Source organism: Sturnus vulgaris, chromosome 4 (genome assembly GCF_052056855.1).
Source record: "Sturnus vulgaris isolate bStuVul1 chromosome 4, bStuVul1.hap1, whole genome shotgun sequence".
Taxonomy (NCBI): Eukaryota; Metazoa; Chordata; class Aves; order Passeriformes; family Sturnidae; genus Sturnus; species Sturnus vulgaris.
The window spans coordinates 538,136-673,945 of NC_142246.1; the positions used below are offsets into that span (position 1 = coordinate 538,136).

The 135,810-nt window shown below is 56.5% G+C and overlaps 9 protein-coding genes across 16 annotated transcripts in view; 5 read left to right on the forward strand and 4 right to left on the reverse strand.

The window, feature by feature from the left end:
- Positions 1 to 6,319: 6,319 nt before the first annotated feature.
- Positions 6,320 to 8,960, forward strand: EGR4 (early growth response 4). Its single transcript, XM_014891428.2, has 2 exons — positions 6,320 to 6,713; positions 7,032 to 8,960. The coding sequence occupies exons 1-2, from the start codon at positions 6,575 to 6,577 to the stop codon at positions 8,363 to 8,365; spliced, it is 1,473 nt and encodes a 490-aa protein (XP_014746914.2). The 5' UTR covers positions 6,320 to 6,574; the 3' UTR covers positions 8,366 to 8,960.
- Positions 8,961 to 12,475: 3,515 nt separating this feature from the next.
- On the forward strand, positions 12,476 to 32,727 carry FBXO41 (F-box protein 41). Its single transcript, XM_014891430.2, has 13 exons — positions 12,476 to 12,555; positions 15,211 to 16,115; positions 18,829 to 19,057; positions 19,777 to 19,856; positions 20,932 to 21,230; positions 22,114 to 22,382; positions 22,810 to 22,925; positions 23,169 to 23,321; positions 25,099 to 25,194; positions 26,429 to 26,547; positions 27,012 to 27,170; positions 27,777 to 27,892; positions 28,356 to 32,727. Exons 2-13 carry the CDS (start codon positions 15,394 to 15,396, stop codon positions 28,416 to 28,418), a joined length of 2,421 nt encoding a protein of 806 aa, XP_014746916.1. The 5' UTR covers positions 12,476 to 12,555; positions 15,211 to 15,393; the 3' UTR covers positions 28,419 to 32,727.
- Positions 32,728 to 34,102: 1,375 nt separating this feature from the next.
- Positions 34,103 to 47,903, reverse strand: CCT7 (chaperonin containing TCP1 subunit 7). 2 transcript variants are annotated; one of them, XM_088162877.1, is made up of 12 exons: positions 47,808 to 47,903; positions 45,894 to 46,047; positions 44,439 to 44,545; positions 43,762 to 43,887; positions 42,754 to 42,806; positions 41,199 to 41,370; positions 40,186 to 40,350; positions 39,323 to 39,511; positions 38,775 to 38,872; positions 38,075 to 38,207; positions 37,217 to 37,423; positions 34,103 to 34,372 (listed from the first exon to the last, which is right to left on the reverse strand). In XM_088162877.1, exons 1-12 carry the CDS (start codon positions 47,811 to 47,813, stop codon positions 34,139 to 34,141), a joined length of 1,644 nt encoding a protein of 547 aa, XP_088019003.1. In that variant the 5' UTR covers positions 47,814 to 47,903; the 3' UTR covers positions 34,103 to 34,138. The 2 variants fall into 2 exon arrangements, with proteins under 2 accessions (XP_088019003.1, XP_088019004.1); XM_088162878.1 differs by lacking the exons at positions 45,894 to 46,047; positions 47,808 to 47,903 and adding an exon at positions 45,564 to 45,606.
- Positions 47,904 to 48,042: 139 nt separating this feature from the next.
- Positions 48,043 to 51,308, forward strand: PRADC1 (protease associated domain containing 1). 2 transcript variants are annotated; one of them, XM_014891431.2, is made up of 5 exons: positions 48,043 to 48,161; positions 49,271 to 49,371; positions 49,660 to 49,769; positions 50,380 to 50,547; positions 50,785 to 51,308. In XM_014891431.2, exons 1-5 carry the CDS (start codon positions 48,104 to 48,106, stop codon positions 50,903 to 50,905), a joined length of 558 nt encoding a protein of 185 aa, XP_014746917.1. In that variant the 5' UTR covers positions 48,043 to 48,103; the 3' UTR covers positions 50,906 to 51,308. The 2 variants fall into 2 exon arrangements, with proteins under 2 accessions (XP_014746917.1, XP_088019010.1); XM_088162884.1 differs by having other exon boundaries at positions 49,668 to 49,769.
- A 302-nt stretch (positions 51,309 to 51,610) lies between these two features.
- SMYD5 (SMYD family member 5) lies at positions 51,611 to 59,064 on the reverse strand. The gene is made up of 13 exons (XM_088162879.1): positions 58,936 to 59,064; positions 58,658 to 58,766; positions 57,520 to 57,659; positions 57,211 to 57,332; positions 56,530 to 56,599; positions 56,267 to 56,371; positions 55,767 to 55,829; positions 55,212 to 55,282; positions 54,519 to 54,625; positions 54,219 to 54,275; positions 53,841 to 53,935; positions 53,509 to 53,579; positions 51,611 to 53,027 (listed from the first exon to the last, which is right to left on the reverse strand). Exons 1-13 carry the CDS (start codon positions 58,999 to 59,001, stop codon positions 52,889 to 52,891), a joined length of 1,215 nt encoding a protein of 404 aa, XP_088019005.1. The 5' UTR covers positions 59,002 to 59,064; the 3' UTR covers positions 51,611 to 52,888.
- Positions 59,065 to 62,241: 3,177 nt separating this feature from the next.
- On the reverse strand, positions 62,242 to 66,224 carry LOC106862435 (homeobox protein not2-like). Its single transcript, XM_088164411.1, has 4 exons — positions 65,966 to 66,224; positions 63,957 to 63,974; positions 63,168 to 63,376; positions 62,242 to 62,400 (listed from the first exon to the last, which is right to left on the reverse strand). Exons 1-4 carry the CDS (start codon positions 66,222 to 66,224, stop codon positions 62,242 to 62,244), a joined length of 645 nt encoding a protein of 214 aa, XP_088020537.1.
- Positions 66,225 to 75,934: 9,710 nt separating this feature from the next.
- Positions 75,935 to 77,849, reverse strand: LOC106862437 (uncharacterized). Its single transcript, XM_014891426.2, has 3 exons — positions 77,573 to 77,849; positions 76,614 to 76,798; positions 75,935 to 76,156 (listed from the first exon to the last, which is right to left on the reverse strand). Exons 1-3 carry the CDS (start codon positions 77,847 to 77,849, stop codon positions 75,935 to 75,937), a joined length of 684 nt encoding a protein of 227 aa, XP_014746912.2.
- A 9,901-nt stretch (positions 77,850 to 87,750) lies between these two features.
- Positions 87,751 to 122,866, forward strand: RAB11FIP5 (RAB11 family interacting protein 5). Of its 3 annotated transcripts, none has more exons than XM_088162874.1 (6): positions 87,751 to 88,253; positions 99,937 to 100,370; positions 101,919 to 102,600; positions 111,150 to 113,522; positions 117,604 to 117,784; positions 118,582 to 122,866. In XM_088162874.1, the coding sequence occupies exons 1-6, from the start codon at positions 87,871 to 87,873 to the stop codon at positions 118,792 to 118,794; spliced, it is 4,266 nt and encodes a 1,421-aa protein (XP_088019000.1). In that variant the 5' UTR covers positions 87,751 to 87,870; the 3' UTR covers positions 118,795 to 122,866. The 3 variants fall into 3 exon arrangements, with proteins under 3 accessions (XP_088019000.1, XP_088019001.1, XP_088019002.1); XM_088162875.1 differs by having other exon boundaries at positions 87,752 to 88,253; positions 118,585 to 122,866; XM_088162876.1 differs by having other exon boundaries at positions 87,752 to 88,253; positions 111,150 to 112,913.
- A 4,791-nt stretch (positions 122,867 to 127,657) lies between these two features.
- The window catches only part of SFXN5 (sideroflexin 5), a 96,121-nt gene continuing 87,968 nt past the window's right edge, over positions 127,658 to 135,810 (forward strand). For all 4 annotated transcript variants that reach the window (XM_088162882.1, XM_088162883.1, XM_088162881.1 and 1 more), the window contains exons 1-2: positions 127,658 to 127,784; positions 134,898 to 134,966. In XM_088162882.1, coding sequence (XP_088019008.1) covers positions 127,728 to 127,784; positions 134,898 to 134,966 — 126 coding nt within the window. In that variant the 5' untranslated portion in view covers positions 127,658 to 127,727. The remainder of the gene's footprint in view (positions 127,785 to 134,897; positions 134,967 to 135,810) is intronic.

Here is a 135,810-nt window from a genome sequence, read left to right on the forward strand (position 1 = left end):
CACACTAAAAATACTGGGATTGGGGGGTGGGGGGAAGGAGAGAATAGAAACCCCACTCCTGCTCCCTCTGGCTGCTGCCAGAGCTGCCAGAATAGCGCCCTGCCTTTAATCTGGGGTGGGATTTGGTTATTTGGGGGGCAGCAGAGATTATTTCTGACTCTTGCCTATTTTTAGGAGCGGTGCTTTGCCAAGCTGCTCTGCCATTCCTGTGCTCGGTGCCATTCCAGAACTGCAGGTAGCAGCCACATTTCAGAGATTTTACCCCAAAATCAGCGGATTGAGGTAAAAAAAAAAAAGCAGGGATGCAGGAGAAGGAATCCGTGGCTGTGAAGGGCAGGGAGAGCTGTGGTGGCCAGCAGAGCACCCGGAGGATGTGGAGATGTGCAGCAACCTAAAACCAGGAGGAGATAACCATCAACCCTGACCTGCACCTGGCCCGGGCTCTGAAATTCCAGCCTCGTGCCCAGTAATTAAAAAATAAAGAGCCCCTTTTGGCAGGCACTTCACAGAGCCTCACGTGCTGCTTGGATCTGCTGAGGCTCCGAGGAAAATCCTCCCTGGAGAAGATCCCTGGGGCGTCCCTTCCCCTCCCCAGGGCTGCTGGGCAGCAGGAGGGGCTGGGAGCCCCTGCTCCAGCTCCCCAGGTTGTCTCCTGTGCCTGGAGCATCCTCAGCAGGCACCAGGAATTGGTACCCAGGGAGACGGCTCTGCTGGGCTGGGCCAGTTTCCATGGAAATGCAGAGCTCTGCGTTCTTCTGGAAGTTTTCCTGGAAGGGGAGATGGATGGAGTGGGAGAGGGAGGGCAAGGAGATGAGATCCACACTGCCAGAGGGCAGGGCTGGGTGGGATTTTGGTGCAGGAATTGTTCCCTGGCAGGGTGGGCAGGGCTGGCACAGGGTGCCCAGAGCAGCTGTGGCTGCCCCTGGATCCCTGGCAGTGCCCAAGGCCAGGTTGGACACTGGGGTTGGGATCACCTGGGACAGTGGGAGGTGTCCCTGCCCATGGCCCTGGATGGGATTTAATGTTCCCTGCCCAGCCCAAACCATCCTGGCATTCTCTGATCCAGTGTCCCATCCCAGCAGGGATCACTGCTGAGCCCCTTGTGCCGTGCAGCCCTGGGAATGCAGGAGCTGGGGCTGCTGCTCCCTCCTCCACCCCGGAGAGCTGGCACAGGAGCTCGGGGCTGGTGACTGAGCAATCTGGGCTCTGGGCTTGGCTTTGGTGTGCCTCTGGTGGGGGTGGTACAAAGGAGATGCCTCTGGGAGGTGGGAAGGGAATTCCAGCGGTGGGTGCAGCACCCAAACAGCAGCTGCTGATCTTTGGGTGCTGCAGGGCCCCTCTGGGTGCCCTCCCCTGCCCCTCGTGCCACGCTGGGGATCAGCAGCACTTCCATGGGGGATTCCTTTAAAATTCCCAATTCCATCGGCTGCTCACCTCCCTCTGCAGAGCAAAACCTGAGCGAGGGCACAGATTCCGGGGGACATCCAGGGGACACCGTGAGGGCTGGAAGCGCTGGGGGTTGTTATTTTCCCTCGGCTTCCAGGGTCAAAAACCACTTTGGAATTCCAGAAGCACCTTCTGGAATATTGAGGAGCAGCAGCTCAGAGCGAGTAGAGCCTTCCTTGGCTCTCCTTGCTGTTCCCAGCAGGGAATTTCCCAAGCTCTGCCCACCAGCACAGGGGGCTGTGCTGCCCACGAGGAGGGCACGGAGCAGCCTTGGATCCAGCACACACCCATGGCTCAGAGTGAACCTGCGAGGGTGGAAACACTGGAATGTTCCAAGGGCACAGGGATTTCTTCACCTGGAACTTACATCATCTCCCAGAACACGAAATGGAGAGAGTTCCGAGAGGAATCACTGGAAAAATCCCCTGAGCAGCCCAGAATGTGGGCACTGGGTGCCGCAGAGGTGCCTGAGCCGTGGATATTCAGAATTTGGGGAACACATCTGGAATTGACACTTTTCCCCAGTTGCCTGTGGGCTCCCTGGCTTTGCTGCCAGAGCAGCATTGCCATGAGCCAACCCTCAGCCCATCCCTTCGGAAAAATGAATTCCAATTTCCCATCAGCGCTGCCCATCTCTGCCCTTGCTCCTGCCTGGGGTTTGTGTTTCAGTGGGAAAAGCTATTCCCAAACCTTCCCCATTCCTCTCTGACTCGTGGCAAGGCAAGGCAGGAGGAAGAGGATGATTCCCCTTCTTCCCATGGCAGCTTCTCCCTTAAACACGGCTGGGAGTCCCGGGATCATCCAACCCTGCCAAAACCTGCCAGGCTACAGAGCAGAGCCGAGCCAAGCCTCCAAAGGTGAAAACCGGGGGAGAAACCAGACAAAGACAAAAACTGGGGCTGGATTTTTGTGCTGTAAACCCAGCTGGGAGCACGGACTGGGGAATTGGGAATGGAAAAAGGAAAGGGAAAGGAAAGGGAAAGGAAAGGGAAAGGAAAGGAAAGGAAAGGGAAAGGAAAGGAAGGAAAGGGAAAGGAAAGGGAAAGGAAAGGGAAAGGAAAGGGAAAGGAAAGGGAAAGGAAAGGGAAAGGAAAGGAAAGGAAAGGGAAAGGAAAGGGAAAGGAAAGGGAAAGGAAAGGGAAAGGAAAGGGAAAGGAAAGGGAAAGGAAAGGGAAAGGAAAGGGAAAGGAAAGGGAAAGGAAAGGGAAAGGAAAGGGAAGAAAGGGAAAGGAAAGGGAAAGGGAAAGGGAAAGGAAAGGAAAGGGAAAGGAAAGGGAAAGGAAAGGGAAAGGAAAGGGAAAGGAAAGGGAAAGGAAAGGGAAAGGAAAGGGAAAGGAAAGGGAAAGGAAAGGGAAAGGAAAGGGAAAGGAAAGGGAAAGGAAAGGAAAGGAAAGGAAAGGAAAGGAAAGGAAAGGAAAGGAAAGGAAAGGAAAGGAAAGGAAAGGAAAGAAAGGAAAGGAAAGGAAAGGAAAGGAAAGGAAAGGAAAGGAAAGAAAGGAAAGGAAAGGAAAGGAAAGGGAAGGAAAGGAAAGGAAAGGAAAGGAAAGGAAAGGAAAGGAAAGGAAAGGAAAGGAAAGGAAAGGAAAGGAAAGGAAAGGAACGGGGGGGATCAGTGGGATGGGGCAGCAGGAGCAGAGAGGAGCTGGCCAGGCAGGAGCCCAGGGCAGGCAGCCAGGGCCAGCCGGGTGCAGATGGCCGGGACTGGGGGAGTGCTCGGGGGGGCTGGACTCGCCTGAGCTCCCCGGAGAGACTCCCCCAGCTCCAGCAGCCCCGCGGCACAGCCAGCCCCTGCTTTGGGGTCCTGCTGCTGCCCCGAGGATGCTCCCAGTTTGGGAGGGAGCCCAAACCCCTGTGCCTGGCTGGGAGATGCCCCAGGGCCACCGGGGAGCTGCCCGAGCACCTTCCAGAGCCTGCAGCTCCAAACTCCTTGTGCCAATCTCCTGCAGCATCCCAGGGACCGGGACAGAGCCCAGGGACAGGGACAGAGCCCAGGGACAGGGACAGGGACAGAGCCCAGGGACCGGGACAGAGCCCAGGGATAGGGACAGAGCCCAGGGACAGGGGCAGAGCCCAGGGACAGGGACAGAGCCCAGGGACAGGGACAGGGACAGAGCCCGAGCTGCTCCCCGGGGCTGAGTGAGCTGGACACGGCACGGATTTCCTCCCTGCTCCTTGTGACGACACAATTCCCCCCAGGAAGGCAATCCCGCCTCCTCGGCAGCCAGGAGCCCCTTCTGGCACGGGAAATGCGGTGCCAGCACCTGACCCAGGCCTTGGCTCCAGCCCTGGTCACGTTTTCCCATTACCTCATGTTTGGTGTCACCTCCACAGCCACACTCCTCCTGTCCTGGAGGGTCACTTCAAACTGCTGCGGGTTTTATCATATAAAAACATGTCAGAAAAAGCTTTAAAATAGAAATCTCTATTTAGATCAGGCTTAAAGGATGAAAGCATCCATGCAGGGGAGGAGGGGACATTAGGACACCTCTGCAGGCACTCCTGCACAGGCAGCTGAAGGTTTATAAACCACACAGTGATGGTTGATTTTCTTCCAGGGGAGCTGAACCATTGCCACTGGTTTTGGATGAGCTCTGAGGATGAAGGGAGGTTTGTGAGAGCTGCCCCTGCCCCGTGGCTGTGGCAGGGATCCCCCCATGGGGTTGTCTCAAAGGAGGGTCGGTGTTTTCCATGTCTGGGAGGGAAGGGGAGCTGCCTGTGCTGGCAGAGCTGTGCCAGGGTGTGCATGGCAAACACCCAGATCGGGCTGGGAGACTGGAGATCCTACACATGCCACAGCCTGACATCCCTGACAGCTCCCTGGGCACAGCCAGGTACATTCAGAGTGACCAGGGTCTGCTGGGTCCAGCCAAGGAGAGGTGGAGAAGAGACCCAGGACCCCCAGGCCCGTCCCTTGCTTGGATCCCACCAGCACCCAGCACACCCTCACAGCACGCTGGGCTTCTGCTCAGTGGCCACAGGGGAATATTTCAAACCTGGTCACCACCCTGGTCCCCATGATGTCCTGAAGCTCCAAATTCCAGGGTCACTGAGCACTGCAGGGTGAAGTTTTACCTTTGATTTGCTGAAACCCACGGTCTGGCCATTGCCCTGGGCTCCCCTCCTCTCGTGTGAGGAGACAAACAGGGAATAATGGGATAGCACCGAACATTTCCACACTCTGATCATTGCCTGCATCCCTCCATCCCCTCTTTTATTTCCAGCCTGACCCTCAGGGCTCATTCCCTGCCTCTCCCTGAGTGTCCAGGGGGGGTTGTCACCTCCTTGCCTCTGTGCCAGGGCTCTGGGTGCCTTTGCAGAGGCAGCAGCTGCCCCCGGTGAGGGGAGGTGCTGCGAGACACAAATCCCAGGGATCTGCCCAAGGTGATGCCGTGACTCATCCTGGAGCCAGGAATAGCTCGGGAGCAGGGCCCTTCACGGCTGGGGCCTCACCTGGCAGGGCCTGGGCACGGGGCCACAGCCCCAGCACATCTGGAGCACAGCCCAGCACATCTGGGGCACAGCCCCAGCCCATCTGGCCTTCCAGCAGGGGCTGTGAGCACTGGGAGACAGGGAAAGCAGGCATTTAGGGAGGCCAGGGAGAGGCTCCCTCCTCTTTTCCAGCTCCTTTGCATCCCCCCTCCAGCACACCGAGGTCACCTGAGCTGCTGAGCACAGCGGGGTTATCCCCCAAACACTTGTATGAGCATCCTTTACAGAGCAAACCTTCCCCTCCCCACCCAATCCGTGCCAGAGGCCGCTGACAAATCCGCTCCCCAAAGCATCCCTGCGTGCCAGGATCGCCTCCAAATCCACGCTGGAAATCTGGAAATCTCCAAACCCAGCAGGGCCAGCAGCACAGCCCGGCCCGGCTCCCGCAGAGGCTTCACCCGGGCAGTGCCTGGGGGCCGGGGGATGCTCGGGGATCCCTCCCGATCCCTGCTGAGAGCTTCCCCCTGGGGATGGGGGGGTTTGCAGCACGGATCTGCCTTCTCCAGCCCAACTCCGAGCCAGCCTGGGTGGGAGCCATGAGCTGGGATGGCTGAATGAATGCCGGAGGGAGGGAGCTGCTCACAGCCTTTGCCTTCTCCTCCTGGCCGCTCGCTCTGTCGCGGGAGGAGCCGGCATCCACCTCCCGCTCCGCATCCAACAACCGCGGAACGCCAGCGGAAAGTATCGCAAAATGGGAGAGGAGGGGAGGGAAGGGAGCAGAGAGAGCAAACTCCGCACCTTTGGCGCTTCTAGAAGGAACAAGAGCAACAAAAGGCATTCACGAGGGGGAAAAAAAAATAGCACAGGGCGAAGGAGAGCCTGGGGAGATGCAAAGCCGGGCGAGGAGCAGCCCACGGTGGGACAGGAGCCAAGGCTGCGGAGCAAGGGCCGGAGCCGCGGGGATGCCCCGCAGCCTCCCAAAACCCTGCCCTGCGGGAAGGCAAAGGCTCCTTCCTGCACACCTGGGGCTCCACAGCCGTGTGGGGCTGCGGGAAGGATGCTGGGCACACACGCACGCAGAGCGGCAGAGATTTGTTAAAAATATCGCGATTATTAGTTAAAAAGAGAGAAGGAAGGGGGGGGGGAAAAATGAAAAACAGAAGGAGAGAAAAGGGGGAGGGGAGGAGGGAAGGGGGAGGGAAGGGGCATGGCGTCACGGGAGAGATTTCCTTATTGGGGCTCCCTAGCCTACATCCTGAGTCCATATATGGGCATTTACGTCACGGCAGCCTCGCTGGGGACTCCAGAAATGGCTGCGGCGGAAGGTCGGAGCAGCCCCGCTCCCGCTATAAAGGGGGCGGCGGGGAGGGAGCTCCGGGTGTCCGCTCGGGCTGCGCCGCCGCCGGGCCCTGCCTGCCCCCCCCCCGCCCCTGCACCCCCCGCACTGCCCCAAGCACCCAGGGGCACCCCCTGAACCGTCCCTGGCACCCGCCCCGAGCATCCCGAGCATCGGTGCGGGCACCCCCCGCCTCATCCCTGAGCATCCCGAGCATCGGTGCGGGCACCCCGAGCGCTCCCAGCCCATCCCGGGCTCGCCTGGAGCATCTCCAGCCTCCCCCCTGAGCATCCCCGGCTCTCCCTGAGCATCCCCGGCTCGTCCCAGCCCGCCCCCCCTGCACCGGCCGCGTCTCCAGGGAAGATGCTCAACGTTATGGATTTCTCCTGCCCGGACCCGCTTTACTCCAAGTACGAGGAGAGCTGCGAGATGAAAACCGGAGACCTGCAGGGCTTGGGGCAGCCTGAGCAGCAACTTCTGGCAGAGGCCGATTTCCTTGGAGGTAAGGACGGGGTGGGGGGGAGCCGGGCAGGGATGAGGGACCCCGCTGGGAATGATCGCTGCATCCAAGAATCGGGAACCTTCCCCTCCTCCGCCCTCAGCCCCGGGACTGGGGGTTCAACAGCCCCCGCTAGCTCAGGGCGGGGGTGCTGAGGGTCCTGCTGGGTCCTGCTGGGGCAGGGGATGAATCCCAGGGCTCCCCGTGCGCTTCCAGGGACGGAGACCTCGCAGTGACGCACCAGGCTCCCGCTGCTCCCCTGCATCCCGCCCCCAGCCCCGCATCCCTGCAGCCCTCTCACCACTCTGTTCTGGTTCCCAGGTGAGCTGCTGGGTGTCCCCGGCAGCGGCGGGGCCGTGGATTACTCCGTGCTGGGCAGCCAGCCCTCCCCTTCCCTCAGCTACACCGGCAGCTTCTTCATCAAGGCGGTACCGGAGCACCCGCAGGATCAGGAATCTCTCTTCAACCTGATGTCGGGGATCTTGGGCATCTCCCCCTTCGCCTCCTCCTCCGAAGGCCACCAGAGGCACCTGGACGCTCTTTACCCGTGTCCCGAGGTGGCTCAGAGCCAACTGGACCTGTACTCGCCGTGCCAGCCCGAGCTGAGCGGTTCCAGCCCAGCCCCGTTCCCCGAGCCGGGCTACGGCGCCTTCCCCGCGGCCGAGGGCGCTCAGCCCCTGCAGGCACAGCCCTCCCTGGCAAACACCTCCCAGTGCTTCTTCCAGCCCAAGCTCCTGGACAGCAAACAGGACATCAAGCTGTCCTCCGGCTCGCCGCCCCTGGACAAGTTCAAGGCCTCGTGTGCCCAGTGGGAGCCGCTCTCCCAGCAGCACCAGGCCTACCTGCCCGCTGGCTTCCACTCTCCCGAAGGCTTCCCGGCCACCGAGAGCGGCCAGGGGCTGTTCCACCCGCTGGGCTCCAAGATGGAGAGCGTCCTGTCCGTCAGCTGCCAGTCGGAGCTGGGCAGCCTGGCAGAGGACCCCGCCTGCTTTGGAACCCATCTGGGCTTCGGCTGCGAGCCAGAAAACTTCCCAGCCCGCGGGGACTTCGGCGACGCCAAGATCCACAACATCCCCGCGCCCTTAATGCCGGACTTCGACGCCTCCTTGGCCCAGCCCGAGGTGCTGCCGGGCCTGCTGAGCTCCGCCGAGCTCCTCCATCCTCACCCTTCTCCTTCTGTCCCCCCCACGGACTTTCTGGGCCACTCCACGTCCTCGTCGCTGCCGTCGCTGCTGCCCGCCACCCCTCCCGCTCTGGCCGAGCCCAAGAAGAAGACGCGGAGGAGCAAATGTTCCTCCAAGTGTTTCTGCCCCAAGCCCCACGAGAAGGCGTTCGCCTGCCCGGTGGAGAATTGCATCCGCAGCTTCGCCCGCTCCGACGAGCTCAACCGGCACCTGCGCATCCACACGGGCCACAAACCCTTCCAGTGCCGCATCTGCCTGCGCAACTTCAGCCGCAGTGACCACCTCACCACGCACATCCGCACCCACACGGGCGAGAAACCCTTCTCGTGCGACACCTGCGGCCGCCGCTTCGCCCGCAGCGACGAGAAGAAGCGCCACAGCAAAGTGCACCTCAAGCAGAAAGCGCGGACCGAGGAGAAGCTCAAGGGTTTGGGGTTCTTCTCCGTGGGGCTCTCCTTCGGGACACTCTGAAGCTGCGGCCTGAGCCATGGCAGGCGGCGTTTCCCGAGGTCCCCCGAGCATCTCAAGGGAGAGCCGGGGTGGGAATTCCCTCCTGGAGGAGAGGAGAGGAGAGGAGGAGGCGGTGGAGGAGCCGTGCCGGGCCCCGGAGGGAGGCGAGGCGATGCCCGGGGCCGGAGCGCTCTCTCTGCGGGGATGGGATGTGGCAGCCCCGGCCTCCAGAGCCACCCTCGAACCGCAGGCACTGAGCCCATCCTACAGCTCCTGTTCCAAGGAGGGGGAAGGAAAAGCCGTGTACAGACACGAATCACCACCGAGGTGGGTTTTTGGGACACTCAGCGTTCGTGATTTCCCGGCGCCTCGCGGGATGTTCCTGGCTGCAGATTTTCCGGCGGCACGGTCGGGGCTGCGGCTGCTCCGGTCCTTTCTCCCCAGGGAGAGAGATTCCACCGGGCTCTGGCAACCGGTGCTAACAGGCCCTTGGAAAGGTGATTTCAATATTATTGTTATTATTATTATTATTATGTTTGTAAAAAGAAAAGGCCTCTATCAGGAATATTTCAAATTTGTGTCTATTTTTCTAATTAAAGATCCAAGCCCTCTCTGAGGTTGCTCTCTGCCTTTCCATCCTGTGTTTCCGTCGGGTTTTTGACTTTCTGCTGCTGCATTTTGGGGTAAAAAGGTGTTTCCATAATTAGCAGGGAGAAAAGGCTCTGTCAATGCAGCGGGGTGGTTGGTGACACCTCCTGAGCATCCTCAGAGCCCAGTGGGGGCTCATCCCTGGAGGAGGATTTCATCCTGGGGCAGAGCAGCAATCCCAGCTCCCTGTGCTGGAGGACGTGGCTCTGGGATTGTTCTGATGGGAGGAATTCCATCATTTCTGGAGGAATCTGCCCCTCTCCTGTGGGGATCCCAAAGCCCAGCCCAGAGCCCCCATTCCAGGATCCTGGCTCCCACGGGGATGTGGGTGTCCCTCGGCTTCACCCTCAGGAAATGGGATCAGGTTCCCATTCCCCATTTCCAGCCTGGCTCAGCCCCAGGGCTGGAGAGATGCAGGCAGGATGAGGAGCCCCTCACAGAGGGAGGCTCTTTATTCCCTCCCTTCTGGAATTTTAGATGCTGGTTCCCGTCTCCCGGGGTGGCACAGGAGGCGCTGCTGCAGCCAGGAATGTCCCTCCCATGGAAGAACCTCCCTCTTCTGGTGGTTAAAAGTCACTTAAAATCACGAAATTCCCCAAATCTCGTCCTTCCAGTGGGAGATGCTCGGATGGGGCACGCCGAGCTTTGGTCTCCGTGAATCAGGAGAAGGTGCCAGTGGGAATGGAGCAGGGCCAGGGCCATTGTCATGGATGCTCAGGTGATTTAGGGTGCTTTGCTTGCAGAGGGAGGGAACTGGGCAGGGAAGGGCACAGCTGCAATCTGCTCTTTCCTTTTCTCAGGGATTTTGTCCCCCCCAGCAGCCCTGCAGAGGGGGGATCTGCCCCACAACCATATTACATGGATCATGCCCCTAAGCCCTTTGTCAACAGGAGGACTGGAGCATTCCAGGGATAAACACCAGTAATCCCAGGAGAATCCCAGTGTCCCAGCAGAATTCCAGCATCTCAGTAATCCCATTTGATTCCCAGTGTCCCAGGAATCCCAGTTGAGTCCCAGTGTCCCAGTAATCCCAGTTGAGTCCCAGTGTCCCAGTAATCCCATCTGATTCCCAGTGTTCCAGTAATCCCATTTGATTCCCAGTGTCCCAGGAATCCCAGTTGAGTCCCAGTGTCCCAGTAATCCCAGTTGAGTCCCAGTGTCCCAGTAATCCCATCTGATTCCCAGTGTTCCAGTAATCCCAGTTGAGTCCCAGTGTCCCAGCAATCCCAGAAGGAAACCTGGCTGAGGAGGAAATCCCAGATTTTCCCAAAGATGTGTCCCTAAAATCTCACACCCCGATAGCACCCAAGGGTGCTCGTGACCCTCGGGTGAACCCTCCCAGTGTGTGGGAGCCTAATCCTGAGCCAAGACCACTCCAAGGGGTGCAGATGACCCTGGACACCCAGGAAAGCCTTTTCTGGGGAGACACCCGAGCTTCTGTGGTCAGTGAGGAGCTCGGGGTTCCTCTGGGATGGGGCTGGGTTGGCGATGTCAGATCCCCCCTCTCTGGGGGATGTCAGAGCCGAGCTCTCCCTGCACCGCTGGCCATGAATGATGCAGGAGGCCTTGATTAATACCCGTCAGGAAATCGTCAATAATTGATGCTGAGCTGGAAGCTCTGCAGAGGCACCGCTCCAGCCTTGGCCCTCTGCTGCTCCGGCCAGCACTGCCAGGGAGGTGGGAGGGATGGGACACACCCCACAGCCACCCTATTGCCACTCCCAGCCACCCCATAGCCACTCCCAGCCATCCCAGCCACCCTACAGCCACCCCCAACCACCCCACAGCCACCCCATAGCCACTCCCAGCCACACCAGCTACCCACAGCCACCCCACAGCCACTCCCAACCACCCCACAGCCACCCCACAGCCATCCCCAGTCATCCCACAGCCACCCCATAGCCACTCCCAACCACCCCACAGCCATCCCCCGTCATCCCACAGCCACCTCACAGCCACCCCATAGCCACTCCCAACCACACCCAGCTACCCACAGCCACCCTATAGCCACCCCCAACCATCCCGCAGCCACCCCATAGCCACTCCCAGCCACACCCAGCTACCCACAGCCACCCCACAGCCACCCCATAGCCATCCCACAGCCCCCCCCAGCCACACCCAGCTATCCACAGCCACCCTATAGCCACCCCCAACCACCCCACAGCCATCCCCAGTCATCCCACAGCCACCCTACAGTCACCCCCAGCCACCCCACAGCCATCCCCAGTCACCTCACAGCTCCCTACAGTCACCCTACAGCCACCCCCAGTCACCCCACAGCCAGGGTTAAACCAGAGCACTCAGGAACCGTCTGGGGAACAAGCCAGGCCTGAGACAGGATGCTCAGGGGTTCAATCAGGACCAGGACAGGGATTAACCAGGGCAGCCATGGACCAGAGCAGGACCAAGCTGGGAACCAATCCAGGGTAATCAGTGGGTAATTAACCCAGAGCAATCAGAGATTGGACTGGGACCAGGTCAGGGGGCTTGGAGACCTCCTGAGACCAAACCAGGGTATTCAGGGACCAGAGCAGGACCAAGCTGGGAATCAAGCCAGGGTACTCGGGGACTGGATGAGGACCAAGGCAGGGATTAGGCCAGGATGATCAGGTACCAGCTCAGGACTAAGGCGGGAACCAAGGCAGGATGCTCAGGCACTGGATCAGGACCAATGCAGAATACTCAATCGATTAGGATCAAGCCAGGGATGAAGAGAGGATGATCAGGGACTGTCCTGGGAGCGAGGCCGTGCCCAGGGCTGTGTGCCCAGCCCGGGATGGGGCAGGAGCAGCGCAGGTGCCCCGGCTGGGGCCACAAACCCGACACCGCATCCCTGGGGAGGATGCTCCGGGTGATCCCGGCCAGGAGCTGCCAGGGGCTTCAGCGGTGGGGCCAGGGTGGTGCGGGCTCGGGCCCGGGGGGCTGCCGCGGCACACGCCGTGTTGGTGGGGAGCAGGCAGAGGGAGCTGTGCGGGAGAACCGGCAGAGAGCAGCCCCGGCTCCGGCTGCAGGGGAGGAGGCGGCTGCCGGCGCTCGCCCTCCGCCTTCCTCCATCCCTGCATCCCTCCCTCCTCCCTCGCTCGCCATGCTGAGCCCGCGCTGAGCCCCCGGCGCCCCGGGGACTCTTCATCCCCAGGGTGCCCAGAACCGCCACCCTCCCAGCACCCCGCCGGGGCCTTCAGCCTCGGCTTCCTTCCTTCCTCCTCCTCCTCCTCCGCCTCCTCCTCCTCCTCCTCCTCCCCCCACCCGCAGCCACCACCCTCTCTCCCTCCTTCCCCAGGGCCTGCCTGGCATGGAGGTGCTGGCCGCAGGGAGCCGGATGCTTCCCGCGGGCTGCATCCCTCCTGCCCCGCATCCCCGTGCCCGCATCCCCGGTGCCCCGCATCCCCCCGCCCCGGCACAGCCCTGAGCCCTCGCAGCCGCCTCCTTTGTGCTGCGGAGCGGCTGTGCGGGCTCCGGCCCCCACCCCGCACCCCCCGGCTCGGGGGTGGCCCGCGGGCGAGCGGGAGAGATGCTACCCTCGCCGGAGGAGCCCAGCGCGGGAGCTCGGCGACCAGAAGCAGGTATGGGGCTACAGAGGATGGGATGGAGCGGGGATGGTGCCCTGGGAGGTGGTGGCTTGTCCCCAGGATGCTCCTCACCCAGGGCCCCCGGGAGCAGGGGGACGCAGTGGGGACAAAGCCGCTGCCGGGATGCGAGGACGGACCCGCCGCTCCCTGCTCCGGGGGCTGTGGAGGGGGACAAAAAACCCACCCGGATTTTCATGCCCACCTCTCCCGAGCCCCCCGTGCCTCAGCCCCAGCCGTCCTCGCCCAGCACGGGGAAGGATGGGGACCAGCATCCTCCATGCCGGCAGCATCCCCCACCGCCTCCCTTCTCCATCCCCCTCTTCAACCAGGCAGGGGAGCTGCCTGCTGGTGATATTTTTTGGGTTTTTTGGGGCTAGGGGGGGAGGGCAGAAATATCGTCAAACAATGCGAAGAAAGGCTCCATGATGGATGGCAGGTAGCGGCGCTGGAGCAGCCCGGGGATGCTGCAATCCCGGCGCTCGGGAGCGTTTCCCGGCTCCGGATGCCTGTGGGTTTTATGAGCGTGGCCGCCGTAGTAATGACTCCACGAATCATTCCCTCAAATCCTGCTCGTTGCTGTGGAGATGGGAGCCAGGAGAGCTTTTGGTTTTGCGGCCGGGCTAGAACCTGCCCAGGACAAGGAGCGGGCTCCGGGTGCTTCCCCATCCACCTGGGCCGGACCCTGCCTTGGATTTTAGCCGGGGAAATTCGGGCTGAGGCTGCCCGGGTGTCCCGGGGGATGTGGGCAGGGATCCAGGCCTGAGGCAGCACGGCACATTCCCCATCCCTGCGCTGGAAAAGCGCTTTCTCATCCCCCCGGCAGCGGCCGAAGTTGCCGGACGTGCTTTGTGCTCGCCGGGGTTCGGGTTCCGGCCGGGCCGAGCCCGTGGTGGCCCAGGTGGGGTCAGTGTGGGAAGGGGGTGTTTGGTAACGACCCCAAAACGCAGCCAAGCGGGTCCCAAACCCTCCCGGCTCGTCTTGCTTTTATTTCTTGCACGGGTTTCTTGCCTTTGCTGATTTTTTCCCTTAAAAAATGGTTTCCCAGCCTCATGGCCTGGTTGCCCCTCTGGGAGGATGCTGAGCCACCAGGGATGCTGCCCTGGGGACCAGCAGCCGTGGATGGATGTTCCGTGGCGTTCAGGGCTCACCAACTGGTGGCTGTGGGATGCAGGAGGGCTCTGAGGGCTTTGAGGGTGGTGGGAAGAGCCATTTGTGGGATATTGCAGAGGGATGAGCAGGGGATACTCCCACCCTTGGGAGCCCTGGGTGTTCTGGGGTAAAATCATTGCAGTTTTCATGTTTGAATGACAAAGGAATGAAAAATGAAAATATTGTGCCCTGAGGTGTGTTTGTGCCCCCCCAGGCTGGATGGCAGCCTCCTGGGTTGGATTTTCACTGGTTTATCCCATCTCACAAGGGTGGGGTTTCTCCAATTTGTGCCATGGAGGATTTTGTGAGTGGGGGATGAACCAGGTCCCACAGGGACCCTCACCCACCCAGGCAGGAAAGGCCACCCTGTCCTCTGCATTGGACAGCGTGGGGGGCCCAGGGATGGAGGAGAACCCTTGGGGATCAATCCCAATCCAGGATTTGACAGTGTGAGGGCCCAGGGATGGATGGGAACCCTTGGGGATCAATCCCAATCCAGGATTTGACAGTGTGGGGGCCCAGGGATGGATGGGAACCCTTGGGGATCAATCCCAATCCAGGATCAGTGTGGGGGGCCCAGGGATGGAGGAGAACCCTTGGGGATCAATCCCAATCCAGGATCAGTGTGGGGGCCCAGGGATGGAGGAGAACCCTTGGGGATCAATCCCAATCCAGGATCAGTGTGGGGGCCTAGGGGTGGATGGGAACCCTTGGGGATCAATCCCAATCCAGGATTGAACAGTGTGGGGGCCCAGGGGTGGGTGAGAACCCTTGGGGATCAATCCCAATCCAGGATCAGTGTGGGGGGCCCAGGGATGGATGGGAACCCTTGGGGATCAATCCCAATCCAGGCTTCAGAGTGTGATCCAGCAGGAGTGGGTCAGCCTTTGCCTGCAGCAGATCCCAGCACCTGCTCCTGGTGTGGGACACAGGGATGATCCTGGGCTTTGGAAATCCCTGATTAGCAGGGGTTCACTGGGTGGTGCTTGGGCAAGAGAGCCAAAGGGTCACCTCTGCCACCTCCTGTGACAATCTCAGGGTGGATGGAGCCATTCCCATGGGCTGTGCACCTTCCTGATGGCTGTGGCCATTCCCGAGGGGCGGGAGGCCTTCCCGGCCATTATGGATCTTCCCAAGGTTTTGTAGAACCACAGAATCATCCAGGTCAGAAAAGACCTCTAAGATCATCGAGTCCAGGAGCTGTGGAGCTTCCCAAGGGCTGTGGAGATTCCTAAAATCTGTGGAACTTCCCAAGGGCTGTGGGTCTTCCCAAGGGCCGTGGGTCTTCACAAAGGTTGTGGAACTTTCCAGTGGTTCTGGACCTTCCCAGGGCCCTGCACCTTCCCAGGGCTCTCACCTTCTCTAGCCCCACGTGCCCTCCCAAGGGATGTGCCTGGGTGGGAGGAACACATGAGGGTGGGATGGAGGCACAGAAGAAGCACCAAGGAGGGATTTTTGGGGACCTCCCAGCCCCGTATCTCTGACCCCCATCTCTTCCAGCGCCCGGCACCGCTCGATGCTGACACCCCCCAGTGTTCCACCCCAGGCCGTCCCCACGCCATGTCCCAGCGGATCCAGCACCGCCGTGCCGGGGTGTCCCCGGTGTCCCCAGCCCGTCCCCGGAGGCTCCGTGCCGCGCCATGAGCGGGGCCCTGCCGAGGGCCGGGGCAGCAGAGCTGAGGGATGGCCTCTCTGGACCTGCCCTACCGCTGCCCGCGCTGCGGCGAGCACAAACGCTTCCGCAGCCTGTCCTCGCTGCGCGCCCACCTGGAGTACAACCACACCTACGAGACCCTCTACGTGCTCTCCAAGACCAACAGCATCTGCGACGCCGCCGTCTTCCCGCTGGCCGCCGACGGGGCCCTGCTGGCCCCCGCCACCCGCCGGGACTACTTTGAGAGCACCTCCTTCCAGGGCAAGGACCAGCGCTTCTCCTGCGACCTGGTCCCCGCCGAGGAGCTGGAGCCGGCCCCGCCGTCGTCGCCCTCGCCCCGCTATGTGCACGAGATCGAGATCCCGCTGAGCGAGATCTTCACCCGCGGCAAGGCCGTGGCTCCCGCGCCCGCCCCGCCCGCCGCCATGGACGCGGCCTACGAGGAGGGCCTGGCCCGCCTCAAGATCCGCGCCTTCGAGAAGCTGGAGGTGGACAAGAGGCTGGAGAAGCTGACGGAGGAGGTGGAGCAGAAGATCGCCTCGCAGGTGGGCCGGCTCCAGGTGGAGCTGGACCGCAAGAGCTCGGAGCTGGAGAAGGCCAAGCAGGAGAGCCTGAGGCTGAGCCGCGAGAAGCAGGAGCTGGAGGACCGGGCGTCGGAGCTGTCCCGCCAGGTGGATGTCAGCGTGGAGATGCTGGCGTCCCTCAAGCAGGACCTGGTGCAGAAGGAGCAGGAGCTCACCAGGAAGCAGCAGTGAGTCCTTTGTCCCTGTCCCGGCCATGGTGTGGGAGGGAAGGGGTGCCTGGCAGGGAGTTCTGGAGAAGCTGTGGCTGTCCCATCCCTGCAGGGCTTCAAGGCTGGGTTGGATGGGGTTTGGAGCGGTGGGGAATAGTGGGAAGTGTCCCTGCCCATGGTAGGGGGTGGAATGGGCTTTGGGCACTCTTCCCATCCAAACAAGTCCAGAGGAGCCCAATTCCACCAGCAAACCCTCAGGGCCAGGGCTCGGGCACAGCCCCTTGGTGATCATCATCCCTCACCAGGTTCTGCATCTTCTCCCACCCACCCAGTGTCCACACACAGCTGGGCCCCTCCACAGCTGGGTCATGACCAGCCAGACCTTGTCCCAGAGCCACCAGTGCTCCCAGGACATGGCCAGCCTGGGGATCACCGAGTCACAGACTGGTTTGGGTTGAAGGACCCCTAAATCCCACCTTGTTCCCACCCCCTGCCGCGGCTGTGCCAAATTCCAGGTTTTTCTCCCAGAGGGCGTTGAAGCAGCCTGAGCAGCACCAGCTCCATTTGTGGCACTGCCACCCTCATTTCCATCCCGTGTTCCCCACCCCACACCCCCTGCCCATCCCAGTGCTGCTCCTGAGTGTCCCTCCAGCCCAGCTCGGGGTCATTCTGCCCACTGGTGTGGTCCAAGCAAAGCAGACCTCGCTCCTCAGGACTTTGAGCAGATCTGGAGGGGTCCAGCGAGGCAGTGAGGAGTTCATGGGGGACAGGAATGGCTGTGCTGGGCTGGGAACACTGCTGGGATTCCTGAAGGAATTGCTTTGATTCCCATCATCCTCTGCACATTTGTGAACGACTTTGACTCCAAAATAATGACCTGGCTCAGAAACAGCTCCCAGGGTGGGGGGATGTCCTGGGTGAGGAGCAGGGGGACCGTGGGGACACCTCCAGGTTTGGGGGCACGTGTGTGGGACAGGCAGTGAGGGGTTTGGGGGCTGCCCCATGGGGTGGGTGCTGTCCAGGGGCACCTTGGGGATATGTGGTGAGGGAATTAAGGACACCAGCGTGGATGAGGCTGGAGCAGGGCCTGGAGACAGCTAGACAGGGTAAATAGAGGGTCAGATGTCTCTTGGTGGAAGCTGGACAATGTTACCACCTAAAACCCTGGGTTCCTGCCCCAAGACTACCCCCTGCACCTCCCATTCCTCAGAGAAACCCTCCTGCCCCTCAACTGTCCCCGTCAGTCCCCGAACTCCTCCACCCCAAGGGACAAAATCCCTGCAGAGGTTGCAAGGAGAGCATGGGAAGAGGAGGTTTTCCCCTGCACGTGGGGAAGTCATCAGAAATCATTTTAATGGGTAAAGCCTCCCCTGAAAACATTGTGGGGACATTTCCCAGCCCTGCCAGCTCCAAGACACCGTGAAGCCGTTGTCCTCCTGGGAGACCTTTGGCTCCTGGGCTCCATTTCCTTTTCCAGGAGTGTTTTTCCACCCAGTCCATGGGAATGAGAGAGATAACCACGATAACCATCAGCATCACCTTACAGCTGCTGCCCAGCTCCACATTTGCCTTCCAAATCCCCTGGGGCCCCTTCCAGGAGCCTTCCCAGAGCAGCCCCAGAGCTCCCAGGCTCTGCGTGCAAGCAGCAGGCTGGGGAGAAATTAATTGATAATTAATTGGTAATTAATTGGTAATTGATAGCCAGAAGTGGGAATTATGTCACTAAGAGCTGCCCCCTCCTTTTCCTTTGTGCTTCTGAGGAGATCATTGTGTCCAGGTGTCCAAGGTCAGGTGTGCACCATCGGGGTTGGTGTCCAGGTGTGCACGGTCAGGGCTCTGAGGTCAGGTGTGTGTGGTTGGGTTTCTGTGCTCAGGTTGGTGTGTCTGGGTGTGCTCAGGTGTGTGTGGTTGGGTTTCTGTGCTCACCTTGGTGTGTCTGGGTGTGTGTGCTCAGGTGTCCAAGGTCAGGTGTGCCCCAGACAGATGTGCAAAGCTGTGTTTGTGCATCTTCAGGGGTTCCTGGATGCTGAGGGGAGGTGTGAGCAGCTCTGTGTGTGTGTACCTGGTGCACACCTGGCTGATCATGGAGCACATTTGTGTGCAGGGGTTTGGTGCCCAGGTGTGTTTTGGGCCGTGTTTTGGCATCACTGGGGTGTCTGTGCCCGTGTCCCCAGGTGTTTCCCTGGTTTTTGGGGAGCAGATGAGTTTGTGCTGGGGTGGGGTCAGTTCAGGTCGCAGAGCTGCTGTCACACTGCACGCCAGGGCTGGCCACGTTTTGGGAAACAGCCCTTCAGCAGACTCAGAGCTCCCAAACACTTGCTAATTAATGTGTTAATGAGGGAGCCGGGGCCCTGCACCCACCGGGCTGAGCAGGGGTTAAGGATGTCACTGCCATCCTCCTCCCTCACCCTGTCACACCATCACCATCCTCTTCCCTCTGCTCCACCGTGCTCAGGAGCCTGATTCCAGTCCTGGGAGTGATGCACGAGGTGCTGGGGACGTCACCTCACCCCTAAAACGAGGTGGCAACATCCCCCTGCATGCTGGGATCATCCCCTCATCCCTGTCCTGCCCCAGCCTCTCTCAGGTGCCCCCTGGGCGGGCACAGGCCGAGGATGGGACAATCCAGGTGTGCTCGAGCAGCCCTGAGCGCGCTGCCAGCGGGCACAGGGGGGGATGGAGGATGAGCAGGGATGGGTGGGCGAGCCCTGGGCTGTGTCCCTGTGCCCAGGGAGGTGCTGCAGATCGACCAGTTCCTGAAGGAGACGGCGGCTCGCGAGGCCAACGCCAAGGTGAGGCTGCAGCATTTCATCGAGGAGCTGCTGGACCGCGCCGACCGCGCCGAGAAGCAGCTGCAGATCATCAGCAGCAGCTGCGGCACCACCCCCAACGGCAGCCTGGGACGCTGCGGCACCCCGGGCACCAAGGCCATGGCCCGAGCGGTACCTCTGCGGGCACAGGCACGGCCACGGCTGCGGGAACGCGCCCGGGGCTGCGGGAACGTGCCCGGAGATTTGGGAATGCACCCATGGCTTTGGGAACTCACCCGGGGATTCGGGAACGCACTCGGGGATTTGGGAATGTACCCATGGCTTTGGGAATGCGCCTGGGGCTTCGGGAACGTGGCCCGGGGATTCGGGAAAGTGCCCATGGCTTTGGGAACACGCCCCTGGGGATTTGGGAACGTGGCCCGGGGATTCGGGAAAGTGTCCATGGCTTTGGGAATGTGCCCGGGGATTTGGGAACGAACCTGGGGATTTGGGAACGTGCCTGGGGCTTCGGGAATGCACCGGGGGCTTAGGGAATGTACTTGGGGCTTCGGGAACGCGCTTGGGGATTCGGGAATGCACCCGCAGCTTCCATAATACAACCCTGGCTTCAGAAATGCGCTCCTGGGTCTCCCGTGCCAGGGCCCGAGCGGGGCCTGGGTGTAGGGACCCCATCTCCTTCCCACGGGATATTCCTGGGTGGGGGATCCCAAAGAAAAGTTGTTTCTCGGTGGGTCAGTGCTCCCGTGGCGCTGGGCGGTGCTGGAGATGCTGTTCTGCATCCCCACTGGGCCAGGGTGTCCCCCCAGAACGCAGCTGGCACCGGTGGGTTACGGGGTCCCCTCCCTCGGCTGCTCCGTGCACAGGCTGGGCTGTGCCACGTTGGCTCCTCTTGTCCCCTGTCCCCGCAGAGAGAGCGGCACCCGGGGCCGGCGGTGGCCGTGCACGGTCCCTACGGCGTGTCCAACCAGCGCTCCTCCTCCAGCACCGGGTGAGTGCCCATCCCTGCCCCCCTGTGGGATTTTAATGGGATGAGGGGAAGGGGACGGACACCCTGTCACGATCCCTGTTCATACAGACAGGAGCGGTGCTGGTTCGTCTCCATCTCAATGGGTGCAAAAGACAACAACAGGGGACAAATCAGTTTGCTCAAAGCAGAAATGGACTCTTATTGAGTGCCAACAACTCGGTTTTGTGATAGAGGGAGAGTTAAAGGAAACAAAGTAAAGAGAGAGAAAGGGGGGAATGGGGAATAGCTACCGACAGACGAGATGGATGTCCTCGTGGTCTGGCCAAAGAGACTCCGGGGTCCTCGTGGTCCCAGCCAATAAACACGTCTTCTGTGGGGAGATCTCGAAGTCTTCCCAGAGGGTCTCTTTCTTATAGTCCTTCTCCAAAGCGAGTGGAGTCTGGCCAAGAGCTGGGAGATTTATGGGCCATTGTGAGGTGCTCGAGACAGAACAGGCAGCTGTAGGTGCAGAACCTGTTCAAAGGCTCTGTACCATGGACAGAACAGCGAGCACAGAACACCAGCAAACAGTCCCTGGGCCAGCATCCACCTGCACCAGGCCAGAACTCCTGCACAGAAGCGGCTGGGGGTCCTTGGCTGTGGTCACTGCCTGAAAAGAGAGAGAAAGGTCAGCAACACACACGGAGCTCTTTGGGGAAAAAGGCCAATTTTTTGTATGGACAACCCGTATTTAAAGTGTGTTAGTGCAGACAGGACAGGACAGGAGCTCATTGGACAATTGGGAAAAACATCCTTGGGACAGCACCCACGGGAAAGACACCAGGGGTTAATGTTGATGATGAATTCCACTCTGTTTGTCACCGTGTTCTCACCCTGGGAGACTCCTCCCTAACTGAAGCTGCAGTCAGCTTGTCAGCCTGGGAATGGAGCTGAGAGTCAGGAGAAATCCAGGCCTGGAGAGAATTCCCAAGCTGGAATTCCCCAGCTCTCTAAACGTGTGTGTGTCCACACTTGGGATAACCTCTATGCTCAGTGACAGCCGTGAGGCAAATGAGGGAACTCCAGACCAACTCTTCCACTGCCCATGTCCCCACAGAGCCTCGAGCCGGGCCAAGGCCGTGTCACAGAGCTCGGGCTGCTACGACAGCGACAGCGCCGAGCCGTGTCCCACGGACGACACGGCCGACGGCCACCCCTACAGCGCCCGGGGCTCGGGGCTGCGCCGCCAGGCCATCCACAACTGGCACCGCCGGCCCTACCGCAACAGCACCGAGGGCGAGGAGGGCGACGTGTCCGACGTGGGCTCCCGCACCACCGAGTCGGAGGCCGAGGGCTGGGAGCCGGAGGCACCGGGATCCGCCGCGCCCCGAGCGCCCGGCAGCTGCCGCCTGACGGGTGAGGGCGCGGCGGCACCTTCGGGGCTGCTCGGGTTCTTGTTTGGTTCAGTTATTTGTTGATAGAAAGTTGTTCATTGTAAAGGAACAGCGGTTTCGAAAAGCAGAGTCACAAGCGTTAAAGTTTATGCTAAAAGTTTTTGGTCTTGAGTTTGAAATACAAGTCAAGTCTCAGAAGTAGAAGCTGCTCCTGTTATGGAGTTTGAAATACAAGTAAAGTCTCAATTAGAAGCTGCTCCTCTTATAGAGTTCGAAATAGGAGTAAAGTCTCAATTAGAAGCTGCTTTTGTTATAGAGTTTGAAATAGGAGTAAAGTCTCAATTGGAAGTAGAAGCTGCTCCTGTTGAGGTCCTGGCAGGGCTGATGTTGCTGCTGCAGCTCCTGTCTTCTTCTGGGCAATGATGATGGCAGTGAGGAGAGAAGAAAAGCAAGACAGCGGGAAGAGCAACTTTTTCTTCAATACCTAAATTCCTACACACAAATTACCCAATAAGCTAAAAACATGAACTCGAACCATTTTTTCTTAACCTATTAGAATTCTAATTTCTTAGCACACCAGTTACGTATAAACTACACATATGGTCTGCCTTGTTCCATCTAAAAACTGTCAGCAATATTCTTACTATAGTTTTGTTTTGTGTAAGACTATGCTCCTGCAGCCTCCACGGAAACTTGTTTTCAACAACTACAGTATTTAAGTATATACACATGGTATGTAAGAATATGTTTTTCAATTTTCACTACAACTTATTGATTTCTCACTGAGGAACGTGGAGAGGCCTCTGCTTTCAGACTCCAGCACTCGGGAGGTGAAGGGTGGGGCAGCTGGGAGCGGGGGGACAGGGACGGAGCTCCCCTTACCCGCTGTTCTCCCCCTGCACCAGTGGCCACCGACGCCGGGTGTCCCATGGCCAGGCCCGAGGGGGCCGGGGGCAAAGTGTGCCGGCTGGAGAGGGGCAGCCCAGGCCACTGCAGCGAGGTCATCAGCCCCGAGATCCTCAAGATGAGGGCGGCTCTCTTCTGCATCTTCACCTACCTGGACACCAAGACCCTGCTGCGCGCGGCCGAGGTGTGCAAGGACTGGAAGTTCGTGGCCCGACACCCGGCCGTGTGGACACGGGTGCTGCTGGAGAACGCCAGGGTCTCCTCCAAGGTACGGGCAGGGCTGGCACTGCCTGGGGCACGGCCTTTCCTCCAGAAGGGTCAAGCTGTGTCAGCACCTCCCTGGTGGCCGGCACGGTTGTGCCATTATGGTCGTGGGGGACACAGGTGAGCACTTGCTCCGGTGCTGGAGGTGTTGTAGGTGCTCAGGTGAATGCTGGAGGACAGGAGCTCACACCTGCACAGGTTTGCATGTGCTTTTGTGGTCACACCCATGATTTTGTGCTCACATCCATGATTTTGTGATCACACCCGTGAATTTGTGGTCACACCCATGATTTTTGTGCTCACACCCATGAATTCGTGACACCTCGTATGTAGATCTTCACACCTTTCTGCCATGTGAGTGCACAGCCAGGGTGGGTGGTGTGGGACATTCTGGGGTGTCCCCATCAGTGACTGCCACCCCTGTGCCCCAGTTCCTGGCCATGCTGTCCCAGTGGTGCACCCAGATGCATTCCCTCACCCTCCAAAACCTGAAGCCACGCCAGCGGGGCAAGAAGGAGAGCAAGGAGGATTACATGAAGAGCACACGGTGAGTCCCTCTGTCCCCGTATCCCTCTGTCCCCGTGTCCCCCCTCCCACAGCCCTGCTGCTCCTCAGAGCTGCTGCTGCCCCAGCATCCCTTTCCACGATGACTCCAGTGCACACCAGCTCCCGCTGTGGGGTTTGGGTGTCCTGGAGCCACGGACACCCACGGGACGTGTCACCCTGCTGGGGTGGCCACCGGGAGGGCGAGCAGGGGCTGCTGTGCCTGATGCTGGCTCGGCCCTGGCAGGGGCTGCCTGGAGGCAGGGCTGGAGTCGCTGCTCAAGGCCACGGGCAGTAACCTGCTGATCCTGCGCATCTCCCACTGCCCCAACGTGCTGACCGACCGCTCGCTCTGGCTGGCCAGCTGCTACTGCCGCGCCCTGCAGGCTGTCACCTACCGGTAAGGACAGCCACCAGTGCCTGCCACGGCACGGGGACAGGGCTGGGAGCACCCACGGGGAGTGCTGGGCTCATTTCCCGGCAGAGCACAGCTCACCTGTGCAGGTGCCAAGGACCTGCCTGTCCGTGGCCCCACCCCAGTGTCCCCAGTGCCAGGTGTCCCTGGCAGCCCCAGTGTCCCCAGTGCCAGCTGTCCCTGGCAGCCCCAGTGTCCCCAGTGCCAGGTGTCCCTGCAGCTCCTGTCCCCTTCCAGGCTGTTCCCATGCTGGTGTTTCACTTCCAGCTCCATTCCCATCATCCCATTACCAATCCAATCCTGGCTGGAGCATGACCGGGGTCTTGGCAAGGAGACACCACTTGGTGGTAGGGAAGAGTGAGGAGGAGGCGCCCAGGGAGATCCCACCTGGCTGTCACCCCTGATGGAGGACTCCAATGGGGAGGAACAGCTCAGGGTCCCTCTCTCCTGGAAGGAGGAACAGCTCTGCCACGGGAGAGCTGAGATTCAGCTTGGAGACCTTGCCTGAGGCTGAGGACAAAGACTCCTGATGACCCTGGAAAAGGTCACAGGTCCTGGAGGGCATCACTGGCCTCTCCTTAGTTTTGGCCAGGTGTGGAGACAGGATTGGCCTTCCCTCCACCCTCCAGGAGGATGATCCTCGCTCTGCTGCACCTGCAGACAACCACCCCAGCCTTGGTGTCCACCTGCCCCTCACGCAGCCAGGACAGACAATGCTCCAGGTGGGAAAGCACATCCAGAACCCCAGGAGCTCAGCCCCGGCTCTGACCCACACCAGGAGACAGGAGACAGCCCAGAGCTGCCGGGTTTAACTCCAGGGCTGCTCCCTTGGCTGTTCCCAGGGCAGCAGAGCAAGCCCAAGTGCTCCTGGCACGTCCTGAGCTGTGCCTGTGGCTCCCGCTCTGCTGAACCTGCTGCTCTTGGCTCCCTGCTCCAGCACAGATGTGTGAAGCTCTCAAGATAACACCCAGCCTTATTTTTAGGCTTGCCTGAAGTTCTGAACTGGGGCATTGAGACTTGGGAAGTGCTGCCTCAGTCCCTGGATGGCTCCTGGTGTGGTGGGACAGGAGGGGACTGTTTGGCCTGGTGGCATCTCTGGCACCTCTCCTTGGAGCTGGGCTCCACCCCAGCTCATGACAAAACCCCACCTGCCCCAATCCCTGCCCAGGTCCAGCACCATCCCAGGGGGCTCCTCCTGCACCAGGGAGGAGCCACAGCAAAGCCCTGCAGGGACATTTGGCCAGGAGCCACCTGCACATACCTGGCACAGCCACAGAGCAGGGACAGAGCAGCCCTTGCCCTGCCTGGGATGTCCTTCCCACCCCCTGGCACTGTCCCCTGCCAGGCCAGGCAGGTGACAAGGGACATCAACCCAGTGTGACCTGCAGAGACAGGTTCTGTTTGCCCTGCAGGGACACATGCCTGGCAGTGCCAGCCAGTCCCTTGTCACCTTTGCATGAGAAAGATGCACCTCCAGCCTCATTTTCCACCTTCAACCTCCCCTCCAGCCCTGCCTCCCTCCTCACCTGCAGCCTCACCCTGTGCCACTGCTGACCTTGCACATCCATGGGCACCATTCCAGACAGGAACACCTCCAGCCTTCCTGCACAGGTCACTGTGCCTGCCTGCTCTGGGGACAGGTCCTGGGCTCTCCATAGTGACACATTGGTACCCCTGGGGACACATCCTGGGGGATGCAGGCCCAGCCCGGGGGTGGCACTGTTCCTGGTGGGGCCATCATGTGTCCCCTGTGTTGTTCCAGGAGCTCCACAGACCCCGTGGGCCATGAAGTGATCTGGGCCCTTGGAGCAGGCTGCAGGGACATCATCTCCCTCCAGGTCGCACCTCTGCATCCCTGGTAAGGCAAAGGGTGGGAAGGGACCCTAAAGCCCATCCAGTGCCACCCTGCCATGGCAGGGACACCTCCCCCTGTCCCGGGGTGCTCCAGCCCCAGTGTCCAGCCTGGCCTGGGCAGTGCCAGGGATGGAGTTGGGATGGAAGGAGGCCATGCTGAGTGTGAGGGCACCACTGAGCTGGAAGGGAATTTGGGTGGCAGAACCTGATTTCCCTGGGGAGGGTCTCCATGGGATGAGCAGCAATCCTGGAGCCCAGTCCGTGAGAGCAGGAGCTCAGCCCCATCCCCTCCCTGTGCAAACCAGGAGCTGCTGGGTGTCTGCACCTCCCTGCTGAGCCGGGAATGTTCCAGGGAGGCTGCTCAGAGATGAAAGGGATCTGTGTCAGGTCTGGGAGGTGGCACTGAACATCAAAGGCTTGACTGAGCTCTCAGTGCTCAGCAGCAGCAGCCCTGGAGGGCCTGGATGTTTTGGGAAGGGTGTCACTGCTTGGGGGGTGTACTGCAGCTGCTCTCATTTTGGGGGAAATGCTGGTGGAGCCTCATCTCCTCCCCACGATGTCTGGGTGCTCAGGAGCTGGTGGCTCACACAGCAGGACACTCAGCTCTGTGCCCCAGGAAAGTGCCTGGCTATTGTCCATGGCAGTGGCAGTGCCCAGGGGTGTCACCCAGCAGGTCACCAGGGTGTCGGGGCTGGTGGCTCCTGTGTGCCCTGGGGGAGCAGCCCGTGGCTCCCAGGGGCCAAGCCCTGCTGCTGCTTTGATCCGTGCAAGCAACCGAGTTCAGGTCCTGATTTGGGTCTCCAAGGTTGGAATCAGAGAATCCTGGATTGGTTTGGGTTGGAAGGAACCTTAAACACCACCCAGTGCCACCCTTGCCATGAGCAGGGACATCTCCCACTGTCCCAGGGTGCTCCAAGCCACTCCAGCCCAGCCTGGGACACTTCCAGGGGTGCAGAGGCAGCCACAGCTGCTCTGGTTTGGGGTCCTGGTTTGGGGTCCTGGGCTCAGCAGAGGCAGCCACAGCTGCTCTGGTTTGGGTTTGGGGTCCTGGTTTGGGGTCCTGGGCTCACAGAGCTGCCCTGTCCCAATGCAGGGTGGTGCTCACATGGGGACACCCCCAGGGTCACCCTCGGGCTGGTGGGCTGGGAGGGCTCCCAATGAATGCCCTGCCCTGCCAGGAGTGCCTGGGGGGGCTGAGTGGCACTGCCACCCCCAGCTCTTGTCCCTGCTGTCCCCAGCCAGCAGCCGACGCGCTTCAGCAACCGCTGCCTGCAGATGATCGGGCGCTGCTGGCCCCACCTGCGGGCACTCGGCGTGGGAGGGGCCGGCTGCGGTGTGCAGGGCCTGGCGTCGCTAGGTAGGCACTGATGGGGACCACGGGCTCACAGAACGGGGCACTGCGCTTGGAAAAGGTCTCTGGGATCACTGAGTGACCCTGTGCCCAATGCCCACCTTGTGCCCAGCCCAGCACTGGGAATCACGGGCTCACAGAATGGATCACTGGGCTTGGAAAAGGTCTCTGGGATCACTGAGTCCACCCTGTGCCCAATGTCCCAGCCCAGAGCACTGAGTGCCACCTCCAGCCCTTCCTGGGACCCCTGCAGGGATGGGGACTCCAACCCTCCCCGGGCACCACGTCCCTCCTGCTCTGATGGGACAGGCAGAGGGCCCCTGCTGCCGGCAGGGAGATGCTCCATGGGGCTCTTCCTCGGGATCTCCACCCACCCCAAGGTCCATGGGTGCTCCCTGCCCCTCCTTGTGCCCCCATCCCTGCCAGCCCCCTTCCCCTGGCTGTGCTGACAGGGCTGTTCTGTCCCGCAGCCAGGAACTGCATGAGGCTGCAGGTGCTGGAGCTGGACCACGTGGCCGAGATCAACCAGGAGGTGGCTGCTGAGGTGTGCCGGGAGGGGCTCAAGGGGCTGGAGATGCTGGTGCTGACGTCCACCCCGGTGACCCCCAAAGCCCTGCTGCACTTCAACAGTGAGTAGCCCTGCCAGGGCCATCAGGAACTGCCCTGATGCCCAGATCCGTGGGCACGCTGCCCTCCCAGCCCCACCCACGGGAGCTGCTGGCACTGGGAGGTGCTGGGAGCTCCGGGGGGAAGGTGTCAAACAGGGGATCCGGCATCCCCCAAAAGGATGGGCCGAGGAGAGCTGATCTTGGGCCACAGGGAGGATGGAGATGCTCCCTCCATGGTGCCCCAGGGTGACACACCTGAGGTTTGTGACAGCCTGAGCGTGGTCACACCGTGTGCTGATGGATGGAGCAGGAGGTTCACAGGCTCAGGAGGGTCTGTCCTGGTGCTCACAGCTCGGGTGGCTGTGGCTGGACTTGCTGGGAGCCCAGCCCTGTGCATGGCAGAGTCAGGGATTCCCAGGGAAGTGGGACAGTTTGGGACAGGACAGCCAGGAACCATCCCACAGCCCGTGGGCCTCCCTGCAGAGACCTGAGCCAGGTCTCCTCCATCTTCAGGGTGAGGATTCCCCACCCACTTGAGGAGCCCAGGGTGGGATCTGGGGTCTCTGCTGGCCGTGGGGAGGCTGCCTGTCCCCAGGTGTGGAGATGCAGGTGCTGTCTGTGCCCCAGGTGTGTGCCGGAACCTGAAATCCATCGTGGTGCAGGTGGGGATTGTGGATTACTTCAAGGAACCCCACAGTCCTGAAGCCAGGAAGATGTTTGAAGAAATGGTGAACAAACTCCAGGTAAAGGACCCCAGTCTCAGAAAACACGAGTGTCACCAACCCTGCGTCCTTCCCGGGGCAGGGATCAGAAATGTTCCCTCTTCTCCTTCCCCATGTCCTTCCCGGGGCAGGGATCAGAAATGTTCCCTCTTCTCCCTCCCTTGCCCCGTGTCCTTCCCGTGGCAGGGATTCCCCCGTTCCTCCCTCATCCCCTTTCTTTCCCGTGGCAGGGATTTGAGGCATTTTCCCCTCTCCCTCCCTGTCCCCATTCCCTTCCCGTGGCAGGGATTTGAGGTGTTATCCCCTCTCCCTCCCTTGCCCCTTTCTTCCCCAAGACAGGGATTTTAGGTGTTCTCCCCTCTCCCTTGCCCCTTTCTTTCCCGTGGCAGGATTTGAGGCATTTTCCCCTCTCCCTCCCTGTCCCCATCATGGATCATTGGCACTGCTGCTCCCCTCCCAACCCCACTGCCTGCTCCTCTTCCAGGCCCTGAGGAAAAGACCTGGCTTCTCCAAGATCTTACACATCAAGGTGGAAGGAGGCTGTTAGCCCTTCAGGGAGCCCAAAGCACATTCCCTGCTCTGCCTGGCAGAGCTGAAGGCCCTGACACCAAACCCGGGGCTGGACAGGGACCCCGGCTCGTGCACAAGGAACCCCAAACTCTCGCAGCCTTCGGGGCCGTCCCGTGGGTGACAAGGTGCTACTCAAGGACACTTTTTGGCTGCCCCAAGAGCCAGGGCCGTGCTCTTTCCCAGGAGGGAAGATGGCTTTGAGCCCCTGCAGCTGCTCCTTGCTGAGGATCTGTGTTTGGGGGTGGCTTTTCCACCGAACTCTGTTTTGGGGGATCTTTCGAGGATGGCCCTGCCCATTCTGGGGGCTCCTGGCAGAGATCTGGGCTCGGCCACTGCAGCCCTGGGCTGTCCCTGGGTGATGGAGGGGGCTGGAAGGGGCTGCTCCTGCCCAGAGCCCAGCATTCCCGCGGGGTTCCTGCTCGTTTTCATTTTGGATTTGACAGAGGGGCACCCAAACCTGGGGAAACACTCCCAGGAACCAGCAGCACAAGGCAGAGCTGCACCTCGGGGGCTTTGGGAGCCACAGGACACCAGGAGAGATGGGAGCTCTTCCACAGGTCTCCAGCCTCACCTCCTCTCCACCACAACCCTCCTGCCAAGGCAATAAACCATCTCCAAAATCCTCATCCAGCAGGAAACTCGGCTCAGGCTCCTGTCCCCACCAGCCACAGCCAGACTCCATCCGGGGGCACTTGTCCCATGTGGACAGAGATGGCACAGGACAGCCACGTTTGCCATCCCACTGCCCTCCTGAGCAGCCTGAAGGAGGAACCCTGGCCAGGTTATCCTGAAATCATCCTGGGGAAAGCACCAAGCGACAGCCCTGGCTGACCTTATCTACAGCCACCATTTTCTAAACCTGATTTTTCTTCTGCCTGCAAGAGGACGTCATCATCCCCAAAATATCCTTTTTCCACAGGAGAAGGCATCCAGCAGGGTCAGCATCTCCATCCTCCACCCTGGGAGAAGGTGCCAGGAGGTGTCCCTGGAACTGGGGACACCCATCAGAGCCCTGCCAGCCCTGGGGACACCCCGGCCTCCCCCACAGCCCCAGCCCCGTGGCTTTGGACCAACGGGCTGAGCCGAGAGGAAGCCACTGGCAAAGTGGATTTGGGGCTTTTGCCTCTTCTCTGGAGCAGGTTTGGTGCCTGCTGGCTGTGAGGGGACCCCTCCCAGCGCTGTCCCCTCCCGGAGCCATTGGAGCATCCCCGCAGGAGGGACCGGGCTGCACATCCAGCACCACATCCCTCATCTCTGCCACAGGAGCTGCTGACCTCAGCTGGGGCTGCCACACAGCCCGTGGGGATCCCCAGAGGAAGGAAAATCACCCCCAAATGAGGCTGGTGGGGCTCTGGAGGCAGCTCCTGCATCATCTCCAGCCCCACCTCGAGACCTTTCCCCCACCTCCATCCCACCTGCTCTGTCTGCTCTGGAACAGGGTCAGGCTTTTGTGGCCACAGCCCCCGAGGGAAGCACCTCTGCTGCCCCTCCCACGCAGCTTTCCAGGGGAAGGCCGTCCCTGAATGCACAAAACGTGGGAGCCCCAAAATGCCTGCGAGAAACTCCTGCACCCCAGCACGGGTGAGCTCCCCAGCACCGGGAGCAGCTCCCTGCCATGCCCAGCGTGGCTTTACCTCCACCCCGGGGAGGCTGGGACACTCCAAATCCAGGGGCAAGAGGAGCAAGGGATGCCCCGACCAGCAAAAAAACCACCCAGCAAAGCTGCACCCCCCGGGGACCACCCGGCCCCAGCCAGGAGCATGGCCCAGTGGAGATGTCACCACCACAGTGCAGGGACTTGGGAAATTCCCTTAAAAACAAAAACAAATCCCGTATTTATTTCTATAAAGAGAAGAAGGAAACGAGAAGATTTTAAAGGAAAATTATATACTCAGCATGTTTATACACTCTATGCTTCAAGACTCTCGTGGCCCAAGCCTGGCTCGGGGTTTGCCGGTGCCTGGAGCCTCTCCCGGCCCCTCGGGGCCCTGGGGAAGGTGAGGATGAGGTGATGGAAAGAGGGGAGGTGTTGAGGACTCTCAGAGAAGCCTTCTGTGGGCTCAGTGGCTGTGTGTGTGCTGCCCTTGGAGCGTGGGTGACTCTGTGCCATCCCCATCCCTCTGCTGCCAGCAGGGCTTTGGAAGATTCCCGAAAAATCCAGCTCAGCAAAGCCACCTTTCTACAACAATCCTCCGATGACACAAGGCCTTGAGCAGGTTCAAGGATTAGAAGATGCAAAGTGGGGATTTCTCCCTGTTTTGCTTGGCCTTCAATGGATCCCTTCCTCCTCCTCCTCCTCCTCCTCAGCTGGGGATGAAGGCGGCTGGCACAGTGACAGGAGTGGTGGGATGAGGGCCCTCCTGGTGGCTCCTAATTGCCCAGCTTGTTAACGAGCTCATTAAGGGCTCTGAGGTGTCGGATGGATCCTGTCCCTGCTGCTTTCCCTGTGGTGTGTGGCCCCATCCCCACGGGAGGCCCCTCCTGGCCCTGGATTCACTGCCTGGGTCGTGGCACCTCCACCCCATTCCCCTGGGAGCGATGGAAAAACACAGAAACCCCAAATTTGCTGGGAGAGCCTTCAAACCACACAGCACGTTCAGCTCAGCCCCCTGTGAGAAGTGCCAGGGGGGCTCTGTGATGACAACCCCCAGGAAAATCACGGCTCCAGGGAGAGGATTGGGGGCATTGGGGTCACAGTGATGGCCAGAGCTGCCAGGGGCTGCACGGACAGCAGTTCTGAGCCTGGCTCCTGCACGACCAGTTCTGGGGAGATTTATTCCTTTTTTAATGCATTTTCCCAAAGTTTCCCCATGGCTGACATTCCCAGCATTGCCCTTCACCTGAGTTTGGGTGTGGTCAGGGATTTCAAGAGGAACAACATCACCAAAGCCCAAAGCTGTTTCAAATCCATGATTTTTGTGTGTCCCTGGTGTTGGATTTCACTCCTTACCTGTCACTCCAAGCCCCAGGAATGCTCTGGGATCAGCTCCTGCCTCGGGGCTCCGGGGTGTCGGGGATTGAGGGAAATGGGAGCCCCCAGGCTGGCTCTGCCCAAAATTGTTCTTGAAATCTGAGGATTTACAACCTTTGTCCCTCTTCTTGCCCTGTGTCCTGGTCCCTGCTGCCACCAAGGGCACAGCCATGGCAGGGGCTTGTCTGGGTCTTCCAAAAGAGCCTGGATTTAGGGAAAACAGAACAAAAAAAAAAACCCCAGGAGAAGTGTTGGAATGGCTCCTAAAGTGGTTAACAAACATTTTCCTGCAGCTTTTAGGGGAGGCCCCAGCCCAGGAGCTGGAATATTGCTTCAGCCTCATTTTGGGGTGAGAAGCAGCAGGTTGGGGTGGAGCAAAAACATTTGGGAATTGGTGCCAAATGAGAAAGTGCTTTAAAAGGGAAAAGTCCCAGGGAGCAGGGAGATTTTGGGAAGCAGAGACGAGTTGTTGTGACTGAAATATTGCAGGGTGTTGTGAGGTGGTGATGGACCTTCCCCATCAGCAGGAGGCAAAATAATCCCTGGGGAAGGTGGGAGAGCACTGAGGAAAAGCTGCTGCAGCAGCAAGGAGGGAAAACTGCCCAAAAGCAAGGAAAAAAAAAAAAAAAAAGGAATTTTCTATTGCAGCCTCGGGATTGAGCCCCGTGGAGGGGAACGAGGCAGGTTGGGGCCGGGGACAAGTGGGTGCAATGGTGTGGGGCAGTTTTTGGGAAGGGAAGGGGCGATGCACAGTTTGCTTCGAGATAATCAGAGGAGATAATCAGTGCAGAAAATAGAGATATATAAATCCAGGAACTGCAATCATTCCCTACAGCCCTGGACAGTGGTGGCTGAGGGGCCCTGTACAGCGACCTCCCCTCCCCAGGGCTTCCCGTGGCCTCCCAAGTTATTTTTTTAACTCTATATAAAATTTAGGTCTATTTTAGTCTTTCTGCAGCGATGTGCCAGTGTCTGGAGAACCAAACATCCCCTTTTTTTCCCCCCATCCCCTGGTCCCTTGATGCTAAACCGGGCCCTTGGTGCGAGATCTTGTCCTGGGAAGGGGGAGCAGCTGGAAATGGGGCAGGGGAAGATGTGGGGTGTGCTGGCAGCAGGGCCCAGCTCTGGCCAGGAGTCCGTGTTTTTAGCACTTTGGTTGGAACTCTCACCTGTAGACGCACTTTGATGTTGTTGCTTTGAAACTTTGGCAAGTGTAAACAATGTGTATTTCAAGAATTACAGAGAAACAACCCCCAGCCAAGCGTGTAAAGAGCTATTTTATGATTCAGTGTTGAATAAAGACTCTGGAGCTCCAGCTGGGTTTTCACTCTCCCGGGGGTCACACTGGACCCACACCAGTGACACCAGTTGTTGTTTGTGTTCTCCTGACTCCCTCTGCAGGTTTGGCCTCCACTGGTCTGGCATCACAGGGCACTGGGATAAACTGGGATACAGGGACCCAGTGGGATCAGGAAGTTTCCCAGAGAAGCTGTGGCTGCCCCTGGGTTCCTGGAAATGTCCCAGGCCAGGTTGGATGGGGTTTGGAGCACTCTGGGACAGTGGAAGGTGTCCCTGGATGATCTTTATGGTCCCTTCTAACCCAAACCATCCCATGCTTCTGTATTTCTGTCACTATTTTTCCTCTTTTAACACCTGTACCCCAGCAGACCCAGGTGTCCCCATGTTCTCCCAGCACCATTTTCCTGTCAGAGTCCCCCCAAATGCCTGGATCCAACCTTGGAGCCCCTGGGAGCTGTCCTGAACCTGAACCTCCTTCCATGAAGCAAAATGGAAAATTAAAATGCCCCATTGAGCAAAAACCAATTAAAATGTCCCTGAGCAGTATCTGAGAGCTCCAAGCACACACACAGGTGAAACCCAGAAGCATTTCTAGGATGTGCCTGGAATCTGCACCTGCTTTGAAACAGAGCAAAATCCAGCCTGAAAGGTTCATTTTGAACTCCAGCCCTGAGCTCTCACCACGTGCAATGAAGCAAAGAACAGAGCAAAGCCCAGCCTGCCAAACTGGTTTATTGTGGAGCCTGGGTTCAGAGTGCCCAGCAGAACAAAACACAAACCAGTATAAATATACCCAAAAACCCCTCCTGAGGAGGGAGAGCTCCCCAGGGAATGCCCAGGGCAGGGCTGGGGCTGCCAGGGCCAGGAGCAGCCTCTGACCAAACCCAGCCTGGGCTGCACTAATTACTGCAAGGTTTAATTACAGAATTAACCCTATCAGTGGTTGTGGGACCAGGTATCATCAGGGGCAGCCTCTGACCAAACCCAGCCTGGGCCGTATTAATTAATTATTGTTAATTATGGCAGGGTTTAATTTAAGAAGGACCCATCAATGTTGTGGTGCCGAGTGCCAGTACGAGCAGCCTGATCACACCCAGCCTGGGCTGTCACTAATTACCACGGGGTTTAATGAAGGAATGAGCCCCATCAGTGGTTGTGGGGCCAGGTATGAGCAGGAGCAGCCTCTGACTGAACTCAGCACTAATTATCATGGGGTTTAATTACAGAATGAGCCCCTATCAGTGGTTGTGGGGCTGGATGTGAGCAGGAGCAGCCTCTGACCAGCCCCAGCCAGGGCTGCACTAATTATGGCAGGGTTTAATTTAAGAAGGACCCATCAGCGTTTGTGGGGCCAGGCACGGACAGGAGCAGCCTCTGACTGAACTCAGCACTAATTACCACAAAGTTTAATTACAGAATGAGCCCCATCAGTGGTTGTGGGGCCGGGCACGGGCGCGGCCCCGGGCAGGGGCAGCAGCTCCAGCTCCGTCCACGCTGGAGCGGGGGTTGCGGATGGTCTCGTCCACGGACACGATCAGACACGCGGCCTCCGAGGCGGCCGTCAGGGCATTGATCCGAACCACGGCCGGCTCCCACACGCACGCCGAGAAATTGTCAGCTATGTCCTCGTTGGTCACGTCCACGCCGTACCACATCCCACCCTGAGAGAGAGGGACAGATCAGTGTCACATCCCGCCCTGAGAGAGAGGGACAGATCAGTGTCACATCCCGCCCTGAGAGAGAGGGACAGATCAGTGCCACATCCCGCCCTGAGAGAGAGGGACAGATCAGTGTCACATCCCGGCCTGAGAGAGAGGGACAGATCAGTGTCACATCCCGGCCTGAGAGAGAGGGACAGATCAGTGTCACATCCCGCCCTCAGAGAGAGGGACAGATCAGTGCCACATCCCGGCCTGGGGACACAGAGATCAGTGCCACATCCCGCCCTGAGAGAGAGGGACAGATCAGTGCCACATCCCGGCCTGGGGACACAGAGATCAGTGCCACATCCCGCCCTGAGAGAGAGGGACAGATCAGTGTCACATCCCACCCTGGGGACACAGAGATCAGTGCCACATCCCACCCTGAGAGAGAGGGACAGATCAGTGTCACATCCCGGCCTGAGAGAGAGGGACAGATCAGTGTCACATCCCGCCCTGAGAGAGAGGGACAGATCAGTGTCACATCCCACCCTGGGGACACAAAGATCAGTGCCACATCCCGGCCTGGGGACACAAAGATCAGTGCCACATCCCGGCCTGAGAGAGAGGGACAGATCAGTGTCACATCCCGGCCTGAGAGAGAGGACAGATCAGTGTCACATCCCGGCCTGAGAGAGAGGGACAGATCAGTGTCACATCCCACCCTGAGAGGGACAGATCAGTGCCACATCCTGGCCCGAGAGAGAGGGACAGATCAGTGCCACATGCCACCCTGAGAGAGGACAGATCAGTGCCATATCCCACCCTGGGGACAGAGATCAGTGCCACATCCCACCCTGGGGACACAGGGACAGAAGGATCAGTGCCACATTCAGCCCTTAGGGACAGAGGGACACAGGGATCAGTGCCACATCCTGCCCTGAGGACACAGGGACAGATCAGTGCCACATGCCACCCCGAGAGAAAGAAGGGACAGATCAATGGAGATCCTGCCCTGGGGAACAGAGGGATGGGGATCAATGCCACATCCCCATCTGAGGGACACAGGGACAGGGATCAGTCATGGGGCTTGGTGGGACTTGGGGACAGACTGGGAGGAAAGGCCAGGCAAAGGAGAAGGGAGAGGCTGGAGCCTCCCTCAGGTTCTGCTGTTTGAGGAAAACACAAAAAGCCCAAACTGAGAAGTTTCTGCTTTCAGCCACCAGTGCCAGCCATGCCTCATGAAGAGGGAGCTCGTTCCAGTTTAGGATCACAGAGTCACCACGGCTGGAAAAGCCCTCCCAAGCTGTGCCAACCCCCACCTTGTCCCCATCCCAGAGCACTGAGTGTCACCTCCAGCCCTTCCATGGATGGACACCCCAACCTGCCCTGCCACGGAGCCAGAGCAGCCTCACAGGACTGGCTCTGCTGCTGCCTCACTGCCTGGGTTTTGCACCCTCATTCTGGGGCACTGCCCTGAGCCCCAAAATCAGCAGCAGGGTGAAATGTGCTGGAGTGACAGAAGCCAATCTCCAGGCACCGGAGCTGGGATCTCTACAGGAGCAGCACTCAGGACCTTCAGCCTGCAGCTCCTGTGTAAAACACAGCTCAGCTGATTCCTGCACTCTGCTCTTCAATGTTTAACACAGCAGCTCCTGACAAACGATGCTTTAAAAATCAAACCAGAACTCCCAGCTCGGGAAGTCACCCCACAGCTGGGATCAAAGGGACAGCAGCTCCTTTCCATTGAGAGCAGGCTCAGAGCTGATGAGAAACCAACGCTGTGTTTAATCAAAGGGGACACAGCTCCAACACAGCCTGGGCTGAGTTACAGCAGCTCTGACAGGCCCAGGAGCAAACTCCAGGAGAAAGGGAATCACACACATCCAGGAGAATCACACACATCCAGGAGAAGGGAATCAATCACACACACTGAATCACAAGGTTGGAAGAGACCTCCAAGATCATCAAGTCCAACCCATGCTCTAACACCCCAACTAAACCACAGCACCGAGTGCCACATCCAGGCTTTTTTTAAACACATCCAGGGATGGTTGTTGGGAAGGAGAAGGATTGGACAGGAAGGTCTCACAGATGTGTGTGTAACAGAAAGATCTCTGAATGCAGAAGCTGAAGAAGGAATAGAAATGATGGCAAGTTTTGATCTAGAAGAAAAGAATTGCTGAGCCAGGCTTAGTGGGTAACGAGAAGGCAAAGAACAAGTGAGTTGGAAGGGGCTTTTATAGCTCAGAGCAAAGGATAAACCACCTCACACAAAAGATGTTTTTACCAAGCAAAAAGATTTTCACAGGCTAACAAAAATGCCAATGTTGCAAGTAGAGAAAAGATCTCAAAAATTTCCACTGCAAGAGAACTGAAAAACAACTTCTAGCTTAAACTGTAACATATTAACCTTTTGTGATTGGAAAATAGTGCCATGGATATGAAATGTCAGCAGTTATGATGGGCTGTAGGTGATAGTGAAGAAATTGATTGGTTGTCATGTATTAAAATAAAAGTTTATAATGCACTGTAACCAGAACTAGAGGGGCTTCAACAAACCCCCAGCTGAGGTGACAGGGCTGGGCTCTGTCACCCACAACCTGTGAATTGCTGAATCATTTAAATACAATAAACAGCATGTCAAGAGCCACCTGGAGTTCCCCATCCCTCATTTTGGCTTTTACAGATGGTGACTCCACCACCTCCCCAGGCAAAGCATTCCAATACTTTATTATTCTTTCCATGAAAAACTTCTAATATCCAACTTCCATTTCCCCAGGCACAGTTTGAGCCCGTGCCCCCTGCCCTGGGCTAACACCCAACCTCCACCTCCCCTGGCACAGTTTGAGACCCCTGCCTTACCTGGGCATGCTTGGCTCTCAGTTTGTTGAGGATGTTGGTGGCATCGAAGCCGGCGTTGTCACAGAGCTGCCGGGGGATGATCTCCAGGGCCTTGGCGTAGGCACCGATCAGCAGCTGCTGCTTGCCCGGGATGGTCCGCGAGTAGTCCCGCAGGTACTTGGACAGCTCCATCTCGATGGCTCCACCCCCTGCCACCACCGAGTCGTTCTGCAGGGACACACAGGGCAGGGAGGGCTCTGTCAGCTTTGTGGAGGCAGATAAACCTGGCCTGGCTCTGCCCTGCGATGGGCTGTGATTTGCTGATCTCACCTGTCCTGCAGAGAGAGATGCCCCTCAGGTGGGCACATCCTCCTCCCTCATCACGCTGCTATGCCAAGATCTTCCAGTTACCCCACCGTGCCTCAGTGCCCATGGTCATCCTCTGTAACCCACTGGCCTTTCCCCCTTTCTTTATGGGGGAAAACACCCTTGCCCTCCCCTATAAAACCCCAGCTTCTGACCAGTTCAGCAGGGGGCTGTCATCCCTGCCCCCCTGCACAGATAAAGGGGGATAATAAAGGATAATAAAGGAATCTCCGTGGAATTTGCCATACAACACTTCTGTCTCTCTGTCCCTGAGTCGGGCTGGGATGGCCTCACAAGCAGAGCTGAAATCACTGAGCTGGAATCTCTGATAAAGAATTGATGTGAGCTGGAATCATTGATAAAGAGCTGATCTGAGATGGAATCACTGCTAAGGAGCTGATGTGAGCTGGAATCACTGATAAAGAATTGATGTGAGCTGGAATGATGGATAAAGAGCTGATGTAGTCTGGAATGATGGATAAAGAGCTGAGTGAAGCAGGACTGAGGGCTCACCTTGATGGCTCTCCTGACGATCATGATGGCATCGTGCAGCGAGCGCTCCGTCTCCTCCATGAACTGCTCGGCGCCCCCGCGCAGGATGATGGTGCACGTCTTGGCCTTGGGGCAGCCCGTGAACAAATTGTACCTGCAACAGGGGACACAGGCTGCTGCTGGCCAGCCAGGGTGGCATCAGAGCCAGCCCTGTGCTCCTCACAGCAGATGCTGAGGAGCAGCAGAGTCAGGGAACGCAGAAGGGAAATTCCAGGGAAATCCGTTCTCTCCGGGGATTCAACACTGAGCTGGTGATCCCAGTTTGGCAGGAGCACAGCCCCCAGTAACAGGAAGGACCCCAGGGTATTGTCCCCACTGACAGGGAAGTGTCAAGCTGGGACATCACAGAAGTGCCACAATCAAGCCCAAAATACCGTGGTTTTCCATTACAGTACCACTGTGCTTTCTACAAGGCACTGCAGAATAAATGTGTGTTTTTAAAAGCATTTACAAGAGGGATCTCGGTGAAATCCTGCACCTGCCCCCTCCCTCAGCCTCAAAAAGCAGCTTTAGGCTACAATAAAATATCTATTTTATAACAACTTTGTTTTCATCTCAACATCTTGAGAGATGCTGACCCTGCCAATGCTTTGAGCCCGACTTTTCCACCTGCCATGAGAAGGCTTGCACAGCACCACAGGTTTGCAGCTGCTGCTTTTACCTCTCTCCCCCAATCTGGGTCTCCTCAAAGAGCTCACAGCGACCCAGCACATCATCTGACAGGGCATTGACACTGGTCTGGATGGATCCCCCACAGGCCTGCAGGGAATGGAGACAAACATGGAATTACCAGCGCTGCCAGTCCACACCAACCTCCCAGCAGGCTCCACTCTCCAGGGACAGCCCAGCTTTGAGTTGGTGCAAACTCATCCTGCAGATTCAGGAAAACTCTTCTCCCTCCCTCCCTTCTTATGGACCCAGGCCAACCCTCGACAGCAAAATAAGTTCATGCAGCTTCAAGGTGCTGACACACAGACTCCAAAGTTCAGGAGATACACAAAGAAAGCTCAGGGAAAAAAAAAGCCACTCATGATGGACCAGGGGAGAACTCAGGAAAATAAACCTCTCCTGATAAAACACCACACTGTCAGTGTGTGGCTGCTCATCCCACCAAGGAACAGCCTGGTCCTTTCAAACCCTTGGAAGGAGCAGAGAGCAGCTGTTTGGGAATGCCCAGCCTGGGATTTCCTCCAAGCCAGGGGAGCTCACCATCATGGTCCTCTTGAGATCCTCCTCTGGGACACGGCCAGCACAGAACATGTCCCTGTCTGCAAAGTACTGGGTGGCCACGTCCCCAATGGGGAGCTTGGACAGGACCACCTTGGCTCCTGACTTGTGGATTTTGTCCAGTTTGTCATAGAGGATGTTCCACTCTGCATCCACGATGGCCTGGTAATCCTGGCAGGACAGAGAGGGATGGGTGTTCCTGTGACAGGAATGTCCCAGGTGCATCATTCCAGTCAGGAGGGGCCCTGTTCTCTGGCACTGCCCACCTGGCTGCTGGAACCTGAGCAGCTCTTAGGCTGTCCCTGCAAGGCCACTCCCCAGGCCTAAGGCCATGAGCACAGAGCTGTGGCTGAGCACAGCTGGGGCACAGGGACAGCTCCCAACCGTGGCCTGAACCTGCTGTGACTCCCCAGGGCAGCACAACCCACCAGGTGTTCCCACAGGTGAGGGATGGGCACAAACTCATTTCTCATGGTTTGGGTGGGAAGGGACCTTTTAAAGGTCATCCAGTGCAGGGCAGGGACACCTCAACTGTCCCAGGGGGATCCAACCCGGCCTTGGGCACTGCCAGGGATCCAGGGACAGCCCCAGCAAATCTGGGAATTGCAGCCCAGGCAGGAATTCCTTCCCAAGATCCCAGCCCAATCTCCCCTTTCCCAGTGGGAGCCATTCCCTGGGTCCTGTCCCTCCAGGCCTTGTCCCCAATTCCAGCTCTCCTGGAGCCCCTGCAGGGACTCTGAGCATTCCCTGGAATTTTCCCTTCTCCAGGGGAACATTCCCAGCCCTCCCATCTCACCCTTAGCTGGGCTGCTGGCCCCAGGTGTGAACCAGCCCTGTGCTCTCACCTCCACTGTGTTCACTCTGACCTCAGCGTTGTCCTTCTCAGCTTTGAGCTCCAGCTCCACGTTGAGCAGGGCAATTTTGGGGGACTGGTATTTCTTGGGCTGCATCTCAAACCCAGCATAGGAGAAAGTTTTCTTAAAGGCAACTCCAGCCACGAGCTGTGAGTCCTGTAACACAGAGATTTGATTCAGGCTCAGAAAAAAACCCCGAGGTTTTCTGCACAGGGTGAAGAACAACTCCCACAGGACACTCCCTGATCCAGAGCCTCATTTACAGAGCCTTGCCAGCACTGTCTCCTGTGATTAACCCACTTTTAGAGGAAATGAGCTGCAAGGATTTCTCTCAGCTCACAAAAGCAGCTTCCTCTCTATCCCTCAGAGCTCAGCAGCCAAAAACTCCTCACACAACCTGAAGATCAAGGAACAGAGCAATCAATCACTTTTCTCTTTCCCATTCCTCCCCTTTGAACTTTTGGAGATATTTCTCATCCACAGCCCCACTGGGGGCTGGTTTTTGCTCTGGTTTGTCTTTCCAAGTTCCACAACACATCCCAGCTGCCCTGCCCATCACTACATCAGCTTCACGAGGTTTTCCTTGCATTTTTCCCAACCCAGTAATGCCATATACAACCAGGACTTCTGGATCCAGAAGTAACAAAAACTTCCCACAAAAAAAAAAAAAAAAAAAAAAAACAAAAACAACAACAAAAAAAGAAACCACAAAAAAAAAAAAAAAACCAACACAATCAACTTATTTGTGAAGAGAGAAATGGAATTTTAACAGTAACAATTTTTGCTGCAGTGAGGTGAAAAAAAAAAAAACAACCAGGAACTCTACCTATGGGAAAGAAACCCAGCCCTATGTGCCAAGCTTCCTCCTCACTCTAAGAGTTTTGTTCCACTTTGGGAATTCCCCAACAGGCACTGGTAAGCCAGGCTGCACTTGGCTAGAGCCCAGCTAATACCAGAGCTGGGATCCCTGTCTCCCATCCCTTCAGGAAAGCTCCAGCTCTTACTTCCAAAGCTCCTCCTTGCACCTTCTTTATCCCAATCATCTTGAGCTGTAACAAATCATCCAACATCATCACAGCATCTACAACCATCTTGGAGAAAAACTCCTTGCTCTGGGAGATGAGCTTGGAGCTCAGGGCTGTGGCTGCACACTTTTCCAGGAGACTCCTCTGCTCACTGCAGGAAAGGAAAAACAAAGGTTTGCTCACCTGACAGATCTTTTCACAAGCCCCAAACACTTCATGTGGTTTCATTAATTACAGATTTAGGCTGGAAAATACCTTTGAGACCATTCAGCCCAGCACTGCCCCATGTCCCCAAGTGCCACATCCACAGGGATTTGAAATCCCTTCAGGGTCTGAGACTCCATCACAGCTTTTTCCAGGAAGGAATTTCCTTAATTTCCACCCTGAGCCTCCCCTGAGGCTGTTCCTTCTCCTCCTGTCCCTGTTCCCAGACCCCAAATTCCCCCGGCTGTCCCCTCCTGTCAGGGAGTTGTGCAGAGCCACAAGGTCCCCCCTGAGCCTCCTTTTCTCCAGGCTCAGCCCCTTCCCAGCTCCCTCAGGAATTCTCCATTCCCTTCCCAGGTCCCTCAGGAATTCTCCATTCCCTTCCCAGCTCCCTCAGGAATTCTCCAGCCCTTTCCCAGCTCTGTTCCCTTCCCTGGACACGCTCCAGCCCCTCAGGGTCTGTCCGGAGGGGCCCAAAATCCTCTCTAATAGAGGCAAAGCTCCACTCCCTCCTGTCAGTGGGGAGAACAAGACACAAATCCCAGACTGACAAATCCCAGACTGACAAATCCCAGGCTCCTTTTCAGAGCTCGAGCACCAGCCCAGCACTGACAAGGCTGATCAGCTTTTATGCACCTAAAATCAGAAAAGAGCAGGTGCTTTCCTTCATCCCAAAGCAGGAAGATGTTCCTGAAACCCTCTAAAGGCAGCAGGTTCCCTGAAATACTAACTCAGGTAATAAATGTGCAGCAGAGTGGGTGACACAGACACCAGGGACATGTGGATCCACTCTGTTTCCCATCACAGGACCACATTTGGGTTTTTTTTCCAGCATTTGGTTTGGACAACCTATTTTGGTTTATCCAAGATATTTATGAAGTTGAAATGCTTCAAATTAACTGCAGGTATGAGCAAAGTCACTTAAAAATCCAGGGAGAAAATGAATTCCATTGTTCAAATTCAAATGTTCTAAGGTGAAGGGATCACTGCTGTGATCTCTCTACCCTGGTGTATGGCAGCTAAAAAGGGATCTGATCCCCAGGGAAAGGCTGAGATTTCTCACTGCACTGACTGCAGCAAGAGCTCCAAGGAAAATGAAATCAGGTCACTTATTTTGGTGCCCAACTTCCTCCATGAGCACTGGGAGACACTGCCCCACATCATCCCCTGCAGCCAAATGAGAGCAGCCTGGAGGAGCAGGAAATTCCAGGGAAATTGGGAATAACCCCCAGTGTGGGGCTGCAGCTCCTCAGCACAGAATTCAGGAGCAGCCTCACAGCAGTTAGGTGGAGCCCAGAACAAAACCAGGTCACCTCCAAGGGAAACTTACTCTTTATCCTCCTTCTTCACAGACACAGCAATGTCTTTGATCTTGTTCACAGCCTGGCAAAAAGGCAACAGTGGATTAATGATTTATGCTCCTGAGCTGGTGACATCTCCAGCCTCTCTCTTTGTATTTTATCTTTTGTTCTCTGCTTCAACGTCACTGAAGTTTCAGGTGTTTAAGTTACTCCACCCCTTCCAGTGCAGTAATTCCAAGGAATACACCAATATATGAGCAGTGGGAGGGGGCTCAGAGCTGCTCTGCTCTTTCTGCTCTCAGCAGAGATCCTGGCAATCAAAGGAGTGAACCTCCAAAAAAATCACCTTAATGGGACCAACAGGCTCCAGGAGACACACGGTCTGCTAAGATACAGCAGAGAACAGGAGAATGGGAAATTCCTGTTTCCTCGGGAAAAACCCCAAAGGAAGGGACAGCATTGCAGAGGCACAGACTGGCAGCAGCAGGCACTGGCAGGAGATCCCTGCTGGGGACAGGGACAGCAGGGGAGACACTGCTGGTGACAGGGACAGCAGAAGATCACTGTTGGTGACAGGGACAGCAGGAGATCCCTGTTGGTGACAGGGACACAGGAGATCCCTGCAGGTGACAGGGACACAGGAGATCCCTGCAGGTGACAGGGACAGCAGGAGATCCCTGCAGGTGACAGGGGACAGCAGGAGATCCCTGCAGGTGACAGGGACACAGGAGATCCCTGCTGGTGACAGGGACAGCAGGAGATCCCTGCTGGTGACAGGGACAGCAGGAGATCCCTGTTGGTGACAGGGGACAGCAGGAGATCCCTGCAGGTGACAGGGGACAGCAGGAGAGACACTGCTGGGGACAGGGGACAGCAGGAGATCCCTGCAGGTGACAGGGACACAGGAGATCCCTGCTGGGGACAGGGGACAGCAGGAGATCCCTGCTGGGGACAGGGACACAGGAGATCTCTGCTGGCACTCCTCACAGCCATTCCCAAGTGTCCCTGGCAGTGTCCCTGTCCCCCCCGTGCCTCACCAGCTGCGTGGCCGTGCGGAAGGCCCGGATGATGATCTGGGGGTGGAGCCCCTCCTCCACGTAGGGCTTCACCTGCTTCAGGAACTCAGCAGCCAGCAGGGTCACAGACGTGGTGCCATCACCCACCTGCAGGGACAGGGGACACTGTGTCACCCCCCATGCTGCAAAACCACTCCAGAGCTTCCAGGGAAAACAGAGCTCAGGATTTTCTCTGCTCTCAGATTTTTTGCTGAATCCCTCAGTGATTCAGACTGGTCTGAATAGGAAGGGACTTCACACCCATCCATGGCAGGGACACCTCAACTGTCCCAGGGGGATCCAACCTGGCCTTGGGCACTGCCAGGGATCCAGGGGCAGCCCCAGCAAATCTGGGAATTGCAGCCCAGGCAGGAATTCCTTCCCAAGATCCCAGCCCAATCTCCCCTTTCCCAGTGGGAGCCATTCCCTGGGTCCTGTCCCTCCAGGCCTTGTCCCCAATTCCAGCTCTCCTGGAGCCCCTGCAGGGACTCTGAGCATTCCCTGCAATTTTCCCTTCTCCAGGGGAACATTCCCAGCTCTCCCAGCCTGCCTCCAGAGCAGGAAGAAGAACTCCCAGCACTCCAAGATCAATTCCCAGCAGTTCCCAGAGCCCAGGGCAGCTCTGGCACTGCCAGGCACAGCCCAGGCTCCCCTCCCACCTCTGCATCCTGGGACTTGGCAATGTCCACCAAGGTCTTGGCAGCTGGATGGACGACGTCCAGCAGCTTCAGGATGGTGGCCCCGTCGTTGGAGATGGTGGCTTTGCCTGGGGTTCATGGAGAAAAGGAAATTAAAGGCAGCTTAGAACACCTCCCTGTCTCTGGGGGCCCTCAGGAGATCTCAGCAGGTTCCTCTGCCCCACCACAGCTGAGTCTTTTCAGCCCAAATGTGGAGCAGCTTCAGTGAAGTCCATCTGGGAACAGAACAACTTTCCACACCAACAAAGGTTTGGAATTCGTTTCCCTCTTCTCAACAGCCTTCCCCAACAGATAAAACCATATTCTAGTCTGTGACTCTCATGAAAAAAGAGCCTAGAAATCATTATTACTTATTAGATAAATGAAAATCCAATTATCCTTTTGAACAAGGATTTTATTTCAGTTCCTATTTGTAAAAACTATTTAAAGACAATACTAAGCCTTTTCACTCCACCCTTCAGTAACAAAAATAATGAATAATTAATTTGGTGACTTCTTACAAGTGTTTTCAGAGTGAGGGCAAAGCCCATCTCTAAATTAAAAAAAAAGATTAAAAATGAACCCAGGAACATCCAGTGACCTCACACTCAGCCATGCCTGCTGAGGAACTCCACAGGTATCATGAGCCTCATTTAAAAATAGTGATGACCAAAAGCACCTGCAGACAGGTTCAAGACTCTCTGTTTCTCCTGTCTGGACCTACACTGGACACATCCAACCCCACTGACTCTGCATCTCCCCAATGGCCCTGGAGAGCAAACAGGGAACCCTCAGCCTGGACTGGCAACTCTCCTTTATTCTACAAGGTACACCAATTGTCATTTATTCTATAGGAGACACCAACTGTCCTTTACTCTATAGGGGACACCAATTGTCATCTATTCTACAGGAGACATCAATTGTCCTTTATCCTGCAGGGGACACCAAGGTGTCCAACTGAGACCGAGACAGAACCATCTCAGTTGTGAGAGCCAAGCTCAGCACAGGCTGAGGCTGCTGTGATTTACATCTGAGCCATTGTTGGGTTTAATTAGTGACTGTAATGAGGTAAATCCACACGGGAATAAATGAGAATGCAGCCCCTACCCCGATCATCCACGATGAGCTTGTCCATGTTCAACTGACAATGAGACAGAACCATCTCAGCACAGGCTGAGGCTGCTGTAATTTACATCTGAGCCATTGTTGCGTTTAATTAGTGACTGTAATGAGGTAAATCCACACGGGAATAAATGAGAAGGCAGCCCCTACCCCGATCATCCACGATGAGCTTGTCCATGTTCAACTGACACTGAGACAGAACCATCTCAGCACAGGCTGAGGCTGCTGTAATTTACATCTGAGCCATTGTTGGGTTTAATTAGTGACTGTAATGAGGTAAATCCACACGGGAATAAATGAGAATGCAGCCCCTACCCCGATCATCCACGATGAGCTTGTCCATGCCGCGCGGGCCCAGCGTGGTGCGCACGGCCTCGGCGATCACCTGGCACGCGTTGATGTTGCTGACCAGCTGGGGAATGCCCTGCGAGGTGTCCGTGCCCTCCTTGAGCAGGATAACCGGAGTTGGCTGCAGGATGAGCACAGAAGAAATGTTATCCCTACCCCACTGACCCACAGCGAGCTCCTCGCAGCTCAGAAATACAAAACTGTGCAGGAATAAGTGCAAAAATGCAGATTTGTTGTCATTTCTCTGCTCCGCACAACCCAGCTGCTTTCTACATCCCTGGGACTGGGAATTCCACAGCTGCTCCCACCACATAGTCACTGTCCCCAAAATAATGGGGGTTCTTTGGGGCAGCACTGCCCACTGATCTGATGCTGGCCTGGAGGAGACACAACATGCTGGAATTACAGAGACACTGAGGCATCAAATAAATCTGGATGGTGGAAGCACCAGAGCAGCTCTGGCTGTCCCATCCCTGGAAGCATCCAAGATTATGTTGGACACTGGGGCTTGGAGCACCCCTGCCATGACAGGGGTGGCACTGGATGGGATTTAAGGTCCCTTCCAACCCAACATTCCCAGAGTGCTGCAACCATCTCACAGGCAGAGATCAGGCAAAGCCCAAACACAGCCAAAATTTGGGATGCACTGGTTTGGAACAGCAGCCAGCAGGCCCGGAGCAGAATTAAACTGTGCTTGTCACACTGAGGGGTCACAAGCACAAGAAAAGGAGCTGCTGGAGAGGGTTCAGTGACAGGCACAAAGAACATCTTTGGGGTCTGGAGCATGTCTTGTATGAGGAGCCTGGTTAGGCTGGAGAAGGGAAGGCTGAGAGGGGATCCCATCAATCCATACAACAGGTTGGTGCCAGACTCTTTTTGGTGGTGCCCAGTAACAGCACATAAATTAAAACACAGGAAGTTCCACCTCACCATGAGGAAGAACTTCATTGCATGATGGGTGACACAGCCCGGGGACAGCTGCACAGGGAGGGCTTGGAGCTCTGGAGACATCCCAAACCCACCCGGTCACCTTCCTGTGTCACCTGCTCCAGGTGTCCCTGCCTGGGCTGAACTGAGCCATCTCCAGCCCTGACTATTCTATGACCCCTAAAACCCGGAAAGATTTTGTGGAAGAGAACGGCCAGCTCTCCTGCACACCCAGCAGAGCAGGAATCCCAAGGGAAAAGGAACCGTTTATCCCGAGGTAATCAGGGTGGAGACACATCGACCTCCCGCATCTCCGCGGGGCTCGGAGCCGGGACTGAGGGGACGTGGGATGGAGCTCCGAGCTGCCCGCTCCCATCCCTTTAGCGGTTATGGGATGGAGCTCCGAGCTGCCCGCTCCCATCCCTTTATCGGTTATGGGATGGAGCTCCGAGCTGCCCGCTCCCATCCCTTTCGCGGTTATGGGATGGAGCTCGGAGCTGCCCGCTCCCGTCCCTTTAGCAGTTATGGGATGGAGCTCGGAGCTGCCCACTCCCATCCCTTTCGCGGTTATGGGATGGAGTTCGGGGCTGCCCGCTCCCATCCCTTTCGCGGTTATGGGATGGAGTTCGGGGCTGCCCGCTCCCGTCCCTTTAGCAGTTATGGGATGGAGCTCGGAGCTGCCCACTCCCATCCCTTTAGCGGTTATGGGATGGAGTTCGGGGCTGCCCGTTCCCATCCCTTCCAGCCGGCTCAGCCTGGGCGCGGCCCCGGCACAGCCTGGACACCGCCAGGCCTGCGCCCCGCGGCGGCTCCATCCCCGCGGCCCAGGCCGCGGCCACCCCTCCACACGCGGTCCTTGGGGGGCGGCGGAGGCCCCGCGGCCCGGGCAGGGCTGCGGGACACGGGGACAATGGCGGATGGCGGCGGATGGCGGCGGGGGCACGGCTCACTCACCATCATCGCGGCGGCTGCTCGCTCCCGGCCCCCCCCACAATGCACCGCGCACGCCCAGAACCTTCCCGGAGGCGGGCCGGGGGTGGGCAGCACAATTTGGCAGGGAGGGAAGAGGGCGCACACAGCGGGGAAGTGCAATGGAGCACTATTTGGCAGAGGACACCGCGGTGACAGCGAGCTGCCCGCCCCGCCCCGCGCGTGATTGATGGAGGTACCGACCAATAGGAAGCAGCGCGGTGAGATGATGAGCCAATGGGGAGCGTGGGTCGGGCCGGTGGGCGGGGCGTGGCGCAGCCATGCTGCTCTGGCTCTGGCTCTGGCTTTGGCTCTGCGTCTGCTGCTGCCCGGCCCGCGGTGAGTGAGGGACGGGGGGACAGAGGGACGGACGGAGCGGGGACAGCGGCCAGGACCCCTCAGCGACCCGGACCCCGCACACACCCCAAACACCCCGGCCCAGCCCCCTCCCCGCTTGGCGCATCGCGATCCCGGTGTATTTCCCTTCCCGGCCCCATTGCCATTCCCCTCCTGTGTCTCTATCCCGGTCTATTTCCCCTCCCGTGTTTCTATCCCGGTATATTTCCCCTCCTGTCTCTATTCCGCTCTATTTCCCCTCCTGTCTCTATCCCGGTGTATTTCCCCTCCCGTGTCTCTATCCCGGTGTATTTCCCCTCCCGTGTCTCTATCCCGGTATATTTCCCCTCCTGTCTCTATCCCGGTATATTTCCCCTCCCGTGTCTCTATCCCGGTATATTTCCCATCCCGTGTCTCTATCCCGGTATATTTCCCCTCCCGTGTCTCTATCCCGGTGTATTTCCCCTTCCAAGCCCGTTGTGGTTAATTTCATTTCCCTTCGGTGTTCCCCCACTTCATTGCATTTCTCCTCCCACATCCCAATCCGGGTGCATTTCCCCTCCTGCACCCCAATTCTGATGCATTTCCTTTCCTGCATCCCAGCGTGGGTGCATTTCCCCTCCTGCATCCCAGTCCTGGTGCGATTCCCTCGGTGCCCCTCGACCTAGTTGCATTTCCCCACGCAGCATCCCAATCCAGCAGCATTTCCTCTGGGTGCAGTGTGGATTTCCCCTCCGGGCCCTGTGATCCAGGTACATTTCCCAACACTGCATCCCAGCTCCACTGCATTTCCTGCTGCATCCTAATCCAAGCTCATTTCCCTTTGTGATCCTGGTGTGTTTCCCCTCAGTCTGGGTGCCTATCACCCCTCTCCCCTCCATGGTCCAGCAACATTTTTCCCCTTGAGCACCCCAATCCTGGTGCTTTTCCTGCTCCCATCCCCTCTCAGCCCCTGGGAACTGCCACAGGAACACCCCAAAACCTTTGGGGCATTTTGAGTCCTGGGCATTGCTGAAGGACATGTTCTCTCCCCATAATAACTGAGACTTTCCCCCTTTTTTCAGGGATTTTTTAGTTTCCCCTGCCTCTCAGCTCTGTCCTTTCACCCCCAGGTTTACGCATCCATGAATATTTGTATTTCCAAGTGCTGAGCCCCGGAGACATCCGCTACATCTTCACTGCCACCCCAGCCAAGGATTTCGGTGGAGTGTTTGTAAGTATTAAAAACTGAATTTGTCACTTTGGGTCCCTCCATGCCAATACTGCTCCTTGGTGGGACTCGGTGATTTTGAGTTTTGATTAAAACGGAGCTCATTGCTCTTCCACAAGCATCCTTGCAGGATTCCTGAGGTGGGGATCGGCCCCAGGGCTGGCTCTGTACCTGGGAGCCCAAAATCTCGCCCAGAGCAGCCCCCACGGGGATGAGCAGGGTGTGGGGGGTGAGTGGGGAGGGGGAGCAGCTCCGGTCCCCCCTGGCTCACCCCTGCCTGTCTCCTCGGAGAACACAAGGTACGAGCAGATCCACCTGGTCCCGGCGGATCCTCCGGAGGCCTGTGGAGAGCTGAACAATGGGGTCTTCATCCAGGACCAGATCGCCTTGGTGGAGAGGGGGTAGGTCTGGCATCGTGGCAGCTGCTGGGGGACCCTGCTGGGCAGGAGGAGAGCCCTGGCCACATCTCCCCATCACCTCTAGATTCTTCCTGTGGCTTTCCCCACATAGATAAACCAGGAAAATGTGAGGGTGTTCCTACCCTGGAGAATTGCATCTTATATTTTTTAGCCTGTGGTAAGGTAGAAAAAAATCCTGTCTGGGTTCAGACTGAGAGAGAGTAGGTTTAGATTAGACAGTGGGAAGGAACTCTTTGAGAGTGCTGAGGCCCTGGCACAGGTTGTCCAAAGAAATTCTGGATGCCTCATATCCCTGGAGGTGTCCAAGGCCAGGTTGGACACTGGGACAGTGGAAGGTGTCCCTGCCCATGGCACGGGGTGGAACTGGATGGGATTTAAGGTCTCTTCCAACCCAAACCATCCCAAGATTTTCTTTCATATTTTTTTAGGAGTGTGGGTGGCTTGTGCCTAAAATAGAGACTCAGAGGAGCGGGGTTTGGAGGAGGTGTGGAATCAAGGAATCAGACAATCCCTAGTTTGGGTGCCTCCAGGCGAGCTCTGGAGCTGCCCGTGGCCACCAGGAGTTGGTCACAGCGTGGTGTCTGTGCCACAGGGGCTGCTCCTTCCTGTCCAAGACACGAGTGATCCAGGAGCACGGCGGGCGGGCCGTGATCATCGCCGACAACGCCTACGACAACGACAGCTTCTACATCGAGATGATCCAGGACAGCTCCCGGCGCACGGCCGACATCCCCGCGCTCTTCCTGCTGGGCAGGGACGGGTACGTGCCCGGGCTGCCTTCCCACGGTGCCACAAGGCAATGGCTGAGTGACAGCCTTGTCCCCCACAACAGGGAGGGACAGCGTGGCCCTGCCGGGCTTTGGGAGCCACATTTTGCATGGATTCAGTTCCTGGTTAATGGGGACAGGATTTGAGTTGGGTTGTGACTGGTGCTGGGTTGTGGCTCTGCTGTCCCAGCCCTGGCACCCTGGGAACAATCACCCCTCCCTCCCTGCAGGTACATGATCAGGCGCTCCCTGGAGCAGCACGGGCTGCCCTGGGCTGTCATCTCCATTCCTGTCAACGTCACCAGCATTCCCACCTACGAGATGATGCAGCCCCCCTGGACCTTCTGGTAGCAGCAAAAGGCTGTGGTGGATCAAGGACTCCCTGGTGGATGCCAGGATCTTGCCCTAAGGACCAGATTTGAGGAAAGGATCCCAACATGCTCCAGAAATCCCGCTGGATTCGGCCACAGGGAGATCTTTCTGCTGGCACCGGTGTGTGGCCAAGGACAAACACCAATGCCAGGGGGAACCCTGAGCCTGGCACCGAGCTGTGACTGTGTGGGAGGGAGGTGAGGGCCCAGAGCAGGCCAGCACTCCCCAGGAAACATCTGACCTTGTGCTGCTGGTTTGGAGGGATGCAGGACTGGCAGGGATGGGGGGAGAGTGATACAGGCTTGGTCTGTACCAGCAGGGCTCACCTGATGGCTGTATATTTTTGTCTGAGCTAATGAAGTCTGAGTAAGTTTTAGAGAAAGGCAAGTTTCTCTTTTATTTCCAGCAGTCAGCAGATTAAGGGATAAATCTCATCCCCAAATTTTTTCCTAGTAAAATTCCCCAAGTAGCTCCTGCAGTAGGGGCAGGGCTCAGTCAGAGCCTCACAGGACATCACAGCCTCCAGCTCCTGTCCCCAAGGGTGGGCTGGTCACAAATCCAGAGCCCACACTTGCACAGGTGTCAGTTCCCTCAGCCCCAGACCTGTGTCCCCACAGGAGCAGCCCCTGGCTCACAGCCCTCTCTGCACTCAGCACCCACCAACAGAAAGCACAGCTCCCCAGCTGTCACCAGTCTTGGTTTATTAGGAACACTGAAGGGATGTGGCCCCAGGACGGCTGGGGACAAGCAGCAGGAGGCAGGGCTGGCAGTGATGGCAGTGTCACAGCTGTGCCACCCTTAGTCCCACAATCCAGCTGCCACGGACATGGCAGCAGGAAAACAGCTCCCAAAAATCCATGGAGGAAAGAAATAATCCCGGGTGCATCCCTGACCTGCTGCCTGTCCATCACTTGGAGCTGTGCTGTTCCTCCAGCCACATGGTCTGCACACAGGGACACTGCAGTGGTGTGGCCTTGAGGGTGGCAGCGTGGGATGGATGACAAGGGGACATCCAGGGGCCACTCTGCACTGGCACATCTGCATGTGGCAGCACTGGGAGCAGGGAAGCAGCCAGCACACATCCAGCACAGGCTGCATCCCCGAGCATGGCTGCTCCTGCACGGGCACATCCTCATCCCATGGCTGGCTGGAGGGAGGGACGACTCCCTCCCTGCAAAACCCAAAGTGTCTTCTGGATTTGGGATGACACCACAGCCCATGTCAGCTCTGGTCATTCTCCATCCCCAAACGGTCCTGCAGTCAGTGCCCAGGGCTCTGTGTCATGGGAAGGATGGGCCGAGCTGGGAAGGCTCTGCAGGGTCAGCTCTGCTCTCCCTGCTGGACTCCAGCTCTGGGCCACCCTCCAAGGCGTCCCCTGCAAGATCCTCCTGCCCCTCAGTGCTGGCCAAGGCATGGAATGGAGGATATGTAAGGGCCCTGGCTCCATAGAGTGTAGATAGTGCTAATATAGACATTAAATAGTACCCTTGTGCACAGACACACACACACACACATATTCCCCTTGTCCCTGCAGGGTGGGAAGGACAAGCTCCTCCACATCCACATCCTGCACAGACACAGCAGAGAGACCTCACAGGTGACCAGCGTGGTGTCCCAAAGGCTGGCTGGGTCCCACTCTCCTCCAGCCTCCCCTGCAAGCACCAGCCAGCCCTGCAGGGAACTGGGATGTGGTGGAGGGCCACTGGCTCACAGCTTGTCCTCACAGGGAGGACAGGGACAGCCTGACACACACACACACGCACACACACACACATACACACACACAGGGACAACACGGACAGGCGGGAGCAGGGCCTGCCTCCGGCACCTCCGACACGCGGCGCCCACCCGACCCCACAACACAACCCTGTTCTAGTATTAAAGCTGCTGCCTCTTGGAGGAACCTCCAGGCCCTTCCCTTCCCATCCCTTCCCTTCCCTCTCCTCCTGCCCGGGGCCAGGATCACACATCAGTCATCTCATCCTCCAGCTCTGCATCGTCCGTCTCTCCTTCGCCCTCCTCCTCTTCGTCCGACGTCACGTCGGCGTCGTCGGCTTGTGCCAGGCACTTGGGACACGAGCAGGTAAACAAGTAGTTCTCCCTGGCAAGGGGACAGGCAGGACACAGAGGATGGTGTTGGGACAATCCCACACTGCTGCTGGGCAGGGTGGGAGAACACAACAGCCAGGAAGGGGCTCAATGTGTGAGACCCAGAGGAGTTTGGGGGTTCCATCCTGCTGGCTCAGGAGGGTAAAGGTACCCCGGGTGGAGAGGGGCATTTCTCAGCCCCACAGGGGTGATGGGACAGGGAGGATCCCCCAGCAGGGATCACAGAAGGAAAAGGATGGGTCTGCAGGTATAAACCTGCAGAGAGAGAGAGAGAAGGAGGACCCCAAAGCCTTGGTCCCCAAGGCTGTAACACATCACAAGGAGCTCAAAGCACCAGGAGCAGCACGTGCTGCACACACCCCCTGCCATGAGCCCCATGCACAGCCACACCCCAAGGCACACACAGCCCCTGATGGACTGTTTGGGGTGGCAGGGGGTGTGAGTTCCCCCCCAGGGACCCCCAGGTACCCTACCTGAGTATCTTGTTGCGGCTGTGTCTGCTCCGCTCCCTCTGACAGCAATCTAAGTAACTGATGCAGATTTCCTGTGAGCAAACAGAAATTGCTTGGGTTCACAATCACTCTCCATGACCCCAAAGCAGCAGGATTTACCCCAGTCCCTCTCAGAATCAGGCAGAAACATGGGGTCTGGCAGCCCCTACATGGGATGGGGATTGAATTCCTCTGCCAAGATGATGCAGGACACAGGAGGATTTGGGGCTGGGGTCCATGCAGGATGTAGGGGACACAGGGATGATGCCAAGGTGTGATGTCACCTCGGGTCCACCCAGGCCCTGCTGTCTCACCTCTCCTGCTTCGATGTCCTCCAGAGCAGTGAGATGCAGGAGGAAGTTGTTTTCTGGGAAGGATGTCTCAGCATTGGGGATGCAGCTGTGGTTACCTACAGGCAATGTGATCTCTGCTAAATGCCCAAGTGGCTCCTGGAACCACATCACATCTGAGTGCATCCAAGGCAGGACTTGGATGATTCCACAGCTGGGCAAGGTGCCAGGGGACACTGAGAGCAGTACCCATCCCATCCCATCCCATCCCATCCCATCCCATCCCATCCCATCCCATCCCACAGATGGCACAAACCCCTCTCTCCAGAGGAAGAGGTGAGCCTAGCACAGGACATTTCCCTCCTCACTACTGCTTTTCCTCCCAGTGCTTGTGTTACTTACAGCAGCTCTGCAGCACGTAGAGCCCTGATCCCTCACAGTTGAGGAACTCTCCTGACTCTGCAGCACAGAGAGAGGGGTTAGAGCTCTGCATGGTCCACCCCAGCTCTTCCACACACAAGCACAAAGGAATGTCCATGAACATGAAACACCCACAGCCAGCACTGCCCTGGGGCTGGGTGCTGCAGGGTGCTTTCCCCAGAGCCTTTCCCTCCCACTGGGAGGGGATGGATGACAAATATCCATGTGCCCAAGATTCACTGAGGCTCCCTGTCCTGCCCCTGCACTCCCACAGAGCCTCACCCTTCTCAATGTCCTTGTAGAGTTGGTCAATGAAGGCGTCCAGCTCCTCCCGCTGCAGCATGGGCAGATCCAGAGCATCACACGCGTGCACCCACTGGCTCAGGGAGCTGGGGGGAACAGGGGACACTGTCACAGTCCCACAAGGCTGTCAGGGAGCACTGGGACACTGTCACAGTCCCACAGTGCCGTCAGGGACAGCAGGACACTGTCACAGTCCCACAGGGCTGTCAGGGAGCTCTGAGACACTGTCACAGTCCCACAGGGCTGTCAGGGAGCACTGGGACACTGTCACAGTCCCGCAGTGCTGTCATGAACAACAGGACACTGTGACAGTCCCACAGGGCTGTCAGGGAGCACTGGGACACTGCCATAGTCCCACAGGGCTGTCAGGGAGCAGCAGGACAGTCACAGTCCCACAGTGCTGTCAGGAACAACAGGACACTTGTCACACTGTCACTGTCAGGAACAGCAGGACATTTTTACAGTCCCACAATGCTGTCAGCACATGGTGGGATCTCACAGAGGGGATTCAAGGTGGCTCTGAGCAGCCAAGGTCTGGCAGAAGGATGTGAAAGGGCTGGACACAGCACAATGAAGTTTTTAAGTCTGCCTTTCCCTCCCCATCTCTTAAACACAGCCATTCACAATCCACACCCCCAGGCCCCACAGGGAGCACCCACACAGCCCCATTACCTGGTTCCTATGCCTTGGCCATTGGTCCCAACGAGGGCAAAGAGGGACTGAAAGCCTTCTGGAGTGAACCACTGCAGAAGGGACAGCACAAAGGAACTGAGTCCAGGAGCACCTCACTCTGCAATGCTTCAAATGCCACAGGGAGCTTTGGGGCAAGCAAGGAACGAGCAGAGCCCCAGGAGAAGCCCTGGCCTGCTGGAGTCAGTAAGTCAGGAGTCTCTCTGAATTCTTCAGAGAGAAATCAGAGTGCAGGGATTGAATGAAAGCCTTTGGATGGATTGAAGTATGTTAAGCCACTCACACATAAAGTAGAGGTGTAAGTTTAAGTTTTAGTATAAGCAACCAAGAAAGTAATTAAGTAAAACAGGTTTTAAGTGCTTTTAGTAAGTAAAAGGTCTTACATACCAGTGTAAAAGTTCGAGTTCTAGTAAAGATTGAAAAACATAGTCTTAAACACTAGGGGTTCCATGGAGGCTCTAAGAACATAGTTTTAAGCATAATAAAGCAATAGTAAAAACATTGCTCCCAGGCTGTCTGGGAGGCAGATGCACTCACCCTGCTGAGATATTCATCATAAAGGGCTTCGGTGAAGAGCAAACGCAGCAGCTCCAGCTGGCCCTGGCAGGACACAGCAGCACGGTCAGGGTCAGGCTGGGAGGTCTGTGGGTGTCAGCCCAGCCTGAGGCTCAGCCCAGCACAGGCCAGAGGCTCTGGAAGGACTCAGGCTCCTCGGCCTGCCCTGCAAGGCTGGAGGCTGCTGCCCTCACAGCTGTGAAATCCACCCGTTTTAGCAGCAAAAGCCACCCACACCGCAGCTACAAATCACGCTGTCCCAGCCCACAGCAGGAACATCTCCCCCACAGCAAGGAGCAGCACATCCCATGGAACATCACAAGGCCAAAACCCTCTAACAACCACTCCCTCACTGTCAGGGCTCTCCCTTTAAGCCTGAAGTTTCCAGTGTTCCCTGCTGTAATGAGGCTTTTGCATCTGTGGGCTCACAGACACAGGCAGGAGAAGGAAGGCTCGAGGATTCAAGAGCTGCTGGGTCTTACCTTAAATTTGTCCCCCAGCAGTTTGTGCACAATCTCCTCTTCTTCATTTGCTGTCTTGCTGCAGAACTGGGAGAAGGCCTTGATCCACCACTCCTTGTCTTTAGCCTGACAGAAGAATCAAGCAGAGGCATTGCACCAACACCACTTTCCTCCCCAGCCCAGAGAGAGGGAAGATTGTCAGAATAAATGCTGAGAAAGCCAGGCCAAGGAAACAGAGCCTTGGGAACAACATCCACAGTGGGATAACAAACCACTCGCTGTACCTGTTTGATGGTGGCGACCATCCTGGCCATCAGCATGATGCTGGAAGTCTCTGGGGGGTAATGCATGTTTCTGTGGGATTCAAATGGAGAAGAGATGAGCAGATCATGGGAGTGAAAAGCTGGAGGCAGGCAGAGGCAGCTGCCATAAGTGTGGTCAGGCCTGCACTGATCCATCACACCAAAGTGGTCAGTGCAGCATTGCTGTGTGGGGGTCCAGTGGAGAGAAACCTGCACCCACCTTCCTGCTCCACCCATACAAACAATCCCCTTCCATCCTGTTCACTCTGCTGGGGCTTGGGACAAGATTTGGGTCAGGGATGTTGCTTGTCCCCCCCAGGACCATTTGTTTTGAAAGCAGGGACAGAAATGGACCCATGGGATGTTACAAGGAGGATCTCCCAGAGGCTGGAGATCTGTAGGAGCACCATAAAACTGCAGGAGTGAGGGCTGTGCAGCTCAGTGCTTTGTAGCTCTTTAGAGGGAGAAACATAAAGAGTGCTCAGCTGTGTGTTCAAACCCTTGGGCTGCCAACACCCAACCAAAGATCACAACACCCAAGCAGGAGGAAGAGCTGGGCAGTGTCCCACGGCCATCCCCGCCCTCCAGCCACCCTGTGCAGGGATGTAGAGCAAGGAGAGTCACCTCCCTTGCCCCTGGAGCAGCAGGCAGGCCAGGCCCTACCTCCATGCCTCCTGCAGCTTGTTGAGGGGGTGTGTGGGGTCATCCCGGGACGGGCCGAGGCACAGGACCTGGTGGTACTGCTCCAGAGCTGCCTGCCTGCATTCTGCACTGCAGTACGTCACCTGCAGCGAGGGGACAGCGCTGTGGCAGCAGGAACAGGGGCTCCCAGATCCAGCTGTGCCAGCTGTGCCCCCTCCCTGGCCAGCAGAGCTCTGGCTCTTTGCAAAGGCAGACAGCACTAGAGCCTGGCTGGATGGGAAGGACTCAGTGATGCCAGGAAGAGCACGGTCCCTCCTGGCAGTGCCATACCTGGCAGCGGGGACACTGCTGGTGCAGGTCCTTCCTGATGCTGCACTGCTCGGGGTGAGGCAGCACCAGAGAGCTCCTCCCCAGCAGGCGCTGGGCGTTCTCCTCTGCTGTCTCCAGAGCCCGCAGGCAGTGATCACAGGCTGTGGGGACACAGGAGGGATGGGTGGGTGAGGGAGGAATGGATGAGGGATGGATGACGGATGGATGGAGAGATGGATGGATGATGGATGGATGGATGGATGATGGATGATGGATGGATGATGGATGATGGATGGATGATGGATGGATGGATGATGGATGGATGATGGATGGATGGATGGATGAATGGATGGATGGATGGATGAAGGATGGATGATGGATGGATGGATGATGGATGATGGATGGATGGATGGATGGATGGATGGATGATGGATGGATGGATGGATGATGGATGGATGGATGGAGGGATGGATGATGGATGGATGGATGGATGGATGGATGATGGATGATGGAGGGATGGATGATGGATGGATGATGGATGGATGATGGATGGATGATGGATGGATGATGGATGGATGGATGATGGATGATGGATGGATGGATGGATGATGGATGATGGATGGATGATGGATGATGGATGGATGATGGATGGATGGATGATGGATGATGGATGATGGATGATGGATGGATGATGGATGGATGATGGATGGATGGATGGATGGATGGAGAGATGGATGCCACAGGAAAGCCTTCAGAAAGGAAAGGGACCAGAACCCAGGGCAAGAGCCATTTGTGTTGCCACACAACCAGAGAGGAACATGGGGATGGGGCTTGGAGCACCCTGGGCTAGGGTAAGGTGTCCCTGCCCATGGCAGGCGTGGAATATGATCTTTAAGGCTCCTTCCAACACAACCCATTCCAAGATTCTATGGTGGCACATTCCTCCAGAGCTGACAGAAGTCACCATCCCTCAGATGACACCTGAGCTTGTCAACAGTTCAGTGCACAGGCAGAAAAGGCAGCAGGGCCACCTTTACAGAGGCGCTCAGACAAACCCAAACCCTTCCCTCGGTACCGGGCAGCTCCTCCGGGGTCCCGCGGTCACCGCACGGGGACAGGTGACAGCGACGGGGACACGCCGCCAGCGCCAGCCGCTCACCTCGGTAGTTGTACAGGGCATTCCAGAGGAACTGGGATGATACCACCGGCCTCTCCACGAAGACAGTTTCCCCTTTGCGGATGTTTTTGGTGGCGAACAAACCCTTTCCCTGCCGAGGGACAACCGCGGGTCAGGGACGCGCCCGAAGCCGAGTCATAGCCGGGAGCTGAGGGAATCCCTCCATGCCGAGGGGACCCTGCGGCTTTCTGCTCCCTCTGAGCCCCGAGCCGGGCGGGAAGGGCCGGACCCTCATGGAGGGGAGACCGCGGGCTGCTCACCTTGGCGCTGCTGATGAACCGCGCCTCCGCCGCAGCCCCGGCGTGTGGCCCCGCCGCGGCCGCCATCTTCGGGCGGCGACTTCCCCGCCCTGACCCGCCGGGCAGCGCCTCTTCCTCTTCCTCCTCCTCTTCCTCCTCCTCCTCCGCCCCCGCCCCCTGCGCCCCTCAGGGCCCCGCGCTCGCCATCGCCGCCTTGAGGGGCCGCGCTCGCCGTCATCCCCCTCAGCCGCGGGGTGTGAGGGTCCCGCCGCCATCTTGGCCCCCCTTCCCCAGCCCCCGCCGGCGTCTGAAAACACCCCAAAACACCGCAAAAACATCCCAAAACACCCCCAAACCGGGCCGGGGCTCTGCCGCTGCCGCCCCAAACCGCACAGGAGTTCGCGGTCTCTCCCCACTCAATTATTATTTAATGGTAGAGGAATAGCTGTCACAGCCCTGTCAGGAACACACGTTCCCCCCTCACTTGAGGTCTCCCCTCATGGAGGGAGGAGGCGTCGCCCACTGCTCTGCGGACCCAAAACTGGCTCGACTTGCCCCAAAAACGCCTTCAAAACACGCTGCTGTGCTCGCTCTGCCCTCGCTACCTCCTGCTGGAGGGTCTGCAAAGCTTTAAAGCCCACGGAAATGCGTGTTGGGTTGTATTTACTGACTCCCAGCGCTGCGGCTCAGCCCCGCTCCTCGCTGGCCAGGCGGCGGGAGCAGGGCTGGGAATTCGGGACTGTTCCGTGCTCGGGGCTTTGGGGAGCCATTTGGTATCACTAGATGTCACTGTCGGCTCGCGGCAGGGACACCACAGCGGGTGACAAGGCTGGAGCTGCTACCTCCATGGCACCCGCAGGGGACAAGGGACAAACAGTGTCTGTGGGATGCAGCGCAGGCTGTGCTCCATCACACTGTCCCCATGGCAGGGATGACAAGGACAAGGCTCAGGTGGGGTGACTCCTGTTGCCATTACATCCTCAGCGATTCATGGAATATCGATGTGGGAAAAGCCCTCTAAGACTAACGAGTCCAATGTTCCCCAGCACTGAGCCATGTCCCCAAGTGCCACATCCGCACGGCTTTTAAATCCCTGCAGAGATGGAGTTTCTACTCTTACTGCAGCTATGCCAGAGCTGGGCATCCCTTCCTGTGAATGAATTTTTCCATGACATCCAATATAAACCTTTCCTGTCACAACCTGAAGCCATTTCCTCAGGGATTTCTCCATGGAAAGGGGCGGAATGGGCATCGGCAGGGGCGGCCCAGGGAGGGTTGGAGTGCCCATCCCTGGATGTGGCACTCAGTGCCCTGGGATGGGGACAGGGTGAGGATTGGGCACAGCTGGGACTCGCTGACCTTGGAGGGATTTTCCAGCCTCAAAGATTCTGGGATTCCTCTCCTCCTGTCCCTGTTCCCAGATCCCAAATCCCCCCCGGCTGTCCCCTCCTGTCAGGGAGTTGTGCAGAGCCACAAGGTCCCCCCTGAGCCTCCTTTTCTCCAGGCTGAGCCCCTTCCCAGCTCCCTCAGGAATTCTGCAGCCCCTTCCCAGCTCCCCCAGGAATTCTCCAGCCCCTTCCCAGCTCCACTCCCTTCCCTGGACACGCTCCAGCCCCTCAGGCTGGCAGAGCAGAAGTTGCAGAAAAGGTTTGGCCACATCACCTGCAGACACAGGTTCTTGTTCTCCAGGAGCCTGAGCACCCCATACTCACCAGGCACGAGTGCTCTCACTGAAAATGTAGTTTTATCTCTGCAGGAACCACCCCAGAGATAGCAATTCTCTTCATCTACTTTGATATGAGGTCATCAATCAATTGAAAAAAATTCTTTAATATATATTTTGTCCAAAATAGTTTATTAAGAAAAACCTCCTCAAACTCTTTTGAGAAGGATGAAAAATACATTTGGTTTATTTTTTTTTGTCACTAATTTCAATTGAAAATTAAAATGAGTACCTGGAAATTTTTCCATCTGTTTTTTTTTTTCTTTTTTACACTCATTCCATCTCTCTTTTTAAAATTAACTCAGTTTTTATCAGGAGACAAAGCAAATAAATAAGTGACACGTATTAAGGCAAAAAAAGAGACATTTCTATAAATAACAATGTAAGAGTAAAGTGATATACAGTGTTCTAGGTCAGAAAGAGACAGAATAAATTATCCTGAGCTGATGGCTCTGGGCAGCCGTAGGAAGGCAAGGTGACAGCCTGAGTCCTCAGTCCTGGCCCCCCAAAGCCCTCCCTACCCCCAAAAATCCAGCTGTCAACTGCATCGGGCTGCTCCAGATGTGCTCGGAGCGCTCCAGGTGCTGTGTCCCAGGACACCTGCCCGGATAATGAGGAGAGAACCCAGCAGCTGCAGTCGGGGCCAGAATGGCACATCTGGCTGCGGGGCAGGGGGCCTCTGAACAGCAGAGGTGTTGGGAGCTGGATTTTACTGCAGCCTCCAGCCCTGCACCTCAGCCAGCCCTGGGGCTGTTCCCTGCAGCAGCAGCAGCACAAACACACACCCTGGGCAAGGACAGCAGTGCCAGGGGACAGAGACAGCTGAATGCAGGTGTGGGAAGCCATGAAAAAGGCACAGATACAGCAAGGCACTGGCAGGAGGAGGCACCTGTGCTCCAGGGCAGCATCAGACCCTGCTCATCCCATTGCAGGAGCCTGTGGGTGGGAGCAAAGGGATTCCCTGTTTGGGGTATTTTGGTTGTGATTGATCTGAACATCAAACATGGGAATCAAGTTAAAAAGAAAAAGAGATCAGGGAGATTCTCCTCCCTCCTTGGAGAACACAGGCACACATAACATAAGTGACCCTGGTTTTAAATGCCCTTGTGCTCAGAGCCATCAGAGAGAGCATCCCATTGTATGCCCAGCATCAGAGACTTTCTGATTGTCACCCCAACATCAAAGTCACCCTCTGGTTGTTACCCCAGCACCAGAGATACTCTCTGATTGTCACCCCCACAGCAGAGAAACCTGCAGATTGTCACCCCGACATCAGAATCATTCTGACTGTCACCCCAGTATCAGTCACTCTCTAATTCTCACCCCAGCAGCAGAGACACACTGATTGTCACCCAGCCTCTCTGCTGGAAACTTTGTGTGTCCTGGTGCTTCATGAGCAAACAGGAGATCACCTGTCATCGAGTGATGAAGCCCCAGGAGTTACAGCACGTGGCTACCAAACAGCAGCCAAAGAAATTCGGGGGCTCCTTCCAGCCCGCTGCAGTTTAGTCCTGTAACTCCAGCTCTCAGATCAGTCTTGCTTGGACCAAAGCAGCACAGAAACGTCCCCAGGCATCAAAACCCAGCCCAATCTCCTCGGCTGTTCAAAGCTCCACGTCCACAGTGTCCTCCTCGTGGTCCTTGCTGTCTGTGGAGTCGGCGCTCGCAGGCTGGATCACCCCGAACTGCGACAGCTTTGCTGCCTTCTGCTCCATGCTCTGCTTCCTCCACTTGATCCTCCGGTTCTGGAACCACACCTTGACCTGGATGGGAAGTGGCACAACAGTTTAATCCAAGGGCTCCGGGAGCCCTTTTGCAATGCCAGGTGTTTCCGAGAGGAATATCCCCAAAAAGCAGAGTTCCTTAAAATGGAGACGTGCATTATTCCCTCATGGAATAGTGAATGGGGACACAGGGCAGAGCAGTGATGGGAAAGGATCAGGGTAGAGGGGGATGCAGCTGCACTGAGAAGGGTCTGGCCAGGGAAGTGAAGGAAGCAGCTCCCTAAGGAGCTCCTGAACCCATCCCCAGGACTGCAGGTGCCTCAGGACATGATGAGACCCCCGATAACTATCCCTTGTCCCCCCAGAACTGGCCTTGTTTTGCTGTCCCTTTTTCCCAGCTGAATTTAGATCCCACTGTGGAAGATGACCTGGCTCCTTCTTTCCATACTAAACTGTTTTCTGTGGGAGGAGCAGGAACTCACACAGTGGAGCAGGGAAAGAATTATATCCAGTGTCATAAAAGGACACTTGAAACAGTCTCCAGAGGAACTCAACAATGCAGACACAGCAACCAGCCCAGCTCCAACTCTAAAGCACAGCAGGGCTGTGCTCCTGAATGCTTTTTGCTCCACTTCATGGATTCAGAAATCTTATCCAGAAACCATCCAAACTCCAGGCACATCTCTTCAATGTCACCTGGCAGCAGAGTGTCCCACGGGTCACTTTACACCGTGTCCTCCTCCCACCACCTTCCCAGAGGGAACATCAGCACAGAGCAGCCCTGGGATCAGTTCCACGTCCCTTACCTGGGTCTCTGTGAGGTGCAGAGTTGCAGCCAGGTCCACCCTCTCCGTGCCCACCATGTACTGCTGCTTGAGGAACTCCTGCTCCAGCCGCTCCAGCTGCTCTGGTTTGAAGACTGTGCGGACTCTCTTCATCTTGCAGGGCCCCCCCGACCTCCAAGGCCCAGCAGGACCCAGCGAGTTGGTCCCGACACAGTGAGACAACTCCAGACCTGTGAGAAAGCAGCAAAAATTCAAGGGGTGTGTGCCAAAGGAGCTGGGAGAAAGTAGCACCAAACCCAGCAGGGATGTCCCTGCCCTGTCCCTACCCAGATAATCTCATCTAGGCTCCTTTTCCTATGAAAAGCTGGAGCAGAACTTTTGAGGGCCTGTTTTATGGTTTTAACCCTCAGGGTCCATCAAGGACAGGCCTTGGTACAGCCAGACCCACATAAATCGGCACTCAGTGAGGTGGGCAGGACTTGACTTTTGTAACAGGATAATAAATTGCATCAAGAGCTTCAGAACACAAAAATCCCACCTTTGTCTCAAGAACCCCTGAATCACAAATGTTCAAAGTTTGGGGGTGTTTACCCCAGTCTGGCCCCTGGTTTTCCCCTTGCCTTGGCACACGGGCTCAGTGTCCAGGAGCCAGCTCTCATGCAGGACCACATCCTGCACCTCTGTTCCCCATGAAGTTCCCAGGGGGTGCTGAGGATTTAGCAGGATTAACAAGTGGATCTGACCTGTCTCCTCTTCAGCTGTGGCCTGAGGATAACCGTAATTAGCATAAATTAACATACAATCCAACACCAGCGCTGCCACTGGCACCTGACTGAGAGCAGGTCTCCCCTTCCTCAGTCCCTCATCCTCCTCATCCAGCTGATGGCCCTGCTCACTGCAGAGCCCTTGGAAATCCCTTCCCAGCCCAAGCTCTGTGATTCCATGCCCAGGTGATTGCACTGGAGAGCTCCTGCAGGGCTCAGCCTGAAGGGTTTAGGAACCAGGGAAGGGCAGCACTGATGGCACCACGACTTCTCCCAGCACCAGCTCCACTTTAAAATAATCCATTCATTACAACCAGCGGGATTTTCCATGTGCAAAGCACCGAATGCACCGGCAGGATGCGGCCAATAATGGTCCCCATGTCTGCTCTTCCAAAATATTGTGGCAAGGCAGGTTTCTCTAGCTTTTATGGAAATACTGCACATAATGGTCCCCATTCACACCTGCTACTTAGCTCTCCTTTAATGACTGATCTTGTCACGTTCTCCAGGCACAAACCTGCACCTTGACCTACTTATTTTCATTAATTGGGTGTAAGTTCTGCGTGTGTTTAAGGATTTGTGGGACGGAGACCTGACAGCTTAACAGCTGTAATTGCACTTAAAACTATTTTCATCATTAAAAATCTTTTCACCCATCACTTTTTGTTTCTATTTTAACACTGGAATAATAGCAAGTGTAATTTCCAACATGAAATGCTGAGTGGAAATCGCTCTGCAAATTGTTTAACTGTGTTTTCATACCTGGATGTTTGATATAATATAAATATTAACACGATTCTGCAGATGCTGTCTCGTGAAAGAAATAATACCTTAAATAGTTGTGCTAAGTACTTAATAAAAGATCAGAAAATCTGAATATTGTAGCATCGGGATCAAAGCTGGAGTTCCTTATACACGTGGGCCTGGCTGCAGGTTTTGCCTGGACTACAGCAAGTTCACAGTCTGAATGCTAAAAAGGAATATTTAATTTCAGGAAAAATACTCTGAATAGAGATATTTTGTTAAAATCACTTGCTCGTTGTCCTTATAAAGTTCCAGTGAAAATAGAGCCAGACAGATCAGGCAGTATCATCCATCACCATGGTGTAAATTTTACCCACGGATCAACAAAAACCATTTTTCCTTAGATGCTTCTGCACTAAAAATATGAAGTTTTAAGGGCCACGTGCTGCAAAACACTTGGCAGTTTCACTTTTGTGAGTGAAAAATTGCAGGGAAAGCAAAATTAGAGAGGGATGAGAGCAAATTTGGGAGAAGAGGGACCCACACAGCAGCAGAGGTGAAGAAATTAATTTTAGGAGCCAGGCTTTGGGAAATTACAGCAGGTTTTTGATTAAAACTCTGGCAGTGAAATGCCTTCCTGATATATGAGAGGAGAAAGAAATGGCAGAAATAAAAGTCACCCGTAAAATCTCATGGAATCACAGACTGCTTTGGGTTGGAAAAGTCCCTAAAGATCATCTAGTCCCAACCTCCCCTACCCCGGTGCTGGAATATTCTCTTTTTTTAGCTCTGTCACTTTACTATTGAACCTATTCCAAGTTTTTGGCTCCATCTCTAATGCAAACATTGGAGTTTGGGTATTCTGAGTTTGGATATTCTGCACCAGGACTGAATGATGGATTAGTAAAAAATCCCGTAGGATCTTTAGGAATCAACCACAGGCTCTTTCTTTAGCAGAGTCTTTAGAGACGTCAGGTGTGTTAGCAACCGCCTCGCAGTATTAAAAACCCCAAAACAACAACAACAAAACCATATAAACAAATAAACAACAAAAATAAACAAAATAATACAAATAAACCAAAAAACAACAGCCAAAAAAACCCACATAAAGCGTTCATTTTTGGTCTCGCTATATCGATCGCTTACAGAGGAGGGAAAAAACCTCTTAAGGAAAAGTTTTTCCTCTCCCTCCGGGGCTGCTCCGGGCGATTTTCCGCCGCTCCAGCATTTCGGGCTGACCCCAGCCCGTTCTTTCCCCGTTATGCGGTGCCGGTCCCGCATCCCATCCCCGCTCCCCCCGCTCACCTGCACCGGGCCAGCCCCAGCCCCATCCCCAGGCTCCGGGCAGCGGCCCCAGCGCCGGTACCGGGGGTGCAGCCGTGACCGCTCCGGGTGCGGGTCCCGGTCCCGGTCCCGGTCCCGCCGGGGGCCAGCGCGGGGCCACCAGCCCGGGGCTCCCGGGGACGGCGGGGCCGCGGCGAGGCGGCTCCCGGGCCAGCAGCGCTTCTATGTGGAACGGGGTCTTGGGGGGCGTCGGGCCGGGCCGGGGGCACTCCGGGCTCTGCAGCATGGCCGGGCCGCTGTGGCCAACGCCGCCCCGGAGGCTTATATGGAGGGCGGGGGTGGCCGGGGACAGCCGCGATCCTATGCAAAGTGAGGGCGGGGAGGGGCTGCACACACCCCGCAGGCTGCCAGCAGCACCCCCAGCGACCCCCCTGCTTCTTCAGCGACACCCCACTGACACCCCTGCTTCCTCAGCGACACCCCAGCTTCCCTATCAACATCCCCAAGGACACCCCAGTTTCCACACTGACATCTCTTGCTCGCCACCCACACTCCCATGGAAATGTTCCTTACACTCCAGCTCCTCCTTGGACACCCCTCCTCCCAAACCAGAACCTCCATGGATCCCCTGCTCTACCCCACGGATCCCCTGCTCTACCCCACAGATCCCCTGCTTCCATCCCCATGGATCCCCTGCTTCCATCCCCATGGATCCCCTGCTTCCACCCCCATGGATCCCCTGCTTCCATCCCCATGGATCCCCTGCTTCCACCCTGACAGCCCCACAGATTCCCCCATTCCCCACGGACAGCCCCACAGTCACCCACATTCCATGTCAGCCCTCCCACAATCACCACTCCTCCCACCCTGGCACCCCACGGACACCCCTCTTTCCCTGCTGTCCCCTCCAGTGTCACCTACCCTGTACCTTCCCCTACAATGACCTGTGCTCTTTGCCCATGGACCACCCCACTGATGGATGATGGCTCCATGGATGATGGCTCCTTCCTCATGGACCCCTGTTCCTTCCTCAGCCATCCCAACCAACACCTCAGCTCCTTCCCAATGGAAGCAGCAGCAGCGATTCCTTCCCCACACAGACTGTGTCCCTTAGTCCCATTCCCAAAATCCTCAACGCTCCCAGGCCTCCCAGGAGCCCCCACACCATCTCCTGGCCACACTCCTTAGGGACCCCAGGATGGGCTGTGCCAGCACATGGTGCCCCTGTGCCAAGGGGGACGTGTCTGTACCTGCCCAGGTGTGCTGGAGTGTGTTGGAATATCGGGGATATGGGACAAACGCCTCAGGAGCTCTCACAGGATCCCAGGTGCTCTGGGATGGACCTGGTGCCATCCCTGTGTGACACCCTTGGGGCCTGGCACGGCCACATGGGCTCATGGGGAGCTGTGGATGGTACAGACACCTCTCCTACGAGGGATTCCTGCTCAAATCCCACCAAATTCTCACTGGAAATTCACTCTGCTGTGTGCAAACACAGAGAAATCCCAGAGTCTCCAGGTTAATAAGCACAGAGCACAAAATCCCCTGTGGTTTAATAACCCAGCATTAACCATCCCTGCATGCACAGGCTCACGGGCCATATCCAGTAAATCCTGCCTTAAACAGGGATTCGTGCCATTTGAAGTTTCTTTTCCCTGCACAATCCATAGAAATAACGATAAAAATCTCAGTATTTTTGAGCATTTCAAAGCAGCTGGGAATACACAGGCAGGATTATCCTGCTCACGAGGAAGCACCCTGGTGATGGCTACAGGATCCTCAGGGAGGAGGATGCCCACAGGAGACAAAAGAGTCCCTGAAGTTTGCCTTTAAAACACTTTTTTTTTTTTCTCCAGCCTTTTAGCATCCTGTCTTCCCCAGCAGCTTCCAAATAAGTGAATAAATACAGCTGCTGCTTTATTGCTCCTTATCCAAACAGGCAGCTCTGATCCTGCTGCCGTGGAACCACGGCTTTAATTGGAATCACACGTTCAAAGCTGGGCGAGTGCTGAAGACTCTCCCAAAAAAAGTCACCTTGGGGGGAAAAAAACATCCTTGGAGATTCACAGCTCCTGGCTTTGCTGGCACAGAGGATTTGTGGGATTGAACACAGGTGCCATTGGATGAGGTTTAGGGTTATTAGAAGGTTATTAAATCAATTCCTGATTTTTGCTCTTTATAATAATCCCGACTGCTGCTGTGATTCCCAAGGAAATGTCGGAGCTGCTGCAGTTATTAAAGGATCTGTGTGGAGGTTGGGATGGGTGAGCTGAGGGCAGGATGGGTGAACAGAAAGATGGACAAGGAGCTGCAGGGATGGACAGGGAGCCACTGGGATGGACAGGGAACTGCTGGGATGGACAGGGAGTCACTGGGATGGACAGGGAGCCACTGGGATGGACAGGGAGCCACTGGGATGGACAGGGAGCTGCTGGGATGGACAGGGAGTCACTGGGATTGACAGGGAGTCACTGGGATGGACAGAGGGATCTGCTGGGATGGACAGGGAGTCACTGGGATGGACAGAGGGATCTGCTGGGATGGAAAGGGAGTCACTGGGATGGAAAGGGAGCTGCTGGGATGGACAGGGAACTGCTGGGATGGACAGGGATGGACAGGGATGGACAGAGATGGACAGAGGGATCTGCAGGGATGGACAGGGAGCTGCTGGGTTGGACAGGGAGTCATTGGGATGGACAGGGATGGACAGGGAGCTGCAGGGATTGACAAGGAGTCACTGGGATGGACAGGGAGCTGTCAGGATGAACAGGGATGGACAGAGGGAACTGCTGGGATGGACAGGGATGGACAGACGGATGCATCCCCAGCCAAACCCCAGGTGACTTCTCCCTTCAGCCTCTCCCCCTCGGCCGCAGCCGCTGCCTAACGAGCCGTCCTGTTTCCCATTAGTGCTGTGTGCTCAGCTAATGCATTTTGGTGGGAAAGCTGGAAATTTTCACCCTCTGCTAATGACTTGGGAAATGTAGCACCCAGCAGCCAGGCAGGGCGGGGGGCTCTGGCAGGGACCCCCCACCTCCCCTGCCACAGCAGCTCCAACACACCCCAGCCCCTCCAGAGAGGGGATGTGAAAGGATCTGATCCTCTTTGGTGTTCTGGTGGGGGTTATTTTATTTATTTTATTTTATTCGCTTTATCCTATTCATTATATTTTATTCCTGTTTTGTTTTTCAAGAGCATAGAAAATAAAAGAGGAAGGGAAGGGGATCTCTTAGGGGGAGTTTCTTAGGGAAAGGGTAAAAAAAAAATCCCAACAACAAAACAACAACCCAAAAAGCCCCCCAAAAAGCCCCCAGCCCTTTGTAAACATCCCCCCTGAGCAAAGGGAAGGAGGTGAAAAGCATTTCCTGATAACTCCATTAAAGAATGAGGCTGCATTAACATTCCAAGTCCCTCGACAAGAGATGAAAGTGGGGAACTCGAGTTCAGCCTCTCCTGCTCCAGATGTTATTATGGGCTCCCTGAAAGGTTTTTTTATTTCTTTTTTTGCAAAGAGACAAAGATGTTGCCTACTTCAAACGGGGCTAATTGATGCTAATGACTATCAGATAGAGGGGGGGCCCTTTTCCCCCCTGCCAAGGGGAAAGAGAGAGCGCATTTTACAATCCCCCCATAGAAAACGCCCCACTCTTCAATCCAGGTTGGTGCTTTAGGGATTTTTGTTCCTCCCTGGCTGCTGCTTTCTCTCTTCCCCCCCCTCCCCGCTTCATCTTTTCTGTCCCCCTTCTTCTGGGCACCCCGCAGCTCTCACTTGTTTGCCCATGAGAAATTTCACACCTCGCCTCTCGGTGAGGAGAGCCCGGCTCCATTTCCATCCCTCTCCCAGCCCCAAACCCATCCCAGCGGGGAGAAAGGGGCGGCGGAAATTTCCCCAAAGCCACAGCAAGCACACGTGAAAACGTGACGGGGATTTGGTGCATCTGTAATCCAGGGTGGGAATCCTCCTGCCAGTGAGGAAACATCTCCTGCACCGGGAGCATCCCTGCAATCAGGGAGAGGTGATCCCAGTGCTCCTGTTCATTGGGATAACAGCCTGAGGGGGCTGAAATCCTCAGCTCAATGAAAATTCCCTTAAAAGTGGGATTCTAAGCACCAGGTTTTGACTTTATGTCAGATTTTTGCAAAGGTTTCTCCTGTGCTAATCCAAAGTGACAGTAAATAATAATCCGTGAACCAGTAATGGGCAATAAGGAATGTTCTGGAACCCCATGGCTCCTTGAGCTGCTGATTTGCCCCTTTCCAAACTGGATCCCACCGAATCCTCCAGGAGAGGGGAATGGGGATCTCTCTTTGCAGTGGCAGGAGGAGCAGGGGTTTTCTCCGAGGATAATGGATGTGTTCCTATTCTTCCACTGTAACACCTAGGAGAGATCAATTCCTCTGGCTGACAAAGGCTGTGGGTGCTCCCAGTGCACGGAGCGCTGGCAGTGGGTGCCAAGGTGCCACCCTGCCACAGCTTTGTCACCCTCAGCCAGGCCCAGGAGCTGCAGGACACAGGGCTGGGGTTGAGTGCTCCTGGTCAATCCCCTCTCTCCTATTGCAGGAGGATCCAAGTCACCTTCTGGATCCTCAGCCCCCTGCAGGGTCTCACCCACAGCCCCAGACTGGGTGAGGACAGGAGCAAGAGGAACCCGGGTTCCAGGTGACAAGGGCAAGGCCACCCCCAAAGGACCCTGGCAGAGCTCAGTGTCAGTACAAGACAATTTGGGGACGTGCCAGGTGCACAGGAGAGCATCATCCCAAACGCTGGCCTGGAGAGGGGTCTGTGCCCTTCTCCCCCATCATTGTCACCTCGTTTTGTCCCCTGCCTGTCACAGCTGACCCAACCTGTCCCAGGCCAGGCTGGAGGGGGTTTGGAGCAGCCTGGGCCAGTGGAATGTGTCCCTGCCCGTGGCAGGGGATGGAACGAGACGGTCTCAAGGTCCCTTCCAGCCCCAACCATTCCACGATTGGGTGTTCACGAGTGGAAAATGATCCCTGCAGACCCCAAGGCCCTTGGTTTGTGCTCCGAGGGGGAGGCAGGGGACAGCAGCCCCCCGTCCCCAGCCCAGACAGCCAATACACACCCGAGCCGCCCTCCAGACAGCGCTCCCCGGCTGCATTGTCAGGTTAATTTGGGATAATGGCCTGCAAAGCACCTCAGCCCCATCCAGGCCTCATTAGCACTTGATAATATCGAGCATCCTGAGGAATTAGGGCTTTTCCCCCTCCTCCTCCTCCTCCCGGCCCGGGGCTGATTCATCACCCGGGCATGTCCAGGCAGGAGCCGGGGTGTGGGGACAGGGCTGGATTCTGCCCCAGCTTTTCCTTGGGGGGATATCCCCGATCCCAGCGGGCTCGTTCCTGCGTGCGGCACTCCTGGATGCCACATCTGGCCCCAAATCTCTGCCAGATGTGGAACGAGGCAGCGGGACGTGCGGCACCCCCCGCGCTCGCCTTTCGCGGCTGCCTGGGGTGTGTGAGCTGGGTCCGCCGTGTGTTTGGGGCTGGATCACATCGAAAAACTTCTTCCAAACCTGGAATTCCGCGATTCCACATTCAGCCGACTGCAAAGCCTGGGAGAACCCCCCAAAAATCAATTAATACCCGAGATGCTCCTCCCTCAGCCCCTGCTCACAGGAACTGCAATTCCAGGTGTCCAGAGCATCCCAAACCTGCGCGTTTAAAATTAATTGGGAATTATAAACAAACTAAGCATTGAGGCAGCGCTGGGCCGGGCCCGAGTGCACCATCAACCCGCTGCTCCCTTCAATTATCTTTTTTTTTCTCCACATTGTTCTCTCCTAATGAGGAGACTAATGACCAAAGGATGGTTCATAAGTGGTTCCCAGACTCTCCTTGCCCAGGGCAAACACCGTCCACAATAGGATCACAAATTGTAGGGAGAAGCCCCGGCTGATCACATCAGAAACGGTGCAGGGATTTATCTCTCGGCCTTAACAATAACAGTATGTTCTTAATCGCCACTCCAAAGGGACAACTGGCGGGGGATCTGCCCGGCCTCATCATTAAAAGCTGGCAGCATCTTTGCTAGCGCTGCCCCCTTTGTTCATCTTTCATTATCCCAATGCTCCGGCCCCGTTAATTCCTCTCCATCTTATTAAATCAATAGAGATGGGGTGGGGGAAGGATGGGGCACATCCGAGGCTGGGAGGGGGAAACTGAGGCACGGCAGCTCCACGGCCGGGATAACCCCCAGGACGAGGTTTTAGCAGAATTGGGAAGAGTTTTATCTGCCCACCGGTCCCCCACGGCATCAGGGCTCATTTATTTAAAATTTTCATCAGTTTTTACAATAAAATCACTCCAGGCACAGGGGGTCTGGTGCCAAGGTCACCCAAATTCATCCCACAGCATCAGGGCTCGCTTATTTAATTATTGAATCAGTTTTTACAATAAAATCACTCCAGGCAGGGTTTCTGGTGCCGGGTTCCCCCCAGGGAAATCCGTGCTGGGATGACAATGCCACGGGGACAAGGGGTTCATTTTTTGCCAGAAACCGTTTGCAGAAAGGGAGATTATTAAACATCCATTTCTATTTCTTTCTCTTTTCTTCCTTTCTTTCTTTCTTTCTTTCTTTGGTCACTGCAATGCTCAGTCCATAGAGGGGAATCCTCAGTTTATCGATTTCCCTGCTGCATTTCACTCCACTTCATCCTTCTTTTCATGTATCCAGGAGAGTTTAATGTAAAAATGTGATGCCTTTTCTCCTTGAGCAAGGCAGCTTGGGGAAAATTCATCCCAGACAGTCTGGAAAATGTGGGATGTAGTGGGATTTCCTGCCATTGCTCACGATGGTTTTTTTATATTCCCACTGAGACCGAGCTCAGCAGCCTCGGGAAACTCATTTGATGTTTCAATCGGGAATTAACGGGGAGGGAGAAGCAGGGAAATGCTCCCTGACCATTTAACAAGATTACACGAGGGGATGGAGCCCGGAACACGCTCGGCCCAGGCTGGGCTTTGCCTTGAGCCCCCTCCTGGTCCCATCCCTGCTCGGGACACGCTGATCCCACTGAGTGACCCCCTCCAAACGGGGGGGTCAGCAGCTCTGGGAAGGAATCCGGGATTTTCTGCAGTTCCTGCCCTTGTTCGGAGGCTTTTTGGGGTGAAATGTGGCTCCTCCTGCACTTCAGCCCTGTCAGCAGCGTTTGGGGCAGGCAGGAGCCCCAAAAACAAGGAAAGGGACACGGGAATAATGGAATTATGGGGGCTGGACCTCAGAGTCCTCTCGGTGTCCCCAAATGCAGGAAAAGGGACACAGGAATTATGAAATTATAGGGGCTGGACCTCAGAGCGCTCTTGGTGTCCCCAAAAACAAGGAATGGGACATGGGAATTATGGGGGCTGGATCTCAGAGCCCTCTTGGTGTCCCCAAAAGCAGGAGAAGCAGCGGGGGCACAGGATGGGGGTGGGGGGTTCCAAACGCTGCACAAAACAAAGGAATAATCCCGGCAGGAAGGAGAGGGGTCGGGGACACCCCCAGAGCCCCCGCGCTCAGCCCCACCCGGTTATCCGATCTCCGATCTCCCCATCCCAATCCCAATCCCAATCCCATCCCGTTTGCAGCTCCTCAGCAGCGCCCTGCTCTCATCCCAGCCATCCGTGTCCCCATCCCTGTGAGCCACATCCAGTCCCTCGGGGACGCTCCTGTCCCTCCTCAGCCGCTCGCCCACCCCTCACTCTGCTCGCCCCACGAGCCTCCCTGGGGATTTCTGGAGCCCAGATGTGCCGGGAAGGGCTCGGCGCTGCATCTTTGGCAGATAACCTTTATCCCCTTAATAAAGCTGCTTAATTCTCACTTCCTTTTAATTATCTGTCACTGAAAGCCACCTCGGGTTTTGCAGGCAGGTGGAAAAGCAGCGTCTTTTGGGCTGGGAAGAGTTTGGGATTTGGGACCTTTGGGATTTGGGTAAGGACACACAGCTCTTATTCTTTATTCTTGCTCATTTAAACACCGATTTCCTGGGGGATGAGAGGACCGAGGCTCTGCCCCAAGTGCATCGATCCAAGACCTTCCCAAACATCCCTGTCCCTGATTTTCCGCAGTGCCCGTGGATTGATCCCGATCCCCGATCCCCGATCCCCGATCCCCGATCCCCGATGCCAGCCCGGAGCTGGGCTGAGCTGCAGGATTGCAGGGGAAGGAAAGTGCATTCCTAGCAGGCTCCTTTCGTTTCTGTCCAGGCTTAGCAGGATAGAAAATGACCGGAGTGAATCCAGTTTTTCTGCGAGCCACCAACTCCATCCCATAATCGAGGGGGGGCTCGGTTCTGCTCATCCCCAGCTCAGCAGCAATTCCTGCTTTGTCCCAAGTCCCTTCCCCACCCTAAGGAACCTGCGGGCAGGTCCGTGGCTGGCTGGGAGGAGGACAAGGGATGGCATTGCTGTGACTCAGCTGTCCCCAGGGAACGGAGCCATCCTGAGCCCCAGGGCTCATCACCCCCCATGGCAAATCCCGAGGTGCCAGAGGAATGTGATTTAATCCCGTGTACAAGTACATTTTAAAAACCCCGACCAAGCCCAGCAGTTTTAATTAAATCATTCCCGGCTCGGCCATTCCCCGCAGAGCCTGCGGGAGCATCCCCGGAGCGGGGTCGGGTCCCCCACAGCTCCCGGGAGGAGCCGGGTCCTGCCCGGGGCTGAGCCCCGCCAGCTCGCAGGGGATTAAAGGTGTCCTGAGAACAAGGAAAGTGCCGCAATCAGCTCAGCCCCCGGCCGGGCGGGATTGAAACAGCCCCGTGAGCCCTCTTGTCTCGGGGCTGATTGGAATGAGGCAGCGGCATGCGAGATTAGCGCCTTAAACCCGCGCCCAGCCCGAGACAGACATGTGAAGACATTAGCACAGTTTGGGCTCTTTGAGATGTGCCGGCTAATCCCTGCAGCAGCCGGGACAAAGGGCAGCTTCCGTCACAGCGTGTCCTTCTTTCTGTCCCTCTCCCCTTGCGCTGTCCCCCTTTGCCTGGATCACCCCCCTGGCACCCTGCCCTTCTCCTTGCACTGTCCCTCCTTACACTGTCCCTTCTCCTGCAGCATCCAGGCATCATTCCATCATTCCCCCTCTGGGTGCACCATCCTCTTCTCCTGATTCTGTCCCCTCTCCTGACATCATCCTCCTCCTCCCTGCACCATCCTCTTCTCCTGATTCTGTCCTCTCTGCTGGCATCCTCCTCCTCCTCCTCCTCCTTGCCCTGATCCCTTCTCTTTGCACCACTCCCCTTAATCTGTGCCCCCTTTCCTGGACTGTCCCCCCTGTTCTTGCCCCAGGTTTCACACCTGCCCAAATAAATCCTCCACCTGAGGCTCTTCTTCCCTCAGCTCCAAACACACAAAGTCCAGTTCCAGGAGCTGCTGGTGCCCAGCTGAGCACCCCATGTCCCCACTGAGATGTCCCCACTGCTCTGATCTGGGAGATCCCAGCCACTCACTTGCTTTGCCCCCTTCAAGGAGCTCCCCATGGATCCCACCTTTGGATCATGGCCTGCTCAGTGTCCATCCCAAAACTGCTGGATTTGAAACCTTCACCTCTTCCTAAGCAGAGCCAAGCAATCAAAATCAAAATCAAAACCTTGGCTAATGCTTGCCCAGCTGAGATGCCACCCCAGGAGCTCAGCTCACAGAGTTCCCTCCTGTCCTGGCTCTGAAATCCCTGGGGTCAGCCAGCTCTGGGTGGGATTTATGAGCTGTGAGCAGAGCAGGGTGTTGATCCAGGGGCTCTGTGAAGATCCTGAGCTGGGACATTCCCAAGCTCCCAACACCTCTGGGATGAGCTCAGGTGGCTCCCACTCCCCCAGGTCACCTCCCAGGACCAAGCCCAGCAGGAATGGGGGTTATTCCTACAAAGATGAGCCCAAGAGTTTCATCAATAATTTATTTCACCCCCAAACCCCGGGGGTGCCCTGGATACCCTGTATATATTAGATATTGCCAGCTATGATACATCCTATAATACACAGGCACAAAGGGCCCTGAGGTGGCTCAGCTCTTTGTCCCAGTCTGTGCAGGGGCTGTCCCTGAGCCAGGGGACAAGGACGTGTCCTCCTGGCTGTCCCCTGGGAAGTCCTTGTCCTCCTCGTGGTGGCTCTGTGAGTCTGGGCTCCTCTGTGGCGTGCCCAAACCCATTTTGGCCAGTTTGGCTTGTTGCTGTTCCAGGCTTTGTTTCCTCCACTTGATCCTCCGGTTTTGGAACCAGACTTTCACCTTGGAATCACAGAACCACGGAATTAATACAATTGGAAAGGTCATTGAGTCCAACCATTAACCTGGCACCAAACTCTGTCCCCAAGTGCCACATCCCTGTGTTTTTGAACACTTTCAAGGGTGGTGATTCCACTCATTCCCCTCCACACTCCCACTTAGGAAAGGGAAAAGCTTGGCTTTCCAAATCTGGCTAATCCTGGGCTCAGGCAGCATCCAGTCTATCCCTGACAAGGTGGAAAACTTCTCCCTGCATCCCAGCAGCTGGACCTGGAGCAGTCCAGCCTCGAGAGGGACACAAGTGGCTCTTGGACAGCCACGCTGTGCCTCAGTTTCCCCATCCGTGATCCAACACCCTTTTAATGAAAACTCAGCAATCAGCACCCCTGGGGCTCCTGTGCCAGGCTGGGGGACAGGTCCCAGCTCCCTGGGGAGCCTCCCTGGGTGAGGTGGGGCTCACCTGCTCCTCGGTGAGGTGCAGGGAGGAGGCGAGCAGGCAGCGTTCCTGCCCCACCAGGTACTGGTGCCGTGTGAATTCCTGCTCCAGCCGTGCCAGCTGCTCGCTGCTGAACATGGTCCGGGCACGCTTGGCTTTGCCAGGCTTGGCTTTCAACAGGGGGAAGCAGCACTTGGAGATGAGGAAGCCTGGAGGTGACACAGAGAGGGGTCAGCGTGGAGAGGAGCCCTCCTAGAGGTCTCCTTTAGAGTGATTCTTTCCTGGACAGGCAGAAGGAATCTTCACATTTGGAGGTGTTCCCTTTAAAGAGGTTTTTTAAGAGGGCCCCGCATTTCCTGAGGGTCTCCTTGGAGAGGTGGACGCAGCTCCCTCATGGAAAAAAATCCCTGTGAGGGAATTTTCCCATGCAGAGGTGGAAGGAGCTCTCCCACATTTGGGGATGTCCCTTTTGGGGGTGTCCCAAGAGGACTCTCCTGGAGGAGATCCCTTTGGAGGGGTGAGAGCAGATCCCCATTTGCAGATGTCCCCATGGGAGAGGTGGATCCAGGCCCCCATTTGGAGACATTCCCGTGGGAGAAGAGGGCAGGACCCTCCCTGGAAATAAAATAATCCCCTTGAGAGGGGACCCCTGGGAGAGGCAGTCAAGGGTCCCCCCTGGAAGAGATGGGAGGAGATCCCCATTTGGGGACATTCCCATGGAAGGGATCCCCTGTTTGGGGAGGTGGCCAAAGTTCCCCCCTCGCAGTGGTGGGAGGGGATCCCCATTTGGGGGTGTCTCCCGGGGAGAGAAGGACAAGTGCCCTCGTGGGGAGGGGGCTCCCAAATGCGGGGTGTCCCCAAGAGAGGCAGATATGGGTCCCCGAGGGAGGAGCGTCCCCCTTTGGGGGGCGGGCGGGGGTCCCCATTGCGGGGTGTCCCCGGGGGCACAGGAGGCTCCCGGTGCGGGTTGGGGGGGGCGGTACCTGTAGCTCCGAGCCGGGCGGCCCAGGCGGGGGGGACCCCGCAGGATGGGGAGACCCCGCAGGATGGGGGGACCCCGCAGGAGGAGGGGACCCCGCAGGATGGGGGGACCCCGCAGGATGGGGAGACCCCGCAGGAGGAGGGGGCGCAGAGCGGCGGCAGCAGCGGGGTCGGGGGGCACCCCCAGAGCGGAGGGGGGCGCGGGGGGGGCGAGGAGCGGCCCAGCAGAGCCGCGATGGTGAAGGAGCGGCCGGGGGGCGCCGGGGCCGGGGGCGACATGGCGGGGCCGAGGGCAGCGCTGCCCGAACCTTTATAGAGGCCGGGGACACCGGGGGCGGGACCGCGACATCGCCCCTGCCCCGCCCGGCACCCGCTCAGGGTCCCCTCCCTGTCCCTCTGCCCGACGGGGCGATGTCCCCAAGCCGTGCGGTGTCCCCAGCCCTCGGCAGGGATGTGCCACCCCAATGTCCCCTCCGTGTCCCCTTCCCTCGATTGGGTGTCTCCTCCATGTCCCCCTTTAGGGGGGTACCCGCCCATGTCCCCCTGCCTTTGGCATGTCACCCTCCGTGTCACCTTACCCTCCATGGGAAGACACCTCCCCATGCCCCAGCCGCCAATTTAGGTGTCCCATGTCCCCCTGCCCTTGGCTGGATGTCACTCCCTGTCCCCCTGTCCCCTATTGGAATGTCCCCCCATGTCCCCCTGCCCTTGGCTGGGTGTCCCCCCTGTCCCCCTATCCCCCATTGGGATGTCCCCGTCCCTGGGGCAGAGACCCCCCCGTGTCCTCCCCCAGGGTGACCTTGGCCCTGAATTACTCTGCCAGGAGGATTTGGATGCCCAGGGGACCACACAGGAGCCCAGTGTCACCCCGAGGCCACCAAACTCCCGGGGGAAGGACTTGGGGTCCCCCTTGGCGCTGTGAGCTCTGTGCCCAGCCCGGCTCCCTGCACAGCTGATTTTGGGGGGCTCAGGGCACCCCGGGGAGGGGAGGGGACAGCCCCAGGGATGCCCTGGTGGCAGCAGCAGAGCGGGGGGGGCTCTCCCCGCACCCCCCAGCTCGCCCCGCTCGGCTGATGGGATTCAGATGGTCATTAGGGGCCGAGATCCTTAAAAACCCCGCGGCTTTTCCTAACGAGCTGGGAAAAGTCACACCTCGGCCCCGCTCAAAGGCTCCCCCGGGGGGGCTCGGGGCTTTATTGGGGAGGAAATGGGGCGAGGGGAGCCGGGCTGGGGTCACATCTGCCCCACAGCATCCCCCTCGTCCGGCTCTTCCCAAGGGACCAAGCCCGGGCTGGGAATAACCGCGAGTTGGGGAAATCCTCCCTGGTCAGGAGCATCCTCTGCTCTGCCCTGCGGCACCCCCGGGGGGGGCAGATGCACGTGGGGACCCCCAAATCCGCGCTACCGGGGCACCCCCGGCCTGGAGCCTGCAGGTGGCAGCTCCCCAGGGGGGTCTGTACACCCCCCCAAAAAAAAAAAAATCCAAAAAATCCCGTGGTGGGCACCGTGCCCGGGGTGATGCCACATTCCCGGGAGGAGCACAGGGACCCCTCCCGCTGCCGTGGGGGCAAATAAAGGCCCTGGGGAGGGGGCAGAGATGAAAGGGTGGCAGATTTGGTGTTATTGAGACTTTAATTACGGCCTTGGCAAGATAAAAAGGCAGGAGGCCCTCGGTGGGCTCGGCTGTGTTTGGATAGGAGGTGCTTTCCCTTTTTTTATTCCCTTTTTCCTCTCCCGTGTTTGATGGAGCTCAGCAAACACCCCTGGAACCCTCCCACAGCCGGGTGGTCCCGGGATGGGGGGGCTCAGCATCCCTGAGCTGGGTGTGGGGCTGGTGGCACCTGTGGGATTGGGATCCAGGTGACCCCGGGCCAAAATGGGGATCCTGGGACCCAGAGGTGCTTTGGGATCCGTGGGGGTCAGGTTCACGTGGTGTGGAGCTGAAATTGGGATTCTGGTGTCCCCATTTGGTATTTGGGATCCGTGGGGTTGGGATCCCAAATGATTTGGGGCAAAATGGAGACAGAGGCAGCCAGCAGGTGTTTGGTTTTCTTTGTTTCTTTTCCAGATGGGAGAATCCTGGCCTGGAGAGATGGAAGGGAGGTGTCAGAAATTTGGGGAGAGCAGGGAGGGCTGGAATTGGGGTCACTGCCCACAAACCCAGGCTCTCCTTTCAGCAGGTAGTGGGATGTGAATCCAGGCATGGCTTGTGCCTAATTTTCAGGCTTAATTGCCAAGGCTCCGGCTCCTGAGCTAATTAATGACAAAGCTGCTCATTAGTCCCGGGCCGGCAGTCTGGGCAGGGTGTGGATTGCAGAGGGACTCCAGGATCCCTGGACAGGCTCAGAGTGACCCCGGGACCCCCCTCAGCTTTGTGTCCATCCCTCTGTCCACTGTCCGTGTGTCCATCCCAGCTTTCACCCCCAAAAATCCCCTGCGCTGTGGGGCCAGGGGCACCCCCAGCCTGCCGGGAAAAGCGATTTTCTACCAGTTCAGCCAAAAATTCTGGAGAAAGGGGAAGCGTTTGGATACCCACCGCCATCAAGTGGCTGAGGAAGGTCCAGACCTGACCCTCGTCCTTTGTGGCATCGTTTTATCGGCATTCCACATCAGCCCCCGTGAAAATCCTCTCTTTTTTTCCAGTTATTAAAGGTCTCCCACCTGCATTTGGGATGCAGAGCAAAGCCCTCCCTTAAGCACCCTAAGATATGCAGCTCCACTTCTTCTCTCCAAAGACCTGACCCAGCTCCAGGGAGGTTTTCCTAAGCAGGACTTGAACGTGCACAGGTCACCTTGGCTGTTTGAGGGTGAAAATACAGGAAAAATAAAGAAAAAAAAGTATTGTTAAACCCTGGCAGATATCCCTGACCTGAGAACCTCCTTGTACAGGAACTTTTGGAAGCTGAGAGCTCCACCAGAGAAATTTCTGCAAGTAATGACATCTAGAGCTGAATGATAGGGGATAGAACGTGCCCCAAATCCCAAACTGGGGGTGTCCTGCAGCAGAGCTGGGTGCTGGGAATGGGACCCTTGGGACTGGGATGGGTTTCCCAGGGCTGGGATGGATCCCTCAGCAATTGAGGCAGCAGGGGTAAGTCGTGGTCAAAGCTTTTTCCATTCACCCAAAGGAAAAACGAGGATTTTGTTCTTTTCTCCATAATCTTCCTTTTTTCTGTTCTGTTTTGGAACTCTGGTTCTTTCTCCTGGGGTTCCTGCCCTGCCCTTCCCACTCTGCTTTGCTCCTGCTCCGTACCCAAACTCCTTTGGATGCTGGTGGTGCCAAAGGAGCCACTTCCAGAAAAAAAAAAGAAAATCACTTTTTGGAGCATCTGGATCCGATTCCCAAAGGCACCTGAAGTGCTGAGCATCTCTGATCCACAGGGATCCCAGTTAGCAGGGAACATCCCAGTTAGTGACAATCCCAGTTAGCAGGGATCCCAGTTGGCTCAGCTGCAGTCAGTCAGCAGCCAGCTCCTGTCGCCAACCATCCCAATTAACAGGCTGCTAATTACTGGGGATGCCAGTCAGGGCCGATCCTACTGAGTGTACCCGGACATCCCAGTTATGGGGATCCCAATCAGTTATGGGGAACCCTATCAGTTATGGGGATCCCAATCAGTTATGGGGACCCCAGGCAGCGGGACCCAGAGGATCCCGGTTGGGAGGAGCCGCAGGGCAGGGTCCCAGAGCAGATCCCAGTGGTATCCCAGTGAGGAATTCCCAGTAAAGTCCCAGTGAGGAATTCCCAGTAAGGTCCCAGTAAAGTCCCAGTTGGGTCCCAGTGGGGGCCCGCGGAGCCGTTCCCTCAGTGACCGCCAGAGGGCGACGCCAGACCGCGCTGAGCCCCGGCGGCACCGGGAGGGGACAGAGGGATGGGGACACTGGGATGGGGACAGCGGGGTGAGGACAACGGGATAGGGGACAGTGGGATGGGGATACGGATGGGAACATTGAGATGGGACAGTGGGATGGGGACAGTGGGATTGGGGACAGTGGGATTGGGGACAGTGGGATGGGGACAGCGGGATGGGGAGAGTGAAATGAGACAGAGGGATGGGGACACTGAAATGGGACAGTGGGGTGGGGACAGAGGGATGGGGACACTGAAATGGGACAGAAGGATAGAGACAGCAGGATGGGACAGTGGGAGGGGACACACCAGAACAGGACACACCAGAGTGGGACGCACTGGGCCAGCACAGCGGGGTGGGGGACACCAGGGCTGGGTGGGACATCAGACTGGGACACACTGGGATGGGATAGCCAGGATGGAAGACACCTGGAAGGGACAGTGGGATGGGACACAGGGGGTGGGACGTCAGGATGGGGCACAGCAGGATGGGACAGTGGGACAGGACACAGAGGGATGGGACAGTGGGATGGGACAGTGGGATGGGACAGTGGGACAGGACACAGCGGGATGGGACACCCCAGTGCCAGGAGGTTTTTCCCGGGATGTTTATCACGGAGGTTTATCCCGATGGATGAAGGGGGGTTTGAGCTGTCCCTTCTCCCTCCTTTGGTGCCATCGAGCCACACGAGCTCTGGCTGAGCCTTTGGGTGTCCATGTGGGACGTGTCCCCACCACCCCAAGGGACAGCAGCGATGGGGACCATGGGAAGGGGGAGCTTTGTCCTTCACGTGCTGATTTGGGGACAGCAGGACCAAACTCCTCTGACTCCCCAGGGCCGCCAGCCCCTCGCTGGGTCCCCCCTTTTCTCACCATCTGCCCCCCAAATGTGGGAGGGGTCAGCGCCCCTCCATCTGCCCAGCGGCAAAGTCACTCGCGGTGTCATTGCCAAATCCAGAGGCGCCTGCGGAATTGATGGAGCCGGATTTCCACCCCGCTCTGTCAACACGGCCCCTTGGCCTCCCCCGGAGCCCCCTTAATCCCGCACACAATTGCAGTTCTCTGTGCAAACAGCTCGGGGGGGGCTGCGCATGATAAATGTGTCCTTAGGGGGGGCTGAGGCGGGGGGAGCGAACCCCGGCATCGCTAACGGGGGATTGAGGCCGCCCCAAACCCTGCGCCCTTCCCTGACCCCAAATCCCACCGGGAATACGGGGGGGGGCCGCTCCTGCCCGCTATTCCCACCCCATTATCCATTGATTGACTTCTGGGGAGGGTAATAAAAGCCAGGGATTGATGCTCTGAATCCCGGCCGGAGATCAAACGGAGCAAATTTTCCATGTGGGATCCGCTGGGTAAAGCCCAGAGCGTCGATTTTACCCCCCCTTGGAAGGGCGAGTGAAGGGGACAGGGGGGCAAGGGAGCCTCCAGCCCTCCCCGCTGCGCCAAACAATCAGAATAAAAGCAAATTATTTCTCCCATTTCCCTTCCCGAGATGAGCGATAAAGTGTCCATCCCCAAAAGCGCCTGATAACGCTTTAATTTCACTGCGAGGGCTAAAAATGCCATTTCTACGCAAAGCAGGGCCCCGCTCTCCTCCCCGGCCAGCTTTTGATAAATGTTGGGTGATTTTTTTTTTTTTTCCTCCCCTCCTTTTATTTATTTTTTTTTCCTCTTTTTTGCCCATTCCCCGTTCGGTTGGCGCAGGGGAAATGCCCCCGGAGCTACGAGCTCCGCACAATAAAGCAAAATCATATTTTAGTCAAAATAGGCAGACGGCGCTCGCAGCCAACTTTCAAATTAGCATTTTGAGGGCAAATATGCAGCAATTTGAGATAATGAGGCCTGATTATTCAATCCAATGAATGTTAAATAGGCAGCGAGGGCGCCCGCGCCTTATCTCCCCCGCTTTCCATTTATTTGACTTTAGTTTAGTTTTAATCGTTTCCCATTTGAACTCTTTATTTGTCTTGGCTCAGGCCCCTTCCCCCACAGCCCCACTGCCCTGCTCTCCCTCCTCCATTCCCGGGCATCCCTGCGCTGCCAGCTGGGATTCTGCTCTGGAATTCTGCTCTGGGAATTCTGATCCGGGAATTCTGCTCTGGAATTCTGCTCTGGGAATTGTGATCCGGGAATTCTGCTCCGGGAATCCAGCCCCTTGCCCATGGATCCCAACCAGTTCTGCTGTTTGTATCCCAAGGAACTGGGATTTGGAATTGGGGTTGGGGCAGCTCTGGGTGTTTTGGTTTGCAGGGATGTGCATCCTTAGGGACGAGATTCCACGGAGCTGTGGAATGTTCTGGGTTGGAAAGGACAAATCCAATCCAGTTCAGGGATATGGAACTGTCCCAGGTGGATCCAACCTGGCCTTGGGCACTGCCAGGGATCCAGGGGCAGCCACAGCAAATCTGGGAATTGCAGCCCAGGCAGGAATTCCTTCCCAAGATCCCAGCCCAATCTCCCCTTTCCCAGTGGGAGCCATTCCCTGGGTCCTGTCCCTCCAGGCCTTGTCCCCAATTCCAGCTCTCCTGGAGCCCCTGCAGGGACTCTGAGCATTCCCTGGAATTTTCCCTTCTCCAGGGGAACATTCCCAGCTCTCCCAGGCTGCCTCCAGAGCAGAGGGGCTCCAGCCCTGCAGCAGCTCCGGGGCCTCCTCTGGACTCTCTCCAGCAGCTCCACGTCCTCCTGAATTTGGGATCCAGGCCTGGGGCAGCTCTGCAGGTGGGGTCTCACCTGAGCACGGGGGGGGGGGGGGGGGGGGGGGGGGGCACAGGGACACAATTCCCACCTTTCCTGTGGGATCAGCCCAGGCCTGGGGGGTTTGGGGTCATTTCCAGCCTCTCACACCTTCAAGGTTCTGCATTCCCAGCTCTGAGCTCCAGCACAAACAGATCCAAAGTCCCAACGAGCCCTGGGAATGGGATCCCAGCCCCAGGAATGCAATCCCAGCCCCAGGAATGCAATCCCAGCCCCAGGAATGCAATCCCAACCTTCCCAAGCCAAGCCTGGCTCTGCATTCCCAATCCCACCTCCCACTGTTCAGCTCCCGATGCTCCTGCAGCGATTTTCTTCATTCCATGAAAATCCCATTTCTGTCCCCATAAGGAATTTCTCCCATCCCCAGGGAGGGGCAGCTCCAGGCTGGGAAGATCCAGGGCTGAGCAGCTGCTGCTCCCATTGGGATGGAGAGCAGGATTTTGGACCAAAAGTAGAGAAAAAGAGAAAAAAAAAATCACTTTATTTGTGCTTTTTTCCAGCTTCCTTCCAGGATGGGAGCTGGGTTTGCTGGGACTCCACATCCAGGATGTCACTGCAGTGTTTTAGGGGAGGGAGATTCCGTGGAGGAGGAAGAAAAAAAATGAATTAATCAAAAATTGAAGGAATGGTTTAAGTTGAGGGAGAAACTAAAGGAAAAGAAATTAATTAATCAAAAATTGAAGGAAAAGTTAAAGTTGAGGGGGAAATGAAAGGAAAAAAATTAAATTGAAATTGAAGGAAAAAGATAAAATTGCAGCAGAAAAAAAAAAGCCAAAGCAAAAATTGATGTTAAAACAAAATTTGAAGTTGAAGGAAAATTTAAAGCAAAAAAAAATTAAAGTTGGAGCAAGAATGAAAGGAAAATTTCACTCAGCCCAGGCTTGCTGCAGAAGCTGCAAATGATCCCTGTGCTCCCTTTGATTCCAGAGTGGAATAAAAAAATACAGTAATTGATTTCAGGGGTAATTAAAAACCCTCCTTATGCATCGAACGCAGAGGTGAGCGTGAAATCAAAGAGATGAATAAATACGAGAGAAATAAACAGGGGCAGGGAAGGTGAAGGGAGATGAAAAAAAAAAATCCCAATTATGGAGGTAAAAGATGGGAAGTGGCGGAGAGGAGGAGATGTGGAGAGAGCAGAGATAATCAGAGCAGAAAAAAATGGGGAAAAACAATCAAAAAAAGGGAAAATCAAAAGCAGATGCTGAGGAGGGATAAGGGGTGGCCGGTGGAGTAGGAACAGGGCCTGGACTGGAGGGATAATTGGATTTTAGTTCATCTCAGGGGCGATAAGAAATTCCTGGTGTAGGATTTTTATTCCTGTATGAAGCATATTTTAATGGGGTATTTGAATAGGGCTGGGGCAGCACCCCCGGACAGAGAAAATCCAGAATTTTCTGCAGTTCATGTGAGTGCTTGGAGGATTTTTGGGGTGAAATGTGGCTCCTCCTGCACTTCAGCCCTGTCAGCAGCGTTTGGGGCAGGCAGGAGCCCCAAAAACAGGGAAAGGGACACGGGAATAATGGAATTATGGGGGCTGGACCTCAAAGCCCACTCAGTGTCCCCAAAAACAAGGAAAGGAACACAGGAATAATGGAATTATGGGATTATGGGGGCTAGACCTCAAAGCCCACTCAGTGTCCCCCAAAACAGGGAAAGGGACACGGGAATTATGGAATGATGGGGGCTGGATCGCAGAGCCCACTCAGTGTCCCCAAAAACAAGGAAAGGAGCACAGGAACCATGGAATGTCTGTGCTGGAAGGGACCTCTGTGCCTGCTCTGTGGTGTCCCCAAAAGCCGGGAAAGGGACACGGGAATCACGGAATGTTCGTGCTGGAAGTGACCTCGGGTCTGGCTCCACAATGTCCCCAAAAATAAGGGAAGGGACACAGGAATTATGGAATGGCCAGGCAGGAATGGACCTCCGTGACTGCTCTCTTGTGTCCCCAAAGAAAGGAAAGGAACATGGGAATCATGGAATGATGGGGGCTGGAAGGGACCTCAGAGATCTTGTGGTGTTCCCAAAAGCAAGGAAAAGGACATGAGAATCATGGAATGTCTGTGCTGGATGCGACCTCGGGGCTGGCTCCGTGGTGTCCCCAAAAGCCGGGAAAGGGACATGGGAATCATGGAATTATGGGGGCTGGAAGGGACCCCACATCCTGCTCTCTGTCCCCGAAAACTAAAGAAAGGGACACGGGAATTATGGAATGGCCAGGCAGGAATGGACCTCTGTGCCTGCTCTGTGTCCCCAAAAGCAAGGAAAGGAACACGAGAATCATGGAATGATGGGGGCTGGATCTCAGAGCCCTTGTGGTGTCCCCAAAAGCCGGGAAAGGGCCACGGGAGCCGTGGAATGTCCGTGCCGTTAGGGAGCTCGGGGCTGTCCCCGCGCTGGAGCGGAACGGGCGCGCCGGGAGCGCGGGGAGCGGAGCGGGGAGCGATGGCAGCGATAGCGCAGGGCCCGGAGCGCCCCCGCCGCCCCCGCCGCCCCTTATCGCGACGGGATCGGGCACGGGAACCGCGCCGTGACCTCGCCCCGGGCACGGAACGGGCACGGAGCAGCGCGGGGTTAATGGGGTTAATCAGCGCTGGGGCCCCCGTGCCTCACCTGGAAAGATCCGCAGGTGGGAGGGGAGGCGGGGATGGCTCGGGGACACCGGGGGTGATCCGTGGGGACAGCGGGAATCTGCTCCCGTGTGCGCGTGGTCACGGGAGAACCGCCCTGGGGGACACACAGGTGTGGGGTGTGCAGGTGAGGGGGGTGGGCAAGGGCACAGCTGGGAATGGGCACAGCTGGGCATGGAAAACCTGGGAATGGACACAGCTGGGAATGGGCACACCTGGGTATGGACGATCCTGGGAATGGACACACCTGGGTATGGACACACCTGAGCATGGGCACACCTGGGCAAAGACACAGCTGGGTATGGACACACCTGGGCATGGATACATCTGGGTATGGACATTCCTGGGTATAGACACACCTGTGCGGGGACACACCTGTGCAGGGACACACCTGTGCTCACACTCGCGGGCACACCGCGCCCGTGGCGGGTCTGGGGCACAGACGGGCGGAGTCACGCCGGGGATGCGGGGCCGGGGCTGCCCCGGGCCGTGGGGATGTGCGTGTCACGGGTGTGACCGAACGGGAGTGACCGCACCGGGAGTGACCACAGGGGAGTGACCGCACCGGGAGTGACCACACGGGGGTGACCACACCGGGAGTGACCACAGGGGTGTGACCACAGGGGTGTGACCATGATGGGTGTGACCATACTGGGGGTGACCACAGGGGTGTGACCGTACTGGGTGTGACCACACGGGGGCTGCGCGTCCCCCCGGCCCCGCCCCCGGCCCCGCCCCTGCACATCCCGAGCCCCGCCCCCTCCCCTGCCAGCCGGGGCGTGGCCTGGGCCGGGCCAGGGGGCGGAGTCAAGGCGGGGTGGGCGGGGCTAGAGCAGCTCTGGGGGCGGGGCTAAGACGTAGGGGCGGGGCTATCTCGCGGCCGGGGCCGGTGCCAGAGCGCGTTGTGGGCGTGTCCTGCGCCGTTGTGGGCGGGTCCTGCGCCGTTGTGGGCGGGGCCGGCCCGGCCGGTGTCGCTCGCGCTGCGGCAGCGGCGGCTCCGGAGCGGGGCCCGGCCCGGCCCGGCCGCTTCTCCCGGCCCTGCCCTGCCCCGCCCGGCCCGGCCATGGCGCTGCTCCGGGCAGCCGCGCTGCCCACCGAGGGCTGCCCGGCCTGGCTGCCCACGCACGTCCAGGTGACGGTGGTGCGGGCCCGCGGGCTGCGCTGCAAGGGCGGCGGCGGCGGCAAAGGCAAAGCGGGCGGCAGCGACGCGTACACCGTGATCCAGCTGGGCCGCGAGAAGTACAGCACGTCGGTGGCCGAGAAGAGCGGCGGCAGCCCCGAGTGGAGGGAGGAATGTGCCTTCGAGCTGCCCCCCGAGCCCGGGGCCTGCGCCGGGCTGGTGCTCACCGTGATGCACCGGGCGCTCGTGGGCATGGACCGGTTCCTGGGCCAGGCCCTGGTGCCGCTGGAGCCCGGCCGGCAGCGCGGCCGCGAGCCCGACGAGCGGTGAGTGCGGGGCACGGCCGGGGCTGCGGGGCAGCGGGGTGGGCGAAATGGGGAGCCAGGGTGGGCACATGGACCCCCCGTGTGTGCCCTGGGAGTGGTGTCCTGGCATCCTCGTGTGCCCCAGGGTGTGGTCACGGCATCCCTGGACGGGCAGTGGGGTCACTGTGTGTGCCAGGGTGGGCACATGGAACCCCCCAGTGCCCTGGCACGGCTGTCACTGGGTCACTGTGCGGCTCAGGATGGCCACTGGGTACCCAGGGTGGGCACATGGAACCCCCCAGTGCCCTGGGATTGGTGTCCTGGGATCCTCGTGTGTGCCAGTGTGCTGTCACGGCATCCCTGGGTACCCCTGGAGGGGCAGAGGAGTCACTGTGTGCGCCAGGGTGGGCACAGGGGATCCCCCAGTGCCCTGGCATGGCTGTCACTGGGTCACTGTGTGTCACTGCGGGGTCACTGTGTACCCAGGCTGGGTGCTGGAGGAGCAGGGACATCACGAGTTCCATGGACACCCTGGGGACGTGCCACAGGGATTAGGGTGTGGCATGTCCTGGGAAGGGTTTATCCCCCATCCCTGGGCTGTGCCCGCAGCAGGAAGGGTGGCACGGGTTCCCTGGTGCCCTGGGAACATGTCCCGAGGCTGGGCTGGCATGTGTGACCCCCGAAGGACACCGCAGGACTCGGGGATGCTCCAGGAAGGACATATTGGGAGGGGGTGGGATATGGCCAGGAAGGTGTTGTGGAACAAGGGCTGGAAGGGAATCGTGCTGGACAAGGCACCAGAACATCCATCCATCCATCATCCATCCATCATCCATCATCCATCCATCCATCCATCCCTCCATTTATCCATCCATCATCCATCATCCATCATCCATCATCCATCCATCCATCCATCCATCCATCCATCATCCATCCCTCCATCCATCCATCCCTCCATCCATCCATCCATCCATCCATCCATCCATCATCCATCCATCCCTCCCTCCCTCCCTCCATCCTTCCATCCCTCCATCCATCCATCCATCCATCCATCCATCCATCCATCCATCCATCCATCCATCCCCCCGGGACAGGATGGCCCCAGGTCCCTCTGCATCCCAGCAGGCTGTCCCTGCTTCTCTCCTGGGAACCATGGCACAGCTGCACCTCGTGGTTTGTCCCCTGATGGCCTTTGCAGCCTCCCCGTTGTCACCTGCTTTGTGACAGAGGGTCCCCAGTTTGGGGGTGCAGACCCCCAACCCCGTGCTGCCTCCAGCACAAATCCCTGTGAATGGGGGGAATTGCTGATCCTCCTCCTTCTCCAGAAGGGTTTCAAACAATCAGAATGTTTTCGAGCCTTTGCCAAGCACAAAAATGCAGGAATGTGGCTGGAAATCCTGCAGGGAAGGAGTTTTGGGGGCTTTGTTCCAGGGAGCAGCCCCCCCCTGCTCCCTGGCCCCCCGAATCCCGGGAATTCTGCTTGGCTTGCTGCCCGAAGCTGCGGGCTTGGAGAGGAGCCTCCCTCGCCCTCCTACCCAGGGCAGCGCAGGGATTAGCAGGAAAAGGGGTTGGAAAAACTTTTCTTCCCGTGGAGAAACGCGGCTCCCACAGCCCTGGAGGCTCCCGGCTGCCTTAAAATGGGAGCGTGGGCAGGGAGCAGAAATGAGTAACCCCGGAGATCCTGGCTGGGAGTTCCCCCCCAGGGTTTATTTTGCTTTTCTTAGCTAAATGCTGGCAGGCTGGGCGGTGTCACAGGAGCTGGGTCGGGATTTTTGGGGCCTAATTGAAACCAGCAAAGCTTGGGAGAGAGACGGGGGGATGTGGAACAACTCCATGGTTTGGGGGATGAGCTGGGGCAGGGGCTTGGGGACAGCCCTGCCCCTGTTTTGGGGGAGCTGTGCAGAGCAGGAGCCCCGTGAGGCCCCACCAGGGCTCAGTCCTTGCTCTGGGCATCTCAAAGGTCTGGTCAGGGGCTGTTAATCCCAGGGGAGCAATGTCCAGCCTGGCCTGACCCCGTGTCACGGCTCCTGCAGCCAGGGGGAATCCAGGCTGTGAGGTTGGACATCCCCAGGGGGGTGGGGAAGGCTCCAGGGAGACTTTCCAGAACCTTCCAGAGCCTGCAGGGGCTCCAGGAGAGCTGGAATTGGGGACAAGGCCTGGAGGGACAGGACCCAGGGAATGGCTCCCACTGGGAAAGGGGAGATTGGGCTGGGATCTTGGGAAGGAATTCCTGCCTGGGCTGCAATTCCCAGATTTGCTGGGGCTGCCCCTGGATCCCTGGCAGTGCCCAAGGCCAGGTTGGATCCCCCTGGGACAGTTGAGGTGTCCCTGCCATGGATGGGGTGGCTCTGGATGGGATTTAAGGTCCCTTCCAGCTCACCCCATCCCATGATTCTCTCATTTGCTGTCTGTCTCCCTCCCTTCCTGTGGCTTTGCTTGCATAAGGAAAATTCACTTCCCCTTGTGGCATTCAGGATCAAAAAGAGTTTTAAAACTCTTTATTTTCACCCGTGGCCCCCGAGGATGGAAGTGAGCACAGAAAACACGATGGAAGCTCTCCCCCTGTGTCCCGAGGGTGGCTGGCAGCTCTGCAGCCTGGACAGGCCACACTGTTTATTTTGGAGGAGAATTCCAGGGGCTGGAGCTTGTCCAGCCAGGTGGGAGAAGGATCATGGGGAGCTCAAGGAGTTCTGGCTCTTTGGGAGCTTCCAACCAAGCTCCAGCATCTGCTCCAGCCCTGCTGGAAACAACTTTGTACAGGAGGAAACTTCCATTCCCAGATTAAAAAGAGCAAAACAAACAAAACCGAGGCTCCCACCCTCGGGGCTGGCCCTGCTGAGCCCACCCAGGTCTGTGCTGGGGAGATAACGGGGCTGAGCCTCTGTCCCTGGCTGGGTGCTGGGCTCCCATCCTCACCCTGCTGCCAGCTGCTCCAGCAAAGGATCCATTGTCAGTGTGCTGACCTTGCTCTCATTTCCCTGCTGATTTTTTTTTTTTTTTTTTTTTTTTTTTTTTATTGCACAGAAACTTCACCGGTGATAATTATGATCCTTGTTTTCAGCTTGGTGGAAAATGTTCCGTCAAACTTGGCCTCTTCTCCGGGCAGGAGCTGCTGGGGAGGCCGGGGGTGTTTATGAGCTGCCTCGTGCAGTTTAGTCTGGGTCATTTCGGTGCTTTGCCAGGAGAAAATCAACTCCTGGAGTTGCACAAGAACAGCCCGAGAGCTCTCATGGCCTTTTTGGGCATCCCAGGGTTTGTCCCACACTCAGGCAGCTCCAGGGATTGGGCTTGGGAGCAAAGCAAGCTCTGAGCATCATTTCCCCCTCTGCACTTGGGCTTTTGTGTGTCCAAAGAACCCTGGGCAGGATCTCCTGGTCCTCACCTCCCTCCCTGACCTGATCCTGCAGTTCCCTGTCCTGTGCTCAGTCCCTGCAAAATCAGGAGCCAGCTCAGGAAAAGAGGATTTTGGGGAACTCACAATTCAGCTGTTGCTTCTGCTTCCCAACATCGAGGAAATGCCCTTGGAGTCCCCCTGGGGGCTCGTCCAGGGACTGTCCCCTCCACACCCAGAACATCTGCAGGCACCTGGCAGAGCTGGGATTCTCCAGCTGACATCAGGCTGGGTTTGCATGGAATCAGAGAATCCCGGAGTGGTTTGGGTTGGAAGGGACTGTAAAAATCATCCAGGGCCACCCCTGCCATGGCAGGGACACTTCCACTGTCCCCAGTGTCCAACCTGGCCTTGGGCACTGCCAGGGATCCAGGGGCAGCCACAGCTGTTCTGGGCACCCTGTGCCAGCCCTGCCCACTCTGCCAGGGAACAATTCCTGCCCAAAATCCAGTTCTGGAAAAGCCATTCCCTGTGTCCTGTCCCTCCATCCCTTGTCCCCAGTCTCTCTCCAGTGGATTTGGGGACCTTTCCCTTGGCCAAGGTGTCACATCCCTTGGGTGAGCAGCATGGGAGGGGACACTGAGTGGGGACAGGAGGTGCCTGGGAACCCAAAATATCTTTGATTTTGCTGTGTGGATGTGAGGCTGACGGTGGGAGGAAGCAGCAAAAATCCAAGATTTCCTGGGCTGGCTAAAGCAAGGCCTTAGTTGCCATTCCCTGATTTCTCTCTCTCTCTGAAGTTCCATTATTTGCCTTGTGTCCCACAGATCTCCCAGCCCCTCGGACATGGGAGAGGCAAACACTGACCTGCCAGGGCTCAAACCCCAGGGCTTTGCAGCACAGGGATCTGGGTTTGAGGGACAAGGAATGCAGCAGGAATCAGAATTCCTGGCTTTGCTTTTCCTGCAGTGACTTGCAGTTGCTGCCTGGGCTGGCAGTGACAGGGAACTCGTCTGGGGGAGTTGTTCCCTCTGCAGAATTAGCTCAGCTCTGACTTCCCCAAAGCCCTTCCGTGCTGCACTTCCCTCTTCTTGTTCCTGTTCCTGCCCAGCTGTGGGGGCACCTGCTGCTCCCTGGGCTTCAGTGGGGCTGCAGCATCCCCAGCCTGGCACAGGGTGGGACTCTCCTCCCTCTCCATCAGCAAAGGACTTTTCTTTTGGCTGCCAAAGTCCTTGAGGCCACCAGGGCTTCCCTGTGGTGATGGAGCTCCTCTGGGACCAGGCTCCTGAAAAGGGACAGGGAATTCCTTGGGTTTGGGAGGAGAATTCATGGAGCCAGAGAGAGGAAGAGGAGGAGGAGGAGGTTGTGAGCCCCAGCCCTGGCATGGGCAGGGAGGCTGGGACAAGCAAAGGGCTGATCCAGAGGCTCTCCAAAGGGACCCATCGTGCCCAGTGATGGGTGCTGCCCCTCTGCTCGGTGTGTTGGGACTTGCAGGGCTCCCTCAGAGCCAAGGATGGTCCCAAATCTCACCTGGCACTTGTCCCTTCCCCTCAGTGGTGGGACCCATCCTGTCCCCTCCTTGCTGTGACAAATGCCTTCCCTGGCACTGTGCTCGTGTTCCCCCTGGAATGGACCCACTCTCATCTCCTCCTCCAGCCCCTCTGGACACGCTGTGCTTGTGGTATCTCCCTCCCTCATTTAATTAAGATCAGGAGATCATTAGCAGAGGAATGAGGCTGTGGCAGCTCCCTGGGACCCGGTGCTCGTTTCCATTCCCAGCGTGGCCTTGGCTCCCTGTGCCTCTCCCAGGGGACATTGTCACACCCAGGCTTGGAGCTCACTCTGCTCCCTCTGGAGCCCGAGCCCAAATCCCTGCAGCTCTGTCCTTGGCAGGTCTGTCCTCAGGCCGGGGAGAGGGACAGACCTTGCAGTGGGCTGGGGAGGAAGTTTCTGCTCTGGGCTAGATTTGGGATGGGAGGTTTGGATCCGAGGACAAAGAGCCCTTTTCCCTGTGCTCAGGGTGCCCAGCAAGGCTGGTGAGGGTCTGGGAGGTGCCAGGAGTACCAGGGAGATCCTTGGATGCCCTGACTGGGATGGGCTGGGAATGAAAATGGAGCTCGGAGGTGTCGTTGTGTGTGAGGCAGGAAACGCCCTGGTGTGGAAATGCTGCAGGGGAGGAGGGGCTGGAGCTGCCAAAAACTGGGTCAGGATGATCTGACACACGGAGGGCAGCCAGGGCTGGGGTGGCATCTGTGGTGACACCAGGACTGGGGTGGCATCCTTGGTGACACCAGGGTGGGATGACATCCATGGTGACACCGTGCTGGGACCTGCTGCTGGGCTCAGGATGTTTTCCCTTTTTTCAAATTTGTCTCACTCATGAGCAGGGGTTGATGTGATGGATGACAATCCATGTGTGACCTGTTCCCAGAGCGGGTGTCACTGGTGTCCCTCTCCTGGGGCTGGTGTCCCTTTCTTGGGGTTTGTCCCTTCCCTGAGGTTGGTGTCCTTTTGGAACAAACATTGCCAAGCCTCTGGGTGCTGGTTCTGTGTGCAAACCCTACCGTGGTGCTTGTCCCAGCTGGAAGTGGAAACGATTTCCACTGGAAAATCCACTGGATTCCACAAACTCCACTGGAGTTTGTCCTGTGCCCCCTGTGCAGCAGCTCCTGCTGCTCTGCAGAATCACAGAGTCAGCTCAGGGCTCCTGTTGGTGTCACTTTGGCCAGTGTCACCCAGGGACCTTGTCCCCTGTCTTGTGGTGTCTGGGCAGCTCAGGTCAGCACTGGGGTTCTTCATTGGCTGCTGGGAGGACACAAGGTGTGGGTGCTGTGGAGCGTGAGTGGATAAATCCAGCTGGGGTGGTCATGTCCTGGCTCCTGCTGGAAATGTTTTATGGTGTTTTACAGCTCCTTAAATCCTCCCTCCTCCCCTCTTCCCACCTTTCCATCTTGTGCTGGAGAAAAGACTCAGATTTTTTTAGCCCACAGTGGTTTGAGATGAAGCTGCTGCCTGTGGCACCGTGCTGGTGGCTCAGAGCTCCTCTCCATTCCTGGGGTCTATCCTGGTCCAAAAACTGTCCATCCCAGTATCCCATCCTGTATCCCATCCCAGTATCCCATCCCAGTATCCCATCCCAGTATCCCATCCCAGTATCCCATCCCCCTGCTTGCCTCTGGGCCTTGTCCATGAAGCACCATCCCAGTGCCATTCCCACACCATTCCCAGTGCTCCCAGTGCCATTCCCACACCATTCCCAGTGCTCCCAGTATCCCGTTGGCAGCAGGAATGGGTGGCTCTGGGCCCAGCCCAGCCTCGAGGAGCAGCTCCCTGGCTGGGGCACAGCCTGGGGGGGCAGCACCAGCTGGGGCAGGAGCAGGGCTGGATTTTCCAGCTTTTCAGGCTGTTCCTGCCATTGGGTCCCACTGGGCTGAGAACATCTCTGGGAGTGCTGGGATGAGCCCCTGAGCCAGTGCCAGTCCATACTGGGATTAACCCTCCAGCAGTGCCAGTCTATACTGGGATTAACCCTCCAGCAGTGCCAGTCCATACTGGGATTAACCCTCCAGCAGTGCCAATCCATACTGGGATTAACCTTCCAGCCAGTGCCAGTCTATACTGGGATTTTCTCACTGGGAGTGCTGGGATTAACCCTCCAGCCAGTGCCAGTCTATACTGGGATTTTCTCACTGGGAGTGCTGGGATGAGCCCTCATCCAGTGCCAGTCCATGCTGGGATTTTCTCACCTGGGTTCCTCCTGGTTGTCCCAGTGCCCAGGAATTCCTGCCCTCCCACACAGCGTGGCTGGGGTCAGCCCCTCTGGAGCTGGGCCTGGCAGAGCTGGAGCCCAGCAGAGGAGCAGGGCTGGGCTGTGCAAGGAGCTGGGGGTTGGTTTTTGGAGTTTTGTTTATGAGCATTTTTCTCGGAAGAACATTTGGAGAGATGAACTTCCCACCTCAGCTGCTCCATCCTGTGTTTATTTTCCATCTGTGCTTTTAGCAGCTTGCAGGGATCACCTGGCAGGATCAGCCATCCAAAAGCAACACTGGAAAAGCAGCACTGCACAAAAGCAGCACGGCACTGGCAGGGGAAGCTGGGGCAGGAACACAGAGCCAGACTAAAAAGCACAAAATTCCCCGGGGCTGGGTTGTTTTCCACCCTGTGCTTCCCCTGCTGGGTAGGTGAGCTTCCTCCTGGCCCAGCTGCCTCAGCTGCAGGCTCAGGGAATTGTCCCAGTGCTGGGCCCTCAGAGGGGCTGTGCCAAGAGGAGCTGACCTCTGTTTTCCCTGCCTTGGCTTCTCCGTGCCCTGCCCTGCTGTGTCACTGTGGCAGCCCAAGGGAGCCTTGATTTAAGGCTTGGGGCTCTCGTGTCCTTGTTGCAGGGATGAATCAGCAGAACGTGCCAGGCTGGAGCACTTTGGGAAGAGCCTCTGTCTGTGTCTGGCACTGCTCTGAGCTGTGAAAGCTCAGAATTCCTGCTCTCTTTGAGGTGAGCCCCACACTGGGGGCTGGGGAGCCGTGGCTGCTCCCAATCCCAATCCCTGTGCCAGCCCAGCAATGGGACCTGCACATCCCTCGGGAGCCTCCCCAGCCCTGCAGCAGCTTCTCCTTTCCGGGCAGTTCTCACTTTGAGGTTTCCTCTCTGCCCAGCTGGGCTGAGGCACTGCTTCCTTCCCCCTCTGTCTCCCCAGGCTGCTCCCCAGAGCCTTCCCTGTGCGTGGATAACACACCCTGGGCTCCCTCCCTCTGGGCATGCACACCCAGCAAGGCTGGGTCTGTGGTGTGACAGGGCAGAGAGCACATTTGTTACAAAATGTGTGTTTTCTGTTTGTATTCTCTGTTTGTATTGTCTCTATTACAAATGTTACACAGTTGTTTGCAAAAGCAAATTTCTGTGGCTTGTGCCTTGCCTCTGGCTGGAGCTGCATCCCCTGGAGGTGTCACCCTGGAGGTGTCCTATGGATGTACCACCCTGGGGTGTCCCTGGGCTCTCCATTCCCTGGATGTGCCACCCCAGAGGTGTCCCCAAGCTCTCAGGATGTCACCTGGCAGGGCAGGGGGCAGAGGAGCAGCTCCCCATGGAGCAGAGGGTGCTGACCCATGGGTGCTGACCCGTGGGTGCTGATCCCATCCTCTGGAAGAACATTCCAGCTGCAGAGAGCCAGGCAAGGAGCACAGGCTGGGCCACACCCCAGTCCTGATCCACCAGCTCTGGCTCTGGGATGGAGTTTAACTGAATTTTAATTCCAATTTTGTAACCAGCACAGGCTGTGTGGGGCTGGGACCCCTCCAGACCTTGGTAGGATCCCTCAGAGTGGGTGGCTGGAGGTGAGTGGCTTGTCCTGGGTGTCCAGGAGCTGGATCCCAGCTGTGGCCTCCAGAACAACCCCAGAAACAAATCCATGTGCATCCCTGGGGCTGGATGTGCTTGGCACAGCTCCCTCCATCCCCTGCATCATCCAGAGTCTGACTGATGTCACCCAGTTCTGCTCCTTCACACCTGCAAACGGGATTTTATGTTTGTTTTCCAGATTTGTTGTCTATTCCCATTAAAAATGTCTTGTCCTTCTCCAAGGTGTGACCTTGGGTGGTCCCAATCCAGAACCCCCCTCCCAGGATCCCCCCAAGGGCAGCTCCTGGGAGAAATTTGGGGAAGCTGAGGGCTGTGGGATGGGGTTCCTGGTGAAAAGCTGCTCTGGGAGTTTGTGTGTTGCTGTCTGGGATTTGATCCCTCCCCAATCCCAGGAGTTTGCAGCTCCTGTTTCCACTGGGGTTGATTCATAAAAATCCCAGGCACAGGACATGGAACAGCTGAATCCTCCCAAACCCTCATCCTGTGCCATAAACTCAGAGCTCAGCCTAAAAATAACCCTGCTGCCTGTTGGAGGTGCAGCCCTGAGTGTTGATGAGGTCTTGGGAACCAAAAATAGCTCCTGAATCCCAGCACAGCAGAGGTTTTGCTGCTTTTTGGGGCAGCTCAGGCTCAGCACCCAAATTCCCTTTGGTCTCCCAGGGTTGGCAGTGATGGGCTGGGAGATGCTGGGGCCATGTCCAGGCTGTTCCATTCCTCCAGGCACCTCCTGCCTTGCTTTCTCCCTGTTGTTTTTGGGGTTTTTTTGGTTTTTTTTTTTTCCATGGGATGATGTAAGGTGCAAAAACTCCTTTCAAGAGTTTCTTTCTTTTTCCTGTGCAATGATCCAGTGTCAGTCTCTCCTTGCCCCTGCAGCTGCCAGGCTGCTGCAGCCCTTCCCTCCTGAGCTGCTTCCAGCTCCTGCATTCGAGTGAACAAGGCACTGTGGGATGTTCCAGGCAGCCTTTTCCCCTCCAATCCTTTGGGAATTGTCCTCCTGATGCACCTGCTCCTGCTCCCTGCCACCTCTTCTGGGCTGTTTTTGTTGATGTGACTTGCTCTAAAGGGTTAATGCTGCCTTTCCCCCTTTTTCTTTTTTTCTTTTTTTTTTTTTTTTGTGGCTGGATATTTTCAAGCTTGCAGCCTGGGCACTGAAAACTTTGCAGTGGGCAATGGATGGGATGGGATAAGGGAGTGGTGGGAATTGGAGTGGATTTATTGGGATTTAATTCTGTGTCTGTGCCCAGCAAAGTCCCAGGTGCTGCCCCTCGTGCCCTTTGTGTGGTGAAGGACCTGGGTGATTCCAGCTGGAATGTTGGAATATTGGAATGCTGGAATGTTGGAATGTTGAATGTTGGAATGTTGGAATATTGGAATGCTGGAATGTTGGAATGCTGGAATGTTGGAATGTTGGAATATTGGAATGTTGGAATGCTGGAATATTGGAATATTGGAATGCTGGAATGTTGGAATGTTGGAATATTGATCAGGGAATGATGGGGTTCCGTGCCCCCTTCATAGGATCCCAGACTGATTTGGGTTGGAAGGGACCTTCAAACCCATCCAGTCCCGTGGGCAGGGACACCTCCCACTGTCCCAGTTCCTCCAAAGCCTGGCCTGGGACACTTCCAGGGTGTGGGGCAGCATTCCCAGGCTTCCCAGCTTCTCCCTTCATCCAGCCTGTGATACCTTTCCTGGCAGAAATGCAGGAACTCCTGAAGGACACAATTCCAGTCCTTTCTTCACCCTAGTGATTCCAGCATGGTCACACCCACCCCCATCCCATCCCATTATCCCATTATCCCATTATCCCATCCCACCCCATCCCAGAGGCTGCTCCATGCCCTGAGGAAACACCAGGACCTAAAGGGAGGTTGGGGGAGTTTTTTCTTTGTGCATTGAATGCTTTGGAGGCTTTTCCAATGTTTTCCATTTCCACGGGCACAGCTTTGGGGCAACGTCTGTGTTATGGGTTTTGTGTGGGGTGGGACAGCAGGAAGCATTCCCAGTAATCCTCTGGAAGCAGTGGGAGCTTTGTGCTCCCCAGCAGCTCCTTCTGGAGCTGTCACCATGAACCTGCTGTGGGAATGTGGGAATTGGCCCCAAATCATAACTGGGAAGGGGGGGCTTGTGTTGGGTGGAGCTGGAGCTGCTGCTCCCCCCAGAGAACTCCTGGGATCCTTTAAAGGATGATCCAAGGACACTTCCAAAAAACCTGAGCATCTTTATTGGAGTGAGACACAGCAGGGCTGGCAGAAAGTTGATTTAATGGATGCTGCTGAGCTCCTTTGCCATTCTGGGTCAGTCTGTGCTGAAAGGATCCCTGAGTCACCAGCTCTGGGATATTTAAATCACGAGCACAAAACACCCGTGGCTTTGTCTCTTCCCAAACACAGCTCCCAGCTTCCCCTGGAAAATCCCAGTGCTGTCTGACAGGCCTGAGTGGTGTTTTCCAGGTTATTTGGTGGAAGGGAAGGTTTGGGGGAAGGACAGGGCTGGAGATGGAGCTGAAGGTGCATCAGGGAGGGGTCAGGTCCCATGTGCCATCTCCCTGTGTGGTGTTTGTGTCTCTGATTTGAGGTTCAGGTGATACCTGGGGCATTTGGGTTAGAATCCCAGCACCACTGAGCTTGGAAAAGTCATTGGATCATGGGATCTGTGTCCAATCTCCACCCTGTCCTCAGCCCAGAGCACCGAGTGTCACATCCATGTGTGGTTTTTGTGTCTCTAATTTGGGGTTCAGGTGATACCTGGGACACTTGGGTTAGAATCCCAGCACCACTTGAGCTTGGAAAAACCCTCCTGAGTCCAACCTGTGCCAATCCCCACCTTGTCCCCAGCACTGAGTGCCACCTCCAGTCACTCCTTGGACCTCTCCAGGGATGGGCACTTCCAACATTTTCCATTTCCCTTTCCCTGGACAAACTCATGCTGCTGCTTTCTCCCAGCCGCCAGCATCTCCTCCAAATTTCTCCTGGAGATGACAGAAGGACCCTTTGTTTTTCTGTCCCTTCTGGCTGCAGGTGGCACAAGCTGCACTCCAAGGCTGGGAAGAAGGAGAAGGAGCGTGGTGAGATCCTGGTGAGCATCCAGTTCACACGGAACAACCTGACTGCCAGCATGTTCGACCTGTCCATGAAGGACAAGCCACGCTCACCCTTTGGGAAACTGAAGGACAAAGTGACAGGCAAAAAGAAATACGAGCTGGAGTCAGCCTCTGCCATCATCCCCAGCAGCATGGGAGCCCTGGATGTGGAGGATGACTTCGAGCTCGGGGGCAAAAAGTCCAAGGTCAAGGGTTTCTTCCTGAAGAGCAAACTGCGTAAATCATCCCTGAGCCAGTCCAACACCTCGCTGGGCTCTGACAGCACCATCTCCTCTGCCAGCCTGAGCCTGGCAGCCCCTGAGGCCACCAAATCCCCCAGCAGACATGGCAGTCTGTCCACTGAGCGTTCTGGTAAGAGGATCAGGGATAATCCCCCCTCCCTGGTTTTCCCCCTTTGCTTTCTTTGCAAGGGATTCTTGAGAGTTCCTTGCAGCTCTGTTAACTGATTGTGTACCCAGGCACAGCATCAGGGAGTTTTGGGTTTGGTTAGGTTGGAAAAGCCCTCCGGGGTCATGGAATCCCCCAGCACTGCCACCACTGAGTGTTACATCCCCAGAGCTCTGAAATCCCCCCAGGGATGGGCACTCCAAACCTCCCTGGGCGATTCCAATCCCTGACCCCCCTTTCCATGGAGAAATTCCCAAATTTCCACCCTGAGCCTCCTCCTGTCCCTGTTCCCAGACCCCAAATCCCCCCGGCTGTCCCCTCCTGTCAGGGAGTTGTGCAGAGCCACAAGGTCCCCCCTGAGCCTCCTTTTCTCCAGGATGTCACTAAGAGGTGACATCCTGCACAAACCCCCGAGACCTCCTGTGTGCTGGCACTGAGGTGTTTGCCAGAATGGCAGGAACATCCCACATTTTGCTTTAAATTCCTGCAGCACGAACTCCCAGGACCTGAGGGATCTTCAGGGCTGCTCCTTCTCGGTCCCTGCCAGGAAGGGCCTGGCTGGGCTGGGCCTGGCCGGGCTGGGCTGGGCTCAGCAGCTGCTGGCCCTGCCCTGGGTCACTGCTGTCCCTAATGAGCAGCCTCCGGCTCACAGGCAGAGATTAAAACAATCTGAGCTCTTGGCACACCCAAGGCAGTGATTTCCGAACAAAAAAGGCCCTTGTAGGGAATTAATTCTCCCTTGGAAACAAATCTATGATTTAATGGTTGAGTTGGCTGCAGACAGCACACTGCCAGGTGGGGTGGTAGTCCCCAGGGAGGCCGTGTGGCTTCTGCTGGGTCACATTCCTGTGCTGCTTCCATCAGCCTTGGGATCAGCCTTGCAGCTACTGCGAGCTTCCCTTCCCATAGCAGGGGGTTGGAACTGGGTGATCTCTCAGGTCACTCTCAGCCCAAACAATTCCAGGGTTCTGTGGAGGGAGCAGCATCCCCAGCTGGGAGCAGGGAGCAGCTGTGCCAGTTGTTTTCCTGTTTTACCCCCCCCCAAATTGGCAGTAACAACAAGGTCGTGGAATCACGGGATTGTTAAGGTTGGAAAAGATTTTTGAGATGATCAAAATCCAGGGAGATGGAGGCACTGGAAACAGTGCCTGGGGCTCATGGCCCCATCATCTCCTGCTCAGTGCAAACTCGTGAGTCACATGGAAGCTTTAAAACCCTTTAAGGAGCTTCTGGGGAGTTCCTTGCATTTATTATCAACCCCAGATCCTGTCAGACAATGGGTTTGCCATCTTGCAGAGCCTCCTCTGGGGTCCTCCCCTGCCGTGCTCAGGGACAATGTTGTGTCTCCTTCGAGCCGTGCTTTGCATTTCCAGGAATTTGCAAAGCCCGGCAGGGAGAAGGCTGTGAAGGAGAGATCTGGGGTGATTTCCCAGATCTCTTGGAACATTTTACAGGTGGAAGACAAGGATGCTGTGCCCACGGCCTCACGTGTTCTGTGTTTGCTTTCCCCAGTGAAAGACCTGCTGGCCTCGCCGAAGCTGAGCCACAAGAGAGCCTTCAGTGACGACGTGTCCCAGCTGAGCCCGGAGCCCAGAGCCCCCCAGAGCCCCAGGGCCAAGCAGGACCCCGTGTCCCGCTCCTCACTGTGCATCAACGGCAGCCACGTGTACGGGGAGGATGCAGCCCCGAGGGGCGGCCCTGCCTCTGCCCCCCTGGCCCTGCCCCGCAGGCAGGACGAGCCTTTGGGCTTCACCCCCCTGCACTCCGAGCCCCAGGACGTGCCCTGGGGGCTGGGCAGCCTGGAGAGGGCTCAGCAGAGGGATGAGCCCAGGTTCATCCCATCCCCTCCCAGCCTGGCCCTGCAGGAAGAGCTCAAGGTGTCCACCAAGGCCGTGACCCTCAGCAACCACCTGGGCAGGGCCAGGATGGAGGAGAGCAAAGCCAGCCAGGCCGCAGCTCCTCTGGGCTTCCCCACGGAGCCGGCCAAGGACAGAGCAGCTGAGGACGGCAGGAAGGAGGACAAGAAAGCCAAGGGAGGCTTCTTCCACCACGGGGGCAGCAGGAGCGACGTGGGGAGCAAAGGCCAGGGGGACAGAGGGACCCCCGTCCACAGCTCGGCCGCAGGGGAGGACAGGAGTAAGAGCAGCGGCTGGTTTGGGTCCAAGGAGCCCAAAGAGTCCCCTCAGAAACCCAGGTCAGTGCAAGGGGCTGTGGAGCTCCAGGCTGGTGATTCCTGCCCCAAATTCCCAATTCCTGGATGCTCCCGGGAGTGCCCAGGCAAGGTCAGAGCAGGGGCGATGCTTCTTTGCTCTCAAAGGGAGGAGGAATTTCCTGGATCCTCTCCTGGTTTCCACCTCTGCTGGATGTGGGGTGTGTTTTCCTCTCAGGGAAGGGAGGGATGCCCTCCATGCAGAGGATTCCCTCAGCAGAGGTGAGGCTCACTGTGGTCACACCGAGTGGTTCTGTGGCCTCCAAAGGAAGGATGGTTATCCTCTAATGAGCTGAAAAAGCCTCCCTGGCGGTCAGGCTGGGCTGTGGGATATTGGGATGTGTGGTCACATTGTTGTCACGAGCCCCACACCCCCCTACAGGGTCTGGGCAGGGTGCAGCACTTTGGTTACATGAGATATCACCAATATTCCCAAAATCACCAATCCCACCCCTGCTCTTTCCTCTTCCCATCCCATCCCAGCCTTCCCTTCTCCCAGTTACAAATCTCTAACAGTTCTTGCTTCGTGTGATGATTCATCCCTCCAAATCCTCGGGTTTTGTGGTGTTTGTGCTGTTCCTTGAGGAATTTATCACTCCTGGAGCTGAGCTGGCAGTGCAGAGGTCGAGGTTGTTGTGAGTGAGAGGCAGGAAATGGGGTTAAAATGAGCCAGAGCAAACAAGCAGCACTCAGAGCTGCTTCACTCTGCAGGTTTGGTTTATTAGAGGGGTTTTCTAATTTATTCAGCAGAAGGATTTGAGTTCAGTCTGAGCCTCCTTTAACGATGAGGGCACTCCTGGTTTATTCCACATAACCTGGCTCCCACATGGCTAAAACCTGCAAAGGGATGAGCACAACCCTCAGAGCCAGCCCCAAAATTCCTCCTGTCCTCAGGAAGGTGTCATGCTCCTCCTGAAGCTGCACAGGCAGAGCTGGGGACACTGGGACAGGCAGGAGCTGCTCCCCTGGGTCAGGAACATCAGGAACATCAGGAATATCAGGAATATCCCATCCCACAGGCCCAGAGCTCTGTCCCACAAAGTCCATCCTTGGGAAGGACCAGGCAGGATGTGGGAGCTCTGTCCCATTCCAGCAGCAGGAGACACTGGGGGCTGCAGAGGTGAATCCCTGTGGATGCTCTGGCATTCCCTGTCCCTGGAGATGTCCCAGGCCAGGCTGGATGGGGCTTGGAGCAGCCTGAGATGCTGGAAGGTCCCTGTCCATGGCAGATGGGCTTTGAAGGTCCCTTCCCACCCAAACCATGCTGTGATTCCAGGATTCCCAGCACGCTCAAGCCCCTGGCAGTGCTTTGGTGTCACCTCCCAGGGCAGGATTTGTGGATAAGCCTGAAGGATTCTGGTCTCTGCACCCTGTCCTTGAGGAAGGACAGAGTATTCCCACTCAAGATCGTTCTTTTAATTTTTCTTTCTAATTTTGGGAGAAGAAACCTGCTGATTAGGGCCTAGGATAAAAAATCAAGGCTTGAAAATCCTGCTGTATTCAGGCAGTGACTCCAAGAGTGCCTGAGGCAGCCAGGAAAGCACGGATGGGATGGGATGGGATGGGATGGGATGGGATGGGATGGGATGGGATGGGATGGGATGGGATGGGATGGGATGGAGCTGCCCTCAGCATCTCTCTCTGGGCCCTTTTCTTTGGGAAATGGGGGAGAAACCAGCAGGTTTTCCCCTCTTGGCAGCCCTGGGAAGGAGGCAGGGAGGGCCATGCCTGCCCACATCCTCATGGATGCTGATTTTGAGGCAGGGATGTGTGATCCTGCTGGAATTCAGTTCCTTGTCCATCCAACCAGTGGATAATCACCAGGAGTGTCCCTCCACACTGCTGGCTTCTGACAGCTCCCTGCTTTCCTGGACTCATTCCCAGCATTGCTCCTTTCCCAGAGGGTTTCCACTCCAGGAGTTTTTTTTAAATGCACTTCAATGGTCACAGTTTAATCTTAAGCTCAGGCAGAGCTGAGCTTTGTGTGCCTCGTGAGGAGAGACTTGGATGAGCTGTGTGGCTGCAGCTCCTCTGGCTGGGATTTTCTCTCCCAAAACAGGAATGGGTTGCAAGCAGCACGAGCTGCAGGGAAGGAATTCACAGAATCCCCTCTTTTGGGGGGGTTTAGGAACATCTCAGTGGGATTTAAGTGCAGTTTGCACCTGAGAATGGGAAATCATGAGCTTAAAGTGCAGCAGGGGTGGGTTGAGAGTAGGAGCAGGGAGAAAGTGGCTCCTGCAGGGTGGGGAAATGCTGGAGCTGCCTGGCTGGGAAGGGATTTCACCCTCCCAGTGTCCAGGGTTTGGCACTGGGATAGCTGAGAACCTTTGGGGGGCATGACAGGAATCATTTGGTGTCTGAGTGTGATTTCCTGCAGAAAGGCCCTGTCCATCCTCACAGGGACAGGGTTTGGCTCTGCCTTGGTTTTCCTGGCCACTCATTAGGACTTCATTATTCATTTTAATTACACAGAACTGATTTTATTTTGCTTCCTCACACTGAACAACTCGTGGACCAAGCTGGTGATTCAGGTCAAAGCTGTGGAAGAGATTTTAGAGCTTCAAAGTGCCAGAGGGCAGAGTCAGATGGGATCTTGGGAAGGAATTCCTGCCTGGGCTGCAATTCCCAGATTTGCTGTGGCTGCCCCTGGATCCCTGGCAGTGCCCAAGGCCAGGTTGGATCCCCCTGGGACAGTTGAGGTGTCCCTGAACATGGAACTGGATGAGATTTAGGGTCCCTTCCAACCCAACCCATTCCAGATTCTCTGATCTCTGGGGGTTCTCTGATGTCCCTCTGTGGCTGTTCTGTCACCTCTAGACCTGGATTAACCTTTGCTCTGGAGAGAAGCAGCCCCTGAATGGAGCAGTTTAAATCTTGACTTATTTGCAGAAAGGATTTTTTTTTCCCTCCTGCTCTCCTGGCTCTGGAAAATTCAGCTTTGTGGCTCCTGCCAGCAGCACCTTCTCACCTGTTTGTCCACCTTGGATAAACCAAGTTTAACCCAGAGCTGAACGTGGTGAGAAAGCATCAAAATCAGTCACTTTGCAAGCCCAGAAACCTCAGCTGTAATTAGTGACAAGGTCTGTAATTAGGAGGGTGGTTTGAGTTTGCCTGCAGCAAAGCCCAGCCTGGCCCAGCTGATCTTCACCCACTTGCTCTGCCAAAAATGAGGAGCTGCTGCCTTTGGGCTGGGTTTCACTGGAGCTGGATGAAAAGGGTTTTGTTGTGTGCTGGGTGGGTTTTGCTGAGCCCTCGGTGTGGGAGCTGGCTCTGCAAACCTCACTGGGGACACAACTGGGAATTTCTGCCTTATTTACACCCTGTTTTCCCTGATTCTTCTCAGGGAAGCGGGTCCCAAAGGCTCTGCTCATCATCCCTGGCTTTGCTAATCCCTGGGAGCTGCCGGCTTTGATTCTGGAGGGGATGGGAGCAGGAGGAAGGTGGTGTTTGCTCTGTGGAGGCTCAATAAAAGCCTGGTTGGGGGTTGTTGTTTTGAAGGTCAGTGCTGAAGGGTTGTATGTAAGGAAGAAACTCAGCAGGTTTATTTGAGGCAAAGCCCGGGGCTAAAACAATCCTTTAAATGTTTCCAGGGTTTCCTCCAATGTTATCAGAGCTCTGCAGCTCCTGCTTCCTGTGGAGAATCCTGATGATAAAATGGGGCTGCATCCCAGGCCTGGCAACAGGAGAAAAAGGAAATTGTGCTCTGTCCTATAAAAACAGGGGCATCAGTTCCATGTTCAGGTTCAAACCCCTTCCACAGCCTCGGATCCAGCACCGAGGCCAAATATTGACTCAGTTCCTCCCTGTTCCTCGTGTGCTCCCCAAAAATGCCTTTGCTGAATTCTGGGGAGGGGAGGAAGGTTTGGAATGGCTGGAGCAGAGTCCTTGGCCAGGCTGGCAGAGCTGGGATGGAGCGTGGATGTTGTGGCAGCCCCACTCCTGCTCCTAAAAATGAGAATTGAAGTTTGCATCTCCCTGGGTTCCTACTGCCCAGGTTTCTCCTATTTTTAAAAATTCCCGTGGTTTTGAGGGCAAATGTCTGTAAAGGAAGATTTGTCTGTTTGAATGGGGGTGATGGACAGGTGAGGCCCAAGGGAAGAGCAAAGTGGTTATTGCACAGATAATTATCCTAGATAATTTATAGGTTATTATAGGTGATTTATTATTGAGAAATCCAGTCCTTCCACCTCTGGAATTCCTATTTAAAATACATTCCCTCTGCTGCTCCCACCCTGTACAAAAACGTTCCCATTTTTGGCTGCAGTTCCAACCCCTTCCTGCACAATTCCTGCTGTGCCAGCCCTGCTCCTGTGACTGGGATGAAATTCCTGATCCCTGCCAGGTCTGAAGCTGCTGCAGGATGCTCCAGCACCTCAATCCTGCTGCTTTTCCACCCCCATTTCCCTGCCGGTGGGAAAATGTGGCCAGGAGCAGGTTGGGAGTGGCAGCACTGGGCACATCCCTGCATCCAGCCCTCCTGGGAGGGATTTTCCACTTGAGTTTCAGCACAGCTCTTCCCCTCAGCACACCAGGGCTGGCTTCATCCCTGCCCTTGCCAAACTCCTGCTTTTGCAGTGCCTGTGCTGTTTTCTCCTGGTGGTGCAGAGTCCCCCCCCACCCTCCTGCAGCCAGGCTGGCACTGCAGAGCTCTGCCCTGAAATCCAGGTTGGGATCCGTAGGGAAAAAGACTTTTTCCATCAGGGGATTGCTCAGCAATATTTTATTTCTTTTTTTTTTTTTTTTTTTTAAAAAAAAAAAGACTCAAAGTCGTCTGTGAAGCGCTGCCAAACAAATAAATGAGGGCAGGAAGGTACCCGAGATTTATTTTGGCTGGCGGAGCCGTGTGCTGGGAATGGGAGGGGAAGGAGGAGGAGGAGGAGGAGGAGGAGGAGGAGGAGGAGGAGGAGGAGGAGGGTGAGGGTGAGGGTGAGTCAGCGTTTCAGTGCTGCAAAGAGCTGCTCCCATCAAGCTGCTGCAAGTGTAGGTTTCCCTCTAGAGGAATCTGCAGCACTTCCAGCATCCTCCCTCAGGCAGGGTGGGAAAAAGGGGCATTTTTGGGGGGCAGAGCAAAGCTGCTGCCAGCCCCAGGCTGGTGCCAAAGCAGGGATGTTCATCTGGCCTTGAACTGTGATGCTGCAATTTGAAATCTCAGTGCAAAGTCACAGATTCTCAAACAGCCTCAGTTTGTGCCAGGGGAAGGTCAGGTTGGAAATTGGGAAAATTTCTTCATCCCTTGAGCTGCCCAGGGCAGGGGTGGAGTTCCCATCCCTGGGGGGATTTAGAAGCCATGGGGATGTGACATTTGGGGACATGGGTCAGTGGTGGCACTGACAGTGCTGGGGATGGTTGGACTCGATGGGCTCAGGGGGCTTTTCCAGCCTCAACATTCCATGATTGCTCTGCCTGGAATTTGCAGCCAAGAGCCCCTGAACAAACCCCAGTGGGTCCCAGCAGGAATGGGGGTGAGAAGCAGAAAGGAAATTTCCACAGAGGAGTTGAGGGAAGGAGGAAACAAGAATCCAACAAAGATGGATTCAAGTTCTGCCTGTAAATATTTATATATATATATATATTTATATATATATCTATGTATATATGTATATGGGGTCCAGCACCCCATGAGCCCCATCAGGACTTTAGAAGGGATGGAGGGACAGGACACAGGGAATGGCTCCCAGTGCCAGAGGACAGGGCTGGGTGGGATTTTGGGCAGGAATTGTTCCCTGGCAGGGTGGGCAGGGCTGGCACAGGGTGGATGGCCAGGCTGGACACTGGCACAGTGGGAGGTGTCACACCATGGCAGGGGTGGCTGGGATGATCTTTATGGTCCCTCCCAACCCAAACCATTCCATGTTGACCTGGGGAATGAAGGCAGGATCATGTCAGGGGGTTGAGGAGGCCTTGAAGCTGCTCCTGCCCCTGTGCAGGTGGGGATTGGTGCCATTCCAGGTGCCTGGGCAAGGGGCTGCTCTGGCACCAGCCACCCCCGAGGGTGAACATCACCCACTCAGCTTGTGGGAGGGTCATTAGCAGCCAGTGCTCATTAGGAGCCTGCAGCTCATTAATGCCCTGCAGCCTTTTAGAGCCAGAGCCCAGCAGAGCCGGGTCAGGCCCTGGATGCTCTTACTCAGCACAAAGGATGCTCAGGATGGGTCTTGGTGTGGAGCAAAGCACGGGAGCAGTGCCAGCAGGACAGGCAGAGGTGGGGCAGGGCCCTGTGCCCCTTGCAGCCACCCTGAGATTGTGGTGGTTGGACCTTGTCCCCTTCCCTTGTCCCCTTCCCTTGTCCCCTTCCCTTTCCAGCTGGGCAGGAACCTTTGCCATGGTTTGCCCTGTTAAAATCTGTTTGTGGGTGTTGTGAACTCATCCAGCTGAGTGGTCACAGTGAGCAGCTCTTCTCCTCTTGTGGGGAGCTGAAATTTGAGGGGGATTAGGGAAAATTAGGGAAAAAAACCCAACTCTCTGCTGATCTCCAGGCTGGGAATACCAGGGGAGAGAATTCCCTCCATGCTGCCAGTCTGGAGTGCTTTGTGCCTCAGGGTCCATCAGCTTCTCCCAAAACTCCTGGAGACTTGCAGTGCTCACCCAGAGCTCAGAGCCCCTGGGAGGGGCTGGGTGCAGCTCTGGGGTGAGTTCCTGGCTGTTCCTCGCTGTGCCAAGCACAGGAGCACACGGAGCAGGTGGGGACCAGGCTGGGCACGGCCACCACGGCAGCAGGAGAGGGCACCCACGAGCTGTGTGTGCCCCAAAAGGAGCTAAGGTCGAGGTTTTTCTTTGTCCCCTGGGCTGCCAGGTCCCTTCAGTGGTGTCTGGGTGCTGTCCCATGGGTGCTGGAGCAGAGCTGGTTGTGCTCAGCTGCTCTCCAGGGGTGTTCCCTGTCCCCACACTGGCATGGGGCACTTGGGTGGCATGGATGGCTTCAATGGGCACCTTCCCGAGGAGAGGAGGATGTGGGAAGGGGCTGTGGAGAGGGGCCGTGGTGCTGCCAGCCCAACGCCCTCCCTGCTTTGGGACCAGCTGCACCATCACCAGTGTCAGCTTTTGCCTCAAGATGGCATTTTGTGCTTTAAAATGAGTCTGAGGCGTTTGCTGGGTGCACAATAACATGGAAATAGTTGTCCAAGCAGCTTTGTGATCTTGCAGTGCCACCTGCAATCCCTGCTGGCAGCTGGGGAGGGAAATCCCAGGGTGTAACCCCAGGGCTGGACATAGCCTGGGTAGCAAAGCAATTAATTTATTCCTCCCTCTTCAACCTCGCTGTGCCCAGAGCTGGCTGATCCGTGCCCACATTTCTGCCCAGCCAGGAGGGGATCTCTGGAGCCCAGCAGTCCTGGCTGGTGCAGGAGGCACCAAATCCCATGGGATCTGTTGTGGGGCAGGACCCCCGTGCTGGGGATGGGATTGCTCCTCCCAAGGGTGAGCTGAGGGGATGGGCTCAGGAGGATGGACATGGGGTGTCCACACCACACCCCCCCTTTGGGATGTGAAAACCTCTGAGCCTGGTGAGCCTGCTCAGGGTGGTGACTCCACATTGCTGGAGCTGTTCCCAAAGGAAGATAATCAATGAAATGCCAAAGAAAGGTCCCTCAGTCCCGCCTGAACAGGCAGCAGGGCACTGTCAGCCTCACTTGGGGTGAGGTTCCGAGTTCCAGATGTGCCAAATCCCTTCCACCTTGGGATCCCCCGGGGGTTTCAGGGATCTCGGGCAGAGCTGATGTGACAAGGGGCATGTGAGAGGCAGGGCAGAGTCCAGAGCGGGGACAGGGCCCTGTCCTGGCCCCGTGCTCCTTCCTGCTGGGCTCCTGTTCCTCAGCCTCCCTCACCCTGCCCCGAGCTCCGTGTGTGCTCCCACCCTGGCCATGCTGGCAAACCAGTGAGGAGGCGCTGGGGTGAACTGGGAAAGTTCTTCTGTGTGCCTGGACTGGCTCAAGTAACCGTGATCCCAGAGCCTGGGTGGCTCCACCTGCCCTGGGTGCCACCAGCAGCGGGACAAACCCACCGAGCACATCTTCGGGCTGCAGGAGGTGGGGAAGCCCCTCTGGCTCCTGGGGCTTGCTGAGGCCGAGAGGGGAGTGTGGAGGAGTGTCCCGGGGGCAGGGCTGTCCCTTGCTGTGTGTCGTGCATGTCCTTTCCACGCCTTGACTCCATTCTCATTGCTCTGCCTAACAAGAGCCGGGCATGGACGTGGTCGTTGTGCTGCTTGTGGTGTGTGTGGTGTGTGCTTCCAGCTCTGTCACAGCATTAACCAGGAGGACTGTTCTGTCTTCCCTCCACAGCCTGGAAGTGTCTCCTCAGGTAGAAACCAGCTCAGATGCTCCTTGTCATTCTGCTCCCTGCTCCCCTGCCCCGTGCCCTGCTGCCCTCCCCGCTGGCATGCCGAGCTCTAACCTCCCTCCTGCTCCTGGAGACAGACAGGCCGGATGCTTGTCCCCCACCAACCCATTCCTCAACTCCCTGCAGAGCAATCCCTTCTTTGAGGAGCTCCTCGCTGACCAGGTACTAAATTCTCCTTCACCTACTCACTTTCTCTCTAGTTTCCCGCCTGGGCCACGTGCTGCACCAGAGGTCGCTGGGAGCTTTTATTCCTCTGAGGATTGCAGTCCCTCTGCCTCCCCAAGGCAGGCAGAGCCCGAGAGGGAACCTCCAGCCCAAAGCATTGGTGTCCCCGTGCCAGAAACCGGTCCCCCAGCACCGGGAGAGCTCCCTCCTGCCAGCAGCACCAGCGGCACCGAGCCCGCCGTCCCCCCGCTGCCCTCGGAGTGGGACGACACCTTCGATGCCTTTGCCACCAGCAGGCTCCAACCAGACAGGAAGAAGGAGAATTTCTTTGCCTCGGTGGCAGCAGAGGGCATGGCTTTCATCGACGACCCCGACAGAGCAAGCCCGACGGAGAGCTCGGCCCAGCCACCCTGCCAGAAGGGCTCCAAAGCGTTTGAAAAGCCTGAGTCACCCATGGGTGCTGAAATCCCCACGGCTCTCCGCTCTTGGACAAATTTCTCCGGTTTAGACGTGGGCGCCAACCTGGTGAGCACCACCCAGGAGGCCACGGTGATCGAGGATGTGCTGAGCCCCGTGTCAGCCGGCTCCATGGCCAGGAGGAGGAAAAGCAGCACGCCCATGGTCTGGGCAGCCGCCTTGGCCTCGGGCAACCCCGGGGACAAAGAGGCATCGACGGCACTGAGCGCTGAGAAGAGCGCCAGGGAGGAAGGGGACAGCGGCGAGGAGGAGTCCCGCGGTGCGGGGACAAACGGCTGGATGACCATAGCCACGGAAAGCGCTGCTGAGCCCTCGGAGAGCGCCCCGAGCGCTGCCCAGGAGCGCGGGGCTGCCCCGGGCACCTTCAGCCCGCCCTTCGTGCCCGAGGGCACCTTGGAAGCGCAGGGCTCGTCCCGTGGTGCCACCAGCTGTGTGTTACCCAGGAGCTCGTTCCCCGCCGAGGCCGTGGCTGGCAGCACGGTGGTGGCCGTGCCCCCGCGGGTGGCACAGAGGTTCGCCGAGCCGGGCACGGAGCGCGGGGCTGGTGGCCAGGAGGGCACCTTTGACATCCGCAGCTCGGTGTTCCGGCTGCAGGCCAGCATGAAGCTCGAGGCCAGCGATGGGCTCCTGAAGCTCAGCTCTGACATCCGTGAGAGGCACGTGGTGCTGTCCCCATGGGCGACTCCCCAGGGCCACCAGGAGCCCGTGCCCGGCCCGCCGGTGCCACCCCCCAAACCCCCCAGGTGGTTCGCGGCCGCGGGTGCTGTGGGGGACAGCGAGGAGGGGGAGCTCGGGGACACCCAGCGAGGCAAACAGGAGCCATGGGAAGACTCAGAGGGCTCAGGAGCAGGGATGGAGTCGCCAAGGAGCCGTGGGAGCGGCCAGCCCTCCATGGCAGCGCCTCCCACAGCAGGAGCAGACGCTGCTGAAGCCGAGAGCGAGTTCCAGGCTGCCAGAGCTGCCACTGTGGACTCAGCAGCTGGCCTGGGGACAGGGGACACCTCTGTGGGGGAACACCCACCGGAGATGAACGAGACTGATGTGGCCGAGCAGTTTGAGACTTGCACATCCAAGCTGTCCCTGGATGGACTGGAGCAGTCGGGTGCTGAGGAGAGCTGGAGCCAGCCCCGTTTATCCCCTCAGACACAGGAGGCCGCAGACGGCGCCAAGTGGGAAATGGCCCCCAAGCAGGAGCTGTTCCCTGAGGAGCTCAGTATTCCGGGACTAAAGCCACCTCCCAAGCTAGAGCTGGGTCAGCCAGGCAGCTGGACGGCTCTGGAAGAGCAGGAGGCAGCTGGGCAGCCACAGCCACAGCCCCACAGGTCAGAACGTGGGCAGAGTCCATCCCAGCTGGAGCTGCCATGTGAGGATGGTGAGGGGCGAGCAGCAGAGCGGCCCCAGCCCCGTGCCCCTCCCGAGGAGGCAGAGGAGCCCGAGGGGCACTGGGCAGAGAGCAGGATAGACTTCAAAAAAGCCGATTTCTGGAAGCCAGATAGGGCAGAGGAGAGGCACACAGCCCTGAGAAACCCCTTCACCCTGGCACTGAGCCCCATTTCCCCCAGCAATCCCTTCACGGAGAAGCCCCCAGCCCCTGTCCCTATCCAAGCTGTGCTGCCCGCAAAGCTTGAGCGGGGCGACTCCGGCTTCCACTGCAGCCTGCAGGAGGAAGCCCCCGGGCACGGCTTGCAGCCCACTAACGCTTCCCCCCTGCATGCCAGCCAGCCCTTGGCCTTCTCCACCCCTTTCCTCGTGGCTGCCACTAACCCCGAGCCGTGTGGCCCCTCCCGGGAGCCCGCGGGGGTCCGTGCCAGCCGCGCCGCCGCCCGGCCCTGCCCGTGCCCGCAGCCCCGGGACGCACAAGCTTCAGCGCTCCTGGTTGTGCCCAGGGAGACACGGCCGGCTGAGGAGCCCCTTGGGCAGCACACAACCAGGTGAGCACTGCGGGGGAAGGTGAAGGGTGTGTCTGTGTGGGAAAGGTGAGCCCTGGGTGCTTCTGCTCTTCGCAGGGCTCCACACCCAGCTGGGCTCGCTCCAAGGATGCTGCAGCTCCTCTTCCCTCGGCTCTTCCCTGGTCCCAGAGAGCCCAGCCGGAGCTGCTGGGTGCCTTGGCGCTCTCTGGGATGTTGTGGGGGGATGGCCATTGGTGTCCTGGTGTGTCCCAAAGGGTTCCGTGCACCCACGAGCTGGAAATTCAGAGCTGCACCCACATTTCACTCAGCGCTGATTTTGGTTCCATCATCTTGCCCGTGCTTGCAGAATAAATAATGCCTTTCCCGTGGCTGCCAGGAGAGCTTGTGGCTGTTCCTGCTCTCCTGAGCTCCCTCATGGCATGTGCACAGCTGCTGCCCCTGCCCTTGCCATCCATTCAGCTTTGGCTGCTTTCCTTTCAAGTGCCCGTTGGGTACTGAAAATCTCCTTCTCTCCAGAGCCAAAAAAATGAGAGTTTTTTTCCCCGGGGGCAGAATGCCCTTCTCCCCTCCCTCCTGTCGAGATGCCCTTGGTGATGAAGCAAGTGGGGATTTAGCCTTGGGGCTGGTGGGAATGGGAAGGGTGCAAAGAAGGGGCTGCTCCTCCTCCCAGCTCAGTTGTGGGTCTGTACAAATGCCATGAGGCAAAGCTGCTGAGTTCAGGGCACGGAGTCTTGCTCTGTGTCCTTCAGTTCATCTCATTTTCCTGGTGCTCCTTCCCCTGGCTCTGCCTGGGCTCTGCCAGCCCGAGGACCAAGCTCCAGCAGGGATTTATTGCTCAGCCTCACTGGTCGTGAGGCAAATGGAGCTTCCTGGGGGCACCGAAGTGCTGAAATCCCACCTGCCCCACAGCAAGATTGGTTGTGGCCCTGGGGAGAGGAGGGGAGGGAGGATGGGGCCAGCAGAACTCACGGAGCTCCTTCCACAAGGGGATCCCTCCTTGGGTGGAGCACGAGGTGCAAAGTGATGTTGGGAGCAAAGACCAGCATCTGGCTGCCTCTGGCAGGTGAAATTTCTTCTTCTTATTTAGGCCAGATCCTCCAATCATTTTTAATTGGATTATTCATCCTTCAGCAGGTAGCCTTCTTCAAAATTTGCAGAGATGCTGCGGAGAAACAGGAATTTTGTTCTGTTTCATGGAAAGAGAAGTGTCCTGTGATCCCAAAGGGACAATTGAGGCAGTGAGGGAAGTGCAGGAATCTCTGTGTTGGTGGTACCTGCTCGTGGTCATCCCCAGCCTTGCCTGTGCATCCATCCAGGCCTGGCTGGCTCCTGGGATGGAATGGGCTCAGATCCAGGAGCTGGATAATCCTGGATATCAGTGCTGGCTTTTGTGACACATGGCCAGGAGGGCCTGGAACTCCCCTGCTCGGGTTCCTGTGCACATTTTGGATATTTGCTGTGACTGAAGGCCTCTGAACTGCTCTGCAGGGCTGGGGAGATGTGATAGCTGTCCTAGGCTGAAGGAGGAAGGCTGGAAAGGATCTTTTCCCAATCCCCACGGTGATGCTTCCCAGGATCATCTCCTGTTGGAATGGCCAGAGGCAAATAGATGGAAAGATGGTAGAAAAGAGGTGGAAGGAGAAAGGAAAAAGTTCAAATTTGGAATGGACATTAAAACCCTGGCTGGGACAAGAGTGTCTGCAGGTGAAGGGGAGTGGGTACCTGGTGTGGGATGCTCAGAGTTTGGGGTCAGGGGGTTCAGTGCCTCCTCAGGAGAGCTGGAACCTGGGAGTGGGTTTGGGCCCTTCCCAAGTGGCCAGAGGCTCTTTGGTCACCTTGTGTGGCTGCTGGGACAAGGGAGCATCAGCCCTTTGGGCACATTCTGGACTTTGAGATTAGTTCTTGCTGGTTTAGGGTTTTGGATTTCTCACTTATCACTGGTAGCCTTGCCCTCACCCTGATTGCAAGTTCTGGCTCCATTTATCACAAAGCAGTTTGCCTTTCCTCTCGATTTTTGCAAGCATGGTAAATGTTAAATTCAATTCCTCATTGTTTTGGTTTTTGATGAGCTATTCCTTACTCTTCAATTCCTTGCCTCACTTGGGATCACCAGTGGGAGCTGGGACAGGGCAAGGCTGGCTCAGAGAGCCAGTGTCACCCTGAGATGTTCCCCCTTGGCCTTAAGCTCATCATAGCTCAGATCCACTTGGGATGCAGCTCTGGTCTGGGATCCTGTGAGCAGCTGATTCCACACTCGAGCTGATGTTCGTGGACCAGGAGAGGAAACTGGTCCAGCTTCTTCTGGCAGGTCCATCAGGACTTCAGGCCTGGCTGTGAGGTGTGGAGCTCCCCTGGAAGGACCTGGTGCCACCATCCCAGGACAAGCCCAGCTCCAGGAATGTCCTGCAGCCCTTGGATCCTCCCAGAGACAAAGAGAGGAGGCAGAGCCCTGCATGCACCCCCCTCAGTGGGAAGCAGCAGGATGATGATGATGAGGAGGATTTCTTTTCAGAAATTCCTTTTCCAGCCCTGCAGCAGTGGCTGTTCCCACTGGCCATGGGGCCAGCAGCTGCCTGTGACCACACCTGGCTGGGAACATCCCCCTGCTTTCAAACACATCCAGACATTCCCATTTCAGGAAGGCTTCCCAGGCCAGCTTGGTCCCAGGGAGGTTCCCAGCCATGCTGTGCACTGGCTGTGGGGATGCACGAGGTGACAGTGACATTTGGGGCTCAGGCCTGGCTGTGATGGGCAGCCCTGGTGGCTCCAGCTGTCCCCTCACCCCTGTCCTGCAGTGTCCTGGTCAGGGTTTAGTCCCAGTGGGCAGAGCTGGAGCCTCATGAGCAGAGCAGCAGCTCCTGCAGCCCCTGGCACTGTCAGTGACTGCACCTCAGGGCTCTGGGATCCTCTCCATCCTTTCCAGCTGCCCAGGAATCCTGGGCTCTATCCCTGGGCTTGGGCAGCCAAGGGATCAGAGAATCACAGAGTGTCCTGAGCTGGGAGAGACCCTCAGGATCATCCATCCAACCCCAGACCCTGCACAGACCCCCCAAAATCCCTGGTGTCCAAACTCTCCTGGAGCTCTGTGGGGCTGTTCCCATTCCCTGGGGAGCCTGGGCAGTGCCCAAACCCTCTGGGGGAGGGAAGAACCTTTCCCTAAAATCCAAACTAACCATGCCCTGGCACAGCTCCAGCATTCCCTTGGGCACCAGAGGGAAGAGATGAGAGCTGCCCCTGTGCTGCCCCTCGGAGGGGCTGATCCTTTGGCTGCTTGGAGCAGGTTGGTGGCTGCCAGCACTGTCCCCTCCCAGCACAGGGACAGCAGGAGGCATCATCGTGCTTGGAGAGGATTTGCACACCCCTGCCATGTCCTGATGCCACCACCATGGACGAGGAACGAGGACACAGCACAGCTGGAACACAGCTGGTGGGGTTGTCATCCTTGAGAGGGTCTGCAGAGCTCTCAGGTGGAAGTTTGGATGTTTCCACCCAATGGATCAATGTTTGGATGTTTCCATCCCAAGGATGGAGGTTTGGATGTTTCCATCCCCATGGATGGTCCCAGCTCCTTGCAGGGAGGGAGCATCAGGTCACTTCTCTTTCCATCATGTCCAGAAGGAACTGGACTTTGTTCAATCCCATAAAGAACCTTTTGGGTGAAAAGTGAGGCAAAAACAAATGAAAATGTAATTCCTCCCTTTTGGAGGGAGGACAAATCCTGTGGTGGCTTTCAGGCAGGTGACATTCAACTCTTGGGCTGGAGCTGGTGACCCCAGACTCATCTGGGGATTCTTGTGCAGCAAAAAGCTGCTCTGGGCAGTGGCTGCAGCAGCCTCTGCTCAGCCTGGAGCTGTGTTTGAGCCCCTGGCAGGCAGGAGCTGTTCCCCACAGCGTTCCCAGTCAGGATGGGCCGTGTGGGCACCTCTATCTCAGCCCAACACCCGTGCTGGGGCTCCTTATCTCCCGTGGGGGTGTGAGCAGCTCCCAGGGCTCTGCCCTGCCCTGCTGGCAGCAGCTCGGACACGGGGGCTCAGTCTCCAGGTTGGTGCCGTGACAGGAGGGACACTGGGGGTGCTGATCGTGCCCCCCTTGTTGCCCACAGCCCCCACCCCGTGAAGCCCCTGAGTGCAGTGCAGGAGGGCTCCAGCGACAGGAAGCAGCAGCAGCCCAGGGCCAGCCTGGGCTCAGCCCTCACCAATGGCCTGGAGAGGCTGAAGACAGCGACCACGAGCAGCGTCCAGCCCCTGCTCCCGGCCTCCCACCTGGACAAAAGCGAGCCCAAGGTAAAGGCTTGTGAGGCTGTGCCACACCTGCCCCAGGTGTGCTGGGGGGGAGGCAGAGCAGGGTCCTGCCATGGGGGTGTGTGTGTGTGTGTGGGTGCAGGCCTGTGGTTGCTGTGCCTCCCTCCTGCCATGAGCCCCTGGGCTCTGCACCGTTCTCCCATCACCTGCTTGGGTTTGGGGCTGCTGCTGGGCAGTGTGTGAGTGAATCCCTGCTGGTAGAAACGTGGAATGGCTTGGCTTGGGTTGGGAGGGACCTCAAAGCCCACCCTGTGCCACCCCTGGACGCCTCCCACTGTCCCAGGCTGCTCCAAGCCCCAGTGTCCAGCCTGGTCCCCACGGGGCAGGGAGGGTGGGAGCTGCCTGACTGATGCCCTGAAGGGTTCCTAGGCCTGCCAGGGGGAAGCTCCTTCCTGAGCTGGGTGTACTCCAAACACTGCTGTGTTGGGGCCAGCACAGCACCTGTGACACCTCTGAGGACACACAGGGTGTTCTGAGCGTGGCTCCTCCATCCCTTTGTCCGCTCCCATTGCATTTCCCTCCCCGGTGTCACATGGAAGACACTGCTGGGGCTCAGCTGGGTGAGGGACCAGCACAGCCCTGCAGCTCTCAGAGGCCCTGGGGGTGCTCAGGCAGTTCAGTGGTGCTGTGTGAGCACACCAGCTCTCTGTGGTTCCCCTGTGCTGCTCCTGCCTCTCCACATGGGAAGCAGGAGTTGCTCTGGCTGTTGCTGCATCCTGCAGACATTACCAGCAGCAGGGGTTTTAATTCCAGTGCCTGTTTTCCCTCTTGGTTCCCAGCAGGAGCCTGCCCAGCCTGACCAGGCAGCCAGGTATTACCACCTGACCCACGACGAGCTGATCCAGCTGCTGCTGCAGAAGGAGGGCGAGCTGAGCAAGAAGGAGGAGCACATCCAGGAGCTGGAGAACTACATCGACCAGCTGCTGGTGCGCATCATGGAGCAGTCCCCCACGCTGCTGCAGATCCCTCTGGGAGGGGGCCAGGCCCCCTGAGCCTGCCCAGGCCCCCTGAGAATCGTGAGCAGCAGAGCTGTGCCCCAGTAACCACGCTGCCAACACCCCTGCACCCCCTGCTCTCACCCCAGGCTCCAGTGGCTCCTCCTGTTGCCAGAGTTAGCACGAAGGGCTCCTAACTCTGCTCACCCCAGCCCAAGCTTAGCCCAGCTCGGGGCAGCTGCAGGGTGAAGGGCTGCCAGCACCCTCTGGGGAGGAGCAGAGCCCTCCCCACCAGGCAGTGCCACCCTAGGCTCCCGTGCTGTGACCAAGTGCCACCCCCTGGGCCATCACTCCTGCCAGAGCTTTAATGACCCATGGACATGTGAGAGCTGGAAACCATCTCCCCGTGAGTGACTTCATCCTGCTGCTGCTGCTGCTCTGCCCACACTCCTCCTCCTCTGTCCCCTGGCTGCTGGATGGTGTTGCACTGGTGGGTGACACTGGGGACACTCAGACTCCTCCTCCCCTGGTGCCCCAGTTCCCCCAGGGAAGGGTGAAGGGGCAGCTGCAGTTGGTGCCACTCCCTGAGCACAGGGACACGCTGCACAAAGGGACAGCACCAGAGTCTGGGGGCCTGGGGGGTGTCAGAGCCTGCCTGGGCCACGCTGGCCCTGTCACAGCACCAGTGCCAGGGGGACACTGCCATGGCCGGGCTGGGAATGTGGGAAAGGGAACACGGGATCGTGGCCCAGGAGATCCTCTGCATCCCCCCCCACCCAGCACAGCAGAGAGGAATCCACACGGAATTTCCACCCAGTATTCCCAGGAATGGCTGCCCCGCCCTGCCTCTGCTTCACCCGTCCCAGCACAGCAGGAAAACACCCCCAGAGCCGGGCCTGGGGGCTCTGACCCCTCTGCAGGGCCCCTGTGGGCTCAGGCACCCCAAACATTCCTGGCCCAGCCCACAATTCCCAAATCCTCACAGGGTTCTCCTGGGCAGGGCAGTGCCCACCCTGCTGCCCTGGGCACATCCAGGGCTGGGATCAGATCTCCAGGGCTGGGATCAGCTCTCCAGGGCTGGGATCAGCTCTCCAGGGCTGGGACCCAGCCTCAGGGACAGCTCTGGCCACTGCTGACCCCGGAGTGACCACCCAAAGGGCTCTGATTTACCTGGAATGATTGATCTGGAGGTGCTGGGGAAGGGGATAGGAAGGATGTTGTTCCCTCCCTCATCCTGCCAGGATTTTGGCTGGAGAAGGTGCCTGTGCAGGCAGAGGGGCAGCTGGAGTGGGATTTCAACATGAAAGTTATCTTCTCCCTCTTCTCCATCTCCCAAAGTTTCTGGGTTCTTTTAAAACCTCCCTGCTCTTCTCTTGCCTTGTTTCAGTACAGACCATGACTTTGAAGAATGGTGCCTTTTGCCACAGGCCAGTAGCAGTTCCCTACCCCAAAAAGGCTCTGAAATCCAACTCTCAGTCCCACACAACCTGCCTGGGGCAGGTTCCTCCTCTGTTTTCCTTCTCATCCAAGAAAAGGGAGTTAATTGTTACCCAGAGGCAGCAGAGCCTCCCCCGACCTGTGGCTCTCCCGGGAGTTGTGCAGAGCAGCTCAGGAGGAGTGGAGGCAGAGATCAGGAGCTGACACAGCAGGGAAGGGCAGGCTGAGTATCCTGAAATAAAATAGAGCTGGAGACAGACAGGGTGAGGAGAAAAGGAGCTCTGGTCCTGTCCAAGCTCTGCAGGAGGAGGAGGATTCGTTCCCTGGGAGAGCACCAGCCATGAACCTCTCACTGCTCCCTGCACTCCCCTCGTGGGAAATACCTGAGGCTTTGCACTGCCCCAGCTGCTCCTCCTGCACCTTCTGCTCCTCCTGCACTTCTGGGGTGGGCTGGGAGTGGCCAAGGGAAGGAGTTTGTGCCATTTCAGCAAATGCCAGGAATGTGTGGGATCAGGTGCCATGGCCTGGCAGCTCTGTGGGTGCCCAGTGAGCAGGCAGGGAGGAGCTGTGGCCACTGGGAATGCAAAACTGAGAATGCAGCACTGGGAATGCAGCCCTGGGAATGCAGCAGGGCAGGGAATGGCTGCTGGGAAAAGGGAGAGGAATTCCTCAGGAGGGCAGAGCCGACATCTCCCCCGGGGGACCAGGGCCCCTCTCTGTCCCCCAGTGCACACCAACATCCTGTTCCTGGCCCTGTGCCCCTGCCGGGCTGGGTGCTGGTGCTCCCCACACAAGTGCCAATGTTTATATGGATCCCACGGCACCTCCCTCCCACCTCTCCCTCCTCTCCCGTCGTGTCTCACCGCCTCCCTCAGCCCCCTCTGCCTTAGTCAGCTCTGCCTTGTTTTGCTCCGAAAGCCTCAATGTTTTGCACTTGAATATCAAAAGTTACTCTCAGAGCTCAGCAGGTTGTGCCAGGTGTGCAGCCCTGCCAGCAATAGGTGCTTCCACATCTGTTTTCAGCAATAGGTGCTTCCACATCTCCTGTTTTCAGCAATACCTGTTCTATTCCCTCATCTCCTTTTCCAGCAATACCTGTTCCACCTTTTCCTGCCTTTTCCAGCAATAGGTGCTTCCACATCTCTTGCCTTGCCAGCAGTACCTGTTCTCTCTTTTCCTGCCTTTCAGCAGTAGGTGCCTCGACATTTCCTTCCTTTCCAGAAATTCCTGTTCTATTCCCTCATCTCTTGTCTTTCCAGCAATTTCTGTTCTATCATCTCCTGCCTTTCCAAGAATTCCTGTTCCCTCATCTCCAGCCTTTCCAGCAATTCCTGTTCTCTCATCTCCAGCCTTTCCAGCAGTAAATGTTTCCATATCTCCTGGCTTTCCAGCAATTCCTGATTGCTCTTCTCCAGTTTTTACAACAGTACCTGTTCCCTCATCTCCAGCCTTTCCAGCAATTCCTATTCCTTCATCTCCTGCCTTTCCAAGAATTCCTGTTCCTTCATCTCCTGCCTTTCCAGCAATTCCTGTTCTATTCCCTCATCTCTTGCCTTTCCAGCAATTTCTGTTCCATCGTCTCCTGCCTTTCCAAGAATTCCTGTTCTATTCCCTCATCTCCTGCCTTTCCAGCAATTCCTGTTCTCTCCAGCCTTTCCAGCAGTACCTGCTCCTTCCATCTCCTGTTTGCAGCATTCCCTGTCCCTCCCACCTCCAGGATCCGAGGTGTGCCCTTGGTGCTGGAGCTGCAGGAGAGTGGAGCAGTGATGGATGTTCACGTCTGTCCCCGATTGTTCAGCAGCCCAGAGCTCCCTCCTCGTGTTTGGGAAAGGTTTCTTACAGATGTTCCTGTCTCTGTTCTCTGTTCCCCTCCCTGGGGATCCCCCTCTCACCGCAGGTTTTGTTCTGTGCACAAGAGCAGCGCAGCAGCCCTGGGGTGGAGTCCGTAGTGTTGGTGTTGAACCTCTCGTTCCCAGGGCAATGCTTTTGAGGGCCCAAAGGCTTCCTCAGAGAGGGAGGGGATGAGGAGGAGAACTGGGGAAATGTTCTCAAGTTGCCCATGTGGGATTTATCTCCGTGTTTAGTGACTGAATCTCCTATTGAGTGATTTCTTTGGGATGCTCCGTGTCCTGGCTGTGCTCTCAGCTCTGCCCCTCTCTGCTGAGCCCCAAAGATTCCCTGGGCCAGCAGCAGCTTCTCCCTGTTCTGTTTTCAACACAGCCATGACAATTCCCCGTGGTTTTGCCTTTCTCCTGGAGTTTATTTTTCCACGAGGCTGCAGCAGGGTGCTGTGTTCTGCCTTTGCTGTCAGCCCACAGTTGAGGTTTTTGCTTCTCAAGTCTTTTGGCCAATGATTTCTTTTCCCCTTGCCTGGTCCTCCTGGCCACCCGTGGGCCAGAAGAACCACCAGGGTTTATCCTCAAACTGGAACAAAGCCGAAGGGATCTGGATTCTCCGGTGTGACGTAGACTCAGCCGTGTTTGGGGTTAAAAACCTGGAAAAACATCCCCAGGTGGGAGAAGTGTCAGGGTTTTTGGAGTTGTTGGTTTCCCTGTTCTTCACGTCCGCAGGAAGTGGGTTCTGTGTGTCTCATGTTTTAAGAGTTGCGACTAATGTTTATAAAGAGCTTGTTATTTACGTTTTAAGCACTTTAAAAAAAAAAAAAAAATAAAAGTTGTTCAAGCTGTTCCTAGACACTTCTGATTCATTGACAACAGCGTCTGTGCTGACGGCGCCTGGACACTGAGTGACATTTCTGTTTATTTGCTGCAGGGGGAGGAGGAGGAGGAGGAGGAGGAGGAGGAGGAGGAGGAGGGTGTCCAACTCCTCCAGCAGCTTTTCCACCTGCCCTGACAGTCCCCGAGTGCTGTGCAGTGGGAATGCTGCACGAACCTCGAGTTCCTCCCCAAATGCTGCTCCCGGCTCTGCTGTGGGGCACGTGAGGGGTTTAGGATCCTTCCAGGTTTCTTGTGCTGTGTCCCGAGCATCCCTGGAGCCTGGTGGGACTGGGGGGAGCTGGAGCTGGGCTGGGTCAGGGTGGAGATTGGGGAAATTCCTTCCTGGAAATTCCTGGCCTGGCTCAGCTGCCCAAGGAGGTTTGGAGTCCCCATCCCTGGGGGGATTTCAAAGCCCTGTGGATGTGACACTTGGGGACAGGGACAGTGGTGGGGATGGGATGGGATGGGATGGGATGGGAGGAAAGGGAAAAGGAAAGGAAAGGAAAGGGAAAAGGAAAGGGAAAAGGAGAAAGGAAAGGAAAGGAAAGGGAAAAGGAAAGGAAAGGAAAGGGAAAAGGAAAGGGAAAAGGAGAAAGGAAAGGAAAGGAAAGGAAAGGAAAGGAAAGGAAAGGAAAGGAAAGGAAAGGAAAGGAAAGGAAAGGAAAGGAAAGGAAAGGAAAGGAAAGGAAAGGAAAGGAAAGGAAAGGAAAGGAAAGGAAAGGAAAGGAAAGGAAAGGAAAGGAAAGGAAAGGGAAAGCTCTATCAGTGCTCCTGGGAATTCTGCTGTTCCTCCCTGCCCAGACCTGCTCCTGTTCCCCTCCCTCCCACCTTTCACCACTCTGCTCTTTTTCCTTCCCAGCTCCCTCCTCTCTCCATTCAAGCCTTTTCCTTCAAGAAAATGAGCTCCCCTTAAGCCCCTGTAGATGACTCTGCTGCTCCCACAGAGGAGCTTCCCTCGTTCCAATCCCGGGTTATTTTCCAGGGATGGAGCCCCTGTGGCCTCAGGACCGGTCTGGGGACTCACATTAACCCTGTGTGGCCCAGCAGGGAAATGTTGGGTGTGCTGTGGGCTCGGGGGGCTGAGCTGTGACCCCGGGAAAGGGGATCCACCCCAGGAAAGGCAGCCTGGACCAGCTGGGGCAGTGCCTGGGAAAACGGGGGGTCTGGAATTTGGGAAAACAGAAATTCAAAGCCTTTATTCTGCTGAATCCCTGTGCCTGACTCCATGGGGTCTGGAATTTGGGAATTTAGATATTTAATAGATTTAATAGATTTAATAGAGATTTTTCAGCCTTTCCTCCTGCTGAATCCTCATTCCTGACTACATGGGGTCTGGAATTTGGGAAATCAGAGATTTAATAGATTTAATAGATTTAATGGAGATTTTTCAGCCTTTCCTCCTGCTGAATGCCCATTCCTGACTCCGTGGGCTCTGGGCCTGTCTCAGCACAGCAGAATTCCCGTCCCTGCAGGAGGAGCTGGCTGGGATTTGCTGCTCCAGGCTGGAGTTTTGCTGCCCAAAGCGAATTTTCTCCAAATGTGCCTTTACAGATGGAAGCTGACAAGGAGAGTGGCTGTGACTGTCCCCGAGCCAGCCCAGCCCAAACCCAGCTGGCCCTGGGGGAGGGGCCCTGGCCCCCCAAAAATCCCTCATGGGGTGGGGGTGGGGGTGGGGGGACCCTGAATGGGCACCAGGGGCCCCCAAAGCTGCTCCCAGTCCCCTCTGAGCCGGGCAGGCAGAGAAAATACAACAAAAAAATCTCATTTTGGGATGAGGGAGGGAGAGAAAATACCAAAAAATCACATTTTGGGATAAAGGAGGGAGAGATCAGTCACCAGTGACTGTCATGGGCAAAAGAGATTGAGTTTATTAATAATATATTCTATTATGAATGTAATATGTTTTTATAAATAATAATATATAATAATTAATAAACAGGTTATAGTATATAATAATTATATAACATATGATACATTATATATAATATACAATATATAATAGATGATAGATAATAGATAACATATAATATATAACATATATAACGTAATATATAACATATAATATATAAAATATATAATATATAAATCTATTAATATAATGTAATATAATGTAATAGATCATATAAATTACTAAATTAGTTATATAATATAATAATACATGATTTGTATATAATACAGAATATAGTATATATAGAAATATATTATATTATATTATATTATATTATATTATATTATATTATATTATATTATATTATATTATATTATATTATATTATATTATATTATATTATATTATATTATATTATATTATAAAATCTACATGTATATAATAATATATACTAACATCATAATAATTAATAAATCAGGGCTGGGAATTGTCACACTGCCCCTGCCCCACAGGGACACAAATCCTGCAGGAATTTCTCCCTTTGGATCCTTCCCTTGGGGTCAGACCTCCTCCAGGGGCTTTTCTTGGGGTCACATCTCCTTCAGGGGCTTCCCCTGAGGTCACAGCCTCCAGGATTTCCCCACAGGAGCCACCCCTGGAGCCCCCTCCCTCAACCCAAACCCAGTTTTTGGATGAGCTCACACCATTGCTGGGGAATTGTGCCCCCCACCCCACCAAAAAAAAAAAAAAATTGTAAAAAAAATCATTTTTGAGAGAGGAAGGAACCCCCCCCTCCTTCCCCAAACCAGGGAAACACAAGTTGTCAGTCAGGATGGATCTGGTGGGTTTGATATCAGCCAAAGAATTGATATTCTTTCTGGTATTTAACCAAAAAAGTGATAGTCTTATGTCACTCCAAATGTGGTTTGGGATAAACAGATTCTCTCCCCTCTGTTGTTACCAAACATTTCGTGTGTCAACACTGGGGACTGCAGCGATTGTCTGGCTCAGGCTGCGGGAGGGAGGGAGGGGAGGGAGGGAGGGGATCCCTGCGAGGCAGGAATTTGGGGCAGAATCCCAAATTCATGGGGATCTCCGGGATGGAGCCTCTGGGGAACGGGATGGAGCCTTTGGGCCTCCCAAAGATTTTGGCAGAGCTGGTTTTGGGTTTATTTTATTGTTTTATTTTTCCTTCGGAGACAGAGCTGAGGAGAAGCAAAGGAGGCTGAGTGAAGGCTGAGCTTGGGGTCGGGGCTGCGTTTGGGGTATCCAAAAAACAAAGTTTGGGGTGCAGAGCTGTGGGGTGGGGGCAGCTTGGGGCCACCTCGAGCCGGCAGAAAAAAAAAAATCCCAGGAATCCCGAAATGCCAGGAATGGCAGGGCCGTGGCTCCTCAGCCCTGCCCTGTCCCCAGACGGGAATTCCAGCACGGGAGGCAGCAGCCACAGCTCGATTTTAGCAATAGCTCAGAGGAAAAACAAACGAAAGTTATAAAATACCATTTCCCTGCTCTTTCCTACTCCACTTTTCACCCTTTAGCCTCTTTTCCATCCCTTTCCCAGCCGGAGCTGCAGGAGATTCGGGATTCACTGAAGGGGATCGGTGCTGAATTAGCCCAAAATCGGGAATTGTTTTTGCAGGTGGGAGGAAAACAAGGAACGATCGGCTCTGCACCACAATGGGATGATCACGGTTGTCCCTGGGTAGCAAAACCGAGGGATTTTATTTTTTTTAATTCCTCCTCAGATGGAAATCCTGCTCCTGACCTGCTCTGTCTCTCGCTGCCTTTGCTTCTCCTCCACCAGCCCTTCCCTTCCCTTCGCTCTGTTTGCTGTCCCCGTGCTCTTCCTCCGACAATTGATCCTAATCCTCCAAACAATTTCGCCGGCATTTGAAGGTCCGGACATTCTTATCCCTCTAATCTGGGCAAGAGAATTCCGAGGAGGGCTCCGGGTGCCCCCGGTGCCCCCAGCCCCGCGCGACCTTGGCTTTATCTCCCCGGATCGTTATCAGCGCCAGGTCCCCGTGCTGGGTTTGAGATCGGCGGCTCCAAAGGTCAGAGCTGAGCCTGGGGCTCCCATCCAACGGGAATCCGCAATTCCACCAGGGAACAGAGCCCTGGAATTGGTGGGGTTGGGAAAGAGCTTTGAGATCACCCAGTCCAACCATCCCCAGCACCGAGCGTGTCCCCAAATGTCACATCCACAGGGCTCTGAAATCCCCCCGGGATGGGCACTCCAAACCTCCCTGGGCAATTCCAATCCCTGAGCACCCTTTCCATGGAGAAATTCCCGAATTTCCACCCTGAGGCCGTTCCCTCTTTTCCTGTTATTCCCTGGGATCAGATCCCAAATCCCACCTGGCTCCAACCCATCAGGGAGTTGTGCAGAGCCACAAGGTCCCCCCTGAGCCTCCTTTTCTCCAGGCTGAGCCCCTTCCCAGCCCCCTCAGGAATTCTCCATTCCCTTCCCATCTCCCTCAGGAATTCTCCAGCTCCGTTCCCTTCCCTGGACACGCTCCAGCCCTTCTTGTCACAGATGTCGTAGGGATGAAAATTTAATAATATTTGGGGCAGTTTCTCAGAAGTGTTTGTGCTTTCACCTTTCCGTGTTTTATTATTTGCTCAGTCCATTGCACAATTAAGGCAAAACCCTTTTTCCCATGTCCCGTTCGCCAGGACCCCTCCTCGTTCTGGATTCCCCCCTTTCCCCGCTCGCTCCCGGGCGTCCCCACGGCCGTGGCGGGACTACATTTCCCATAGTGCCCCGCGGGCAGCGCGCTCCCCATTGGCTGGAGGTTCGGGCAGGGCCCCGCCCCCGGCAGTGCCCGGCGGACTCCATGTCCCGGCGTGCCCCGCGGCAGCTGCGGTTGGCCGCAGCCAATCAGCGCGGGGCCGGCCGGGGGGCGTGGCCTAGCGGCGGGGGAGGCTGTTTAAAGTGGCGCTTGCGGGATGGCGGAGCCGGCGGACTATCCCCCGTTCCAGCTGGGGAAGCCCCGCTTCGAGCAGGTACGGCCGGCGGCGGGAGGCGGCGGGGGGGACACCGGGAGAGGCGGCGGGAGCCGCCCCCGCCCCGCGCGCGGCATCGCCCCCCCATGCCGGGAACGGAGCCCCCCGCTCCCCGCTCGGCTTCGCCCCGCCCCTCCCGCAGTACCGCGCGCTGATTGGCCCGCGGCTCCCTCGCCATTGGTCGGCCGAGCTGTCACTCAGAGCCGCCGCCCCCTGCCCGCGGCGGGCGGGCCCTGGCGCGTCCCCTGTGGCGCGGGGCGCAGCGCGGCGGGCGGGGGGCAGGAGGGTCACGGGTTCGAGCCCCGCGGGGCACCCCGGGGCAGCGGGGAGGGTCCTGGTGTCGCTCCCGGTGGCGCGTGGCGCGGGGTACCCCTTCCCCCGGGGGGGCTGATGGGAATGGGCTCTGTCCATGGTGCCTGGGAGGGGAAGAGCAGCGCTGCCTTGGAGCGGGGCTCCTGGCAGCCAGGGATGCTCCAGGTGGGCGCTTTGCCAACCTCACCAGGCAGGGTCCAGATTTGGTGTCGATGGGTTGAGGGTTGGGTTGGGACCCCCAGGATGATGTATGGGTCAACAGATTGTGTCTCCTCCGCACCTGACATCTGGGGATGGCGAGAGCAGCCCGTGGTCAGGTCACTCACCTGTCCCCAGGTGAGCAGGGCAGGTGCAGGGGCACAGCACGTCCCGGCTGCCACCACCCTGTGTGGATGACCAGAGAACACTTGTTGTGCTTGTGGAACCATTGAGGCTGATAAAAATGCTCATAAAAGCTCCTTCAGTCCCTCCTGAGCTGGGCAGGACTCCCTGGGTGTGTGAGCGTGTCCCCCATGGGGACAATGCCCAGGGTGACCATTCCCACTCTCCACAACAATCCAGAGCCCCTGTTTAGGAACCCAGACCCCCCATCTGACCCCAGCCCAGACCTGCTCTTGGCTTGACCCAACCAGGCTTTGGGATGAGGATTTCCCCATGGTGGATCTCATTTTTCCAGGGAAATCCCAGCCCCTCCATCCCTGCCTCAGACTCTTCCAGTTCTTTATTTCCCCCATCTTGACCTTGGTGTTTCCTTCCAAACTCGGGTGCTGGGGAGGATCCCCAGCTCATTCCCAAGGGATCAGCCATTCCCAAACCTTCCCTGCCAGGTGTTCTGTGCTTTCCCCACACCTGCCTGCCTTTGCTTGTTCTTCCCAGGCCCTTTCCAGGTTTTTATCAGTTTTGGGATCTCAGCTTTAGCTGACAGAGATGTCTGGTGGTTTTGGGCAGGATCAGCGAGCTGGGGTGGTTGAAATTCCAGCTGTGTCCCTGTGGGATCCCAGGACTCCTTTCTCAGCCCTGGGACTGTGCAGACAGACCGGGGGGGGGGCTGGGACAGACCCGGGGGGGGTTAGGACAGACCCAGGGCAGTCTTATCCCTGCAGGGACAACAAGGACAAGCCCTGTGCTGGCAATAAAATAAATCCTCAGGAGCAGAGCCAGGCCCTGGGGATCGGGAATTCCCTTCCCAGTGTGAGCAGAGCTCGGGGCAGGATTTGGGGCAGGGGCAGCCCCAGCCCAGAGCCCCTGTGGGTGTGAAATTCCCTTTCCCTGCTCTCCTCTCCGGGCCCTGCTGTGTCGAGTCACCTTTTGCAGCTCCCTGCTGGAAGGGCTCTGGCTCCTGCTGGAAACGGGGCTATTTTTAGGTGAAAGAAGAAATGAGGACGTTGGGCTCGAGAATGTGTGAGAAGGACTTAATTTTCTGACAAGTAGCGCTAATTTGTTAGAAATACTTTTTTTTTTTTTTTTTTTTTTTTCCCTTCTTTATTTCCTTATTTTATTCCTTTTCCTCGGAGGATTTGCTGAGTGCTCCCTCTCCCAAAGGCTGCTGTGTGTTCCCAGTGCTCCAGGCTCGGTGCCTGGAGCCCAGACCTTTATCCTGGGCAAAATCCAGTGGGAGGTGTCCCTGCCCCTGGCAGGGGTGGGGCTGGAGGAGCTTTGAGGTCCCTTCCCACCCAAACCATCCCAGGATTCCATGTCCAAGCAGTGAGGAAAAGCTGCAGGAGATGCCTCGGCTGCTGCTCAGTGTCAGGTTTTTGTTCACTTCAATAAATGGCACCAAACTCCTCTCTCCTGAAGGGAGGTCACTGTGCCTGAAAAAGGGAGGAGAAGGATCCTGGAATCCTGGGAAGGATCCAAATCCCATCCCATCCATTTCTCAACTGTCCCCAGTGCCCAGCCTGGCCTTGGGCACTGCCAGGGATCCAGGGGCAGCCCCAGCAAATCTGGGAATTGCAGCCCAGGCAGGAATTCCTTCCCAAGATCCCAGCCCAATCTCCCCTTTCCCAGTGGGAGCCATTCCCTGGGTCCTGTCCCTCCAGGCCTTGTCCCCAATTCCAGCTCTCCTGGAGCCCCTGCAGGGACTCTGAGCATTCCCTGGAATTTTCCCTTCTCCAGGGGAACATTCCCAGCTCCTCCTGCTCTTGCCTTGGCTTTTTCACGTCTCCATCACCCAGAGCTGCATTTAAAGGGGGAATTTTTTTTTCATTTGTGTCTCTGTTATGAATTTCCAGCTCCTGAGAGGTTCCTGTGTCCTGTCCTGGCCCTGCCCATGGTGGTGGCTCTGAGCTGCAGGAGCTCCTCCCATGGGAATCTCAGCTCCTCAGCTTTGGAAAACCAAATTAAAGACAAATTAGAGACACCCAAGAGGCGTCAGGGTTTGAGGCCAAGCTTGCAGTGAGCTGGCCAAGCCCACGAATGACAAAACCTGGCTGTGCCCGTGCCTCAATGGCTTCATTGGCTTAATTTCCTTTGCTTTAGCTTAAACCCCTCCTAATTAATTTAAACCTGACATGAGCCCAGCTTTGAGCTCAACCCCACCCCAAGCCTGGCTTAATGAAACCCTGTTTAAAATCGGGCTGTAATTCAAGTGCTGAAGTTGTCCATGCCTCTTGCTCTTCCCAGCACGGCCTCCTTGGAATTCTTTTCCTGCTGAAGGTGATTAACACCTCACTAATGACCTCTTGGCCTCTCTCAGATCCCTGGAGCCTTCCAGGGGTTGTTTCCTCGTGGTTCTTGGGATCCCTGAGCTGCTGTGCCCTGGCAGGGAATTAACATTCCCAAGCACTTCACTGTTGCTCACAGGCTGCTGAGAAATGCTCCCAAAATAGCCCCGATTAATCACAGGAAATTGGTGAATATTCAGTTTGCTCCCAGTTTACTCCAGCAGCTGTTCCAGGAATTGGAGGGGGAAGGAGCCCAGGGATGGAGATTTGGGAAGGGAAAGTCAAACCCATGGGAATGTCACAGGGGAACCATCCCCAGCTCCCAGGGAAATTTGGGCTGGGGTGGCAGTGAGGGCACTGAGCTCTTCCTGTGTCCAGGAGCTGCATCCTCTCATCCCATTTCCATCTCCTGACAGATTGGGGTTTGCTGGAACACGGAATTCCAGACTGGATTGGGTTGGGAAGGACCCAAATCCCATCCAGAGTCACCCCATCCATGGCAGGGACAATTCCCACTGTCCCAGGGGGATCCAACCTGACCTTGGGCACTGCCAGGGATCCAGGGACAGCCACAGCAAATCTGGGAATTGCAGCCCAGCCCCTCCCCACCCTCCCAGGCAAGAATTTCCCCCAAATTTCTGAATTATTTGGGATTGCTGGGGTTTTTTTTCTTTTTTTGGTTGGCTTTTTGTTCTTTCTCCTTGTGTTTTGTATGCAGCTCTGTGCAAACCAATCTCGAATTGAAAAAATCTGGCTCCTGGTCAGGAGAGCAAGCAGGGAATGTCCTGGATGTGGAAGCCAAGCAGTGAAGCTGATCTGCACATCCTGGCAAGGGGGCAGGGAATGGGATGGGCTTGGGACAGGCCTGGCAGGGAGGGGGTGCTGAGCCCAAGGAGCCCCCGTGGCTCTGGGTTAAGCCTGGCTCTGTTTGAGATGGAGCCTTCTTGGTTCTGGATTTGAGCCTGGCTCTGAGCTGAAGCTCAAGGAGCTCTCCTGGCTCTGGGTTTAAGCCTGGCTCTATTTGAGATGGAGCTCAAGGAGCCCCTGTAGCTCTGGGTTTAAGCCTGGCCCAGAGCTGGAGCCCAATGGACCCCTGTGGCTCTGGGTTTAAGCCTGGCTCTATTTGAGATGGTGCCCCCATGGCTCTGGGTTTAAGCCTGGCTCTATTTGAGATGGAGCCCAAAGAGCTCTCCTGGCTCTGGGTTTAAGCCTGGCTTTGCTGAGCTGGTTCTCAGAGGGCTCTGGGTGTGGGAAATGAAGCCCTGACTCATCAGAGTTTAACAGATCCAGGGAAAAGCTGCTCAGCCTCCGAGTCCCTGCTGCTTTTGGTGTTGTCTGAGCACAGGATGGACAAGTTCAGGCAGCACCAATCCCAAAACCAGTCCCAAAACCAGTCCCAAAACCAGTCCCAAAACCAGTCCCAGAACCAATCCCAGAACCAGTCCCAAAACCAATCCCAAAACCAGTCCCAAAACCAGTCCCAGAACCAATCCCAGAACCAATCCCAGAACCAGTCCCAGAACCAATCCCAGAACCATCCCTCCCTGCCCTGGCACAGATGGGGCTGCCCCTGGATCCCTGCAATGTCCAAGGTTAGGCTGGACATTGGGCTTGGATTAAGCTGGGGCAGTGAAGGTGTCCCTGCCATGGATGGGGTTTATCCCAACCATTCCCAATTTGGGGATTTTAGGATTTGGGCTCTCTGTGAGGCAGCAGGGAATGTGAGGCTGGGGTGACACCAGTGTGGGGCTGGGCTGTTTAAACCTGCCCTTAAGCTGGGCCTGGCTGAGCTCAGTGCCAGCCAAACCCCGAGCCTGGGATATGGCAGCAGCTTCCCCAGAGCCTGGGAAATGGGGATTGATAATTAATTGATGATTAATTGATAATTGATAATTCCAAATGGCATTTCTGTGCTGCCCCTTTGAACCTGAGCTCTCCTTCCCCCTCCCTTTTTTACTCAGGTCAGGTGAGTGTAAAACGCTGATATTCTATTTAATTCTATTTATTTCTATTTAATTCTATGTAATTATATTCATTTCTAATTATTTCTATTCAATTCTATACAATGATACTTATTTCTATTTCATTTCATGCAATTCTGGTTCTTTCTGTTTCATTCTATTTATTTATATTTCTATTTCTATCTATTTCTATCTATTTCTATTTAATTCTATTTAATTCCGTTTATTTCTATTTAACTCTATTTAATTCAGTTTATTGCCATTTAATTCTATTTAATTCCATTTATTTCCGTTTATTTCTAGTTAATTCCATTTACTTCTATTTCATTCTGTCTATTTCGATTTATTCCTGTTGAATTCTGTTTACTCCCATTTATTTCTATTCGATTTCTATTTCATTCCATACACTTCCCTTTATTTCTGTGTATTTCTGTTTTAATTCCATTTCCTGTTGTTTTTCTCAGCGTGTCCCAGAGCCCAAGGCAGGTTTGGGATGCCCCAGGTGCTGCTGTTGTTTGGGGCAGAGGGAATTCAGTGGGATTGCTGGGCAGGGACCCTCCAACCCAACAGAAAAGGCAGGCAGAAAAATGTCCCAGAATTATTGTTAATTATTGTTAATTAGATCCGTGCTAATTAAAAACCGTTGTGCTCTTGCCCTGGAATTGTGTGGAGATGTTTTGTTCCGTTGGGTTTGGGTTTTGTTTTTTTTTTTTTTTTTCCTGGTGCAGGAGGTGGAGGAATAAAAGAGATTTGTGAGGAGAGGGACAGTGAGGGGTCAGCAGTGCCCTGGACTGGGATTTCTGAGGGATCAGAATTCCTGAACTGGGATTTCTGTGGGATCAATCAGGGATGAGAATCCCTGAACTGGGATTTCTGTGGGATGAGAATCCCTGGACTGGGATTTCTGTGGGATGAGAATCCCTGGACTGGGATTTCTGTGGGATCAGTCAGGATCAGAATCTCTGAACTGGGATTTCTGTGGGATCAAGGAGGAGAATTCCTGAACTGGGATTTCTGTGGGATCAGGGACAAGAATCCCTGAACTGGGATTTCTGCTGGAATTAGGGAGCAGAATCCCTGGTCAGGGATTTCTGTGGCATCAAGGAGGAGAATTCCTGAACTGGGATTTCTGTGGGATCAGTCAGGGAGCAGAATCCCTGGACTGGGATTTCTGTGGAATCAATCAGGACCAGAATTCCTGCTCAGGGATTTCTGTGGGATCAATCAGGAGCAGAATTCCTGAACTGGGATTTCTCTGGAATCAGTCAGGGATGAGGATTCCTGCTCAGGGATTTCTGTGGGATCAATCAGGGATCAGAATTCCTGCTCAGGGATTTCTGTGGGATCAATCAGGGATCAGAATTCCTGCTCAGGGATTTCTGTGGGATCAATCAGGAATGAGAATCCCTGGAATCCTGGAAGCAGCAGCTCGTTGTGGAAGCGCTGCCAGCAGGGATTAAACGCCGTTCCCGCTGCTCCATCCTTTATTTATAGCCCAACCCTGCAGAACAAACCCAGCAGGAGCCGGGCACTGGGGATGGAGAATTCCCAACATCCCGGAGTGGGCTCTGGGTTCTGTGGAGGGGCTGCCCTGTGTCCCCTGGTCCTGGGGCTCTGGAATTTTCTGCCTCTGGCTCATGGAACCCGGCTGATGTTGGGGTGATGATGCCCAGGTACCCCAAGGGCTCCTAATCCCTCAATATTTCACAGCCTGGTGCCTGGAGCTGCTACAAATCCCACTGATATTTGGATTTTCGCTGTCTGGAATACTGAGTGTGCTGCCCACGCCCTTCCCCTCCTGCCTCACAGATCCTTTCCCTTCCTCCCAGACTTTTCCTGCTCCTGGAGGTGCTCAGGGTGGAGCTCTGGGCAGCCTGGGCTGGTTCTTGGTGGCACATTGGGAAAAAAAAAAATCATCCAGGCTGGGCGTGTTTGTGTTGGGATAATAACAAAAACTGCAGGAGAGGCTTTTGCTGGGAGCAAAAGGAGCAATCCTGGAGTGGTTTGGGTTTCCTCTCCCAAATCACCTCCTCTATTCTTCATTCTCACTTGATGCTTCATCCTGCAAAGGAAATAAACCCTGAAAGGCAATTTCTCACTGAACACGGGTTTTTTATTTTTTTTTTATTTTTTTTTTTTTTATTTTTTTTATTTTTTTTGTGTCTTCTATTTTCCAGACTTCATTTTATGGCAGATTCAGGCACTTCTTGGACATCATCGACCCTCGCACTCTCTTTGTGACTGAGGTAATGTGTGCACTCACCTCTGTTTGGGGCAGGACTGGTTATTAGACAGCTGGAGATGAAAACCAATCTGTGCTGTGAGCAGCAGCAGTAACGAGCCCGAGTTTCCAGTGGCTTTGTGTCTCACAGCTCATCGATTGCCCCGAGGAGCTCTGTTAAATCTGGAGCAGGGATTTGTCTTTGCCTCAGGCACCTCTGAACCCACAGCCCCAGCTCCCTCAAATGGTTTTTGTTTTTGTTTTTGTTTTTTTTTTTGGCAAAATCGCCACCGAGTTTTATTTCTCAGGAAGAAAATTCCTGCAGGTCTTCATGGCAAAAATGCAGGGAGCAAATTTTTAATTCCATGGGTGGGTTGTGCTGCAGTTCTGCAGGGGCTGCACTCCACAAGATCTTTACTGGGGTTTTTTTTAATTATTATTTTTTTTTAGTTTCTCCTCAGTTGTTGCCCTGTTTGTGACAGGATTTGGGGATCCTGCCCCTTTATTTCCATTTAGTGCTGTCCAGATTTACTGCAGCTCTTGGCTTCCATCAGATGATGACTGAGGGTGATGGGGAACCCTGGAGAAGGAAAAGTTCTGCTCCTGGAATTCTGCCCTTTGGCCAGAAAAGTTTGGATTTTCAGTGAAGGGCAGCTGCTTTTTCCTTTTTATTTTCTCTTTTTCCCCAATTTCCACCCTCAGCCCATCCCTCTTTTCCTGTTATTCCCTGGGATCAGATCCCAAATCCCACCTGGCTCCGAATTTTCAGGCAGAGCCACAAGGTCCCCCCTGAGCCTCCTTTTCTCCAGGCTGAGCCCCTTCCCAGCTCCCTCAGGAATTCTCCATCTCCTTTCCCATTTCCCCCAGGA

What these genes read in the sequence shown, in the direction of transcription:
- PRADC1 (XM_088162884.1), top strand. Translation starts at nt 48,104, where the DNA reads ATGCTGCTCTGGCTCTGGCTCTGGCTTTGGCTCTGCGTCTGCTGCTGC. An exon ending in ATCGCCTTGGTGGAGAGGGG is followed by an intron (nt 49,770 to 50,379) that starts GTAGGTCTGGCA and finishes TCTGTGCCACAG; the next exon opens with GGGCTGCTCCTTCCTGTCCA. An exon ending in TTCCTGCTGGGCAGGGACGG is followed by an intron (nt 50,548 to 50,784) that starts GTACGTGCCCGG and finishes CCCTCCCTGCAG; the next exon opens with GTACATGATCAGGCGCTCCC.
- LOC106862435 (XM_088164411.1), bottom strand. Translation starts at nt 66,224, where the DNA reads ATGCTGCAGAGCCCGGAGTGCCCCCGGCCCGGCCCGACGCCCCCCAAG. An exon ending in TGCACCTCACAGAGACCCAG is followed by an intron (nt 62,401 to 63,167) that starts GTAAGGGACGTG and finishes CTTCCCATCCAG; the next exon opens with GTCAAGGTGTGGTTCCAGAA.
- RAB11FIP5 (XM_088162874.1), top strand. Translation starts at nt 87,871, where the DNA reads ATGGCGCTGCTCCGGGCAGCCGCGCTGCCCACCGAGGGCTGCCCGGCC. An exon ending in TCTGTCCACTGAGCGTTCTG is followed by an intron (nt 100,371 to 101,918) that starts GTAAGAGGATCA and finishes TGCTTTCCCCAG; the next exon opens with TGAAAGACCTGCTGGCCTCG. An exon ending in TGGACAAAAGCGAGCCCAAG is followed by an intron (nt 117,785 to 118,581) that starts GTAAAGGCTTGT and finishes CTTGGTTCCCAG; the next exon opens with CAGGAGCCTGCCCAGCCTGA.
- SMYD5 (XM_088162879.1), bottom strand. Translation starts at nt 59,001, where the DNA reads ATGGCGGCCGCGGCGGGGCCACACGCCGGGGCTGCGGCGGAGGCGCGG. An exon ending in AAGCTGCAGGAGGCATGGAG is followed by an intron (nt 56,600 to 57,210) that starts GTAGGGCCTGGC and finishes TGAATCCCACAG; the next exon opens with AAACATGCATTACCCCCCAG. An exon ending in ATGATGAATATCTCAGCAGG is followed by an intron (nt 55,283 to 55,766) that starts GTGAGTGCATCT and finishes TCCCTTCTGCAG; the next exon opens with TGGTTCACTCCAGAAGGCTT.
- EGR4 (XM_014891428.2), top strand. Translation starts at nt 6,575, where the DNA reads ATGCTCAACGTTATGGATTTCTCCTGCCCGGACCCGCTTTACTCCAAG. An exon ending in AGAGGCCGATTTCCTTGGAG is followed by an intron (nt 6,714 to 7,031) that starts GTAAGGACGGGG and finishes TCTGGTTCCCAG; the next exon opens with GTGAGCTGCTGGGTGTCCCC.
- LOC106862437 (XM_014891426.2), bottom strand. Translation starts at nt 77,849, where the DNA reads ATGTCGCCCCCGGCCCCGGCGCCCCCCGGCCGCTCCTTCACCATCGCG. An exon ending in CGCCCGGCTCGGAGCTACAG is followed by an intron (nt 76,799 to 77,572) that starts GTACCGCCCCCC and finishes TGTCACCTCCAG; the next exon opens with GCTTCCTCATCTCCAAGTGC. An exon ending in TGCACCTCACCGAGGAGCAG is followed by an intron (nt 76,157 to 76,613) that starts GTGAGCCCCACC and finishes TGTGATTCCAAG; the next exon opens with GTGAAAGTCTGGTTCCAAAA.
- FBXO41 (XM_014891430.2), top strand. Translation starts at nt 15,394, where the DNA reads ATGGCCTCTCTGGACCTGCCCTACCGCTGCCCGCGCTGCGGCGAGCAC. An exon ending in ACGCCAGGGTCTCCTCCAAG is followed by an intron (nt 22,383 to 22,809) that starts GTACGGGCAGGG and finishes CCTGTGCCCCAG; the next exon opens with TTCCTGGCCATGCTGTCCCA. An exon ending in CTGCAGGCTGTCACCTACCG is followed by an intron (nt 23,322 to 25,098) that starts GTAAGGACAGCC and finishes GTGTTGTTCCAG; the next exon opens with GAGCTCCACAGACCCCGTGG.
- CCT7 (XM_088162877.1), bottom strand. An exon ending in ACCCAGATTGGGGGAGAGAG is followed by an intron (nt 38,208 to 38,774) that starts GTAAAAGCAGCA and finishes CCCCTGTTGCAG; the next exon opens with GTACAATTTGTTCACGGGCT. An exon ending in TCGTCAGGAGAGCCATCAAG is followed by an intron (nt 37,424 to 38,074) that starts GTGAGCCCTCAG and finishes GTGTCCCTGCAG; the next exon opens with AACGACTCGGTGGTGGCAGG.